Source organism: Emydura macquarii, unplaced genomic scaffold (genome assembly GCF_026122565.2).
Source record: "Emydura macquarii macquarii isolate MOO-44397 ecotype Brisbane River unplaced genomic scaffold, CSIRO-AGI_Emac_v2 contig_2768, whole genome shotgun sequence".
NCBI classification, from domain to species: domain Eukaryota; kingdom Metazoa; phylum Chordata; order Testudines; family Chelidae; genus Emydura; species Emydura macquarii.
In genome coordinates, this window is record NW_027132905.1 from 50,952,259 (window position 1) to 51,092,671 (window position 140,413).

Here is a 140,413-nt window from a genome sequence, read left to right on the forward strand (position 1 = left end):
AGCAGGTGATAATGCCCAGGATAGCTGCTCTGTTTCCTTGCATACAGGCTCAGGTTTACGACTTCAGCAGCTTCCACCAATGTTATCTTGAAGGGGCCCCCATCCCTCCTTTTTGCCTTTGCGTCCCTCAGATCCCTTAGGGGGGATGGAGGAGGGCCACGTCTCTATGCAATGCCTGTGTCCAGCACTTAAAGTAAAACGTATTCTAGCGACTGAGGGTAAAACGTTCAAAAGCACCGAAGTGACTTAGGCACTTGTGAAAATGGGACCTAGGTTGCTAAGTCACTTAGATGCTTTGAAACATTTAACTCTAAGACTTATGTACACACAATATTTTATGTGCTGAAGTCCAGGCATGTAAATATTTGGGGATAAAGTGTATTTATACCTGTAGGCAAATGCTGTCCCTCACCTCTGCAGGCATGTGCCTCAGTAGAGGTTGTGAAAGCTTGCTTTGAACGAGGGGCTGGGATGGTGGCAGAGGGAACGGGTTCCTACCTGGGCTCCAGCCTGACCCTGTGCACTATGGCAGATGCTCCAGCCCTGCTTTCATCTCTGCCCCTTCCTCCCCGAGTGTGCACATGGTTTACAAGGAACGTCACAGGGGGGTGAAAACACAGATCAGCTCCACAATATTTCCACTGCAGGACACTACCCCACACTTCCCCCAGTCCTGTTCTACCACCCTGTGCCTCAGTGGTGCAGAACGCCAGGTCCACAGGGTTTCTCTGAACAACAGTCCGCAAGGGCTATGTAGGTAGGTCAAGGACAGGATCAGGTGATCTGCTGCTGTACATGTTGTCCAGTCATTCCTCCACCCACACTATGCCCGGAACAGTCTCAGTGGTGGGGCATCAGTGCCTCTTCAAGAGCTTGGGAGCACAATTCTTTTCTCACTAGGGATATCGTCACTGCCCAGCTGTGATACTTGGCCTGGGTGCTGAGGAGTGGTTACATTTTCTGTAATATTTTCATGAATCCTCTGCGTGCCTCAGTTTCCCACTGTACTGTGCATTGCTACCCAGTGGATGCGAAAGGATGAACAACACTGCTGGAATTGTGTAAGTGGCATGAGGGGTGTGTATGTTTCTCGTAGCTGTCTGGGTGGAATGATTGGGTCATTGAAGAGCTGGTTGAAGTCCCCTCAGATCAATAGAGGATCCAGAGATAATGAGACCCTCCCAGTGACTGAACAATGGACATCCAACAGCAGGAAACCCTGGCAGGCAGGACATGTGACCTCAGCTGGAGAAAAAGGGGAAAAGGTGTCAGGTTGGCTGGAATAAGGGTGGCCCTTTGGCGGCACCTGGCAGTTCTCACCTGGGCTCCAAAGAGCCAGATGGAGCTGACAACAGTGTTCATCCCACTGGCTTGGCCAGGATGGACGATACTTAAACTTTACCCCTCTGTGCTAAGCTAAGGACTTTCAACTGCTGTAGTCAGGTCACTAATAAATTGCCTTGTTTTGGAAAGCCTGTGGCTGCAAATACTCGGAGCATTGTGCTCTGAAAGGGCCCAGGACAAGACTCCCACAGGCATCTGGCTCAGCTGGATTCACTGAAGGGAGCCGTGGGGAGTGACAGGGATTGTTGGGGTCCGAAGGCCGTCCCAGAGTCTTGAAGGCCATGGGCCTGCCCCTGTGAAAATGTGTGGGTCCTTGAGGCCTGGCACACTAAAGGGGTCATTCTGGGACTGATTACCGGCCTGGGGCATAGACCAGACCCTGTGAATCCAAGCCACTTGGCCTGGGTAGCAAGGAGTGGTTTTGGCTCTTGATAAGACTGTGTAATAATTCTAATTTTAAAGAAAAATAAATTCACAACCCACAGCTTTGTGAACTGAAGGTGAAAGACACTCCACAACATTGCCCGTTACAAATAGTACATACCACGAATGTCACCATTCATAACATCGAAGGGCTAAAGCCCAGAAATGATGAATTACAGCAACGCGGGAACGCCGTATATACCCTGACTGGTAATAAATGTATGGGCTTTAGGGGAAGAAAGTCTGAAGATCCACATTGGACATTTCAAGAGCAATCTTGACCCTTTCTTTCCCTCCCACGTCAGTGCAGGGGTGGCAGCGACTGCCGGCCTTTAGGTGACACGAATGTTTCCGTTCTCACCTATTTTCACTTGCGGAGGATCCTGTCCAGTCTCTGGGCTATTTCTCAGGCTCGGTCTCTGCCCGAAGGGGACTGACTCCTGGTCAGCAACAGCCCCTGGATATTTGTGGCGAGGAGGCGGCAGGAGCAAATCTCACACCTTGTCCTCGAGATGTTTTCTTCTCTTTTCCTTGTACCTGTTCTGGGGGAACAGCCTTGCTGAGGGGAAGGGGCGGGGCCTGCATGGCTCTTGGGGATGGGATTTCCTAAGCGTGTGCAGGACGTGGCGGAGCTGCTCAAGCGCACAGCTGCAGGAGGCACTGAGGGCAGGATGCCACAGCCCCCTGCCACTGACCTTCCCAACATGGCACCCAGATAACTGCCCTTCCCAACATGGCGCCCAACCATTCACGCCCCCCCGCAGAGATTGCCCTTCCCAACATGGCGGCCATCCAGTGACCTTTCCAACATGGAGCCTTTCCATGCCCTCATGCTCCATCCATATTTGCCTTTCTCAATATGACAGCAACAACCCTTCCTGTGCTAAAACTGCCCTTCCAAATATGGCCCCCCGTCTTCCGTTATTTGTTGATTTTCCAATCATGGAGCTTGTCCTTGCTCAATGGTGTCCATGCGACTGCCCTTCCCAATATGGCGCTACCCGTATGGCCCCTTTGCGTGCCCTTCTCAATATGGCGCTGAACCGCATTCCCTCCTCTCACGTGACCTTCGCACGCTGATTTCACCGCGCTCCCTGGTCACGTGACCTGGCCGGCGTGCGCTTGCGCACTGCTCCTCGCCGCCTCCTCCCCCCCACCCCCTCGCGGCCCCTCCCTTCCCGGACTGGAGCGGCGGTGGCGGCGGCTGCTGCGATGCTGCCGATGCCGAGCCGCGGAGTGAAGATGGCGGCGGCCCAGGGCGGCCCGGGCTCCCGGTGCGCGCTGCTCTGAGGGGGGTTGGGCCGCGCGGCTGCTGAGCAGGGCGAGGCGCCCCGGCTCCTGCTTTTGCCCGGGCCCGGGAGCGAGCGAGGCGGGGAGGTGAGTGCCGGGGCGGGGCGGGGGCGGGGAGGGGACCCCCTCCCCAGTGGGGGACCCCGGTCTGTGTGTGTGGGGGGGGGGGCAGGGCACAGCACCGCACCGCACCCCCAGCGGGCGGCCCCCGTCTGTGTAGGGCGGGTCGGGAGCTGCCTGTGGGGCCAGGAGAAGGGGGGCAGTACCTCACCTGGGGGGGCGGGGAGGTGTCCGAGGAGGGAGAGGGGGGCGGGGAGAACCCCTCAGCTCCCTGCCCCCAGCCCAGCCTCTGCCCTGGGCACGGGGGACCCGGAGCAGGCGGGCTCTCTCCATCCGGCAGAGGAGGGGGGGGGGGGTCTGAGGCGCTCCGTGCCCCCCGGACCCGGGGGCGGGGGGGTTTCCAGCCGCCCCTCAGCACGGCCCCCAGGTGCCTGTGGCAGCACCTGCGATGTTGCCTTGTGTCTCCCGCAGGCGAAGAGGAGCTAGCCCGGGGTGTGCGGTCCGGGAAGGCCCGTGTTGTCCTGGCGTGCAAGCGAGGAAGGTCTGGAAGGGGGGGTGAGACAGTTGGGGACACCCCATCCAGCCCCTTTGTTAGGGACCTGCCTGGTTTCCCCCTGTCTAACAAACGCCGTTTGTTTTTGCTACCTGTGATATAACGCTGATGAGGGAGTTCGCTACGCTCCAGATTACACACACTTCCTGCCAAATCCTGATCAGTCGAGAGCTGTCTACACGAGGCATGAGTCTTTAGTTTTCCGGTCTGCTTGCTATCCTTGAAGGTGGTGGCGGTGGTGGGGTCTGCTTCGTCCTAGAATAGTGCCTGTCTGAGGAGCAATTGCAGGAAGGTTCCCATTTGCTTTCTCTTTCTTACTCACTAAATACTAACTTGAGAGGACGAAGCAGCCTCACCATTTTAGGAGTCAGGAGCTTGTTTCTCTTCTCGGTATATTCATTGTTTGTGGTGATGTTACTGAGAGCACATTCTGAAAAAATGGGACTATTTCCAATACATTCTGATTTTTGTGAAGGGCATTAAACCTGGTTGTACTCATGTCTTGGGACAGCCAAAATCTTCTGAAAATTGGGATTTCATTAAAAAACACACGCTTCAGCAATGCCGTACTAAGCATGAATTTCAGATCACACAAATTCAGACTTTCAGAAAACTTGAGTTCACCTGTAATGCTTTTCAGATCAAGGCTGGTGTTATAATGAAGCTGTCAGTAGAAATAGCATTTTTATATTTATATATAAAAATAAAGATGAGTGCAAATACAATACTTCAGATCCTTGGAGAACTTTGTGTGAATTCAGAATCTAAACTAGGTTTTGCATTTTGTGCCCTGGGGTCTCTGTGATATATATGTTTGACTTTAGAAGCATAACATAGTATTAATGCTAATGGTGAACATAACATAAACAGCAAGAGATGGTAGGATGGGTATTTACGTTACCTGCCTTCTCTGACTTTCTTCTGGTAGTCTGGCTCACTGATGGTATTAGTGAAGAATGGCATTTTGTTAGAACTATAAACTGAATAGCATTACTTCAGTGGGATTGTCTCAAAATGCATAGCTCTTGCTTACAGCAATACAGTGTAATCCTCATAAGTAAGAGGAAACGAAGCCTCTCTGGCTTAAGTATTTTGCACAGATGCATTTACATTTGAAATCCTAACGTCGTCCATCTCTGATGGTAGATGTTTCTATTTTAATGGTCTCCAAGGCTGAGGGGTGGACCCTTAGCACCTTGCATTCCTAATTTTGTGATCTGAACTCCAATGCTTGCTCTTGGAGGTGATGGGAAAAGAAAGAAAGGTATATGAAGCCTTATTGTATTGAAATGTGTGTTTATCTGTAACTATTTCCTGCTTATAAATTAACCTTATAAACATATAAACTTCTGCTATGAGACTTACTTAATCCCCATTAATGGGCATGTCATTTGCATTAAAATATTTTCATTTATCATAGTGAGAACTGTTTACACTGCAGGCCAATAACTGGTGGAACCTTGGCAAAAGAAACACTGTGTATTTGGGCAGAGAAAAACAGATTTGATCTGGGTAGAAATCATGGTCTTTTCTAAAGGAGTTGTTTGCTTGAGGCTGATTGCACTTGAGGTAACCTAGAGGACTGTATTCAACCTTTAAGAACCAAAGGGCCACCTTGCCATCTAATGGCACTATGGAACTATTAAGAATCATGGTGAATGATGCCCCAGTATTGCGTGCATTGTGAAATCACATCTGTATGATGACATTGCATTGTCATGACAAATTGATGCAACATCACAATACAGTGATATAATCAGGACATGAAAAACTTACCTGATGTGCCTGTCAGGAGACTAAACCTGCTGGCTAGTTGCTGAATGGGGTCCAGGGGTAGTACTTTGAAAGGCGTTATCCTAACCCAGCTTGGGAGGGGAGGATGCTAGGGTTTTGGCTTGGGGAAGGGGGAGGAATTCTTCTGTCATCTTCTGGCTTAGCAAGGCTGTGTCTATGCTACAAACTTCTGCTGGTATAGCTATTCAGCAAGGGGTGTGAAGAGGGTGATCTCTGATTTGCATAGCTGTGCTGGCAAAAGCTCCTAGTGTAGATGCAGTTATGCCAGCAAAACTGTGCTTTCTCTGCTATTCTGCCTTTTCCCCAGCCTCTAGGTTTTGATGTCAGTTTTGCTACACACACACACACACACACGAGACGCACACACACGTCCCTCTGCAGACATAGGAAGACAGCACTGTGTCAATGAGGGGACATGTGAAAACTTTTTTCTTAGTAAACCTAGGGACTAGATATTTAGTTTTAAAATTAAAGCTTACATTTTGCAGAAACTGACGGTGTAGGCAGGCATATGCCGTGTCAGACCAGACTTCCCATTCACTATGGGCAAGTAGGTGAATGGACTTTTCCAAGCTTTGACATCACCACCTCTCTGCCCTGGCTTCTGAGAGAAGGGTCTTGTTTGCTTAGACTGAATGAGGGAATCATGGAGACTAGCAGTTACTTTCTGCCTTCTATTCTTTGCAGTTAGCAAGGAGTCCTGCTGACTACCACCTCTTGCATACATCACCGTTCTCAGCAGTAACTCTTGCAGTTCCTGCTTCTCTGGCTCTGCCTGATAGCAAGACACCTAGAGAATGCTGTTCAGATCCCAGCCTGCACTGATCATTTTCCATTCTATTCCACCTGTAAAATAAAACTGCATACTTTTATTTCTGGTACATTTTCAATTAAATACAATATTTTTCTTGTCTCTAAACTGCTGTTGTGCAGTACTGACCTCCTGCCTTGTTCCAGACCCAGCAGTATTTGATTTTTGGTAGCAGGTAAAAGCACATATAAAGCATTGGGGAATGAAAGACACATTATAATAAGATATTGCATTGTTGCATACAGTAAGTAGGGATGGTTTCCAATGCTGTGTGTACTATTTCTCTGTCATACACTTTATAATACTAACTTTCTATCTTCAGCCTTTACTGTCTCTCGATAAATAAACTCTCCTGTTAGCACTCAAGTTGTCAACTTCAATAACCACTTTTTCCATTCTCACAATTCAGGAAAGTTATAAAAGAACCTTTTTAAAGATTTAGTCTTCTGTGCAAAACATTATAGCTGTGGTTAAAATACAATATCTCAAATCATTCATTGATAGTTAGGAACCTGGATTAATTTTACTTGGTGGAGGATTTTAGGTAATCAGTATTAGCGGGTACTACTTCCATTGTTTTTGTTTCTGAATCGGGGCATTTCTTTCTCTCTTTGCTGGTAGGGTGGGGTGCATTTGGCAGTCCTTTTATTAGAATACTAAAACAGTTTGGCTCTGTATTTAGTTTTACATTTTCTTTCCATATGTTTAATGGAAAGAGTGACAAGAACGGTTATTGGCAGGGGACAAGATACACATTTCATGTGGAGAGAGGAGGCTTATTATTAGTTCATTTCCAGAGCATGAATTGTTTTTTAAATGTGTGTGCAAAACTTCAGTAAACTGTACTATAGGCATCTTAGGTAATTGCCAATTTATGCTGCTTCCACAGCATGTGACTGAGGGTTGCTTAAAAAGGTTATCAGTCTATATAAACGAACCTTTGAATCTGGGGGAAGTTTTTCCCAGTGTATTTGGTTATTGGAGAAGATATTGATTCATGTCTCTAACAAATTTGACATTGATAAATATTGATGAATTTCATATTCATTGACTTCTAAAAGGCAACATCATGTCTAATATCAGAGAAGGCTTAAGAAAACAAAGTTTGCACGGAGACTCAGTTCCAATCTAGATTAAAAGCTTTTGGAATAAGAATTTGAATGATGTTCTGATCATGTTGAGCAAGTACTTAATGGATGATTCTGAAGATAAAAATCACTTTCAGGCTATGTTTTCTGTCTTAGGTATTACTGGATTCAACTTAGAGGTGTTTTGGGAAATTCTGAACCCAGATATCTTTATTTGTTTGGGTTTAGCCATAATATATTAACATTATTAATAGTTAATACCGTTATTTGGAATATAGTAGCAAATAGCTGAATTAAAATTCCTTTCCAAAATGTTTACATTTTATGTGTGTGTATATATAATATATAGCAAAGTGAGAGATCTCTATCATTATTAAACTGGCGATAATAGGCTGGTATTATGGAGAATGCAGAAAATATTGTCCCTGCCCATAGAAGCTTACAGTCTAAAGCACCGTGAATGTCAGAGCATCAGTTCATTCCCATTTGACTTTTTTTGTGGTATGTCCTCTTCCCTAGTTTTCTAGAAATCATTGATATGTGTGTGCTCCTCTAGCATGGAGATGGACCCCTCCCAAAGGCCTGTATTGAAAACCAATAAAAACGTGAACATCTAATGTGGTGAGTGGAAGTATGATTTACACTCCAACAGTCTGTATCACTTCACATGACTTGGGTGCATTTTAAAATATGTCTGGCTCATTTTGTCCTGTGAAGTGCCTGAGTTCCATAGTGGACTTGGTTTTAACTGTTTTTCAGTGGGTTCTTAATGTCATCTGGATTAGTTTTTGGTTGCTTGCTACGTGAGCATCATTGTGCTATGTGCCTGTAACTGCACTCCCTCTGGTCATGAACTTGTCAGATCTAATAAGTTCAGTAGTGATCATCTGCTCAGTACTTTGACAGGAGACATCTAAGGACAGCCCAGAGTTCTGCAGGGAATGGTGTTTGTCTCAAATGGGAAGGTGCTACTTAGTGAGTGGGTACTGAACCAGTGCTGTGGCATGATTTGTGGAGGTACTATCCTGCTGGAATGCTGGTGTATTGGAAGAGATGTAAAAGCAAGGTCTTGTCATTACAGACACCAAGGCATTTTTCACTGTGGTAAGGATATAAACCTTGATGTCTTGGCAAAATTCAAATTTGGTGTGCATTCTGCCTAATTAAAATGCCCTCTGTAAGTTGATAAAATATTACTCTTGCTGGCACAGAAGGGGTATACTGTCCTAGAGGTGATGCATTTCATTGGTGCGTGAGTGAATGTATGTAGTCTTCAAAGTGATTTAGGATCCGTCAGGATAAAAGGCACTGCATAAGCATAACATTTTACTATGAAAAGTAGAGGCTCTCTTTATTAAACATGTCTGAATATGAGAAAGCAGTGAATCCATCTTTTTTCTTATCAGTCCACAAATGTACTGGATTCAGGTGCCAAATATTGTAAGCACTTAAACAGTGATATTTTCTTATGGCAGGGGGGGACCTGGTACTGTTCATTTTAAAACTTTTATCACACTCGAATTCAGAATGGGCACTGTGAAAGAAGTGTTTTGTAATGGGTCCAAAGTCCGCAAACTGCTCCTGTTTAAATCATAACACATTCTTTCATACTTTTAGTGTATGGGGGAACGATGATAATACAGGTGTTTTATTTGTTTTTATAAATTATTGTGAACACTCTTGTGTTTTCAGTTCTTTTCTCTGTGAACTCCCAGTTACAAAGAATGGGGCTGGGTATGTTTGGGAGATGAACCATCTTTGAAAGGTTAAATTCTTTAGAAATAACCTATATTTTTCAGAAGGCCATTGGTCTACTCCCCTCACTGACGATGCGTTAAATGACTCCAGGTCTAACAAAGCTTTTGCTTTTGTGCATTATGGTGGTAAGATTTTTTCAGATGAAAGTGGATGGAAAATCACTAGCCTTTAAGTGTCTCTTGGTTGCTTTGTGAGCTAAATTTTTTGTTAGAAAAGCAAGATGTCTGTGTTCCATTTGAGTAAATACATTTACAGACAAGTGGCAGTGGCTTTTTTACTCTTTATACATGTTCCATTTTGTGGAGTCAAATATATGAGCTAAAATTATTTAGATTAAATAATGCGGTTCAAGGGACAAAATGGGAAGTTAAATTTTTCTGTTCTGCTGAATTTGTACTGTACCCTTTTCCCACTTAGAATCCCTCAGTCTGTTTCACACGGTGGTAGCTAGATGGTTGTAGTAACAAACCATTATGAATTGATAGCATAACGGATTCTAGACTTCCAGCTACGGAGTTTGATAGTTTGGCAGGATTCTGATATGTAAATAGAAACGCTGCCTTACAAGTCAGTCCAATATTTGTCAAACTGTAGTTTGACTGTCATAGGAACACATGGTGCAGTTCTAGTGACATGCATCCACTGTCCCTGCAGTAATGTACTTGCCTAGTGCAGATAGACACCAATATCTTCCATTCTGAATTGCAGTGTACTACAGTGTGTGTAATTTTGTATTTACAGATCAGTGATCCAGGTGTTTTTGCCTCTTTGCTCTCCCTGGTCATAATCATGAGTGAGAATGCCAGTGACAAATGCTGACACATTTGAATTTATATGTTAAACCCTTTTGCTCAATATGAAGGCAAACATTTTAGTTCTCTGCAGAGTTCTGTGCTTGCTTTTCTCATATTGGTATCCACCAACCTTTCAGATTTTGCTTATTGTATTTTGTGTTTTCAGTCCAGTCCGAACTTTTGTCAGTGAACTGTCAAAATATCAAAAGACCTCTCAGAAGTAGTTGCATATTCATTTTAATAGCTAGAGAGACAGTGGCCTAGTTTATTAAGCACAGGTTAGGGGAGCCAGAAATCTCTGAAATTCTAATCCCAGCTCTTGTCAGTGATTTGCTGTGTGGCCTCTGTTGCCTTAGTTTCCCAGTCTATAAAATGGGATTAGCTACCACAGTGAAATCTACAAAGTTAGGCAGTGGAGCACCGACTGTTTTAATGCTGTTACTATTTATAATAAAAATGTTATTTATGAAAAAACTTAATTTTTTTGGTAATTGAACAGCAGGTTTATATGAAATACTGTCTTTGAATTAAGTGTATTTGATAATTGTCAAGTATATTTTTGGTGTAAATTGTTTTTCTAATAAAAAAATGAAAATTATACTAGCCCTAGTGGTTTGTGGCATTAGTTTTGTCAGCTAACAGAAGCAGTGCTTAAATACCCAAGGTTACATTTCCCTCCCCCTTGATCCTGGTCAATATGAAATAGAATGTTACTAGATGGTTAATACTTTACTAACTGATTTTGTCGTGGTCCTTCCTTTTGTAACATGAAAGCTGAATGAGCTAGTTCATAGAAGGTGATTAATGGGATCTATGCGGTTATGATTAACCAAGTGGAAGTCATGAAACATCTTTTTAGGGCAGGCTTGGTTAGTGGGTTACAGTTCTTAATGGTATAGTATAGAATAAGCAGGTAATTTGAGTGGATAGCAATTGGATATGGAGGAGAATATCAGTTGCAGGTGCTGAAATGGTAATGTCCATGACAAGCTAGCATTACCTAGATTTTCATGCCATAGCCGCTAAGCAGAAAGATCATTGCAATAGCCAACTTTTCAAAGCAGTCCATTTTGACAGTTTTAGAGATTATTAAATCGTGAATGCTCAGCCCTTCCTTTGCTAACACTCAGGTTTTGCAGTATCTGTTGCTTTTTGACTGTAAGTTACATGTGATTTCAGGTGGCAGGCACGCTTCCCATCTTCAAATTGATTGTTTCAAGGCTCCTTATGTGAATTTCTTAAGCAACATTGCAAGCTGGGTAATGGAGTATCATGGTTCTTAAACCTAAGATGCAGTATAATTTTGCTTTGTTGTAAATACAAAACTTGCTTCTCCACACACCATTCATGAAGTGTGTGCACTCTTATTCAGAGACCAGAAACTGAAGGTTGTGTGGAGTGAAACAGCCACATTGTAAATTGCTCTGCCAGTAAGCCCCCAATAAAATTGACCTGGACTACTTTTATTGAGGATTTGAACTGGTTCTCAGAGTGAAATGCTAGGCATGAATCTGGTGGGGGCTTGTCAGAAATTTGAACTTTATTGACATCTCAGTCATACCAGTACACTTACTTCAAGCTGCAATTAACTGCTTGACTTCAAGCATTAAAAATAGTGTACAAATATTAATTACTTCATTTCCCTGAAACCTCCCAACATCCTTCTAGACAAAGCTATATCAGCCTTCCTCCTCCATTTAATATACAGAGTCAGATGACATAGTTTGTCTTAATTTCTCTCTCATTTAATTTACATAATGACCTGACAAGGTAACCTTTGGACACTGTCATTCAACTCAGGCTGTCGCAGCTGCTGCTGGAGCTCACCATTAGGCCAGTACTTATATTTCTGAAATTAAGGTTTTGATGCACAGCCACTGATGGCTGGAGCTGGGCAGATCTCCAATATAGGACGGGAGGTAGTTTGTTTTTAGGTTTTTCTTATATATACTTCATGACACAATGTTTCCCATTATAAAAGCTGTTTTTGGTGTTAGGGGTACGAGACAGGGATGTTCAGTGTTTTCCTTTTGTGTTGGCTTTTGGCCTATTTGACATTTCATGAAGCAGGTGCAATCTAGCAGGATCTTTCCAGTCCAAGAATGCTGTGAACTGTATGGAATTGTCACTCAGGATGGGCTGCTGCTTTACTATCTGAACAAGTGTAATTGATACATGGTTATCTCCCTGAACGGACCTCCTGTGACAATACAGTCTTCTGGCACTCTTTTCACTTTGTGTTTTACAGCATTAAGCCTTTTCTTTCATTGTCATTACTTTTAAACACTGATATCCTGCTACTGAATTAATGCTGTCATGCAAATAATTAGTCTTTTTTTCAGCTTGGAAATTCTTGTGTTACTGCTGCAACTGGACATAATATACTGGTTGTATATTTTCTCAGACAACTCTTCTCCTTTGCTTCTGTCCACATTTTGTCCTTGCGTGTGGCTCTCCAATCTTACTTTCTATAATCTTTGTCCTGCCCCATTACATGCTTCATGATTATTTCAGTGCTTGGTTAACTTGATTCTGTGACTGTTGGTTTCTTAGTTCCCTTTAATCTGTCCCATGTGCATGATCAGTTCTGTTTGGTTAATGCCATTTGATACTCATTGTTACTCAGCTTTTTCACTTTGATCTGTCCAAGTATCATAGTTCAGATTTACCACCTGTCCATTTGTACTACACAGGCTCATTTTTACTCCACTTGTATATATTCTTTTGGCAGTTTAAAAAAGGAGAAATCGTGTTTCCCCTCCATTTACCAGGTCTGCCTATTTCCTCTGTTTGCTGATGAGTTTAAGATAGGGATTAAATTTATAGTCAGTCCTTGAAAACTAGATTTGGTGTATAAATCAGATTTTTTAAAAGTTAGAATTAAATCCAAAAAAGTTCTTAAAATAAATAAATAAAAATTCCCATGTGGCCAGTTGCCGTTTTAACTGTCCTGTGTGTTGGTAGTTGGCTATCTTAAATATAAACAGTCTTCAGATGGCCCTTTGAGGATCAGCCAGTGTTGCTATTTCTCCTAAAAAGACAGCATTTCCACATGTTTAAAAAATTAGGGAAGATCCTAAATTAAGCGTGTGGCTCATGTATTGAGTGTTTCTCTTGCATGTGAGTTCTCAAGTAATACATATGTGTTTTTGATTAACTCCTTGAAGAAACAATCACCTTTTACATAAAATCCCCAAATGTGTTCACCTGATTGTTAAACCTGAATTCCAAAAAATAAACCTTGGAAATGAATGTCTTCGCTTATTGTGGAGAATTCTTTCACTTTCATCTCCCATCCCTTGGTGACGTCCATCGTCACTTTGTGCATCTGGGAGAGCATAGACTATTTGGCTTTGTGCATGGATGGGGAGCGGGCACTAACTACGAGGAGTAGGACTGGATTCTCTGAAACCTAGGTCTCAGTCAGGTGAGTACTAGTTTTGTAGTTTGTATTGGAAACAGCTCTTCATGTTGATCAGGTGGTAGTAGTACAGGAAAAAATTCTTTATTATAGTAAAAAGCAAAATAAGATTAAGATATTACAAGTGACTGTCTACTGCAATGTAGCAAACACCTGGAAAAAGCAGCCCTCTTGGGTTGCTTTAACTCAACTCCCCAGTTCCTGTTTTTCTTTAGCAAAAACAAATATTCAATGTTTTGTGTGATTATCCCCACAAAAAGTGTGTTATTGGACATATATAGGGATATTGTATTTTAAGACAACACAGAATAAATTAGTCTAATAAAAACCTGTAAACATAACCTCTGTTTTATGACTCTTATTACTACTACATACAAAGCTCTATTGATTCTAGCATGCGTCTCCCTAATGATACAGCTGTAGGGTTGGTTTTATGCATCTAAAACCTACACCCAAGTTCATTAGTTTTAGTGGCCTATGTATGTTTATAAAAAAAAAAAAAAGTCAGATTATGATTGGGAACAATTCTGTGTAGTAACCTCGATATAGTTGTCCTCAAACAGTGGATTTAAAATTTACTGGTACAACTTCACATGCTCTGCAATCCAATATCCTGAGAAAGGAGTTGGGCTGTATTTATTTAAAATATCTAACTGACATGTTTCGTAGCCTTTATCAAATGCAAACTGAGTTCTTGGTAACTATTCATTTTAAGCAATTTTGGAAAGACACCCAGATTCTTGCTAAGGTTCCACAATTTTTCTGTATAAAATCTGTACCGCCATCAAAATAAAAGCATTTTATTCTGTCCTGATCTTATATTAGGACAGGGAAAAATTCTATTTATCTTAAGTCTTCCTGTACCCTGTGAAGCCTGAAAGCCGTTTCTTGCTGTTGTGTGTCTTTTTCCCCGTTTCCAGTTGACAAGCATGCACTTCCCCCATTGTTTCTGATGGAGCTTTTCTTTTGCCCTAGCAAAGCACAGCTCTGAAAGTAGTTTTAGTTAACAGCTGATTCAGAGCCAGCAGAGGGAGCACAGGGGCAAAAAACATGCTTTCTGTGTACTTTCCACAAGAATAAGTGTTTTCTCAGTCTCATCAAGAGCAATGCATTTAAAAAACAATCCAGATACATAGATTGAAGTTGTTCCTCGTTAACTTTCAAGGTAGTTTAAGTTAAACAGAAGAGAGGTACTTATTCCAGAATAAGCGCTCAAACATGGAGTTAATCTGCAACATGTGCCGACAAACCCTTAGAATCAGCGAATTATTCCCCTAGATTAGAACCATTTCAAAATAGGGTCAAATTTGTATATAAATTACTTGAATGTCCTTTTTATTAATTCAGATTACACAGTTTGTGCCAATTCCCAGTTTTATTTATATTTGGCTCAGTCAGTCTGGCTAGAACATCTTTGAGTGGTTTACTGAGATTTGATACCTTGAAGTGTGGAATACGCTCTTGATCTTAGTCAGGCTCTTAGTCAAGTGGTTAGGTGGGCCACCCAGTGGGAATTGTGCCCAGCACACAGATTACTGACCCAGCTTTGTAGCCATTTGACCTGCAGGCAAATGTATTTAATGCAGGGTGTGATTAATCCATGGCTTGTTTGGCTAACAATATGCACTTTATATATGTGAACTTTACCAATACATAATTACATGGCACAGAACAACTCCGTCAGTGCAGCTATTGTCTATTATGCTAGCTTTTCTAAGAGAGGTTTTTCTCCATTTAGTTTTAAATAGGTTTTAAAGAACTAAATAAACTAACATGCAGGCAAGCAACTTCAACTAGTAATAAGGCTGTGAAACAAAATAGAAAATCCATCAAATTTATTTGAGAGGGATATTTTATTGTGTGCCTGGGTGTTAAAGGTTTCAAGGAATTTTGTGCAACATTCTGTATGTGCAGAAATATGTGGAGAGAGACTAGGACTGAATGTCAGCTGTGGATATAAATGCTTTTACATTTTTTAGCTTTTTTCCTGAGTTTTGCATTAATAAATATTTTGCCAACCTTTTTTTAAAAGGTTCTGGGGTCTGATTGCGTTCTCAATTTTGTCACCAGAATTTGGTTATGGAATAAGTTTTATTATGTAAGCTTGGGTTATATTGTTCCTAAGCATTGCTGTTTTCTGATGATGTCACAACCTTTATATTGAGCTAGAAGTGGAGAACTTGATTCAATTTTGAGTATTATAAATAAAAAACAAATGTCTACCTATTTCTGAATATTTGCTATTGGTTGATGCATCTTCTGTGCTTTCAGTTTTGTATGAGGGTATTTAGGCAAAATTTTGCACGGAGAGGCTCACAAATATCCAATTGCTTACACCTTAAACCCTTGCTGCATGGCGGGAAGCGTGGAGTCATAAACTGAACTGCTTTTACAGCATTGGCTGTGATGTGTTTAGTAACTGAAAAGCTGTTTTGGGTGGGGGGAAGATTTCTGATAGCTATAAACTACCTTTTATTGCAGTATATAGCAAATGAAGTTAATTTGTAAGCATGATCTATAACAAGTACAGGATACTATATAATTGAAATTGGCTTTTACCGGCTTGTATCTGGTGTCCTTTATATATAGTAGCACTGTTCTTGTTTTAAAATGTTCAACAAGAAAGAACTAGTTATGGAAAACAATTGCTATTGCATGAATTTCACAGCTGTGATACAGCAGAGAATGTATACAAATGTTTATTTCATTCTCAAGGTTGAAGCCCCACTTATTTGGGAAAAGGAGTGTACTAGGTATCCTTTTGAAAAGCTGTTTGGGAGGGGGAGGGGAAGAGAGCTCAACTTGAAACCTCATTCCCAAGGACTCTGACTGTCCTGTCAGTTTTGTGGTGGTGATGAGAAAAAGCTTACTGAAAACGTCTTCGAACCCTCAGTCTGACTCAACCCTATGTAGCCATTTATGTCTCTGATACCAGCATAGCATTGCGGACAAAGGAATGTTGCCCATCGTTCTATTCCCCAAAGCTCATTGCCGAAATACAGATATTTTTCAGTCTTGAAATGTCGCAGCGTTTCATAGAAGAATTAGCGTTGCAGAAAAGTGTACAATTTTTGCTAAGTACAGTAGTGTCATGCCCAAATCCTTCTTCCTTTTTCCTGCTCTGCTGCTGGGCTAAGGTCAGGAAGAGTCGGATTTTGTTTCCAGTATAAGTGATGGCAGGTCTTGCTTAACATGTTACTGACACAAACTTTAATCACAATCCTTGTGCCACTCTTCCCTTCCGAATTAATTGGTTTTTGCAAAAGAATTCTAGAATCTCCCCAAGCAAGGGAGGAGGTGCTTTTCCTTTATTATTGAATACCAGCAATTCAAGGATTGTTCTCTCACGCATTACAGGATCTCTTCCCCCACCTCTCCACCCACCCCAAGATCCCTGACACTCTTAAATATCGATTCTCTCACTGCTATTCTTCCACCTGTCACTTTGTGCTTAAAACAAGTAGTCTCTTACAATTGCTAACTTATTCCTTGAGTTCTGTCATGTATGTTCAGTGCTATTCCCCGACTCCAGTGGAGTTTATACTTGAGTCTGTACAATCTGTTTTTGTAAATAGCTTTTCTCCCCTATTTTTTACTGAAGTAGGATTTATCTATTTTAGCACTAAGAAAGACGAGTGAAGTTTGGATACCTCCTGGTTTTTCTGAGGTACTGGTGGTGTTATTGGGAAGGGGATAGAATAGGTGAGGCTTGAATGTCTTGCTTTCAGTTTTCTTCCTAAGCATTTTTCCTTCAGTTGAGTGCTGTAGCACTTTTCCTACACAGTAGGAGACGATGGTGTGATCTTCCAGGGGGATGGTTCAAAGAAAAAATAGTACTTGCAGTGCAGGGCAGAAGATTTTAATATGTGACCTGTCCATAACTGGTTATCACCTGGACTGCCCCAACACCACAGCTTGAAAATTTCCACTCTGACACCATGATCTTTGGAAGGACATGACCAAGTACATAGAGGCCAGTCATTTTTATATACCAACCCATTGATTTTTTTTTTCCATTTGGCAAACATTCATTTTCCACTCCTGCCTCTAATGGAATTGAAATTAGTCTGGTGGTTCTTGTTTTCACCGGTGTCCTTGTGCTGCTGTGGGCAGGTAACTTTAGCTGTTACATGAAACAATCTGCAAATCCAACAGAAAATGTCACTTGAGAATTTTTTCTTCTGTTAGAGATGTGATTTCTTTAAGGGAAAACAAAACAAAATCAACGCCCGAGATTTAGAATCTGAAGCACCCCTCCTCTTGGATCATAATGTTTTTAAAGTAGGTTGACAATTAAATCTAAATTGTTGAGTGTCTCATTAAATGCTGACTAAGGCTATGTCTACACAACTGGGACTGCATCAGCATAGCTATAGTGCCATAGCTTTGCTGGCATAACCTCATAGTGTAGATGCAGGCTGCAGTAATGGAAGTTATTTTTTCCTTCGCTGTAGGAACACCACCTCCTGTAGTGATGATGGCTAGGTTGATGTAAGCTTTCTTCCATTGATCTAGGTGTGTCTACGCTAGGGATTAGGTTGGCATAGCTACGTTGCTCTGGGGTGTGGATTTTTGTACACGCCTGTAGCTATGCTGATCTAAATTTTAAGCGTAGACCAGGCCTCTACACTACAGAGTTAGGTCGGTGTAGGGCAACTAATTCTAAGCATCTACACTACAGTGTTGCTCCCATTGATGTAAGTCTCCCATTACCGTGACTTAATAACGCCACCTTTGTGAGAGGTGTAGCACTTAGGTCAGTGTAGTTAGGTTGACTCGGTGTCCCTATAGACTGAGCTGCCTGGGGCCAACAGCCCAGAGCTCCGCCACCCAGGCTGTCAGTTAAATTGGTGGAAGCGCTCCTGGTGAGTTGGTGCACCGCCAATAGAAGTGGTGTTGTGTGGACATAAAGAACCGATTTAATTACTCTGATGGCTATGTGTTGACGTAACTTGTCGACTTAATTTTGTAGTGTAGGTTTGTCTGGGATACCTCGGATAAGTTAGGCCTGCCTTAGCTTTGAGGGAAATGCTAAACTTTAGGCAAGATGTGTGTAGGCCTTTTGTCTTAATCCTTTCTCTGAATGCTGTATTCCTGTAGATAGATTAAAAAAAACTTGTTTTGAAGGAGCTATACTGCAGTGCTTCCCAAACTTTTAGCTTAAGTCACCCACCTACTCCATTATCTTTTTTAGGTACCCACCCTGTTCCCCTTCTCAGCCCTTCAGCCCCTTTGTTTTTGCTCTCCCAGCCCTACCCCCTCCTGTAGCCCCAGTTGGCCGCTCTCTCTCTGTGACTGGATTGTGATTGCTACCAGACTGCTAACTGTCTGCTTGCTGGCTTTGTCCATTTCTGCACTGCTACAGCTGCCCATCTCCTGCTCTCAGTTCCTGTGGACAGCAGGCAGTGGCATGGGGGGAGTGTGATCCAGGCAGCAGCAGCGTGAAGGAAGCAGCAAGAGCCAGTGAGTGGACAGTCAGCAAGCAGCCTTTCCCTATCCTGTGTGTGGCTTGCAGGTACTTCCTCCACGTTGCTGCTGCCAAGATCCTGCTCCCTATGCCTGCTGGCCAGGGGAAGTGCGAATGTGGACGGTGGGTGGACCTCCTCCAGGATGGTTGGGACCCACAATGCTGGACTGAGTCACTATATATTCACTCACAGGTCACAGTTCCTGAAGGGGGTGCATTGCAGGTACCAAAGCCAGTTGGGCCTGCTAAGGCCAGCAGAGTTGGTAAATGAGTGCTGTAGCCCAGAACCCAGTCTGAGTGGAAGAATTGCAGGAGGCCAGCCTGGGGAGGTAAAGGCTTGAGGCCCGAATACCTGGAGGGGGTGCACTCCGGCAAGATCAGAGAGGGTTACCCAGTACTGTGACAGGAATGTTTTAATGTTTATATATAAGCAATTTCATAGTCTGTGGTGGTTCTTACAAAATTTCAAGACAAGTAATTTTTTTGCTTACATCTACCTGCCTCACCGTTTGTGTTACATTGCAGTGAATAGTCACATCAGCAGACTCATAAAACAAGCAAGTTCTATTTTAAGTGTATTTGGGAAAGGAGAGGAAGGAGGAAAATGAAATCCTATACAATGAGAAAGCAGTTATGAAAGGTGTTGCTGGTTCATAATGATGCAGCTTTTGGGGACAATCAGAGAAATTTGATCACTGCTAGCTTGGCTTTAATGTTATTACATGAATTCATTCACTTACTTATCTGCATTATTTTAAGTGGCTGGGCTTTTCTTTTTGGTGGGGATTTGGAGATAGTTGGTAAATGTTTTGAAATGTTCTTGCTGCTTTGGAATAAAACCACTTCTCTCAGGAAACGAAATAGGAGAATATACATCCGGTGGGAAATTAAAGGATGCTTCAGAGCTGTCCTATTGATGGGATCATGAGTTGTCAGAGCAAAGCAGGGTGCCAGACTGTCTACATGTGGGGATTAATTGAAGACTTGACTGTACGTTTTTGTTGTGGTGCCATCATATGACTTCAATATAGATGCAATCTTGATCTCAAGTATTAATGCTACACAAATTAATATTTACAGTGTACATAAACTGAAGCCTAGTTTATAATGTAAATAGTGGGCACTCAAAGTGCAAGATTAGCTGATCAATGATGTCTGGTAACAAGTCCTCCATCATTCATGAAGCCCTGTTTTTTTTCTGCGTAGCTGAATGGACTGCTGGAAAACTAAGTTCAAAATAAAACAAGAATCATATTGAATAATTCCATAAAGGGAAGGCAAAAATGCCCTGATCTGTTCTTTTATTAACTCACCAGTAGAAATACTTCCTACCTAGATAGCACTTTAATCTGTAGATCTCAAATGTTTTATGAAGATAGATATCACTATTGCATTTTAGAGATGGGGAAGCTGATGCACAAATTGGGCAAGTCAGATCACCTAAGTCATCTAGCAATTTAGTGGCAGAGTCACTGGCCTGGGACACTTGCTGTTTTCCAAAATCCTTCTTCCCTGAATAACAGAGATTATTTTTAGTTTTGTTTTTCTGTAATAAATCTTCTGGAGTGGGCTCATAGGAAATGTTTTTGTCTAAAGTAGGAGGAATAGACTGGAATCATACAACAATTTTATGGTAGCCACTTCCTGCCCACTGTAAAACACTGCTTGTGTACATAGATTTTTCTAACAATAACAGATTAAGTTGTACAGTTATTCATATGCAAACTTTTGCCTTTGTGGAGTTGAAGGAATGTAATACTAATTTGGGGTGTTTGCATGAGAGAAATAATAGTGGGAGGGCTTGGAGTAATATTATTTATGAAGCTAAAATGTCTAGAAAACCATGGACTAGCAAAGTGGAATGAATCCAGCGGTCTCTAATGTGACATGATTTACACAGCAGGCCCTAATGCATCCCTGGCTGGAGTTATTGGGTTCATTTCTTTAAGCAAAACTCAGAGTAAATTGTCATTTCACGTTTCCATGTTGAATCTTGTTGAGCGCTGTAAGACCAGTGCCCCACCAGTTTCAACTTTCTTTGATTTTTTTCATAGAGAATTTCAAGATTACACAGATGACAATTAGTGTTAAATATAAATGTCCAACAGGGATGCATTCACTGGAACTTGGTGCTTAATAGCCAAACTAGTTAGAAGCACTTCCTCCTGTGTTAGTCAATATCATACAATGCATCTTTATATACACATTCTCCATACATGGTAAGAGGACGCTCTTTACGTAGTCATTTAAATCTTCAGAATTTAGTTTATACATATCAGAACAGATTTACTGGTTCATTTGCAGGAAATGAGAACAGAACTGAGTGGGGCTGCTGACATTTGGACTGGCTAACCCAGATGCTGATCACTCAGGCTAGCCCTACAGTGTAGACCGGCTGTAAAGTGTCTGGACAATTAGTATTGAGTTTCTCCACCCTACTACTGGCAATTATTTTTTCTGGCCTGTTTCAAAGACTGAACTTGCTAACTGCGCTTTCCCCCCATTTGGATAACTTTGCTAGGATTCTACTTCTTGAATTTTCAGCCTATATAGAGAGGGCACCGGAACCACTGTTCATGGGAAATGCAGCCTGAGAGCAGTCGTAGGCAGACATGAGACAGGTAATGGAGTGGGGGAGAACGTCATTGTTATACAGGGGACTAGAGTAGCTGGTTGTAGGTGGGCAGGAAGTTGGATTGGGCACCAGGTGTTTCATATAACACCTGAAAGGGGGAGAAAAGGATAAAGTGAGATACATGCTGAAGGTGTACTAAACACATGTCATTTTTGGTTTGTGAATTTCATCCCCTTTTGCAAGCCAGGAGAATTTTAAAATTATATACATATATGAAAATTGTGAATATGTTGGACTGATTACTGGAAGCCTGGTAAACTGAAATGGATTCTCTATTTGTAACCATAGCCAGTGTAAAAAGGGAGGCTTTGAATAGAATCTGCACTGAAAATGTATACGGCATAGTTTTAAAAAACTAATTGCAACGTAAGTGGGAGCCTTACATAGGGAAGCAGATTTGTGCAGAATGTTATAAATGGGACAAAAAGAGCTCTGTGCCCTCTGGCTAGGATGATGATGCAAGAAGCTGAGAGCAGAATAAACTACATACCTTTCTCAGAGGCACTGTACCTAACTAGAGTCCCGTCCACACAAGCAACTGAGCATCAGAAGTGCTTAGTTTTACGGTCTCTGATAGGGTTTTGCTTCAAGCAGTATTAGTGCTGTTGCACTTCGATCTTCGTCACAAAACAGCAGTTTGGATAACTTAAACCAGTGTGGAAAGGGTTTAGATGGACCAACCATCTGATTTGTTATGACAAATCCTGTGATAAAACATGAAGACTGACATTAGCTAATGGTATATATGAGCTCCAGTGCCTTCTCCTAGGAGTAGTTTGTGTGAACCCATACCACTTTTAATCTGTTTCTGAAGCACCCATCACCATGGTATCTAGGTACTGTACATAAATAACAGAAAATAGGGATCCCTCCAGACAGGACAGACATTTCTCTGTCCTGCTGTTCTATTGGATCATTGATTGCTGTTTTTAGAACACAACTGTGGATGTTTTATATCTTGTATATTTGGCTAATGCTTTATGAAAGAGGTAAACTTTGCAGCTTGATGGGAAGATGGCAAGGACTCTTCCTGATCATTTTGGACAGATTATTCCAGAGTCTTGGGCCAAAAGTCTCTTATCCTTGAGTATAGACCTGGGTTCTGTTAGCCATATTGCACTAGGTAACTGTCACTGTGGGTTCAGGAACATAGCATGGTCCTCTCTCAGCAACTAAAAATGTTTTACCATACACCTACTAGCCAGAATAGACATGAAAGACAAAGGTAGATATCTGCTAAACATGAATACCCACCTCTCTCACTGCAAGAAGGGAGAAAGCACTGTCTTTTCCCCTCTTCTCCAAAGTCTCCTGATTGCTGTGAGGGAGGGCAGATGTTCACCACTCCCTGGCTACTGTGACAAGGGGAAATGGAGAAGATTTCCACTGGGATTATTTCCAGTACTTGCTTTTGCTGATTGTGTTCTCCAGCTGCAACCCCCTGAAACTGACATGAGGTTGTCTTGATATTTTTTCACTACTTCCCATGTTGTTTTGAATAGACTTAAAGACTTTAAGGTCAGAAGGGACCAACATGTTAATCTAGTCTGACCTCCTGCACATTGTTAAATGGCCTACTGTTGTTCTCTCATTTGCTATTTGGTAAAGCTATAAACAGCAACACAAGCCCTGGAGCTAACTGTTTGCCGGCTCAGGAAGATAATGTTTGGTTCTCGTTATGAAGATCTCACCACTATATAATGGCTGGAAGTGTAATAAAATATGAAAACGTAAGTTCTGCAGAAGTTAATGTATTAGACTGTTGTGGTTGCCAGCAAAGCTAATGGTGGTTGGATTTTTCATGCCCTTCTCTACTGTTGTAAGGGTCTTTATAGTGATATCTGAGGAGGCCGCTTTGTGCCAGCTGTAACTTTTGTGAGGGTTTTGTGTAGGCTTATGCAGAATGAATTATACTAATCTAACCTGGAGGTGACACACATGCAGTTTGCATCTACTTGAATTTTCTCCCTTTATCCAAAAAAGTCAGCTTTCTGCTAGCTGCATCTTTCTGTTATGTTTGGACTTCTAGCATTTCCTTGGCTTCTGTTCCTTTAGTTTCCCTTTTATTATGTATTTACAATATAGCATCATTAGAGCTAAAATACATACTCTAACAAACTCTTAAGTTACTCCTTCCCTGGGATCTCGGCTAACTTTCTGTAGCCTGTTTTTATAGCAATCCTCTGTATTACTTCCTACTCTCAGCTCCCAGGTTTGAAAAAATTGCTGTCCTATTTACTCCCAGTCCTTATGCCTCCTTCATTTAATGAATGGAAATCCTCCATTGGATTGGATGATGGATAGACGTGGTATTTGATACTTTACTTAACATAGTACTCCACTGCTGTCAATTTCTAGGATTTGTATCTGTTAAATTTTGGAGACCGTTGTATGTGTTTTACATGTTCTTGTCTAAGTAGCGTGTAATTTGCTGATAGTAACAGCAGTTATATCAAATCATTCCGGTTCCAGACATTCTTTGTCATAACATTGACTATATTAGGGAGTTAAGACGCTAGAAGATTTTGAGAGCATTTGATGATGGTGATAACTGTAGCTCTTGGCAGTCTGTAAATTTGATTATATATTTTTAACTTTATTTCAAAGATTTTGACAGCCCATCTAATTTAGACTAGCACTCATAGAATTTTACGTGGTTTTGCCAATCAGAACTTCAGGAAAGAACCCAACAAAAGCAGAGCAGTTCTGTTGAAAATTTTCAATCAACTTGTGTTCAGAAAATTTATAAAGAACTTTTCTTGTCTACTGCTATTTACCCTACAAGTTCCATGGTTCCTTTGTTGTTAGTTGACTCTGTTTCTATGTAACTTTATTGGTAAAAATAAGATACTGCGTTTCATAGCTAACAATGAAGATTACTCTCATTTGATCACACTGAACACTCATCATGCATATGTAGTAGAAGGTGCTACAGGACTCTCGTTTTTTTTTTTATGTAGTAGAATGTGTTGTATATATGCATGTCATCTTTCAAAGTTCAGTAATTTTATGCAAGTGATGGAACATTAGTCATCTGTAGTGATTGTATTAGTTAGTTGCAGAATGGTCCAGCTATCCCATTTTTTACTTCATTGATTCCAGGGGAGAATTCTGAGGTGGTTGAAATTTTCCATGCTTTGTTCCAGCCCAAGGGGGATGATATTTTTAAATGTTGATCCACTTGGTTATAGTCATTCTGAACTATATAGGTGAAAAATACACTATTTCTGATTCCCAGTCTTCATATCTCTTTCTTTCTCACACACAGAAATTGCTGTACTCTCCCTCTTTTTGTGAAATCGAGGAACATCAATATTTATCCAAAAATATAAATAACGTATCAACTCTATATGTCAATTTAACTGTGTAGCATAGACCAGGCCTCAGTCTTTTAATCTATATATGCAGGGGCTTGTCAGACCAAGTTATAACTCCCAGATCATCTTTTTTGACCAAATTAGCCAGGGTCCTAGAAACATAAATCCTATCCACCCCTGGAATAAGATCCATGAGTAGCAGAATAATATCCTGACATCTGGATTCATTTCCCACCAGGTGCCCTCATTTATATGATGCAACAAATATGCTTTTGCTTCTAGTGATCACTGTCTGCGTCCATTTGATTGATCCAGAATGGGATTAAGTACCTTGTTAAAATCTTCCCCTAGAATATCCCTTTCCCTAAAACTTCCTAAATCCCTAAAAAGAGATTAAAAAAAAAAAAGCTTGTCCTTTATTGGGAGCATATACACAGTGGCTAAGGTGAGAAGTTTACCTTTCAAGGACCCCTTAATTAAAATATATCTGCCCTCCGTCTTTGAGTTGTGCAGAAACAATAAAAGAGAAGTGTTTAGCAAAGATTATTGCCACCTTTCTTCTATTAGATTGCCCTGGAGAGATGTGTGGTGGCTGTGTCCAAGAAGTATTCAGGTATTTAATTTTTCTTCAAGTCGTAAATACTGGGGAAATTCTATTTCAGTGAGCAGACTTCCCTTTTCCTTTTTGTTGGATTGTTCACCCCTTAAGTATATTTTATCCATAGAGAGTTAAATATCCTGTGAGCTAAAGTTTTGATCCTTAAGGTCACTATTTAGAAAAGGTACTTTGTTTATCTGTTGATTTTATCTAAAGTCAGTGCTATTCTTCCAGCCAGTGATCTCTCCCTTTCCATATAACATTCTATATTCATCAGCTATTAGACTGAGTCTTTATGGGAGAAGAATGACTGACTGTATTCTGGCAAGTGGAAAATGTTTCCTTAGCCCTCATCAGAACAAATAGTTGTCCAGAGTTTCTCTTCTCATTGGATGCCTTTATTAAATGCCTACTGCAGGTTGTTAGCTTCCTGAGCAAGTCAAGACCACTCGTCTTTGGAATTTCTCCTTCATTGGTGAAGGTTTGGAGGCTTATTAGAGGGCAGTACCAAGTGGCACATTCCCAAGTCTGTCTCACATTGTAAATTGAATTCATTTATGTTCTAGTCTTGCTATTGGCAGACTACTCCATCGAGTGGCTATATAAAGAGAATAGTCTCCTGATTTACAGCTTGCCATGTTAACTTACGGCATAAAGGTCAGGTCTGAGCAGAGAACAAGCTACTAGTTTTCCCTTTAGATTCTCTTCCCATTCCCAGGATGTCTCGTCCCATCCCAGTCTTCCTTGAATCTGTGCCAGGCGATAGCAGTGTTCTGAATGACTGTCTAGATCCTGGCTCTAGGAGCCATCAGATGTTCCTCGATAATCCAGCAAAGTTGTCGTATGCCAATCAATTTGTCTGAAGAGCGGAAAAAGATTGATGCACTTTGTATCCGCCGCAAATCAACGTGTATAATTTAGCGCTTTGTTTAAAAAAATACATAAAAGGAAATTTTGTTACTTAAACTAGAAAAAAATCTCTCCTGGGAGCCTGAGATACTGCTCTTCATTATGATATCATTGGCATGAACATTAAAAGCTGGTTTGAACTAGCAGTGAGCATGTAATTATAGAGCAGCTGCAGCAGAACGCATCCCATTGATGCCTGAGCCTGGCAGCTGTGTGTGTAAACTCAAATTACCACAACTCTTCCACAAACATGGAATTAGTCATTCTCCTGGGAAATGGGGTCTGATATTTTTAAAATGACTAGGCTGGTCTTAATGAAGACAGAAGTCTGTACACCACATTGGTTGGCAGAATTGCCTGCAGTGATTGGTTAAGACAGTGAGCGCTTCCTAGTCCAGCTCTATAGTCACTGTATTATCCCAATATTTTAGTCATATCTAAATACCTGGAGATACTGACAAAGCCTGAAGGGCCATAAACCCCTAATTTGCCTGCTGTTTTCTTCTCCATGCCTGCTGTGGATAGACAGCTGGACATGGGTAGCATTGAAATAACCTTCTGGTTATTTCTTGTTTAAACTATAGCGACTTACTTGTAAGTCATCTAAGTAAACTAAGTGCTTTTACATATGAAACTCTGCAACATATGTAACAAGTCGATTAAGTGATGTTTAGCCATGTATTCTACAAGCTAACAGGATCCCAATTTTTGTCAAATATACGAGAATCCATTGTTCTAGCGTACGGAAAAGATAATAGTTCATATGGCTAAGATAAAAGCAAGAGACTGTCAGTTTAGTAAAAACTAACACACAGATTTCTGAAACCTTTTATTAGCTTGTCCTGTGGTTGAATTAACATGAACTTGACTATAGCTCTAACTGTACCGAGAGCAACCTCCTCCTACTCCTAACCATATTTTAAAGCGAGTCTTGCTTTGCACAACTGACCTCTAAATGAAGCTTTTGAAATGTATTGTGATGGGAATTAGGAACCGAAACAATGACAGGCTGAAAGACCTAATAGGAAGTTTTTTCTTTTGATTTCTGGTACTGAATGTTTTGACAAGTTGAGGGTGATATCTTCTATTATGAAAATCAAATTGTTTATAAAAACACCATGTGCAAGTGTGTCTGATTATATAAAGGGGACTGTTTAATTAAAAAGGCCTTGCCAGCTAGTTTAAGCCCCATATTTAGGTTTTATTTCTTGTTTTTATTTATTTAAAAAAAAAAAAAAAAGCTTTCAAAACTTTAAAAAATAGAAATAGTTTGTTTGGGTTTAAACATTTCCCAGTTTGAAACCCACACGTTGGAGCACAGGAATAAGAAAAGTGACTGGGACTATTACTCTGCTTTTATTGCTCGAACTGAGTGAAGTGAAGAAAATGGGTGTAGATGATAGTAAACTAGACGGTATGTTCTTTCAACTTCACTAATCTGTGGCGGCACAGGTAACCATTTGTCATTTAAAAATAATTTTTAAAGCAGCCACTGGCCTTTCAGTACTTCAGATTGGCCATCTCTCGCTGACACGCACACTTTATTAAACTCTTCACTTGGCCATAAATGCAAGCAATGCAGGTAATTGCTTGGGGTCTCACTTAGTTTCATGATCCAGTTACCTCCTTTGCTTTCAGCAGCAGGCAACTCCCAACTCAAGTTTTAATTTTCCCCTTCTCTCCTCCTAGAGCCCCATCCCAAAGGGGGCCTAAAGGAGAAAGACCCCTACCCATTGTTGGGTCCCCATGGTGAGTTCATTGCTTGGGGGCTTTCCGTTGCAAAGCCGTTCTTGATTACATAAATAGATGAGATAGGACTGAATTTCTTCATTGTGGTAATCTTTAGATGTAGATTTGGAGAGAACCATTAAAATGTACATGATATGAGACATCTTGTCTGCCTTAAAACCTTAACTTTTAGTAGCAGCAAATTTCATTTTAAGGCTTTTAAAGATGAGCCTCTCTGGTCTGAAATCACCAGTTTGATGTTTTACCTTATCAATAAAACGTAAGCCTGGAATCACAGCTGAAGATGAGATGGCATATTGTAGCTATAAGTGGCATATTGGATGAGATCCTCATTAAAAATTGATCCCACAGTCAGGTAATAGACGTTGTAAAGTTCTATGCTATGCTTGTAAGTTTGTGCATACATTTTAAGTACACTTAAAATTACCAACCAGAAGAAACTCAAACTGTTTTCCACCTTGGTTTTATGAGAATCCCCACTTTTCCCTAATCATTCTGTAGCTGGTGACCACTGGTGACACCCTCCTGCATAAGGCTGGTTCCACTGATTACTTTGCCCATCTTGCTTCCTTAAAGTAGGTGGGTTGTGCCATTGTCATGGATGATCACTGCCACACTTAGCAAGAAGACGGTGCTGACCATATGCCTTTGAAAGTAGTTCCTTTAGCTTGTTTATATCATGTTGGGAGGACTAACCGATAATGCAGCAATCCATGTCCACACGGCAGCTAAACCAAGTTGAAAAAGCTTCTGTTGTAGGGCTTAAACATGATTCTTTAATACTGCTGTAAAACCTGTAGACAGGCTTGTAGTGGCTGTAGACTGTTCATCAGCTTTAAGCAGTGCCTAACGCTGCTATCACATGGACAGGGCTACAGGACGTTGAGCATAAATGAAAGAGAAGGTATTGGAGTACAAGGCTGCCAAAAGGAGAGTTGGACAAAACCCCCTCCTATTCTTTTACCTCTTGTGCTCCCTGAAAAGTTATAGTAACCCCGAAGGAAAGTTGGCTGATTGGCAAAACAGGGTTAGCAAAGAGGATGAGTGAAAGGGACAAGAGTGAAGGGGTATCCTTTCTCTTGTTGCTTTTACAGCTCTGAGGATCCTGGTCCATTTTGCTTTCCCTGCCATGCTCTCTTACACTGAGGTTTTTTGTGGCTGCCAGCCCTCCAGCCAAGAAAAACTGGATAGCCCTCTCCCCTGGGGGCACATCAGTGAAGAACATTAATTACCTAGAGGAGATACCATAGATCAGTGATACTCAGCCCTCAGTGGTTCAGGAGTCAAATTAGCGATCAGCATTACCAAAAGTGTGAATTCATTGTTTCATTTACTACAGTACTATATATTAATATTTAACAGATTTAACAGAGACCCATTAAAGAGCCACTTGTGGCTCGAGAGCCTCAGGCTGAGTATCACTGCTGTAGATGTTCTGCACCTCCAGGGACTGACAGTGCTGCTCTTTGAGTAGTTTCTCAGGCGTGGCCAGGCTGCTGAGTGAGAGGAGAATTACTTTAATCTTTTTAAAGTCCTATTTTCAGGTTTGCCATTTGAGCTATAATGGGGAACTGCTGGATCTCTGGGATAGCAGGATAAAGAATAAGTCTCTCTAAAAGTGCAGGCCAGTAAGGGAGGGAGGTGGCTTGCTCATTTTCCAAACATAGACAGATTTCTTGCTTCAGTAATGGCAATACTGAAGCATTTGTTTTGTAGGGGGACAAGATGCTGAACATTTGACCCTAAATATAAATGACTTTTGCCCAGAGCCTGTTGCTAGACTTTGAGCATCACAGTTCAAAGGACTGAAATATCAAAGTATTTTGACTTGGAGTTTATTGGAGTAGAACTTGGTATAGATCTGATGTTCAAATCCATGTTTCTGTGGCTTTTCTAAGAAGGCTGTTTGTATGTGACCTTAATATGTTTTCTCCCCTCTCTTCTAGCAGCTGTGAAGTGGAATGCCATGGCCAGTTCCTCGGACAGTGAAGATGACAGTTTCATGGCTGTGGACCCAGAAGAAGCAGTGGTGGAAGGGACAATGGAGCAAGATGATGAGCCGCATGCTGAGCTGGAGGTTGAGGAGACCAGGCATAACAGATCAATGTTGGAGCTGCCAGAAGAGGTTTTGGAATATATCCTGTCCTTCCTCTCACCATACCAGGAGCACAAAACTGCTGCCCTTGTCTGCAAACAGTGGTATCGACTTATCAAAGGTACAAACTCCAGCAGTGAGAGCTTTTATCTTTTCATTTGTGGAAAGATCTGTTGGTTTTCCCATCCAGCGTTTTTGCTTTGTTTTTAAAACTCAGCTCTTACTGTTGCTTACCTTTCCCTTCATGCATTAATCTGGATGCTGCAGGGTCTTGCTGTGCTTACAGAATTAGTGCCAGAAGAATAGCTAAAGCTGTTTGCTTCGTTCTGTGCAGGCAGGGCTAGCAGCACAAGCACTGCAGAGTGAAGTCTCTTATCTATTATAGAAGCATGGGCTGCTGGGTTTGCTTAGTGGTCTCTGGCTAAGCTGGCAGACTCTATGTACTGTGCTTGTCAAAACCGTCACAATAAAACAAGCCAGCTGACCACTTCTGTAGTACTCCCAGGTATTGGTATATGCACTGTTGCCCGCCTTGTATTCATGTGCCTCTCCTCCATTCACTGTAGCCCCTTATTGATTCCAGGACTCCCTGTCTAATGTGGCTGCACATATTGCTGCATAATTATGTTCCAGAATCTAAGGGCAGGTCTTGCTGGCGGTTGACAAGAGTTACGCAAGCTATGCAGAGTAGCTTGCGTAACTCCTGTCAACTTTGTTACTCCACTTTAGCACGCGGTCTCCTGTGCGCCGTGCCAACGGGAAATGCGTTCCTGTCAATGCAGCGCTACGCTTTTTATGGAAGTGATTTTAATAGATCGACTTCTAGATTGATTGAGCATGTCTTCACTGCCACTCAGTCGATCTGGAAAAATTAATCTGGCAGTGGCGAATTTGCCGCTGTCAGTGTGTACATAGCCTAACTGGTTAAAAGAGGAAACAAAGGATAGGAGTAAATGGTCAGTTTTCAGAAGGAGAAAGGTAAATAGTGGTGTCCCCCAGGGGCCTGTGCCAGGACCAGTACTGTTCAACATATTTATAAAGGATCTAGAAAAAGGGGTAAACAATGAGGTGGCAAAATTTGCAAATAAAACAAAACTACTCAAGATAGTAAACTCCAAAGCAGACTGCGAAGAGTTGCAATGGAGTCTCTCAAAACTGGGTGACTGGGAAACAAGATGGTAGATGAAATTCAATGCTGATAAATGCAAATATAATGCACATTGAAAAACGTAATTCCAACTATACATACAAAATGATGGGGTCTAAATTAGCTATTACCACTCAAGAAAGAGATCTTGGGGACATTGTGGATAGTTCTCTGAAAACATCCGTTCAGTGTGTTAGGTTTTTTTGACTGCCATTGTAATGTTGGGAATCATTCAGAAAGGGATAGATAATAAGACAGAAAATATCATATTGCCTCTATATAAATCCATTGTCCTCCCACATCTCGAATACTGCCTGCAGAGCTGGTCGCCCTATCTCAAAGAAGATATATTGGAATATAATAGAAAAGGGCAACAAAAATGATTAGCGCTGTGGAACAGCTTCCATATAAGGAGAGGATTAATAAGACTGGGACTTTTCAGCTTGGAAAAGAGACAACTGGGGGGAATATGATAGAGATTTATAAAATCATGGCTGGTGTGGAGAAAGTAAATAAGGAAGTGTTGTTTACTCCTCATAACACAGGAACTTGGGGCCAATGAAATTAATAGGCAGCAGGCTTAAAGCAAACAAAAGGCAGTACTCCTTCACACAATGAACAGTCAACCTTTGGAATGCCTTGCCAGAGGATGTTGTGAAGGCCAAGATCATAACAAGGTTCAAAAAAGAGCTAGATAAGTTCCTGGAGAATAGGTCCATCAATGGCTATTAGCCAGGGATGGGTAGGGTTGCAAAACCATGCTCTGAAGTGTCTCTAGCCTATGTTTGCCAGAAACTGGGAATGGGCACCGGGATATAACTTGATGATTACTTGTTCTGTTCATTCCCTCTGACGCAGCTGGCATTGGCCACTGGCAGGATACTGGGCTAGTATGGTTGTTCTTATGTTCTTCAAGCAGCACAGCATTCATCTCCTCATCTGAAACACTCACCCTCTGTGGTTATGTGATGTGCAGTCGCTTGCTTGTTCTTGCAGTTACCATGGCTTAAAGGTATAAAGGCGAAGCCTGGAATGAAGTAGAAATCAGTGATTCACCCTAGACGAGAATGTGGGAGAGATGCGCTGTGTACAGCAAGGATGAGTAGCTTCAGGCAGCATGGCATTTGAGTGACTACTTAGTTTTTAACTCCTGGGAGTGTGGTGGGGGGAGTTGTTTCGCAGACATGTCATTTTAGCAGTTGCTATTGATTATAGCGAAAGAGTGTAGTTGCTAACCTGTACCCTGCAGAGCAGAGAGGGTCACTTGAGGTAAATGCTTTGTTTATTTTCTAATGCTTAATTTTTCCTGTTTGTGAGGATACCTCTGCTTTGAAATCATATAATTCTGGTCACATTTCCTGTGGCGCCTACTGGGGACCAACTGCCCAGGGATGTAGGGTTTTAGTTTGAAAACTTCCTGCAACAAATCCAGGAGTATGATACTTCTGGGGTTTTTTTCCTGCACAGGTCTTTGTAAGAATTCTTGGGAAAGATCTCTTGTCAAGTTCTACCATCTCCACTGTTGTAGATTTCAAGGCCAGAAGGGAACATGGTGATCACCTAGTCTGACCTCCTGAAAGCAATACAATTTTCCCCAAAAATTTCTAATCAGATCTTTTAGAGAAACATCCAGTCTTGATTTAAAAATTCGGTGATGGAGAATCCACTACAGCCCTTGGTAAACTGTTCCAGTAGTTAATTACCCTCACAGTTTTTAAAATAAATAAATAAATAAATAAATGGCACCTTATTTCCCGTTTGAATTTGTCAAACTTCAACTTTTAGCTATTGGATTGTGTTATACCTTTCTCTGCTAGATTGAAGAGCCCATTATTAAATATTTGTTCCCCATTTAGATTGTTCAATAAGTTGAAGAATCCTCCTATTTTTGCTGGAGATGTGGACCCATGACAACTGTTAAGGGCTGGGTTCTAATATCAGGTATATCGTATATCTTTAAATTGCTCCTGCCCAAATGCTGGAGATAGATGGTTGTGGCCATTTAAAGGCCAGATGGAGGAGTCTGCTCACTAGGCTGGACATGAGTGAAAAGAACCTCCCGTCAGTGATATCTGCATGCTGTGTTCTTCATAATGTGTGTGAAGCGAAGGGGGAGAGGTTCCCCCAGGTTTGGGCTGTGGAGGCAGAAAGACTGGCCACCAATTATGAGCAGCCAGATGCCAGCAATATGCTGAGAGCTAACGGTGGAGCGCTTTGCATTAGGGAAGCATTGAAAACCAGGTTCTGCAATGAGATGCGAGCAGGAGTTAATAGTCTCTTCTGAAACCAACATTACGCTCTGTCTACGCTGACGCAAAATGGACCCAATAAAATCGAATTAGGCACTACGCCACTTGCGAAGGTGGTTTTATTATGTTGACTTTTGCTGCGGTTTAAGTCGTCGGAACTGCCGTACCAGTGTAGACGCAGGCTTTCGGACATCGACCTCCATTGCCAGTGTAAACCAGGCTGGACAGAGACCGGGAGTGCTGGTGCCACCAGCCTAGTCTTGGAGACCCTGGACCTGCTCCTGTGGAACAGTGTGGGTCCTAGGGACCTGGCCCCGAAAGCAGTCACTCCCAGGAGACTGATTACAGGCTGGGGCATAGACCAGACTGGGTGACTCCGTGACCGTGCATAGTTGAAACTTGAATCTTGCCCTCAATGAGCTCTTCTCTTGGTAGACAAACCTGGTATTTGTGTGCTAATATTAAGATTCTCTTGGAGCTAAATCCTCTTTTGTATCAGTACTGTGGCTTGGTACAGGGGGTTTTGTGGATGCTGGCAGGAGCAGATGTTCCCAGGCCATGGAACATCTGCCAAGCTGCTCAGTGGCAGCTACTGCAGCCCTGACTGAGACTTCAGTAGACCCTAGACCCTTCTTCTTCCATTGGGGCAATGTCTGGTGCATCCCCCATAGCCCATCCCAGATCCCTCAGAACAAATCCTTACCCCACACACATAACAGCAGCTCTGGTTCTGGTCCTGCTCTATGTGGGGACCTTTGTGGCCACAGGCAAAGAGGCTAAATTTTCCCCCTCGGTAATGTGAGAAATGAACAGATTTTAATTAAGGCATGTTGTAACATGAATATTTAATTGTAAATTTATTGTAAAATGTTGCCCAATAGCAGCCAACATGCTCAGAGAACTTCATTATAGTGTATTGCGACTCCGCAAAGGTTCATTGTTACAAACAGGCAGATGCTCATCTGGCGAAGAAGCAGCTGTGCACAGATGATACGCATGGAGATTAGAACACTGCAGGGTTGCCTGGCAGCATAGAACACAGGCATTGTTTATCTTAAAGCACATTATTTTTTATAATGCCTGAAAGCGTACTAAGCACTTATTCACCACCAACGCAAACAAATATTTATATACACCAGGCATCTCTGGCATCTATCTCTCACTGTGTCTCTCTAGCATCTGGCTCCAGTGGTATTGCAATGTCTTTGAGGGAAGTTCGTTGGGTTTGTCACTATTACACTTTGCTTCTTTGTCGGTATGCTTAGGTCGTTCACCAGCCTGTATCCCCCATGTTTCTCCCCTGCAGAGACCCTCCTTAACTGTAGTCTAGGCATTTGGCAAACTGACCTGTAATCCTCCAAACCTCCACGTTCTCACTGTCTTCAGCTGTTGAGCCCTCTGACCTATTTCTGACTCTTCAGCTTATGCACTTGCTTCTGAATCAGACTAGTCAGCCATATTCCAGTACTGGTAATCCACCCTCATTAGCTGTGGGTTTTGGTCAGGGAAGGATAACTGATGTAGACAACGTGTATATGATTAGATTTCACAAAGGATTTATTCTGTCATCAAGCTGAAGTTGAGAAGTCTTAAAAACAGAAATACTGTGCAGATCATTTATAACTGGTTACCTCCTTTGGTCCCCACTCACTGGCTTTGAGTTGTCTGTCTTCTGCCCTCTTTAACCCTCTGTAGACTTTCACCGGAGTAGTTATAGTCCTGTCAAAATGCAAGGACTCACTTTCTGATCATTAACCACCTTCTTAAACCATCCATGCTTCTCCTTTCTGACCAACCTTATGACATCCATTAATTAAACTGTAATTAACCTTCGGTCATTTTCTTCTAGTCCTTTGAGGCTAACCATGGCCTGGTATTGCAAAAAGGAGCAGCAGCTGAGTGTGCCTGGCTTCTAGGAGAAATAAGTACAAACTACAGTTTATCCGTTGCTCCCATAGCCATGGTATTTGTCATACTGAGTTGGACCATTTGCTCATCAAGACCAGTGACTTGACCCATGCCTAATTTAGGTGGTTTGTTTTCTTCTGAAAATTGTGCAAAGCTGATTATGGAGGAACAACTTCTTCCTAGTCTTGTGATAATCACTTTATGCTAGAAGGGTACTAAAGTATTGTTTTCTTCTTTCTCTAGGTGTGGCACATCAGTGTTATCATGGCTTTATCAAGGCGGTCCAAGAAGGAAATATTCAGTGGGAGAGTAGGACATATCCCTATCCTGGAACCCCAATCACACAGCGCTTCTCGCACAGTAAGTACCCATTTAGAAAGGAAATATGAACTCTGCTCATCCAGTAATTCAGCATTCCACCTCTAGCAACTACTGTCACGTTTGCAGAGAATTTATAATACAAGGTGTTTGTACTTTGATCCAAGATGTAGCAGTAGTGTACATCCCTGTAATTTGGTAAAAGTTAAACGTATGTGTGTAATATATTTTACTGACAACATAAACAGTATACAAGTGTATGAATTCATGATAAGCCGTTTGTTATTGACAACACTCTGATTCTAAGTTGAGGAAAAGTGACTGACTCAAGGAGCACAACTCCTATTGAAAGCCAGTGTGACGTGTGCTTCTAAGACATTTATTCTCTTTTGAAAACCGCACCCTTAGACTTTGACTAATTATCTTCTTAAATATTCAGTCCCTCTTAGCTTTCTGCAGTCAAAATGACAGAAGCTTCACTTTGAGTTGGGTGCAGTGACAATGGTGTAGCCTATACATGGCAGCCGGATGGGCACCTGCGGGTTTCTGGAGTAGATAAGGTTTACATATTTCTGCACTCTTTGGAGGAAGCCAAGCTGTATTTTACTTCATATAAAGCATGCAGGATTGCAGATTACAGGTATTGATGCAGTCACATTTTGATATGGATATGACATGTTCATAGAAGCCAATGACACCTGATGCTTCTTAGTTTAGGAGTGAATCTTTGCCTTTAACTTCTAAATTTCTATAACACATTGAAAAATGTTCACATGCGGGGATGTAAATGAAATTATTATTCATTTGTATTCCAGTAGCACCTAGAGGTGGGAGTGGTCGGATTCCAAGAGCCAGCAATCATAAAATGTTCATATTCCCAAGTAATTTATTAAGTGAGCGATGCACAGAATGTGGATCCACTTGCCTAAGCAAGCACATGCAACATTGTGGGAGATTGTGGTGGAATCATGAAAAGTTTTATTGTCCCACTTTAAAAACAAAACAAAACCACACAACTTGGAGCTCAGTTTTAAGTACCAATGCTAGTAAATCACCTGAAGATGACTTGCACACTGTTCTTAAGTCTGTCCCTCACCTGTGGCAATATTTACTAAGAGCCTTTAGTAGCCAGGCTAAGGGGACAGCCAGGGAATTACAAACAGGTTTTGGGTGAAACTCACCAAACCCAATAAAACCCCCTGCCAGAGCAAAAATTAAAGAATATTTTACTAAAAATAAGATGTGAAAATACCCACAATTTCCTCTTTTTCAGTAGAGAGGCCTGTTCTGGTATATTTAGGGGTGCAGACAGACACTCTGGCATCCTTCTCTAGGCAGTAAGTGGACAGTGAGCTTGTTTCATGAAAAGGGATCTCAACCAGGCATGGTTGAAAGTGCTGGAGTGAACTTTGTGTGAGAGAAGCTTCTTTAGTTGAGAGGATAACTTGGTAGTTAAGTTTAGGCTTCAGAATGTGTCTTATGATGTTTTATACATAACCATTTGTTCCCGTCTCTCACACTGCTTTTTATTTGAATCTCTGTTCTTTCTTCAATAAATTCCTTTCCATTTTTAACTGAATTCAAGGGCTGTGAATAATACAGGAGTGATGATCTAAGGTAAAAACAGGTACACTGTTCCTTTGGGAACAGAGGATCTGGGATTTCTGTGGGCATCCAGTGATCAGGAGTTGGATATCACGGGAGGACACTTTGAAGGGATTAGGGGCCTGGGTTGCATCTGTTGTCAGCGTGCAAGGCAAAGACAGGGCTGATGTAGCCCAGAGGGGAGAGTGAGTGGTTGACATGCTGGTTGTGTTAGGGAGCTAATGTCTAGTTAGTTAGACAAGAGTCCCTCATGCAGGAGGCAGGTAGTTATAACATGACTCTCATCCATGGGTGCCCTAAGAAGTGTCACAGTAGTATCTGCTTAAATTTACATCCCATGCACCAGTCTAACCCTCTGTGCGTTGAGGGGTTTTAAATGAGGCTTTTCAGTCAGAGAAGCTGTTTAATTGAAGTTGGTTGTTGCTGTCCTTGATCAGCTTTTTGGACTGTGTCTTAGTGTGGGTGAAGAGAGAGCACTGGTTCTTGACTTCCAAATAATCAATCCTTCTGTATTTTTGAAGATGCCAACATTAAGACTGGGAGGAAAATATAGATTTTTTTTTTTTTTTTTAAGTTTGTGTGGGTCTGATTTTTGCATAGTGTATCATAAAACTCAAGCAATCTTTAATCATACAACTTTTGTCTTGATCAGAAAAAATAAGAACCTGTTATATAAATGTAGTACAATCCAAAAATATATAATTAAAACAGATCAGTGACTCATCTAGTAAAAAATAAGTGATTGATGCAGTCTCGTAGCTACATCAAAAGGTTATGGAAAACAGCAAAGGACTGTAATACGTTATGCCAGAAAAATTGATCCCTCAATGGAATATTTGGTTCTGCAGTGACTTCTAAATGCTGAATCTTTTTTCTCAGTAGTGAAGCATATTACTAGAACACTGGCTAGTAACTGTCAGGGAAGATTCTGAATAGCTGTCAGTAATCCAGGTGGTATGATTTTGTTGTTTTGTGATTTTGATAACTTGGGGTCATTAAAAACCCAGAGGCTGCTTTTGGCCTGGTGACTTTACTAAATTCCAGCTCTGGTAACTGTGGTTTGCTTCCCTAAATTTTAGGTGCTGGTGGCAGTCATTTCTTTGCCATGTCTGTGTGCTTTTAAACAGCTGCTGTATTGCACATAGCAATTGCAGCACTTCAAAGGTGAGGGAAGGAATCTGCATAGATAACGTATACCAGTTTATTATAGTGCTTTGGGATCCTTCACAAAGGAAACCATGATCTATAAAGGCCTATCCTTACCCTTCAACAGGTAGGTCCACTAGGAAGACTACACAGAGACATTTGTAGTAATATTTTCATTTGGAAGGTGGTGGCGAAATGCAAGTTTGTAGATAGAGCACACTGAGTTAATTGATGCACTTTGTTGTGTGTGTTGTATTTAGTAAAGTTAAAAAGTTGAGCCCTTCCTTTGCTATGAAGGGCTTTGTGTATTGAATCCAGTCTTCTCTGTTATAGTCCGCTGATCTTATGCTGGCTGTCTCTCAAACTACTATATGAGAAGCTGTGATACAGCATAGAAGTAAAAGACAAAATTTAGAGAGAACAGTGTTTAAAATAAGATAACTTCGTATTGTTGATCTGTCTCTACATATTAAAATATAATGTTTTTTTTTTTACTATTTTTCTGTTTTATTTATGGTGGTAGTGGTGATGGTGGATTTTCATAAGCCCCTAGGATTTTTAGGATCACAAATCCTCTTGACTTTCCGTGGGACTGGTGCTCCTAAATCTTAGTTGCTTTTGAAAATCTGTCCTATGGTTCTCAAATTCTCATGCATCTGTCCTGCAAAAAGCTCGAAGCACAGCTACTTCCAATGGACCTCATCTTTCACCCTACTTGGTGGATGGATGCTGGCCCTTTAAATATGTAGAACTGGAATTTTCAGTTGTACTGTCAGTTTTGTATAAATTGAGCTGCCTTCCTTTTCCAGAAGCTTTAAATGGTTTGCTAGAGAGAGGCAGGAAAGCACAGTTGAAATTATTTTGGTCTCTGATTAAAATACATACTGTGTGGACGTCATGGTGCCTGTCTGGCTGGCTTGTTTTTAAATCCAAATAGAGGAGAAGAATGCTGCCACCTCCCTTCAAAAAATAATAAATTGGCTGCAGTATGATGCTGCTTGCAAGCAGCAGTTGCCAAAAGTTTGCCTTGGGTGGAGGAAATAATTCCAATAACTCTTAACCTACCACTGATTAGCAAATGATTGCTTTGGTTTCCCCTTATCTCTTTGTAGGTGAATTCAGGGAAATTACTCGTATATGCATCTCTTCATTTAAATAGCACAAGATATGGGAGGCTAGAAATTGATCTGATGGGTTAGTACGCTGGCCTTTCACCTGTAGAGACTGGGGTTAGAATATACATTGAGGCCTGGTCTACACTGGCAGTGGAGGTCGACGTAACGTCGCTTATGTCGAACTCCTCAAGTATGCGTCTACACTAGCACGTTAGTTCTGTCAATTCAAAGCATGGTAAAAGTCGACCTAATAAAACCACCTCCGGCGCTCCACGGACTGCAGATGATGTGTGACAGCCTGCAGCAATCGGGAATTGTTCCGCTCTATGGCTTGTAGCAGGGCAGCCTCAGTGACATCGCTGTTTTCTGTGCTTCGGCTCCTCTCTCACCTTTGAAAATACTCCAGAATAAGCCACGAGGTATTTGTGATGCTCACAATGATAGTGCAGAGCTGAGCGGGCTCCATGTCTCTGCAGCAATACGCGGCATACACAAACAGCGCGAAAACCTGTTTCCTGTTTGTTTGGGGCAGGAAGGGAGGGGTAAGGAGCGTTGCATCAAGGGATGATGAGAATCTTCCCAATAGCCTCCAGTGCTAGCTGCACTGTGGGATAGCTACCCACAGTGCACTGCTTTGAATGTCGACCCAACTGTGGCAAGTGAGGACATATGAGCCCGGCGCAAGGAGTGTGGCGTGATCACGCTCCTGCGACTTCTAAAATTCGGCAGGTGAAAGTTAATTTAAAGTAAATCGACTTCACTCTGCAGTATAGACATACCCTGAGTCACTATGTGAAAATGAAACGTCGTGTTGTCCTAGTCCCTATCAGACGTGTGCTTCCATCACAAACCACTGCAAAATTTGGCAGTCTCTGCTTAGGAGAGGTCCAGGACTGTATAGCAAATATTGCTTCAGGTCATCATCAAGGTGAACTGGCAGAGCTTGGGAAATGGCACAAGCATCATCCTTGCATTATATTGTGTATCATATTATCCACCCTAAGATTGATCCCAATACTAATTCTATTATTAGTAATTTGTTTGCATTCTAATGCAATTCAGTAATTTTCTTTGAGTGGGTGTGGTGGACGTTATGCCCTTTCCTAGTATTCTAAGAAGGAGAAATGGCAAAAATATTTGATTACACTCACTGCCTTTGAAGACACTGTAAGCATGTATATGCATATAGGTGTGCGTGCATGCGTGCCAAATGATTATGCTCTGGGTAAGATGTTGACTTGGACCATTGTCTCTGCATGTTCCATATCTGCAAATCCCCAGTTCCTACTGTGTGGTCAGATAATGCACTGGAGTTTCCCGTGAAAGCCAAGGGCATTAGAACTGTTGGCCTTTCTGTGGGCTTTCAATAGAGGAAGCAGGTGATCTGCATGACAAGTCACAGGTCAGACAATGGAGCATTTCTGAAAGGAGAAGACGGGTTTCATTGCTTCCCCTGCTGAGTGGAGTTATTGTGTGTCAGTGGTTGAATGTACTGTTTTATTACATCTCATTTATTCAGGCCTAGTGGCTCTCCTTAGTGGGATGAATATGACTGGTGTGTCTATGGGTGGGCTGTGTTAAAAAGGGGCATTGACACTATAAATATATCACTGAGATAAAGAATTATGGCAGGGGCATTTGATTGGTAAAATCCAGGGGACATCTTTACCCTTTTACTCGTACTGAATAAACGGTTGAGTTCAGAATAAATCCTGTGAGCAGTGACCTACCCTATAAGTATCTCCTCTGGTTACCAGAGTGTGAGCATCACTCCACTTACTCCCTTTACTCCACATTTCCCTTTCTTCTTTTCTGTCGCTGCTATTTTGTCTCCAGTTACCTCCACCCAAATGTTCATTAATTCCATAACTTGTGATTTAGTGGAAGGGAAGGGCTGGTGCAGTTTCCAAATACTCTGTGTCCTCCTCAAGTTTTACGTCAAAGGCGAACAAATATCCGAGTTCATCGAAGCTGCAAAGACAGAGCGCTAGTATTGTAAACTCTACAGCTCCAGTGAACTGTGGCAACCTCAGATGTTCTTTTCTTTTCAGCCTTCTTTCCTCCCTGGGGGGATTACCACCCTCCTGTGCATTGTTGCTCTTTTAGCTTTGCTTCCCTTGTTTTGCAGGTTATTTACGATGGTGCTTGGTCTTGAACTTTCATATCTATTGCTCAGGTTTTGTTTGCATAATTAGAGCTACTCCCTCACTTCTGTATTAGATCATTAACCACTTGCTGATTTACATCATAGACTGACTGGCTGGCTGAACTTTGACGCTCTCATTTGGTTTTCTACTGTTCTATCCCCGTCCATTGTAAGAACAACAATTGGTGCTCCCAGCAAACCCCAGCTGATGCCCTTTAGAGTTCCCAATGCTTGGAGCACGTCACTCTTGCTGTACATACATTTTTTTTGTGGGGTATGATTTACAACTTGACTTTTTTCTGCTAGATTTTATTTTCCCTTGGAGATTTCTTGAGTGTGTACTAAAATAGAGAGAGATTTCGGAGAGTGCCACCTCAGGGGGACAGTTCTGATATAGGGGTGGGTGGGTGTGTGTGTGTGTGTGTGTGTGTGTGTATTTAATATGTTTGTATATGTTAAATTATATTAAATACATGTTTGTATATTTATATATATATTTATATGTTTATATATTCGTATTGCTATCACTTTGTTCAATGCAGTTCTATAGAACTTTGGATTTTCTGGAAACTTCACTACTGGATATAAATTCAGTCAGTGAATCCTGATAGAAACTTCAGTGGCAGTTCTCAGTGCCATCTGTTTTGGAGAGGGATGGTTTTGCTTTTTGAAATGGTGTGTCCAAAATGTAATCAAGCTTTGGAACAGCAGATGGGCATTCTAAGCCATTTACTGACATGACTGCCCATCTTCATGGTATGATGTTTCAGTGGAGAACAGACCCATAGAGTGGATACTTCATTAATCATAAATTTCAAGGCCAGAAGGGATCATTGTGACCATCTAGTCTGACCTCCTATATAACACAAGCCATAGAATTCCTCCAAAATAATTCCCTGAGCAAATCTTTTAGAAAAACATCCAATCTTGAGTTAAAAATTGTCAATGATGGAGAATCCACCACGACCCTTGGTAAATTGTTCCAATGGGTAATTACTTTCACTGTTAAAAATGTACACCTTATTTCCGATCTGAATTGTCTTGCTTCATCTTCTGGCCATTGGATCATTTTATACCTTTCCCTGCTAGATTGAAGAGCCCATTATTAAATGTGTCCCCCATGTAAATACTTATAGACTGTAATCTAGTCACCCCTTAACCCTTTCTTTGTTAAGCATAACAGATGGCACTCCTTGAGTCTATCACGATAAGACATGTTTACTAATCCTTTAATCATTCTCATGGTTCTTCTCTGAAACCTCTCCAATTTGTCACAATTTATCTCCAATTTATCACAATTTAGATTGTGCCTGTTGCAGAGCTCCAAGTGCTTGTACAATATTAAAAATACACAATCGAATCCAATACCCTGTCTAGCAAGGCCCACAAACACAATATAAATTAAATACCAGGAAATAAACTTCTCCCCACCTCCAACCATGCCACATGCCTCTTACCAAAGCTATGAGAAAATAGATGAACCTTGCAGCATGCCATGAAGCTTAAAAATTTGGAGCTATTTCAGATCAAGAATGGCTTGAATTCCTGGGTGCAGGATCATTCATGGGAGACCCCTCCCTTTCAGACCAGGGGATGATAGCTTGATTGCAGTCGTCAAAATTGTGCATGGTGAGATGCAGTCTCTCTTGATCGATCACAAACCACTTGTAGCTTTAGAGTGAAAACCAACTCCTTAAATTTCACCCAGACCCCAGTAGGCAGCCAGTGCAGATCATGGAGTGCTGGTTTGATGTGTTCTCTGCATGAAACGTCACGTAAGCAGGCAGCTGAATTCTGCACTGTGTATGTTTCTAAATAGTCTGGAGGTGTAAGTCCCTTTTGGAGTGCATTACTGTAGACTAATCTTGAGTGGACAAAAGCCTGGATAACTGTAATGATGTCTGTCCCAGAGAAAAGAGAAACCTCACCAAGCACAGACTGGAAACAGTCTGGCAGTTTGTTAGCTGATCATCTGGATTAGCTGAGAATTTAAAATCTCTCTTCCTGCTCTTTCCTTTCCCCAGTTTGCAAGCTCAAGTTACAAACAGCAGGTGCTCAGCCTCCGACAAGGAGGCTTAATGAAAGCTCAGCTAATCTTTCCCCTGGCTTTCCCCAGCCCACCTCACCCTGACCTTTGTCTTGTCTGGGTGATCCTGTGCCAGGTAGCTGTCATTCAGGTCCCAGTCTCTGACACTGGGTTAGATGGGAGACATGGAAAAGGGTGTCTTTGCGACACTGAACTGTGAAGTAACTGTACAGGACTCATGAGCATGACAGGGAAAGGGGTCATTATAGTAAGAGAGAACAAGGAAACCCAAGACTTGGAGAGGAAAATACTTAAACAAGGAATCACGTTGGCCTCTTGCGCTAGTCGGGACAATTTAGTAGTCTGAACTTCAGAGATCATATATCCAGAATTCTTGTAGCTCCGCATTCAAACTCGGGCAGGAACAAGCCACTGTCATTTCAGGGCAGATAGGACTTATTTATAGTTTATCTGCTCTGTATGTTCTTCTTCGAGTGCTTGTGTGTGTGTGTGTGTGTGTGTGTGTGTGTGTGTCTGTAGGTCCGCTTAGCACCTCTGCAGTGGCACGTGTATGCATTGATTATAAGGGCGCTGCCGGCTCCTCCCTCCCAGAGGCCCAGGGGGGTTTTTCTCCTTCCTTTGCCACGTGGGGCCTGGGTCACTTGCTGGTGGATTCTCTATACTTGAAGTCTTTAAACCACTGTTTGAGGAGTTCAGTAGCTCAGTCATAGGTTAGAGGTCTATTACAGGAGTGGGTGGGTGAGGTTCTGTGGCCTGGGCTGTGCAGGAGATGGGACTAGATGATCATAGTGCTTCCTTCTGACCTTAAAGTCTATGAAGTTATGCCTCTCCCCCATCCCTCATTTTATCAAAAATGTTAAGGAGCAGGGGACATAATTTTAATCAATTGTTTGTCTCCTTCTCTTCCAGGTGCATGTTACTATGATGCTAATCAGTCAATGTATGTATTTGGTGGCTGCACACAGAGCAGTTGCAATGCTGCATTCAATGATCTCTGGAGACTTGACCTCAATAGCAAAGAGTGGATCCGGCCTCTGGCATCAGGTGAGAGGTGACAGATGTTGTTTAAGACCTTCGAATACTCCTCTTCTTCTTCCTTACAGTAAACTACCAAAGTTTTACCTAAGTGTCTTGTCTGTAGGGCCACACATCTTGATACTTAGCTTGCTCATACTTATCATTAGCTTCTTTAGCTAAATGCTTTCTAGGTCGTATCAATTGGGAGATGCAGAGTATTTTGGTGTCTTTCCACCCATAGAACTGTACTATGGAGCAAGATGAATGCCTTTTCTGTGGTCTTGCAAACTGTTTAATGCTACTTTGTGCTATGTAGAATGAGTGACTTGTGAAGTTGAGAGCCTGGGTTGATAGAAGTCATTGTCTCTGAGAGCTTTGAATAGCTTTGGTTGTTGCCAGTTCAGGTATTTTGAGGAGTGGATAAACATGTCTCTGCTGGTTACCCACAGCAACCAGGGAGTGTGGGAAACAAGTACACTTATGCAATCCCCATACTGTGAGCAAAAAGGACTAAAAGTTATTTCCCATAGTGGTTTTAAACATTAAAAATCTGTGTTTAAACATGTATTTTTCCATATAACTCCAATTTAAATACAATTTAAGTAGGTTTGGCAAAGGTATAACAACTGCAAAAGTAGAGGCATCTCTTTGAAATGAGATGAAAAACACATGAAATAAAACTCATTTCAGTGTGAGAAGTCCTACTATAATGAAGGCAGCCAATGGGAGAAGAGGGTTATCACTACTTATTTGTGTTATTGTAGTGCCTTGGACACCCTAGTCATGGACCAGAACCCCATTGTTCTAGGCGATGTGCAGATGCAGAACACAGACGGCCCTTGTCCTCCTCTCATGCTCACCCTGTAGAGTTGGGTGCAGATGATATTAACAATGTATTTCTCTTTAATCAGAAAATCCAGTGTCTTGTATGGAAGGGTTAAAAATAATCAGGTAGTGAGTGCTTAGACTTGAACTCAAAATGTATAAACATTTGACTTCGTGAGGAGAAGACCTGGATGTTCCAAGAGCAGCCATGAGGGTTTTTTATAGGAATGATTTGCAGATCTATTAGAAGACAATTCTCACAGTTAAAAATGGGGAGCTGATGAAGTGTCATGGTCAAGATCGTTCTTGAGGCTCAGACTACTGACTTCAGAAGTTCTTGTATTTGAAGATCTGGGAAATCTGATTGGTCTCCGATAACTAATCCTTGCAGGCGCTCAGATGGTGATGGGGCAACCTAATCAAAACGTGGGGTTTTTAATCTTACAATGCAATAACTTAACGTGTATGATCAAACTTTGACTTATTCTCTTCTTCCTCTTCTACTGTTGCAATGCTGTCCCACTCCTGAGTATGTTTAATCTGGTGAGGAGACGGGAAGACGATGTAACTGGCAGTGTTTCTTCATTGAGGCTGAATGTAATGTATGGCCTGCAGTTTTTTATCTACAAAAATGTTCCTATTGTGTTAATGAATCCAGTTACTAGCACCTAGATCTGCAACTAGATCCCTCTGTCAGTAATATGCACAGTAAAATTCCCACTGTCTTATTAACAACTAGCATTCTTAAAGAGCAAGTCCTGTGGGAATATGTCAGAGTTAAGTCCCATGGGAAGATCCCTTAAGGAAATATTTCTGCATGCTGTCATCATGCATGTACTCAGATCAGATCGCAACTGAAACTTCAGACAAGGAGTCTAGCTAAACAGAGCACACTTCTCCATCTGTCTTGAGATGAGATGACTCACCCATGCTAGTGCTTGCGGTGATTTCTTGCACATAGCTGTCTTTTGATGTCCTTGCCACAGTGTTCTCTACTGCCAGAGAAAAAGAGTAGGAAGTTAGAGGGGGCAAAAGCAGAAAAACAGAAAGAATAAGGACATTAAAGTCAAAGGCCATACATTTGAATTAGTGAAAAGAAATGACATTTAAGGCATGTGGAATTCACTGCATCTTGAAGCAGAAGTAAATAAATGCAGGTGGGCTTTAAAAGGAGAGCTCATTTTTTCAACACTTGGTTCTGTAGAGGGAAATTTAAATCCCACCCTTCAATATAAGCTAACTGCCTGTTGGGGATAGGGAGGAATCCCAACTCCCTGTTTTCCAGATCCAACTCTAGACACATTATGGGGTGAGACTTGATTTAGAATCAGGGCCTGTGAAGGAGGCCAGATACCAGATTTGGCAAACGCTTTGATCTGATCTGGCAAATGCATGTGCTTATTTAGAATGGGTCTCTCTTAGGTAGTGAGAAATGCTTATGTCTTGAAGAAATTTCAGTACTTGTACAATTGGTGGCTAAATGGACAATGGAACTGCTTCCAGCAGTAGTTCAAAGTAGGCCTTTTATGACCATATATTAAGATCCATCTGGTCCTTAAGGAAGACGCATGAAAGATGTTTAGTTCAGTGTCTATGGAATCTGTTTTTCCATTTGGAGCAAGAACAAGGAGCTACCTTGATCAACTTCCATAAGCTCAGGAATTAGTTCTTTGGTACTCCCCATATTCTATCTTATCCCTGCCTCTTGGACAGCTGTTATGTTCAGAGAGTGGAGAAGACCTGGCTATAGCTTCTTAAAGGAAGCTGTAGTATGTTGACTGAGGGCCAGGCTGAATGCTTTGGCATTTGCCCAGTCCAAGGAATTTAAAATGAGCTGAGAAAGGTCTTACTGTCAGTCAAACCCATACTGTCAGTTCCATAAATGGATCACAGTGGCCTCAGGTGAAGGGCTTACTTTGTTTTAGTTCATATATGTTGTCTTGATTTTGTTTTTGTTTCTCTTGGAAATTAGACTAAATGACATCAGAGTTGGGTAAAGCATCTCCAAACTGAGAGATTGTGCTTAAGCTAGCAGTAAATATTTAGCTTTCAAAGAGAGAATTGGCTGATGTTTGCTTTCTCTCAAAAACATAGAGAGGAGTGAAATAATGCCTTCTGGTTGTTGAGCTTTCAAAATTCCCTGTTTATACCTAAAACAAAGGCATTAACTTGTTTATATTAACAATGTAGTTAACATTAATAGTGCTAAAGTATTAATAGCCTATAGCAGATTTTGAGTTAGAGCAAAGGAGAACCTCTTTAACCCCCTCCTCCCCCTGGCATTCTCCTGGCCATATCTCTAACCCTATTGTAACAATCTGCAGTTTCTACTCCCCCACACAAATCAATCTTGAGCAGAAGAGTGTGTGTATAGAGGTGATTAATAACCAGGGTTATTGGGAAGCTTGCATGCAACCCCATCATCTACTGGAGGGAAGAGAGCCAGGGCCAGAGAGTGAGAATCATAGAGTAGAACCTCAGAGTTACTAACTGACCGATCAACCACACACCTGTTTGGAACTGGAAGTATGCAATCAGACAGCACAAGAGACCCAGACAAAAAAAAAAAAAGCAAATACAGTAAAGTGCTGTGTTAAACATAAACTGCTAACAAAAGAGTTTAAAAACAAGATTTGGCAAGGTAAGGAGACTTCCTGTAGGTTAAATTAAGATGGCTAAAAGCAGCATTTTTCTTCTGCCTAGTGATGTTTCAAAGCAATATTAAGTCAATGTTCAGAGAACAAAGAACAACCACAACAGTTACGAACGTTTCAGAGTTACAAACAGCCCCCATTCCCGAGGTGTTTGTAACGCTGAGGTTCTACTGTACACAGGGGGCATGTAGCAGAGCTCAGAAAGGACACCGGGGTGTTTGGTTTAAGGAGGAAACCAAGTGAACCAGGGTTGGAGGATTTACCAGTCAGTATTCAAGGCTGTAGGCATTTATGCTGTGTGAGGGATCCCTGGAATATGCAGTGTGGCCAGAAGAATGCAGTAAGAAGGAGAAAGTTTGTCACCAGTCTTTGCTGCTGAGAGATAAAGCAAGTCACACGCACCCATGGAATTGAAACTTCCCAGGTATTTGCTTTTTTTCCAGTTTAGACCAGTGATTTTTAAACAATACTCATTTAGTTATTCTTAAGTGCTGAAGACTTATTTGATGGTGCACTCTTGCTTTTAGCCAAGTGGTCCCTGGCTCTCCCTCACGTTCTCGCTCATTCCCACAGCTTTCACGAAAAGCATTTTACTTCCTGCTGTCCCCATACCTATTCTTGGAGAGCACTCTGTCAGCCTAGCGCCAATGTCATGCAGAGTGGCTTCCTCACAAGGGACAAAATCCCATCCAGTTTCAGTTCTTGGCAGCTTCATGAAATGCACTAAATAGGATTCTTTCCTTCTGCGTGCCTAGAAACCACAACAGTACACAGGTCCTGGGGAGCCTACCTTAGCAAGAAAGTTAACTGTGTTCCCTCAAGACATGGGAAAGGGAGTTGGGAAATAGTTTACATCAGTGTTGCCCAACCTTATTACTCAGAGAGCCACATAAACCTAAGCACAATCTTGTGTGGGCCAAACAGATGCTACATGTTTTAATAAGATTTAGTCACCTGGATAGATTTATATTCAGCTTGTTTCGTATGTACTTAGGTTGTTTCAATGGATGGTATTGTCTATTTACACACTTACGTAAACTAAAATATAGAAACATATTGACAAAACGCTAATGAATCAGCCGTTAGTATATTGTGTTGAAGCAGGCCGTGGGCCTTATGAAATGCTCTGGTGGGCCATAGGTTGGACACCCCTGGTTTACATTAACCCGTCCACCCTGGTGTAGCTATAGATCATTGTTGGATAAATACACATGAATATATCGCCAAACAGTCATCATTCTGGTTAGTCTTTGTCAATGGAATTCCTCGATCATCTACAGTTCTCTGGTCTCTTTTCCCATTCTGTGGTTCATACGTTGATGTTCCTCTGGAGCCCTGCACTGTGTGCTTAGGCCTTGTGTCAAACCTGGAGATATGCTTTCTGACTGAGTAGAGGAAGGTCTATGGCACAGTCCACTGTAGATTGTCGGGAAGCCCCTGCTTACTAGTGGAGTGTTGAGGGTGGACAGAGGGGACGGATTTCAAAACCCAGGTGTCTGTCTTAGCATCACAGCAGTGACAACAGACCAGCGCGTTCCCCAAAGTGATAAAATCCCAGGAATAACCACGACACAGTCGTTGAAGTCCAAATGCTGTCCAAATAGATGAGCCTGTTCAGGAGCCTGCCTGCATTCCCATTGGTTGTGCCTCATCAGATCATTCTTAGCGAGATAACCACCAGCTCCTTCCTTGGTACTGTCTTCCCTGCAGCTACCTGAAAAGGAAAGCTGCCTATATTTTAAAGGTCCCAAACTCCTCCCTTTCCTCAGCATGCTTTGCTGTGAAAAGTGCCCACCGGGCAATGACCTTCCCTTCCCCCTCTGATATCAGAAGTGTTCAGTAGACTCATGGCTTACGTCTTCCTGTTTGTGTGAACATCAATACTACGCCCCTTCCAGTCAGAGGGTAAAACTTTCCAGAACCTGTTTCCTGGTGTTTTCCTGTCCCTGAAACCAGGCCATCCTAGCCGTCTGTCTCGGGAGAAAGTGGGAGCCTTCTCTTTTTTGGCTCACAGATTCACTCTCGGAGCCCTAACAAAACATAAATGGGGAAGACTAATTCCAGCTTTCTAAAAGCACTCACCCCTTCCTTAATCTCCAGAGACAGCGTGTCTTGTCACAGGGCCCTTTTTATAGGTCTCACTCCTTTGGAAAAGAACGTTCCTATTCTGCTCAACACTTTAGCCAAAAATGTGGTGATCAGAGGGTTTTCACTTTAATAGCTTTATCTAGAATATTCCGGATGGTGTATTTTTCTTAGGTAACGCAGTGAGTGATTGTATATGAGGATCGCTCCAGTAGCTGGCTTTATTAGCCTTGCTTCTTATGACTGTGACTCTCTCCTTCCGTTGATGCATGTTTCCCTTCTCCAGCCTCTACACAAGTCTATTTTCCTGCATGTGTGTGGGAGGGTAGGTAGGGAGATAAGATGCACAAATGTTGTCACAATGGATACTGAATGCCCTTATTTAGCTAAATGTTCTACTGATCAGAAGGAGGCTGAGCGTTCTCACCCAGTGGCTAGCGCCACCAAACATTAGCCACTTGAGTTTTAGGATCACAATTCCCCTCTTTAACTGAAGTGGGAAGGTGCACTTGATGTTGATTCAGTAATGCTAAAGGACTGCATGAATGGGCTAGGATGGATGTTCTTGTCATCTGTCCAAGATTCTGCTGTTAGATGCAGTCTTTCTGGTGTTGGAAGGCTGCATTGGCTGCAGTGTGATAGAGCAAGAAACTTGGCCTTCCGTCATTTTTGTGCTGTCACTGGCCTTTGAATTCTGTGGTGTAACCTTGATGAAGCAGCCCGAAAGACTCAGACTGAGCAAAACGTTCCGCTTTTGTAGCTTTCTCATGAAACAGTGAGAGATGTTGCCAAGAGGTGGTTGTGAGTTTATTTGTAGCAGCAGCACCTGATTAAATCTGACAAGATTCAAACATCAATTTCCTTGTTGAGTGCTGTCACAGATGGTTGTGCCTTCTGTGGCTGGAGATGAGGCATAATCCAATTGAAAGAAATGGCCTATTCCTAAAATCTTTGGGTACTAACAAAAATCAGTCATAAACCTGAACTGCAGTGCTAAATTAACTAATTAACTAAATTAACTGTAATCACACAGGAAAAAAAGCAGAGGTCTCACTGTGGACAGCTCAATGAAAACATCTACTTGATAGCCAGCAGCATTTTAAAAAATACCCAACAATGTGGGACTTGTTGCCCAAGAATTTAGTAGGATATAAAAAGAGAAAACGTGTATGGGTAATGGAAATACTTACAGTTTCATTAGGATTACCCATTACCCTTCTCCCCACTTTTTCAGAGTATAAACCAGCTACTACCTGCCTGAGGTTAGTTTAAAAATAAAAGCTGTTCCATAATTATCTATTGTACGTGTCTTTCACTGAAGCATTTGGTACTGGCCCCTGTGAAGGCAAGGCACTGAACTAGATAGACACTTGTCTGACCCTGTATTGCAATTCCTATGTTCTTATTATGGAAGACTTTAATGCAGTAAAATAGGGAACGCAGTGATATGCACACCTACACTGAACTGAATAGGTCCTGGTCTGAGCATGCTGGTAGCCGCTTGTCTAAGGTACTCTAAAGCCGTGTCGGAGCACAGGCATGCAAGGAGTGCAAGGAAGTGAGTGAGCCCTGATATCTGGTATGGAGCACACAGAAGAACCCGACTTTGCCAGTCAGAACATAGGAAGAATCATTAAGTAATCATTTTAGTTTTGGCCTCAGCTGCTGTCTTTAGCCATCAAATAGTTCAGTATAGAATGTTTTTAAATGGAACAGCTGGAATTTTCAGCTCTGAGTAGTAGTTATTTTGGAGGTAAATGTTTTACAGATTGAAAACCAGGATTAAAGTCAGACCTGAATTACAGTGCAGCTTTTTAAAAAAACTGCGAGAGCACGAGAGCGGAGAAGGATGCTCTTGGATATAAGTGGGTAACCCTTCCCTCATCAGGCAGAGGGGCACTGAACATTCTCTGGAAAAGGGCATTAGGACGGCATGGTCTGTAGGTATTTTTGCCCAGTCTCTTTGCTGTGAGTTAGTTTTTCTGCTCTTTCCTTCATTTAGTGGTTGCGAATGCACGGTTCACGGTGTGCACAATAGTGGCACTTCTAGAGCAACATTAGCTAACTTCCCTTTCCAGCAACTGTTTCAGCATTTGGGCCCGGGGTTACTATATCTCATTTGAACCCATATCATTCTACAGTAGACCGATACACTACCAACCTTGTCACTGTCGCTGAATTACTACATGTATCTGATCATCTGACGTATGCCTGAGGCAAACCCAGTCTCTTAGAATAATTCTTTCTCATGTCTAGGTCTGGCTTTCTCTTTCCATAGTAGTTAACAAGTTTTTACCTTGACCCAGCCACTTGACTTCTTTGCGGCTCAGCTACTACATGTGGATAATACCTCCTTCACAGATTTGTTGTGAGGCTTAATTGTTTCTAAATGGCTTTGAGAGCTTCAGATGAAGGATGTTGTAGAAGTGCAAATTATTGACTCAATCCTGCCTTGCTACGGGCTGCACAAAGGTCTGTACCAGCATCTTGGAAAAACAGATTCTGCACATGCACGTACCTGTGCTACAGTAGATCTTTCATGTTGCCTGCTTTCTGACATACGTCACCACTTTCTTGCCTTTGGTACATCGTGTTCCTGAGATGAGTTTTGTCCTTGAAATTCAATGTATTGGACACGTTTCATTGTATACCACTTTCAACAAACTCAAATGGAATTGTAAAAATTCTTCCATGGCACTGCAGTGGTCCTCTCCTGTGACATAGTGTGGTGTGCAGGAAAAAAGACCTTTAAAAATGTTAGGCTGCATTGGGAAAACAATGGGAATGGGTATCAGTGAAAGCATCTCTGATGAGGGTTGCTGGTGACTAGAGAAATATGGTTACAATTGTACATTTATTATAGCATTTCAGGCTGGGAGGATCCCAAAGCTATTTTATAAATTGCAGTCACATCTCTGGTACAGGGCAGCAACTGACTGCACAATAATATGGGGAGTGAAGATTTTGGCCAAGGACATGAGATCTTTGATATCCACATAAGCTTGGTTTTACCCTTCACTTGCAACAAACTGCAAGGCACTTAGGGTACAATTTTAAAAAATGTCAGTCACATTTTCAAAAGGCACTTAGGAGCCTACATCTCATTGACAGTCACTGGCGCATAGGAGCCCAAGTCACTTGTGTATTTGATTTGAATTCCTAAGCCACTTTGATGCTTTTAAAAATGTAACCCTTAATTGATGTGCGTCAGGAGAACAGAGGCCTAGATTGACCCCGCAAGACTCAGGTCTGTGGTTCCAGGTATTTTGAACCAGATGCACATATAGACCCTCTTGGCTAGTCCATATCTGACAGATTGGCTGTTAGTTTGCTCTCTTCATTTCTGCAGCTGTGGAAGATGTCTTTGTACTGGAATTCATCGGATTAAATTATGGAAAATGTCAAGGCTGAGGGATGGGAAATCAGCATTCGCAAGTTTGCTAGAGCTGCTACTTGTCATGTTCCAAATGAATTCATCCATGTGTGCAGAAGCAGAGGGAGAGCCCCTGGGAGGTTAATCAATCACTATTTATGTTTAGTGGGGGTGATCCATATTGGAGATTAGACACTTAATCTAAGTTTTGTTTCACAACACATCTGTCCTTTCCTTGACTTGCATATCCTTCTCCATTTCCCTGCTGTTGTGGCCTTTTCTTTGTTTGCAGTTAACCTGTGAAAGGTTTAGTTTTCCTCTGTCTCATGAATGAAAAAAGAGCCAGCGAGCACTACTTTTTAGCTCAGATGAAAATAAAGCTAACTACTTCTGAGGATGGATTCTCCATCCTGCCTGTCCAGACAAGATCCTGGGAATACCTATATTCTGATAGACTACCATTCCCTTTTGGATAGCAATGAATATGGCATTCCACGAGGCCATGGTGGGAGGAGAACTGCTTCCTCTGAGGCCAATAGAGGTTATATGTGCTGCAATCCCTAATATTATTGTGTGAATGGTCATGGTAATACAGTGATGAACAATGGAAAAGTTGTGCCACAGTAGAGAATGTGCTCCCTGCCTCCAAAGGCTTACAGTTTGCAGGCATGAGCCCAGAATGTGAGTTCTGTAAGCATCTGTTTCCACCAAGCTGGAGATCAAGAGACTTATGGGCTGCTGTCAGGGCAATTATGACTACATCTTCACTGCAAAAACAGGAGTGTGCTTAAACTGAGAGCGCTATCACAATGTAATATCCTAATGGAGACAAAGCACGGGAAGTTTTTTTTACCTTGTTGTAGCTTGCCAATGTCAACTCCATGTCCCCAGTATGGGGGATACCCCTTCACTAGCTAGACCAAGGTAAAACTTGTCCCCCATATTGGGGACGACATTGACAAGCTTCATCAAGGGTAAAACCTACCTGTGTCTTGTCTCCACTAGGGTTTTACATCAAGATTAAGATCGTACATATCAACCGTCGATTTTAGCAGTTTGGTGAAATGGTTCCTCAACATGCTGCATCAATTCCATAATTTGCGGAACTCCAACAATATGCTGAACCTTCTACAATACAGAGAAAAGAGTCTCTGCTCTAAGCAGCTTAGACCGTTCAGGAGGTCACTACCTGCTTTTGTCAGCAAGCACATTGAGAGCATGTTTCCTATAGTGGGCTCTGGTGTTAGGGGAATACTGTTCACTTCACAGTTTTGATGTGTGCTAGTTACTGGAGCTCCTTGCCACCGGCAATGTAGCCTTACATGGTAGGGATATTTGTTGCTTTAACAGGACTGCCCCAGATTAAAAGAAAATGAGACGGCAACCAGAGGGAACAAGGAGGGAAATTGTTCAAAAGGATAAAAGTTTTAAGCAGTCTTCCGTTTTTCCTGGTGGTGTTGGGTGTCTCAAGGTTTTCTCCAAACCATGAAGACGCAGGGGGAAGGCAAAGTGGTCAATGCAATGGAACAGGTTCAGATACTGGTACAGCTGATTTAGCTCTTCATCTGGAAGTAGATACATTGAGTTCCATGCGGCGTGCTGGGTAGGTCTTTAGGATGAGACCTCAGAAACGGGGGACCTTTCTGTTCTGTGGACCTTGGCTCCCAGGACACTTTTTGTAAGAGGACTTGCCCCAGTGTTCTTAAGGTGGGCGGTGGAAATTCTCCTTCCCTCCATTGTTGTGCAGTGTGCTTCGCACTGATTTGCATTTTGGTGCTGTATATACCTAGAATGTAAGGTTCTGCTTTTCCTTTAGAATGAAAATTCCTCTGGAAATATTGTATAACATATCCTGTTGGGAGACTTCAACTGAAATATCTCAGTGCTTTTGTGTAGTTTAGTCTAGGTCACTGTGAAAGCCTAGGGAAGTGATTCCCAACCTGTGGCCTGTGGGCCAAAAGTGGCCCGCAGGGTCTTTCAGAGTGGTCCGCCGTTCCCCTCCCCCTGGCTGCAGAAGAGAGCCGCAGTCTAAAGACCCAGGTGGAGCGTGTTGCCGTGAGGCTACAAGACGGGTGCAGGCTCCTTGCTGCAGTCAAGGTGACGGGAGATCAGTGCTCCCCTGCCCCTGGCTGTAAGAGAGAGCATGGCAGAGCGCTCCGCCTGGGTCCTAGGCCCACGTACACCATGTACAAGCATGGGGCCAAAGGACACGTGCGGTTTCCCTGGTGCAGCCAGGAGGACAGGACATCAGCCAGGACTCTTTCTGTCTGACTGCAGTAGGGTGGGGGGGCTGCTAGCAGAGACTGGTGGCCCTTCAGGGTTGTAAAAATACCTGTGGCCCTTGACCCAAAAAGGTTGGGAACTGCTGGCCTAGGGATTCAGTATTTTTTTTCCTGGGGTCTTTCCACCTGTGCCCTTCGCATCAGAGCACCCTTTACTCTTAGCTGCTCTCCCCTCACTCCCTCTTTTGTGGAAAGGATGCAGATTGATTGCACACAGGTAGCTGATTGGATGTTAACAGAGGAAAATGTTAGAAGCTGGAAGAAGCTTCCTACCTGATGCGAACAATTGTAAGGAGGAGCACATTTTGAATGCATGGGAACAGGGTGGCTTAACTGTTCCAAAGAATACTTTCCAGGACAGGGAAAACACTTAGCATTTAGTTTTTATCCGTGTTTTTAATTGAATTTTTCAGCAGAAATACTAGTGCTCAAATCAGTGCCAGCACCCCGTTAGTGTCAAACAATCATGCATGTTCAATGGGGAAATACAGTTTTGATAAGGAAAAGGATTCTGGGTTACAATCCCAGGGATAAGTGTTGTTAATAAGAACTATTTTTAAAATACATCGTGTTGTAGGTGTATTTTCATGAACACTTACATTGTTTATCTCTGTGGAAACTAGCAATCTTGTCTTTGTGTAGGAGTCCTTTCAGTTCATCCTATGGACAGGCAGAAGCTAATTTTCATGAGCAGCTGCATTCACCTGCATATCCTCAGCTAATGAAATTGTAGATGCAAAAAAACAGACTCCTCATATGCCTTTATTATGGTGACTGCCAAAATTATTCATATGTCTGGGAGGTGGTTTACATGACCAGAAACCCACAGTGTGAATTTTAAAGACAGCTGGCCCTGCAGACCTTCTGATTCCCTGCCCCAATATTCAATTACAGAGGGGTAGCCGTGTTAGTCTGTATACTGCAAAAACAACAAGAGTCCTGTAGCACTTTAAAGACTAACAAATTTATTTTCTGTAGGCATAAGCTTTCGTGGGCTGTAACCCACTTCTTCTTGCTTTACAGCCCACGAAAGCTTATGCCTACAGAAAATAAATTTGTTAGTCTTTAAAGTGCTACAGGACTCTCATTGTTTTTGCAGTATTCAATTAGTGCAACAAAAGTAATTTCAGAAATCTTGCCTTGTATTCAGCATCTTCTCTTTATTTCTGAAACCGTCTTGCTTTTATTTCCTTAGAAACGTATGCCAAAAATACACATCTTCCCCCCCATAATACTTTATCGTTGTGGTTATAGTAGGAAGGCATGAAAAATAGCTTGTTGCTTTAACCTTCTCAGATTTAGAATCTGAGAGAGAAGGTCCCTGGGCATGAATCCCTCCAGAGAGTAATAGAAGAATTTTTCCCACTCTTTCCTTTACAGGCCTTCTCAGAAAGAGAATGGTGTAGGGAATTTTTCACTACCCCTTTCTTCCCCATGTTCTCCAAGTTAGCATGTAAAGAACAGGAAAAGGAGGGTGGCTATTAAGGATTGAGTGAGCTGCACTCCTTTTCGGAGCTTTGTGTAACGCATGCTCATTTAAAACATGATTCCAGGTCACGTGAAAACATGGAAAATATTGCTAACGAGCATTTTATACCAAAATTGGGGGAAACTATTTGTGTCCATGTTAGTAAATAATGGGACCAAGCTTTTCAAAAACGGGTACCTTAAGTTAGGTTTCTAAGTCCTTATTTAGACACCTAAATACATGGCCTTATTTTTAATAGTGCTGAGCACTCAGTAGCTCCTACTGACTTCACTGGAAACTTCTGAGCACTCAGCACTTCTGAAAATCAGGCCACTTGGGACCTTACTTTGGGCACCTGTTTTTGGAAATCATGGGCAAGGACTCTACACTAAACTGCTATGTTATGCAGCTTTTTACGAGGCTTCTCTTGGAACACTTTCCTTTTTGTTGGTCTCAGAGTCAGTTACATCTTAACCCTTCTTGGCTTAGAAGGATAAATTTTAAAAAAATCTTACATGCAACCACTTAAATGTTTAAATGTGCAATCTATCTCTTAATTCAATGGGCTGCTATTTGTTATATCTATAATGCATTGCCCTAGGAAGAAAACAGATCAGCCTGACAGATCGAACCAATGTCCCAGCATGGTGTTAGGATCAATGTACTCAAGGAAGTTTTTCAGGTAAAAAATGAAGCTCAGGTCTTGACCAGTGTGGCATTTTTAACTGGATTAGAAGCATTATCCCTGGATTCTTAGACAAATTCTCACCCTGATAAATTGACTAATTTCCCCTTGCAATTTCATTTTCATACTGTGTTCATTTCCTCTCCTAAACTGTTGCAGTTTTATTTTAGATACTTATAACCTGGCTCTGCTTCAATGGTGGGATGAAGTGATACCAGTATGTATCATGCCTATAGTACAGATGTTTTGTTGAGAATTAATTTGCCAACATTTGTAAAGCATATGGATGGAGGTCTTCAGATGAAAGGGATTAAAGAAATGCAGCATGTTGTATGGCAAAACAGTGAGGCCCTTCTAAAATTCTATGGCATGTTTACTGTGGGCTGCAGAGACACCTATTGGTAGGAGTACAATAGATCATTTGAAATATTCTATACTGCTAAATGTGCTTTACTGTAGTCTGTTTTCTCTCCATGAAGTTATAGCCCTCATTATGTCTCTGTGTTAGTGATACTCTAATACTGGTTGAATGTGCACATTTGTTCTAACTCTATTTTCAGATACTTACTAATTTTTTTTTGAGGGAGTATACTTTGGAATGAAATGTCTTGTGCCAAAGGCTAGTGCTGTCCCAGTGGATTATAGAAAAGTCACATTATGAGCATGATGAAATTGGCAAAATTAACAATGAGTCACATGCAAAGAAAAATACCCTTTTTAAATAAAAGGAGTTAAGATTAACAGCAACAAATTATGCTAATATGTCGTTAACTAATACAAAAAAATTAAATGCTGATAAATGGTGGTGTTTTCAAATTAAAATTACATTTAGAGAGGAGTATTATACCTTTAAAGAGATGCAGTAGACTGTTCTGTACTTTCAGTCACTGGATGGGGTCTATTTAAATTTTGTTATTTTATTTGCTTTAAAAATACAATGGTGAAAAAATTTCAATCAGTTTTTAATTTGTCCAATATTAAACTTAGGGAAAAAAATTAGATCTGATACACGCATACAGAATGAAAAAGCACTTGCCTAAATCATGCCTATTCGCAGCCCAAAGGTGAATTTTTGTGTATGGAAAAATTTAAAGAGCTTTATCTTCAGCAGCTTACCAGAATGGAGAGAAAAATGCATTTAATCTTCTAAGAGAACTTAAAGCCAAAAAGCATTTGGCAATTTATCAGTGTTGCCACCTACATAACATTGGGGGGTGGGGAAGGGGACAATTGGTTTTAACAGTAAGGTTTACAGAGGTGAACCAAATGCAAAAATTGTATCCAGCATTGGATCCTGAAATGCCCACACTCCAGCAGATAGTGTTTATATTCGGAGTTTTTTGCTAGGGCCTGTCCCAGGTATATCTGACCTGTACCTGCTGTGTTTCCCACTTTCTTACACTCCCCAGCACTCATTTTCATCTGCTCTAATGAAGTGCGAAGTACCAGATCCACAAGCACATAAGCATTGTATATTTGGAGTCCTGCAGGTTCAAATAAACAGCTGTTTGTTTCAGTGACAGGAAGCTGAAATAACTATAGTATCCTCTTCTTCTCTGGCATCATGCTGTAGGTAGTTCCTGAACAAACTTATTTGAATATGCAGTCAAACAGGCTGTTCTTAAAGAAATAGTGTGATGGTTGAGAGGGTCACATGGTACAAAGCCATGAAATTTAAGTTAATTGGTTCCCATTGCGGCTGTAACTCAGCTACATTGCACATAAATGATTCCCTGTAGCTTCTCTGATTTTATTAACATGGACTGAAAGAGCCAAGAGATTTCGCTTGTTTGCTGTAAATGCACTCAAGTCAACAATTCCTGTACAGAGGGCTTTAAACTTGCTGTATCATGCCAGGGATTGTGGAGCTAGGGCAGCCCACGCAGTCGTGTTTATGCAGGAAAGTCCAGCTGTGCTTGTGGAGCCATGGCTCTCCCCTGGTCTGTTTGTGGTTTAAGTATATGTACAAAGGGGCAGTTACATGTGCCGTGGAAAGGAGCTTCACTTAGATGGTGTATAAAGTGTAAGCCATGATGTTTTGTTGACAGGTATTTTGTGTGTAATATTTCTCTTCCTCCCAAAAGGGAATGTTCCTTGTGGGATGGTGAATAAAACTAGCAACGCTGTTAATTGGGATGCCTGTGGAGCAGAGAACAGATTGAGTGCACTCATCTGCTCAGCCACATACACCCACCCCCATCCCACCACACCAATTATTTTTATATTAGCACTTAGTATAATAAAACAATTTCCATTTTCTCCATGTGCATCCTTAAGGGAAGATGAGCAGCAGGCGCTAATCACCCCCTCCTCAGATTAGAAAACTCTTTAATTAGCCCCCCAGCATTGGTTTGTGTAGCATTTTCACCATTACTTCGATCACTTGAATTCTGCAGGGTGCAGTATCAGGTAGAAAACACATGGCAATTAAGAAGAGCATTACAGTAAAAAAAAGGTGGTTTTCTGGCTGGCATTCTGCTTCTATATGTGTGAGTTGAAAGGAAGCTTAAAATAGTACTGATCTCAGGGAATTTAATTCAGGCTTTGCTATTAGCTGTAAAGTTGATTTTTCAGGTTTATATGGACTACTTGATGATCTCTTACTAAGGTTTATTCAGCACTTTCTTGGAATGACATTATTGACACAAGGGCAAAGAGATGAGCAAGTTACGTTACAGCGTTCATCCCAGACTATTGCTGAAAAAACCTTTTATCCCACACCATCACATTCTGTGTACGCTGCATATGTTAACGAGCAACTAGTTTACAACCGTTTTAGATGACAAATGGGGGGAGGGGGAGAAATCCTGAGTCCTGTTTTACACTAGTCATACTTGCTGTCACTGTGAATCTGCAACAGTGGGAACATTCCTGACAAATGCTAGTGTAACAAGGCTCAGGAATCCAACTGCACAAGGCCTTGAGGGAGTCAGAACCTCTAATATGCCTCGGTAGTCACAATTGTACTGTCCCATAGGAACAGAAAACTATCTTAAGATCTGCCAGGATAGAAGCAAATGCTGCAAGTCTCATTGGAAAGTCGGGCATCTTCCCTTTCCAGTGGGAGAGAGCCCATGTTCCTAGTCCTACATGTAGGATGGTATGGTATCAGACCGTAAATCATTCACTGGAGAAGATCTGAATATTCTTGGGCCAATGTAATTGTTTTGGGGGTGGATGGGGGGGGAGGGAATGTCACACTTGAGAGCGAGAGAACCTTTCTCTGAATAAGCAGCTGTTTTTAATGTTGAGTGTTGTGCTGCGTATTTTAGTAAGATCTTTTTGGGTGCCTCAGTTTGCTTTGTACAAATGATCCAGTTAGGAGCTTGGGAAAGGTTTTATCCTTTGCACTAGTCCCATAAAGCTGCTTGGGATTTCATATACCATTAACTGTGTGCCAGGTTCCTTAGACACATTAGGCAGGGTCCCTGTCCTGAAAAGATTATGGTGGACATGGATTTTGATTATTTCAAAGTCACAATTCAGAACTTGTTTAATACTTTATACATTAAACTAAATTCCCATGTAAGACACTCCAAAAGGCATCTGTCTCCTTTTCTCTAGAGTGTGACACCTGAGAGCAGGAGGAACAAATTAACTTCTTTTTTTTTAAACCCAATTATAAGGAGCATTGAAGAGTATGGCCCTGCAAAGCAGAAACTGAACAGTACTTTCTTGACTCTTCCTTTAGGGTCTTTGTGTTGAGAAGGCCCAGTCTAAGCTAGTAGTAAATTCTTGTCTCTGGGAGCATTCATAATCTCAGTACGCCTAGTTGTTAATGTCTCAGAACAGAAACAGGAAGGGTGATTATCAGGCAATGGTACAAGGGAGCTGAATATTTTGTACTACAGTATTTTCCAGACCTGGCAGACTGAGTTAGAAGGGTAGCTTATCAGCATCCTCAAGGAACATCATGGAGATTTCCTCTTGACTTTCCTTCTCCTAGTACTTCCCCCATAGCATCTCCTAATTCTGATGCTTATCTTGTCATCATCAGAAATCTCCATCTGTGCCAGTAGCTTTGCTATCTGACCTATGAACTGTGGCTCCCCGAGGCTGACACCTCACCTTGTCAGTTGTTAGAGCTCTACTCAGCAAACTGCTTGGAAAAGGCTTGTGAAGAGCAAAATGTGGATTGGATCACAAAGGCAAGGAGTTTTCTCTTCCTTAATGCTTTGTTTGAAGGGCGAAGGACTTCTGCATTTCGAACTGTGCTGAAATCCTCATGATGTAGTGAATGAGGTTGAATACAGCATACTTGTCATACATAGTCAAGGTTATAAACATGGACGTGAACATCAGACCAGCTGTTCTCGTTCGGTCAGAATTAGTCCAGTGGATTTCATTGTTTGATAGGCAGTATTGGAGAACAAGAGTTCTGAATTCTTTGTTTTCCACGGGATGTGTTAAACAGTAAATTGACAGTTGGTGCTTTCTTTGGGGAATTACTTGGGGTGGTGCTTTAAAAGGTTGAAGGCAGTGATTTCAACCATACAAGTCAGTAATCTCCAGCAATGCACACAGCTTGTTCAATCTCATACCTGTCATAAAATCTACTAACAGCCACTCAATGTACAGGTTTTCCCAGGAGGAGTTCCTGTAGGGTATTGCTGTTAGTTATGGGAAGAGTTGCACAGAATCAGTCATAAGAAATGAGTTGTTGCACAGTTGTAGCAAACTCAGTGCAAAACCACACAAGAATTTTGATTAATTACATTCCTTTGCAGTTGCTCACATGTTACCATTGACTGATTTCATAGAGGGCCAAAAAGCTTGGGAAACATCTGCACCAATTAACAGTGGCACAGAACATTGCTTTGTGTATCTGATTATCCAAATTTCATCATCTGTGCTCATCAGAATATACCCTTTCTTGCAGGACAAGGCAAGGGAGTTTGGTTAAATTTGTTCCAGTGACTTTGTATCTGATAAGATTAAGTGCAGGGTTATCCTGGAGAGCGAAATGCCTGTTGAGAGTTTCTCATATGGAATACCTGGCTTTGACAGGAAGTTAGCCTTGTTTTCTGCAATTTCACTGCTCTGCTTTTATATTTTATGTGCCTAGGTTTACCAGTATTACTCCGCTTTTACCAAAACTGCAGGGTCCACATGTATTGAGAAGGTGACCACTCCCCTGGCCCATCTATCTCTGACACTTCCAGTATCCCTGAATTTTAGGGGTTTATTTTGCTGTCTTCCTAAGACCCATTGGCATGTCAGTTGCTTCTCTGCAAATGCTCCTCTGCCCTTACAATTAGCTTAATAAAAATTAGAGGTAAAATAAAGCCAGTTTTCCTGCCAAGGCAGGATTGTTGCCCCTGTATGCTTTTCTAGTGTCTTGTCCAGTCTTGTTTTCAGTGTTCCTTTTTAAAGGCTGTTGGCACCAAAAACATTGTTTTCTAGAGATGATGTCTACATTGCCTCTGGGAGGAAGCCTCCCACCGTGGGTACACCGACTTGTGGTCATGGGACTCACACTAGCACACTGAATATAACTGGATAGACAGTGCTTTGATGGAGCAGCTTGGGCTCTGAAGGTCACCCGCTCCTGGCTTCAGAGCGCATACGCCAGGCCAAGCGGCAATGTCTCCATAGTTACTTTTAGTGTGCTAATGTGAGTTTTTGGATCCAGGCTGAGGGACTCGCTCCCACATGCAGTGTAGATGTATGGGACATGCCTTGATGTTTCTTAAGATGTTAAATTAACTGTAAGGCTTTGGGATATGTGGGAGCCTGTGGGGTCCTGCTGTTTTTTGAGAGAGAGAGAATCTCACCCTCTGCTATGAGTTGCTGTTCTCAAACGGGCAGCGTGACCAATAGCACTGGACTGGGCTGTTGCTAGACACCCAGTTACCATGTTCTAACCTTTAAACAAAGCTCTTTCCAGATAGGAAATCGTAATCTAGATAGGGAACCTCCCTAGATAGAAAGTTCACAAGGCCTTAGAATGGTCTCCTTATTTCCTCTTATTTCATTTGTCATCTTGAAGGCCCCACTTAATGATTATTTTTCTGCAGCCTGAGGAGCTTCTATGCTGTCCTTCATGGAGACACTGAGGCAAAAGGAAAGCTGGTTTTGATCTTTGCATGTTGCATGCTAGCGCAGTGTAGCTCTGTGAGACTATTAGACTGTCCATACTCCTGAATGTACTTCGTGTATTTTAAAAATGTAAAACACTTGCCTATAAGCTTCTGTCTTAAATATATGGTCTCTGATGGAACTCAAGCTATATATATCTTCACTAGAGTCGCTACAGCTGCACCACTGTAACACTTCAGTGTAGACGCTCACTGAAGTGACAGAAGTGGTTCTCCCATCGTTGTAGTAAATCCACCTCCTCGAGAGGCAGTAGCTAGGTCTACACTAGGGGTTAGGTCAGCTTAACTACATTGCTGAGGGGTGAGAATTTGTCACACCCCTGAGCAACAAAGCTGGATCAACTTCACTTTTCAGTTTAGGCCTGGCTCAGAGGGGTAGGAGGTGGGGGGATATTTTTCCAAGCTTCCATGGAGGCTGGAGATTTCCTCTTTGAAAGATACTTGTCTGCTTCATGAGTTGGCAAATTCATCAGTTGAAAGTGAGGCAGCCAGAAGCCTGGCAGAAGCAACTCGCCTCACAAAATGGGCACAGCCATGAAGGTATAGTGCCTTGTTTAGCCATCAGCAGGCTCTCTCTATGCTCAGATCCTTTTCCTTGAGGGTAAGAATTTAAGAATTGTGCTTCTCATAAAGACTCTTTACAGCAGCATCAATGGTGACCAGGGTTGAAGTGGGAAGTACCCAGAGGTCAGTGCATTCAGCTGATAAATGCAGTTAGTAATTAATTCTAAAACAGTCCCACTAGATGTCAGTTTGTGGCTAACAGCTCCCCTGGTAGTGTAATGCCACTATGCTTTTAACAGACAGTTAGTCATAAAGAGAAATAAGCTTTCCTGTGTGGAAGAATTTGCTTCTTGCCTTTGAAATGCTGTTAAGCAAATTTTATAAAACTGTTTGAAGGAGTCTTTATGCAGCTCCAAGTAGTTGAGCCTGTCTGATGTTTGTGATGGCATGCTCCATCTGTGCATTGTGCACACTTGAGACGGGAAGTTAGGGGGGCTTCCTGTCAGTTCCCTTTTTTGGAGTGCACAGTCAGAACTTGTTTCATGCTCTTCTCTGAGAAGCTCTTGACCTTTTCAAATGCATGAACATGCAAAGTGACATGGGGAGTCAATAGACAGCCAGCCAATGACATTGTTCAGTTCATGGTGGCTTTAGCAAGTTGAGATGAAGTCATTTGCTGATTGGCTTCTATCACGGTAGTTTCTCTGTTGCATTTGCTTAACCTTTATCTAAAAGTCCCCAGTTAAGAAAAGCATCTACTGCTGCTGCTACAAAGTGCAAGGTGGTTATTCCATTGCTCAGAACAGACACAGCCTTCTGTCACTCCCTTACTTGATCACAACCAAAATTCGGTGTGCTGGACCTGGGTTCTTGTGTACTTGTTTTTCACAGTTATTCTCCATTTGATGTTTCCGTCTTCTTGTGAAACCACGTAGAAATGTCTCATATTTGTTTGGTTTCTAGATTGCCTCTTAAAGTTTTAACTCTTTCAAAAGTACTTTCCTGGTTTACCGAATTGATTTCTCCTTCATATCAGAATAAAATCCCACTCCCATAATGCACCTCTTCACTATCAGTTAGTAGACCAAACTTCTCAAACAATCAGGGCCAGACTCTGCTCCTGTGGACATGTGAACAACTCCTGTTGACATGGTTGACCGTTGCGTGTGTATATCTGAGTCAGGAATGTGACCTTCGGGTTATAGCAGTGACAAGGTTGTCACTTTAGCTGAGTACATGACTATGCATTATAGAGTAGTCAAGTCAGTCTGTTATGTATTTGTAGTGATTTTTTCCCAGGTTACACAGTGAAGCTCCTAGCACACTTTTTTTGTATAAAACTAATTTCTGTCCTGTTTTAAAAACTGATCAGAATGTATCTTTAGCTTTGGAGTTGCTATCAGCATCTTCACAGTAACTGCATACATATCAGCCGATCAGCCTTTGTTTAATACAGAGTAACATTCTATTTTTGTTACCTTAATCTCCACTAGAAAAAAAAGATGCATTTACCTTTCAAGTGGGAGACAAACATTTGCTAAATATATATTCTCATAATCAAGATAGGGGATTAAGCATATACCATATTTTAAATCTTTCTATGATGGGAATCCATTAATTCTGCATTCATTTGGCACTAGTGGTGTAGGAAGACAATCTCCTTGGCTAGTTCCTTAAGACTGGTTGGTCCTCAGAGCTCTTAATGCAAAACATTTGTGTTGGGAAAATTTAATTTTGTGGCCAAGTAATTAGCTATGAAAAGTGGCAATTGTTAAGAATTTGATTAATGGCATAGAGCAATCAAATCTGAATCATTTCTGACATTTTAGTCGTTAGGAAAATGTAAATATTTTTTGGAGCTACTATAAATATATTTTAGTGTGTGAATTACCATCTGAGCTCCATGTTTTCCCCTCTTTCCCTCTAGTCATCCATCTGTGACAGCAACAGCTAAATGTGCTCATGTCTGGGAAAAAAAGGCCACTGGGGCTCAGGGGAAAGTCTTTTTTCTTGTTTGTGTTGGGGGATGCTTTCAGTTAGGCTTCTAATTTCCCATCACTTGGGATTCAGGCTTGGAATAATGACTTTGCACAGAATGTAGCACCTTATATCCAAAGCTCTCAAAGCATTTTACAAACACACAAGTTTCACAAGTCCTCTGTAAGGCAGGAATGTTTAAATAGCTATTTTGACTTATTAAAAGTACAGTCTTGGTTCTGTCTCGTTACCTACTGAAACACGTCTGTTTAAACTGTTCTGTTAGGACTGTAAACTAATTAGCTTGGGTCCATTAGCTCAGAATTGTAGATGGTAATAGAACGTTTTAGGCCAAATGCATGGCCTTGTCTAGAATTGCACATCACTTCCTGCAGTCAGGCTTGCTTAAATGTGCATTTCTAATTTCTCTGTCTAATTGTGGGCACAGTTGGGTTTTTATCCTTGCTTTGTGTGGTGTCTCTCCTTACCGATGAAGTCACTATGACTTTGCTAAAAGCTGCTGTGGTGAGAAGATGCTAGAAAGCTTCTCTGCAAAGTACAGGGAATCTCTTCAAATCTGGTGATTGACGTGGGAGTATTTGTGGGGAGAAACATCACTGTCTATTCTATCTCAGACAGTTTTGCTATTTGACTGGGAAGTAATCCAGAATGTCTAATACCTCGGACTGTTTATTCAGCAAGGTCACCATGCAGCACCTCTGCCTGTTAGAACAGGCAGTGCTTATACTTTCTCAGTGAATTGTGGCAGGTTCCCTGATAGTTCAAAGGGATGTGTTCCTTTTCTAACTGGTCTGGAGAGAGGACTTTCTATACCTCGTAGCAGACTATCTTTGGCCGGTTCAAAAATAGTCACCTTAAGAACCAATTCTGAGTAGTATGATTAATTACAAAGACAAGGTTAAAAAAAAAAAAAAAAGTCAAGATTATAAGCAGAACAGTTCAGTAATATACTTGAGGCGGAGTGTGAGGTGAGATCTGTGTTCTTTGTCCGGTTTAGTAAAATGGAAAATAAAGGCCATCTTATCTTGGGTAATATATTACAACAGATTTCAATCCCAGGGATACAGCCACCTTTCCCTCCATTTACATGCACCACTAGTACAACCCAGAATGCCTCATCTGAGCTACGTGACCAGACTGGGACCAGTAAACCCTTAGAATTTTAAATGGAGCAAATCTAAGATAGCTTGCTTATTAGTTGGTGCTTCAGATTGTAAGAATTCTCTCCTGCCATCTGTAACCTGCAATCTCCCACCACTCCAGATTCTGAGATGAGACTGTTAATCCCTGCTGGGAATATGCAGGGTTAATTTTGCATCTTCCCAGTTCCGTAAAATGAGATTCAGTAATGCTGTGGCTTGTAAGTACCCAAAAGATCTTCCTTGGGGAAAAGTTACTAGTTACTTGGAGGTAATTATTGCTTTTATTCAGCACTAAAGCAATAATTTAAAGTGATATGTTAGAAAGCTAGTAATTTCCTGTCACTGACTGACAGATGTTTTGCCATACGTGAGATGTGCTTTCAGGCTTGTACTAATTATGATGACACAAATTGGCAGTAGTTTTCTTCCCATGCTGCTTACTCTAATTTTGTCTTCTCTTCCTCTCTGCCTTTTAGAGGGGAGTTTCCATTTTGTCACATTTCAGTAAGATCCATGCACAGCTTGGCTGCTGGTTTGAAGTGCTGTTTCCTAACTTTTCCCTTTCTCTGCCCCCTGCCAGGTTCTTATCCTTCACCGAAGGCTGGGGCCACTTTAGTGGTATATAAGGACTTGCTTGTGCTGTTCGGTGGGTGGACGCGGCCAAGCCCTTACCCTCTGCACCAGCCAGAGAGGTTCTTTGATGAAATACATACCTACTCGCCTTCCAAAAATTGGTAAGAGAACATCTTTAGAGTCTGGATTGGAAATCTGCTTTTTACCTTGAAGTGTATCCATACACTCTGTGAATATATACAGAACTGCTTTTAAAAGCCATGGTTCAACCCCTCTGACTGACTTTGCTTGTGGAGACACAGGAAGGAGAAATGAACATTCCCTGATCCTGGGTTGGATGTCCTGATGCTTTTGTGACCCCTGGTAAAATATCTAGCAAAGCAATGTCCAGAGATCTGAAGAGACGAGCGTGCTACTATCTGAGCTGTCCCGATGGCTTTATTTTCTTAGAGTAGTAACTAAAATGGAACGAATCCCAGTTATTTTCTTAACTCCTTCCTGCTGGGGCTATATAGGTGTATGGTAGGAGAGTGGAAGTAGGTATCTGGAACACGTAGTTCATTTGGTCATTCATTTTGATTCTTTATTATGTCTAACAATAAAGCCAAATGGGGGAATATTTAACACCTAGGGATTTTACTTAGTCAAAGTGCAAAATTCAAGGAGAATAAGGTGAGGAGGAAAAAGGACACCGAGGCGAGAGAGGAGGAACAGACAGTCTCACGTCCCAGGCAGTATTGGGATTTAGCTGGTGAAGGTGGCGATGTGATCTGGGTCCCTTTCTGTGGCCCAGTCCGGTCAGGATGTATTTCAGGATTAGGATGAAGGAGGTCCGGGAATCCATGATAGATGATGGGAATGGCAGCCATGACGGAGAAGCCTGCTCCAGTCAGTAGCCAATCGAGGCAGGCAAGCCTCTTATTTCTGAATTGCTGTCTGCTCTGTCAGCCTTTAAGATTGTCTAGGGACAACGGAAAAATTGTTCAAGCCTTCCCTTTCCCGGAATAAGTGCTCACGTACATCAGTGCTGAATGGAAATATTTTGTATGTGAGCTAATGCCATAATAAAGTAGTGATGAATCCTACCTCTGTTTCATGTAGGCATTTAATCATGAAAAAGCTCAGTTATCTATTTAAGGTTTGGGCAATGTCTATAGTGTGCTGCTGTTAAACAGTTAATGATAATAGTTGAGGACAAATTTCACTGAAAATATTAATACTACCAATTTAAGATCCTCCTTCCTTGACACGGTCAGCAATATTTAAACAGTTAACAGTAAGTTAACATCTTTAAATATTCGCTTTTAGTCATATTTGGTCTTTGTAGAAGTTTTTCCATAAGGCTTTCTTCTCTGTAATAAAACTTCTTTTATGAGCTTCTCTTTGTTGATATTATTTAGAATTGAGCTAATTCTTTTGGATTGCTGATCTCTCTGCCCTTCAGATTGCAAGCCCTCAGGGAAAGGGCTTTGTATTTGCCTGTAAAGTGCTATGCCCACCTAAGGAGCTATAGACACGTTTCCTCCCAAAAGGGATTTTTTTGGTACAGATCTAGAGCCAACAAAGAAAATGTATTTTCTGTTCCACGTTGCTAGCATGTTCTCTGACAACTGACGTCCCTGGCTCAGCCACACTCCAGTATGAGCTGACGTGCCTTGGCTGTTCTTGAATTTGAAAACAGTACCATTATTATTCACTTCAGACCTGTTTTGGTTCCAAACTAAACTGTCTGCCTTCTATTCAGATTGTGTTGCTGGTTCTGACACCAGATCATTTGTTCAAAATGGTCTATCACAGATGTATCGCTTTTCTGTCTGTTTGCATCATCACCTTGTTTTATTTCATATTAATTTACACTGTATAATTCCCTACCTTCCACCCTGTTGGTGGCCTCTGAGGTAGTTGATATGTAACATTCTTTTCCTGCTCACTGGGAACTGCTGCTGTACAGACCTGTCAGGCCTCCTTGCTGGGCTCGCTATTTCTATTACCTTAGCATGTAAGAGCCCCAGCCAGGAACCAGAGCCCCATTGTGCTGGGTTCTGTACAAACAAAACAAAAAGATGGTCCCTGCCTCTGGGTCTGGCTTCCTATGGTTACCATCAAGTGAGAACAAACGATCCAGTGCACCCTTTTAAATAACCGGCGTTTAAATCTCTGTGGCTGGAAATTGCAGCTCCCAAAAGTCATAAGCCAATGGGCTCTCTCAGGAGGCAGTTTTCCATTGAAGGGTGTAGGACTGTTGTCCAGTTTTTAAAAAGCAATCTGCCTTTTTAATTTTCACCTCTGGAGGGGAAATCTGAGGGGAATCTATAACATCATAATTCACTCATTTTACTGTATCCTCACCTGTTTCTTTAGGTGGAACTGCATAGTGACAACCCACGGTCCCCCGCCCATGGCAGGCCACTCGTCTTGTGTAATAGAAGACAAAATGATTGTCTTTGGAGGTTCCCTAGGATCTCGGCAAATGTAAGTCTATAACTTCTTTTCCCCCCCTCATATTTCTGGGAATCATGTGAGCATGAAAGTGAGGACCAAACACTGGTTAGTCATGTCTGGTGCAAGCAGGATTGATGGAAGCTTTCCATCCAGAGCGGTGACAGTGCACCATGATCCTGACCTCTCATTCTGCGCTGCCAGTCTTGGATCCTTTCTTGAGCTGAGCTTGTTCATTTTGCTGAATCCTACCATATTGTGAAGTTGAAAAGCACCCCTTACTGAAACCACTAAGCCCGCGTGGACCTCCAGTGAAATCAGTGAGGCAGGGCACGGTGCTCCGTCCACATGGAGTGTGTTACAGGGCTGTGGCCCTAGACTTCCAACTGGGAGGATTCAAGTTCAGAACTTCTTAAAATGAAAGTGGATTTAGTGGCCTCAGCTCTAAGGATTGTTTATCCACCTCGCAGTGCGGTGCAATTCAGCAAGCTCAGTTCAAGAAAGTGCCCTGGACTGAAATAGCAGAGGGAAAGTCAGGTTCCTGGTGCACTGCCTCAGCTGTGGGAGGGAAAGCTTGTATTTAGGAAAATACTAACTTCCAGTGTCTCTATGAAGCCTTGGGCCTGCTGCTCCTCACTTCCCCATTGCTGCGTCATCTTGAAACAAAGTTGTTCAGTGCTCGATGCAAGCTCCTGTTTGGCCACTGTCCCATTACTACTTCCCGTCTCTGTGTAACTTGTGTGACGCATCAATACACACAGATCCCTGGCCTGTGGGAGGAACACACAATCCTGAATCAGTAGTTTAAAGCCCTCAAAGTGCTGGTGATTTCAGCACTACTCTCTGAATGGGAGCAGTGCTGCAGTCTTCCTAACTGAGGCTTATTTTTGAGATTCCCAAGGAAGTGAGTCTCTGTGCCTCTGGTTCCATGTTTATCTTCTTGTCTTTGCAGGAGTAATGACGTCTGGGTTCTGGATCTCGAGCAGTGGGCTTGGTCCAAGCCAAACATCTCTGGGCCTAGTCCTCACCCACGAGGTGGCCAATCTCAGGTGACCGTCTCCTACAAGTTGTTCAGTAAACATTGCAGTCCCTTGCAGTGAGCTCTACAAGGAGCTTTAGCCGCCAGCACAAAGTGTCAGAATTTTGCTTTTCTAACTTATCCTTATCGGTCACTTTGTGTTCAGCTTCCAGTCCTCACCTATGGGGCTTCTAAAAAGTAACTCCCCCTTTCTAAGCCATCTTTGCAGTCTCTGCATGCCAGGCCTTTGCCCCCTTTCCACTTATTTCACCAGTTTGAGAGGATGCATTTGAAAAACCTCTTGATATTGAGCCAGTTTGTAAATGTTTCCATGTTTTGTGTATGTGCCCAAGACTTGATTAACACTTCTGAAACCCAAACCTTCCCATTTTAACGTGTTGAGCAAAACATTGCTGTCCATCTCATCATATGAAGATCCATTTCTGTTTGCCCTGTGTGGGACCCCTAGAGATTACCAGACTCACCAGATTTCATATTTCAACTCACATGGACAGTTCCTAGTAAGAGCATTCGTTCTCTGGAGCCCATCTTGATACCTTGCATAGAGCCCTGCAGCATGCATGCCAAAGCAACGCCCCAGATTTCTCATCTCCTGTCCTGTCTGACTTTGGCCTCAGCAGACTGCAGCAGGCATTCTGTCAGGGTAGTGCTACTGCTCTGTGCACCACTGATAGCATGGCGATGGAGGTCATGTAAATACTGACTGTGGGCAGTTGTGTCAAATGAACAGAGGTAAATTCCCTAACTAGTTCCCTCCACTTGGAAAGTTGCATTTTGACTCCACCTCCTGTATTCATGTCCATGTATATTATGGGGAGTTGCAAAGGCGGCAGAGCTTCAGACAGTCTGGTGAGAGGGAGGAGAAGTTGCTCCAACCCTTAAAGGAGGGTCTGCGAGTAGACTGGTGCAAGAAGGATGTCACGGGTACATTAAGGGAGCTGGATGGGAACCCACTTGTTGCTTTGCCTAGGGTCCTGCGAAACCTCGCAGCTTCATGATAAATAGTGATGGTCTTGCTTAAAATGCTGTTGTGTTCTCCCAAACCGGCAATGCTTTTCTTTGTCCCATTTAGATTGTAATAGATGATGAAACCATCTTAATCCTTGGTGGTTGTGGCGGTCCAAATGCAGTAAGTATATAAAGTGTGTAAGTATAAACACAATGTGTGCCTCTTGTCTGAGACAAGCTTCTGTGTACAGCCAGGGGGGCCCCCCAGTGGTCATAGCTGTCCATTATCCCGATAGCAGTTCCATAGGTCAGCTTATCGGTGTGCAGCAGAGCAATCTTGACCAGCGTGCTTGGCCACTGAATTGTCTTCATATAGTTCTCACCTGTGCTATAGTTGCCCTTAAATAACGAACAATAAAATGCATTCCACGTCTCTGGCACCCATCCAAGGATTTCAGAGCAGTTTACAAACGTTCCCTCTGCAATAGGTCAGAATTATCCCCGATTGACAGTTGGATGAGAAACTGAGGCATGGAGAAGTGACCTGCCCTTAAGATTCCATCCTGGTAGTCAGGGATAGAATCCTGAATCCCAATCCTGTGCGCTAACTTCCAAGCCAGGATTCCTTGCTGTCTGTAGCAAGATGGCTTCTGGAAATCGTTTTTTCTGGTGAAGATCTTCTTGAACTAAGCTGAAGTTTCTGGTTGTCACACATTTATTTGCAGCTCTTTAAGGATGCCTGGTTACTGCACATGCACACAAACCCTTGGACTTGGCAGCCATTGAAAGTGGAAAATGAAGACCATGGAGCCCCTGAACTGTGGTGTCATCCCGCCTGCAGGGTAAGGGGGCCGGAAATGGAGTGGTGGTATTACTAAGAAAAATTTGTTGTGGAGGAAAGCTTTTTTTAACTGAATCAGATCTCCTGGATCCTTAACATGTGATCTCTGCTAGGGTGTTCTCCGGTGGAGTATCCCATGAATGCTGTTTCAGTGCATGTTTGACTTCCAGCATACGCTCTCCCCAATGCACTAACACTGTGCTAGGGGTTGAGGAACGTCTCTGCAGCAGACGTTTGTAATGCTGTGCTTATTTTCATCTTTTAGGTGGGACAGTGTGTCGTGGTCTTCAGCCAGGCTCCCAGTGGGAGAGCGCCACTTAGCCCCAGCTTGAACTCCCGCCCATCTCCTATTAGTGCCACGCCACCAGTCCTGGTTCCAGAAACACGGGAATACCGCTCTCAGTCTCCAGTCAGGAACACTGACGAAGCTCCTTGTGTGAATGGTCGCTGGGGGACCCTGAGACCCAGAGCACAAAGACAGACACCATCAGGCTCCCGGGAAGGGAGCCTGTCCCCAGCCAGAGGGGATGGGTCCCCTGTACTGAATGGTGGGAGTTTATCCCCTGGAGCCGCAGCAGTGGGGGGTGCCTCATTGGACAGTCCTGTACAGGCAGTATCGCCCAGCACGCCTTCTGCTGCTGAAGGATATGACCTGAAAGTTGGACTTTCCCTGGTTGCGAGACGAGGATCACTACCAGATCAGAAAGATCTGCGCTTAGGGTCTGTAGATTTGAATTGGGATCAGAAACCAGTTTCTGTTAGCTGTCAGCTGGATGCTGTGGACAATAGGACAGTTGGTGGAAGCATGAGAAATCCCCCAGAGCACACAAATGGAATCCATAGCCCACCTCATGTCACTAGTTCTCTACCAGGGGCGGTGTCGCCAGGTGCACTCCGAAGAAGCCTGGAGGCTGTCAAGACCCTGTCTTCCAAAGGTGCATCTGCGTCAGCAGCATTAAGTCCTCCTTTGGTGTCTTCACCAGGATCCCCTGGTAGCCAGAGTGGGAGCAGTGCCGAGGGGGCGCCAGCACCACGCCCAGCCTCCGCCCAAGGGGACGGCCACTCCTTACCTCCTATTGCTCGTCGCCTGGGCCATCATCCACCGCAGTCTCTGAATGTTGGCAAGCCTTTGTATCAAAGCATGAACTGCAAACCCATGCAGATGTATGTGCTAGACATTAAAGACACCAAGGAGAAAGGGCAAGTCAAATGGAAAGTGTTTAATAGCAGTTCTGTGGTGGGGCCACCCGAGACCAGCCTACACACCGTGGTGCAAGGCCGGGGAGAACTGATCATATTTGGTGGCCTAATGGACAAGAAACAGAACGTGAAGTACTATCCCAAAACAAATGCCTTGTACTTTGTGCGAGCAAAAAGATAATGTGGCAAAAGCTGTTCAACCCCTTCCCTTCCTGCCCCACCCCCCGTCCATGGCTTTCTTTTTTTAACCCTTACTCTGTCACGCAGGCATTTAAACTGTGAACTAGGGAACGACCAACCAATAAAATCCAAACAAAACTTTAGCGCTGCCCTCTAGTTTCCGGTCTATGACCCTGGCTCTGGACTTGGTTCAAAAAGTCCTTTTTTTTTTTTTTTTTTTTTTAAAGAGAAAATTCTGTTTACAAACGGGGAGAAATCTCCATTCCAGTGGGATGAATTGTTGCTGTGTTCTAGCAGGAGCTTTGCTGCGCCTTATTTTTTGCTGGTAACTAGACCAAGAATTTGGGGAGAGTGGGTGGGGTAACCTCTAGGATCTGATAACTTCTTTAGAATTTTTCAGGGGTATGGAGGGCCTTCATATATCTCTCTACAATTGCAATCTCTATACAGATGTTGGTAAAAATGGTCTTCTAAGAACATACTGAACACCTGCAGGCAGGAGGCTGTATGCTTGTGTATACTAATAAATATCCATGCTTATCTTGCTAAATGTGGCTGCATAAAGAAAATAGCATTTTTTAAAAATCCGTCAATACTGCAGCCACTACTTTAATCCTTAATCAACAAAGAGACACAGATGCCTTTTTTCCTGAATGCTTTGGCCTGACTGTACCATTCTTGTCCTGTACAGTGAGAGAGTTAGAAGGGAGAAAGGACGGTTCTGCATTGAAATGCCAGGATCATCCAGAATTAAATTATTTATACAGCCCACCTGAGTGTCCTACCCGGTAAAGTCCTGCACTTGATCAAACCAACAGTTTGGACTGATGACTTCAGAACCCCTGACAGTCTTGAGTTGCCAGCTGCTGAAATAGTGCATATATCATTGATATTTGAAAAGGCTAAAAAATGGAAGTTACAGTTTTAGAATGATTTGTACATGTGTGGTGAGGATCTTCAGAAGAATCAGTGGCTGTGTGCATCCTTAAGGTTTGACTTCTAAGTTTTTCCCCCTAAGATTTTGTCTAGAGACTTTTATTGCCTTAAGAGTGCTCCACTTCACACATGTACGTGTGTGGACAACTGTCCTGTGAGCATTGGCATGTCTTAGGTCATCTTTGCCTATGGAACAGAAAGAACATGTGCATACAGGCCCCAATTCATCAAAGCACTTAAGCACATGCTGAAGTCCCATTGACTGTAAGCACGTATTTAAGAGTTTTACTGACCTGGAGCTACACAGACCATATTAGATCCTTTCATAGCTTGTTTGAGTTAATAATTTACAGTTCAAACTTCTTGGTTCATGCTCACATTAAAGTTATCCTGCTGGATAATGCCTCAGAAAATAAAATTAATCCAAAGCAACATTAAAATTACAATATCAACCAACCAAAGCAAGGAAATTCAGATGTAAAGCTGCTGCTCCATCCTTTACTATGGATTACCTTTTATCAGTTTGCTACTCCTTTAGTGTTACTCCAGAGTGCTTTGTATTCAATTCCTTTGAACTTTTTATAGCTTTCTTTAAGTGCACAAGAGATTTTGAAATGGCCAATTTTAGTCCTGAAGGGATTTTTCAGCCAAGTTACAAATACTTGCAAAATAGGGGTTTAAGTGGAATGCTTGCCCGGCGTTAACAGCCTCCATAGTAATCACTGATACTGAGAATTCACTTAGCTAAATCAACAAAGACTTAAAAAGGAGTCAGAATTGATTGGAACTATATACACTTTTGGATGAATATTCTTTCTTTCCCTCTGCAGCATGGAAGAATTGCAATAGAGACTGACTGATCCACATAGGGGCACCAGTTTTCCATAGGTTTCACTTTCACTAGTCTGTGATCCTGGCTGCTTCTGAAGCCTCCAATTTTCCTGTGACATTGTGGGTTGTTAAATCTGTTGGCCTCTATTCTACAATAGGCTGCATCCATACAGAGCCCTGTTGTAGTCACTGGTGTTCTACACAGTGCAGGCTGCAGGATTCAAGCTTTATTTTTAAGTCTGGTTTTAAAGCAAAAATTACATGTTGCCAGCTTTCTAAACAACCTGCTGAACTTTTTCTGCTGTCAGTAAAAAGGCGGAGTGTGGAACTGACCAGCTAGGTTCACAGTATCTCATTAGCTAATACCCAGACCTTCCTGAAAGTGGTGCCCCTGTGATGCACCACACTGTGTTACCAGTTAATACTGTCATTGAAGCACAAGGCTCAGCTTTCCCCCATCTCAGTCTATCATGAGTGTCCAGCTCTGCCTTAGCACAGGCTGTTGAGAACTGTTCAATAGGTATCGTGGGGCTGTTCAAAGAGAGTAGCATATCGTAACTACTGAGGGGAGGGTCCATAGTCCTGAAATGGTGTTTGAGCGCTGACAAAATGTTTAGACACTGCCTGCATTCCTTGACTGGAATCATCACAAAATTAACCTTAATACGTAAGTGGCATAAGTAGGAAATCATTTCCTACTCACAGTGAAACCTGCACAGCGGACAGATCCGTGATAGTCGTCATTGCATTGAATATATCATGAAGTGGCTCCTTTAAGATTTCTTATATAATTTTGTTTCGACCTTTAACTGTCTCCACTAGGCCACTGAGTTTTGCTGGACTTTTGGGTGATCACTTAAGACAGTTCTCAGTTTACCTAAATCTAGAATCACACGCCTTTTTAAAGGGGGAAGGAAAAAACCCTTCTCTTAACTCCCCAACATTCTTTCCCCGTACTGACCCCCCAGTGAGAAGGTATTTGTTTGTTCAACAAACCCCAAATGGTTTCTTTGAACCTGATGGCTGAAAACAAGAGACCCCCACCCCAGCCGAATTTGTTTGCAGCCCTCCAATAAAACCTGCCTCCTTTTGACTGGAAGGCACTGAAGATACCTCTTTGTACACTGCAATTTCAGCACACAGACTGCTTCCATTTCTATGCTCATCTTGAATGCAAAAATCAGTTTTGTCCAGTGCAAAGGTTGTGGTTGGGTGGTTTTAAAATACTTTGAGGCAGAAACAAGTTCAATTACTGTTGGCTGCTTAACGCTGGACTGGATTTAATAAAAACCTGGTCTATCTCCCAGATCCTCCAGCATCACTTGAGCCCTGAAACATTGTTTTGAGGGTGTGGGCTATATTTGAATGCACCTTTAAATGCTGTTGTATAGAATCTATTAAATCCACCTCTGATTATATTGTTTAAGATGTAAGCCAATTTTGTCTTAATGAAATTACATACCTCCCTCCCTTCCCCCAACCTTAGTAGCACCTACAGTATCTTTATCAAGATTTAAAATGTTCTTGAAGCTTTAACCCCTTCCATTTGCTGCAGAGGTGCCTTTTATGTTGACGATATTGTGTTGACTGCTGTTGCTTAACATAGCAGAGGTGCATAGCCAATGCTTGTTTTTTTCTCCTCTGCCCAATCTTGATTTGAACTCCAGTGAGATTTCCCTATACGGGAAGAGATTGATGTTTCATTTCCATGTCTGTCTTTCACCCATGGTTGATTTAGAGCAAAATTTAAAACTTTTATAAAGCCAACTGCTAGTGAATTTACACTGTCTGTCATTATAGGGTTTATACCCTCTCTCTCTCTCTCTCTCTCTCTCTCTCTCTTTCTCTCTCACACACACAATCATCATCATCATACACCAGGCCTCAAGTGCATGAAGTTCACTGCAGAAGGTAAAACTGTACAAAGTGACACAGGAAATTGTCTGGGTAATTATATAGGCAATGATCAGAATAGCTTCATACCAGGTTGCAAGCCACCTGGAAACTGTAAAGGGGTCTTCCCAGTCTTGCTTGCGGCATTTCCCGATTCTTATTTCCATCTGTTCTAGTCTTTGTGGTGATCCTGGCATGGTAACGTTTCACTGCTTTGCTTCATTTGTGGCCTCTTTACTAACACATTCATGTTCTGCCAAGTCTGCAGACTGGAGCAGAAGGAATGGAAAAATCAACCCCTTTGCCCTTCCCTCCTCTGCCCCATGTGTGTTGCAGAAGGCATGTCCTGCATGGTTTCAACATGGCTCCCAAAGTGGTCTCTCTCTGAATGACAGAAATGTTGGGTTTTATTTCCTTGCTGTCCTCCCCCATTCTGTCCCCAAACAAACAGGTTTCATGTGATACGCACAAAGTGTGATCCAATGTAGCTGGTGCTGTGGGCGAGATTTCCCGTATGACTCAGGTGTACAGGATGACTTTGCCCTGTTAGTCGGTTTAGGCTCATCCAAGTGTAGGAATAACAAGTGGATTTCATTGATATTTAAATCTGTGTAAATTTCATTTTTGTTAAATGTTTTCCCCCAATGAATTTTTAGCAATTTAACAAATAAATAATTTAAAAAAGATGGCTGGTAATGGTTTTTAAATGATTGGGTTTTAAATCTAGCTTTCAGGTAAACTCTGTAGCAAGAACTGTATATTGTTCTAGTGGCATCTGTTGGCTTTCTTCCACATATTGCTCCCTCTGTGCCTTTTCTCCCTTGTCTTAATGAGTTATTGCGATGAATTTGACAGACAGCAAACAAGCCTTAAGTGTTACCTGTTGAGATTTGAACTGAAACTGGAAGGAGTTTCTGTACCATTGTTTCAGTTAAATGTATCTGTTTTGTTGCACTGCCTTCCTTTGCAAGAGGACACTAATCCACTGAAGTCAATGGGACTCAGCACATCTCCAAATGAAGCCTTGAGTGCAATTTTTCCTCCCTTTGCAGGACCATTTAGTAACCAATTCAGACCTTTCAGAAGGTACCATGACCAATGGTGTGGTACATCCACGATTGTGATCTGAACTGGGGGCGATTATACCCCAATATACAATTTAAAAATGTCCAACCCTAAACAAAGTGATGAGACAAATATGCAGAGTGTCCTTATACAATGGGGGAAGATTTTAAAAGGCACAGATGGTAGGTGCCTTTTTTGCCTCTTTAAATTCCCCATGTGTCTTTGGTTTTTACCCCCTGAAACATTACCTGAAAGGGCAAGGGCTTAACTGAACTAAGAAGCATGCTGATGGGGTGAGTCATGCTGTGCGTTGCTAGAAGAGAAGAGCAAAGTCTGAGGGATAGTCACTAGTACAGGATGTCTTCTGCTCCAAGGCAAGGAAAATGTTCTCAAAACTTGGCTGTGAAGGGTAAGGAGTGAGCTGCTGTTTTTCCATCAGAAGTTACAATGGGAAATGTTACTGTAATGGAAACCTTTACTTACGGGGGAAAACAGGGAATGCGCTCGTGAGTCCTTCTGCTCATGTATCTGTGTTAATGCTGCCTCCACACTGAGCTCCCAGTCCACCGGGGAGTCTCTAGGTCCCAGTGTACTGCAAATAACAAAATAGGAAAATGTAGTGTGTGTGTGTGTGTGTGTGTGTGTGTGTGTGTGTGTGTGTGTGTGTGTGTGTGTGTGTGTAGAGGAAGGGGACAGATACCTTGGATGGAGATAGGGTGATAAACGCATGCACCCTTCTATTCACCGTCTGAGAACAGTCCATGCAAAGCTGTGGGCTCCTGGGCGCTCAGTGGCTGCTGCTTACAAGTCTACAGGGGTAGCTGAGCATCTCAGCGAGCCCGCGGCTGTTGCGCTAGTGTGGCGAGTACCGCGTTTACAGCTCGGGCTGCTCCTTGAACTGTTCGTAACGTCAGCACGGCTGGGGCCACTCCAGGCACCCCTCCCTCTGCAGTGGGTGCTTCTGTCCAAGCCTCTCCTCTGCCCCGCCTGCTAACGCCGGGTGGGACCCTTCCACCAGCGCTGGGAAACGCGGGCTGTGCCGCGCAATGAGACCCCCCCCCCGCCGGCCCACGCAGGACTGAGCCGCCAGCAGCAAGCGGGGCGGGGCCGAGGCTGGGCTGCAGCCGGTAACGCGCTGGCCCAGGCGGGCGGGGGCGCACGAGCCGGTGCAAGGCGCAGCACGGCCAGCCCGCGAGCGAGACCCTGCAGCCCGGAGCACGCGCTGAGCTGCCGCTCCCGCCCGCCACGTGCTTCTTCCCCCCCCCCCCCGCGGGCCGCCCTCTGACGTGTCTCCGCCAGGCCCCAGACCCTCGCGCATGCGCCGCCGGCGCCGCGCGTTCAAGGGTGGGGCGGGGCGAGGTGACGCTGCCCGGGCCGCTGACGTCACATCCGGGCCGCACCGAGGCGGAAGTGTTTGCAGGTGAGCGCGGGCGGGGCCGTGTGGGGGGGCTGTGGTAGCCTTTCTCCTGCCCCGCGGTGCTGGGGGGCGAGGCTGGCTCGCCAGTGCTCGCGGGGGGGCTGGGCGGGCACCGCCCCTGCAGGATGGGGGGGGCCCTTTCCAGAAGGCGGGGGGAGGGGTGGCTGGTGGCTGGGGGGGCCCATTCTAGAAGGCGGGGGGTTGTTTATCGCCCGTTAGAGTCGCTCCCGCCCCCGGCCGAGGCGCTGCCCCTGTGTCCCCGCCCCGGGCTTGCTGTGCGCGTCCTGCCCCCGCCGTGCCTCAGTTTCCCCCCTCCGCCCCGCGCCTGCCCGCTCTGCCCCCCCCCTCCGCAGGCCGCTGTGTCGCGGCGAGGGGGGCCCGGCCGGGCCCTGCTTCTGGCCCCCCCCCCCCCCCGACGGAGCCCGGCGGGGAGGAAGAGGCGCTGGGCAGCACCCCCAGCCCCCCCCCCGCGGGGCAGAGAAGCCTCGAACGCAGCTCGTGCCCAGCCCGGATCGTGGCCGGCTTTGCGGGGGGGCCGGCTGAGCCCAGCGCCTTCCCGAGCAGCCTTGTCTGCCGGGGAGGGGGAATGGGTCGCGCCAGGGACGACACTTGTGGAAAATGACTCTCACATCAGCGGGTCCATGACCGGTGGCGGGTTTCAGCCGGAGGTGGCCAGAGGCGCCTGACATGCAGGGGAGAAACACTGAAATGCAGCCACTTCTGGGGTGCAGCATGGCAGCTGCTTAACAGCGCCCAGCAATGCTGTGCGATAGTACAGGATTGAAGGTGGGGAGGAATTCTGTCTCCAGACAAACCTACAGGAAAGATTTAAGGAAGCAGAGCATAATGGCCTAAACTGGAGTTTGGCCAGGATGAGTGAACAGGAAATCATTGGTTAAATGGGAGAAGATGGATATTAATACATAAACTGGCCATCAGAAATTAGACGCAGGTTTCTAACCATCAGAGGAGTGACGTTCTGGAACAACCTTCCAAGGGGAGCAGTGGGGGCACAAAACCTTACTTGTTTCAAGACTGAGCTTGATACGTTTATTGCAGGGACGTGCTACAGTGACATGTAGCTGAACTGTGACGGCTAGCAGCAAATATCTCCAATGGCCGGAGCTGGGACACTAGGTGGGGAGGGCTCTGAGCTACTGCAGAGAATTCTTTCGCAGGACTTTGGCTGGTGGGCCTTGCCCACATGCTCAGGGTCTAACTGATCGCCGTATTTGGGGTTGGGAAGGAATTTTCCCCTGGGTCAGACTGGCAGAGAGTCTGGGATTTTTCACCTTCCTCTGCAGAAGGGGCATGTGTCACTTGTAGGTTTAAACTAGGGTAAATGGTGGATTCTCTGTCATTTGAAGTCTTTAAGTCACAATTTGAGGATGTCTGTAACTCAGCCAGAGGTTAGGGGTCTGTTACAGGAGTGGGTGGGTGAGGTTCTGGGGCCTGCCATGTGCAGGGGGTCAGATAGATGATCACTGTGGTCCCTTCTGACCTTAGAAAATGTTTATGCGTCTACAATGCTCACTGATGAGAATTGTGGTATGTTCTTCAACAACCACAAGAGGTCAGTAGCTCAATGAAAAGCTGCACAGGACCTTCCCACCCCTGTACCTTTATAGGGCGCTGGCTACTGACTTGTAGTCTCAACTACTGAACTACCATTAAAATGTACTAACTATTTTTGGGCAATAAAGGAAAGCTTACCCCTGGTGGGAGGGGAGCTAATGCAGGAGGGCGGACAGAGAGAGGCCAGCATTCAGTCTGTGCATGCAGATGAATAGACACCTCACGTCAGCAGGTCTAGGCCTGAATGTTTTCCATCCATTCCAGTGTCTAAAAAATCAGTCCAGCAGCTGGAAGAGGAATAATTTATGCTGCTAGCATGTCTTGTTAGTTTCTTTGCTTTGATCAGTTGCCTTTTTCTTTTAAGGGGATAAAATCTGTTCAGCCTTCTCCCTCCTTTTGAGAGGCACATGTGAGGTTGGGTATACAGCCTCTGTGACTGCCGTGATAGCACCCTGAGTGCTTGCAAAACCTAGGAAGGGGCCTCTGACTGGCAGCCACATTTATTCATCATCATGGCCTTCAGTGATACCACTTTGCCTTGTGAAATCCCATCTCCACATCAGGCCGGGTGAGCGTCCAGGAACACCCACAAGCAGTAGGATATGGTTCTAGCGAATCACTAGGTGACATTATGCCCTCAGAGTTGGTATTGAATCAATGCTTTGGCATAGCATTCTGCTCCTGAAGTTGCAATGCTTTGGCTGAAATGTAACAGTGCGGTCCTGAGCACTTGCCCTTATTAAGAATTCCCTGGTACTTTCCAGGAGTTAGTCCCCTTGTCCTGGCCAGACTCCAGCTAAAATACAAGTAACTACATTCTGCTCATCTAAATTCCCCCAGCACTTGCAACAGGGCATGGCATTTGTCTTCATTTCTTGTCATAAACTGGGCTCTTGAGTTGTGTGCTGCTAAAGAACCACGGGATAGGTAGAGAACTTGTCTTTTCTGGGTGTTCGGTCCAGCACTTGACATTGATACTAAATTCACCCAAAGAAATATGTAAAACTAGGTGATTTCAGGATTTTCCAGACCTTGAGTCCTGTTTGTGACAGAGCCAGTATTTTTATGTATTTATCAGCATTTAAATAAACACAAACAAAAGAATGACCTAGATCGCAGACCTCTGTGCCATTAGTCACAGATGATAAAAACCATTCATCATCTCTGCTTTTGGAAGCTGTGGGGCTGGGATAATCATCACTATCTCTTACATAGCATTTTTTATCAGTAGCTCTCAAAGCATGTTAAAAAGGAGATCAGTAGCATTTGTCTCCATTTTATGGAAGGGGAAACTGAGGCACAGAGCAGCAAAGTGACTGCTGGCCATCGATTGGTGGGGTAGCTGGGAATACAGTCCATTTCTCCTGAGTCCCAGTCTAGTGTCTGTCTACCAGGCTACTTTAAATCCCCTAGAGATACCTGGTAGCCAATCATTTCTTAAATTAACCCCATTATCATTTATTATTTGATATCAGCTCCTTCCCTAGTGATATCAGGGCCCCTTTGTGCCAGGCGCTGCACAGATACATAGTGAGAGACAGGCCCTGCCCCAAAGAGCTTACAGCCTAAACAAAGGGTGGGAGGGGAAACTGAGGCACAGAAAGGGGAATAATTTGCCCAAGGTCCTAAATCAGAGTGAACCTATTGTATTTTTGTGTGTTAGGAAATCTGTTATCAACAGATTTAATTCCCTTCCCCTGTTGCTTCTGACACAGATTTTGTGACAATGGTCCAGTAGCAAGCACTGGTTCTCACAGCCAACTGTGCAGAGATGGCCGTTGCCCCTGGATCTGTGATTGTCCCAGACTGGCACAAGTCCCCGGAGGGCAAAGAGTACCTGGCCACGATCCTGCGGAAAAACAAGCGGAAATTCTTTGGTGAGTCCTCTCTGCACCCATCACTGCTGCAGGCCCTAGAGGCAGCTGCTGAAAAGAGGCACTCTGTGGGGCAAGGTTAAGGGGCAGTAATGGAGGAGAGTGGTGGGAATCAGGCTGCTGAGTGCATTTGTCCCCACTGAGGCTTTTATTGATAAGTTAGATAAGCTAGATAAGTTCCTGGAGGATAGGTCCATCAATGGCTATTAGCCAGGATGGGCAGGGATTACTGTTTGTCAGAAGCTGGGAATGGGTGGTGGGATGGATCACTTGATGATCAGTTGGTCTGTTCATTCCCTCTGAAGCACCTAGCATTGGCCACTGTTCAAAGACAGGATGCTGGGCTAGATGGACCATTGATCTGATCCAGTGTGGCTGCTCTTATGAATGTTCTAATGTGTGAGGGCATCATTATCCTTATCCCATTTTACAGAAGGTGAAAATGAGGCCCAGGGAGGGGAAGTGACCTACTTAGGATGGGTCGATGCAGAGCCAGGAATACAGCCCACTGCTGGACTCTCAGTTTCCAGCTCCAGCTCCTTGCAAGCTGTGTCCCCAGACACTTTCCATAGTTAGCTGCGAGATGGTGTGTGGTAGATCCCGGGGCTGGAAGCTAAAGCCAGACAATTACAAACTAGAAATAAGAGGCAGTTTTGTAACAGGAAGGGTAACTAACCATTGGCAGAAGCACCTGGGGACATGGTGGCGTCTCCGTTGCTGGGTGGGCCCAGGCATCAAACTGTGGATGAATTTCTAAAAGACACGTTCCAGTTCAGCCAGAAGTTATGGGCTTGCTGCAGGACTCCCTGGATGAAATTCTCTGGCCTGCGTCATACAGGAGACTAGACAAGAGGATCAGCATGGGCCCTTCTGGACTCTACATCTGTGGATCTATAAATAATAGAAAATGGGATAAATAAGTTAAGACTAAAAAGGACAGTAGTGGCCAACTTGGGGTGCGCAAAGAGATTGATCCCTTAACCTGGGGCTAGGAGAGCCATGATCTCAAAACAAAACTGCTTCTTGTGGAAGTTGGGTGGGGAGTATAGGCTCTAGGGAGCCTGATGAGTTCTGTTGTTTCGTTCCAGGACTGATTGAAAGGCCAGTGCTTCCCCCACAGATGGCCACCGACATCGCCAGCTATAAGATTTTTGTCTCTGGGAAAAGCGGCATGGGTAAAACTGCAATGGTGGCCAAGCTGGCTGGACTTGAGGTGCCGAGCGTGCATCATGAAACAACAGGTGATTAATTGGAGAGGGGCAAACAGCCACCAGCAGGGGGAGAGACTGTCTGGCAGCCTTCCCAGTGCGGGGGGAGAAGGAAGACGGAATGAGAATTTGTTTCTTTGGCAGGCAGCGCTTTTCTGGGGTCTGCTGGTGATCACTAGCAGCAGGGCATCGTGCTCTAAGCCAAGAGACGACTCAGATGCAGCCACAGAGGAGAGGAAGCCAGAAGGGATTTCCTTACCCCTCCTGGGTCAGCTGGTCTGCTACGGGCCATGTCCCTGCTGTCAGTGACCTGCCTACTGCTTCTCATCTCCTCGGTCTGGATCGTAGCATCCCATTAACTAGCTTAGGAGGCCTCCTTGTCTTCTATTGCAGAAGAGAGCCCCGGTGCGTCAGTGTAGCCAGGCCTTGTGTGTATCTAGCCTGTTAACAGGGCTGTTTGGAACCCAGCTGTGTCTGGCTGGTTCCTCCTGTGTAGGGAGCACAGACACACCGCAGAGGCCAGGTCTCCCTCTGTCTCAGCAGGCGGCTGGAGCGGAGCAGTGCCTTGGAGCTAAGGAAAGAGAGCCTTCGAACAAGGGAGCAGGCAGGGGTTCTTACCAGTGTGATCGACTGGTCTGGGGGGTGGACCCAGTGCACAGGGGAAGTCGGGGCAGCAGCACTGCAGGGAGTCTAGAGCAGGCTGCAGGTGTTAATAGGGCCGACTGCAGGGGTCAGGCTGGATATTCAGATGCTCTTTTCTGGCCTCATTGTCCTCTTCCCCGATACAAATGCAATGCTGTCTGCTAAGTGCCCGGCCATGCGTGCAGTGCTTTCCCCCAGAATGACATAACAAGCAAAGCCATTGTTTTGTGGTTAGAGGGGAACAGAGACCTCAGAACTCCTGGCTTCTGTTCAGGACTCTGCCACCGCGTGACGTTGGACAAGTTGTCTTCTTTGTTCTGGGCCTTCATTTCCCCTTCGGTGAAACAGCAATGAGAATCCTTCCCTCACAGGGAAGCCTGAGGACGCTGGGTGTGTACGTGCGGGGCTGCTGTTTGTTCGGAGTATATGTGCGCTATGTTATCCGCTCTCAGCCAAAGACTCTGTCTCTGGAAACTGTTTGTTCTTAAACATCCTTTAAAGGCTGGTGAGTTTGGCCAATCGTGGCATGTTCCCCATGTTATGGATGGGGAAACTGAGGCACAGGATGAGGCTGGAACTTGTCCAAGGACACGCACCAAAGTAATAATAGACTTGACCATTACTTTAGGCTCAGGCCTCATATCTGGCCTGTTATGTGAGGCCTCATGCCTCAGGCTCTTCCTTGCTACTACAGCCACATCTCCTGTGCGCTGGCCGCTGAATACGTGAGTCCCTCCAGGCCCCAAGAAGGGGCTTTGGTGCCCTCAGGGAGTGTGGAGCCTACAGTTGGAAGCTAAAAGCTGTGGGCGATCTCATTTCAGGAATCCAGACGACGACGGTGTATTGGCCGGCCAAGCTGAGGGACAGCGGCAGGGCGCTTATCTTCAGGTTCCACTTCTGGGACTGCGGAGAAGCAGCTCTAAAGAAGTTTGATCACATCCTGCCTGTGAGTCAGCCCTGGGCTGAGGGAAGCTTTCATGACCTGCCGTCAGCCTGGGGGCTGAGACGGGCTCAAAGCACAGAACGGGGGTCCGGATTTCAAGCACCCCAAAGCCCCGGGGACATGCAGAGCTGGGCTGGAGGGTTAGGCCTGTCTCTTACAGCAGGTGTAAAGCGCCTTTCTGGGTGCTATAAACTGGACCACAGTCACATCACAGCAAAACCATGGGGGAGGAGTGGGTCTCTTAAAGGAATAAACGGCCCTGTCAGGATTGAGGGCGTGGGCTGTCAGCACACCCTGCGTGGTAAGGGGTAAGGCTGCGTGTTTGTGTGCGGGGAGGGTTCACAGCAGGACCAGCCCCATCCCCCCTCCTTTGTCTCCCTGAGGGATGGGCATGTAGGACACAGCTTGGCTCCAGAAGGAAATGGCTCTAAAACTCATTGGGCCTGTTTCTCGTTTCCATTTTATGTCCCTCTGGCCTTGGTGCAAATGAGAGTCAGGCATGCTCATGTCAGGTACACACCCTACTGGGACAGTGTGAACCAGGATTGATGCTGGTTGGCCTTTTACACTTGGAGAAATTGAGGCACGGCAGGAGGAAATAACTTGCTTTGCGTCACACAGGTGTCAGTGAGGAATGGAACATGGGTGTGTCTGCCAATCCAGCATTAAGGCTGATAGCCTGTCTCTCCCTGTGCTGGCTGGGAAGCAGCAGGACGGCTCTGGACTAGCTGTGTGCACCCCGTCTGACATCCAGTGTTGCTTCCTTCTAGGCCTGCAAGGAGAAGGCAGACTGCATCCTCTTCCTCTTTTCTTTCACCGACCGCTCGTCCTTCGATGACCTCCCCAACCAGATATCCCGCGTCATGGAGGGATCCGAAAACCTTGTCAAAATAGTGATCGGCTCCAAGTATCCTTGACGTGCTGGTTCCACGCCACCCCGCTGATTGCTCGGCCCTGCGTGGCGTGGGGGTTATCTAGACACATGCAGGCATGTTTGTTTCTTGTGGTGCTGCAGAGTGAGCTGGGGATTTTTAGCACATACACCATAGTTATGCCTTCAAATCCCAGTGCAGACTGGACCTGGTCCTCACAGGCACCTGTCAGGAGAGTCAGTATCATTAGCTCTGCTTCACTCATGGGGAAACTGAGGCAGAGAGCTGGGAAGGGACTGGCCTGAAGCTACAGTGAGCCAGTGGCAGATCTGGGAATAGAACCCAGGAGATCCTGGTTCCCTTCGTGTTGGAGGGTACTCACTGACAGATTGCCTTCATTCTTACTGAACTAGTCAGGCAAGGGCTCGGAAACAGGCAGTCCGTACCCATTCCCTGTACCCGCACCTCTCTGAGGCTGCTGTCTTGTTCTGCAGAACCTCCGCTTCCATTAGGAAAAAAAAAACCAGTGACCTCTCTAGCTGTTCCAACTGTGATTAAAGCCTCAAAAACTTGAGTGAGCTGTCACCGCTGCAGGGCTGAGTTTGCAGAGAGCCTGGCACCATTGCTTGGAGAGGTGTGAACTGTAGTAAATTCTGCTTATTGGTAGCTCCATGGTTGCCAGGGAGACGTTGCTGTTATCCAGCAGTGCTGAGAAGGGCTGCGGCCTCTGCCTGTGGGTAGGGCAGCAGTGCTGGCATTTCTATGGGAGTGGGGAAGCCGGGCCACTGCTCTCCAGGGGTCAGGGCTCAGCACGTGCCAGCGCTTCCTTCCTTGCCTGCAGTCCCCCATCACAGCACAGCCTGGAGAACTCGGGGGAGCGGAGGGAGTGGTACGGTGCAGCTCCGGCATCCACTCTGCAGCCCCTCTCTCTGCTACCGCTTTGCCCACAGCCTCCCCGCCTGGCCTGCAGCCCCCTCACCTCCTGTGTGTGGACCCTGTGTGCAGGCAGGTTTGCGGGGCTGTAGCCAGAGAATTCCTGTCCCGGCACTTCCTTCCCTGAGTGCAGTCCCGCAGACCTGCCTGCAAGTGGTGTCTCTCTTCCCATACAAATTGCCGATACGCAGCCTGCTGTTGCTAATATCCGAATCCCATGAACAGTGGTATTAGTGGGCTGGGATAGGTTCCCAGCAATATATTGCCATTAACAGGAAAGCTGCTAATGTCAGGATTGCCGCTAAGCGGAATCCATTGTATTTCGTTCCTCGTGTAAGGCTGGAGAGGAAGGGTCACAGATCTGCCGAATTTATGAAGAGCGACAGCTCGTTTTGGTGCCAGAAGTGGCTGGCGTTTGGGGGAGGCCACCGCAGAGCCCCTGGACATGGCTCCCCCTTGGCAGGTCCGACTGAGTCCAGGTGCTCAGCAGCACCCAGGGAACATGTACGATCCTGTCTGGAGCAACTGCCCAGTTTACTGCAGGTGGCGTCTCCTCGTATGGGCGAGACTCCTCTAGTAGGCGGAGCTTGGAAGAGCCCCGCCCTGCCATGTCTTCCCCCCTCGACCTGACCCCGAAGTCAGACAGTTGGAGTCTGGGTGGGTGGGACTGGGATCCCGCGGGGCAGAGTCCCTTGTTCTGTCTCAGGTTTTCTGCAGTGCCTGTTACTCTGTTATCAGACCTCTAGGGCCACGTGCCGCTCTCACGCGCTGCCTGGGTTTGAGTGGTTCTCCTGTCGCTCTGCCCCGTGGCAAGCGGAGAGCTGGGCAAATGGCCCAGTGCTGCCAGGAGCCCTTCCCGTTGTCCGAGCAGCCAGCGAAGAGGGTGGTGAAAGAGGAATGGGGGGTATTTGGCCCAATCTGGAGTTGATGGTGACTTCAGTGGGGCTGCGCCCACATGGCCCAGGTTTGAACATGGCCCATCGTTCTGGATGGAGCCACGTGGTGGTTGTGGTGTGATGCCCCGGCAGTGCGTGGTGCTGGCGCCGTGCTGCCTTCCGCATGCCACGCAGTGAGTGCTGTCTCCTTGACCGAGCCCACCCAGGTTTGATCAGTTCATGCACACCGATGTCACGGAGCAGGACCTGACAGAGTTCCGGCGAGCCTGGCGCCTGCCCGTGCTGCGGATGAAGAGCGTGAACGGGCCCCGGCTGGCCGACGGGCGGACCCTGGACGGCCGCGCCGGGCTGCTGGAGGTGGCGCATGTGCTGAATGGGCTGGCGGAGCACCTCTGGTACCAGGACCAAGTGATGGCCGGCCTCGTCCCAGCTCCCCAGCCTGGCGCAGAGGAGACATCCCCGTGCTGAAAATCAGCTTGTCTAAAATGCTGGCCGTGACCGGCAGGTGGAGCAGGAAGCCTTTCAGAGGCTTGTTTGGTGGGAGTCTGTTGCAGCCATGTAAGGACCGGCTCATGCGCAGATCTGGGAGCCCTTTGCTCCCACTGGCTCTAGCATCACACAGAGATGCCCTGCTCGGCGCGGCCATGCTGCAAACCTGCGGCCAAATTGATCTGTGCGGTCTTAGTGTCTAGGACCCTGCCCTGAGACAGCCTGGGCCCGATTTCTGGAGGAGTCAAACACCCCCAGCCAACACTGATGTGATGTGGGGTCACGGCACCTCAGTCTTGTGTGTCTCATGCTGGGTCCCCAAAATCACTCACCACGCCTGGCTTTAGCTTGGATCGGAGCAGTCTAGAAAAAACCCTTCCTTGGGAAAGCTCCAGCCTGTGCTGCTCCTTACCTCCCTGGCGATAGCAGCCCGGCGACAGGGCCCAGGGCCGTGTTCCTGCCATCACTGGAGGCGGGCACTAGAGGAAGCACTTCCTGCACCGTTGTTTGGGGCGGGGAGTTTTGAAGCTCTAGGGTAGTAAATGCCCCATCATTGGCGTGCCAAGGCAACAGGACAAGCAAGGTGGATTGTAGCTGACGCTGCATTTGGACGTGGCATTGCTAGAGCGTATCGTTCAGTGACGTGTACTTCGGGAGCTCCCGTCACCTTAGGATCTGGGCTGGCTCAGGGCTCACAGGAGCTGGTGGTATCCCTTTCAAGGTTATTAAATGTTGATTGGGCCTGTCAGGATTGCACTGAATCTTATCGTACGGGGGCTCAGCGAGTGGCATGGCTCTGCCTGTGGCATTGGATAACAGCCCTGGCCTGCCACACAGGGATGTGTGAAAGAAATACAGTTAAGATTGTGGGGGCTCAGATGCTGGGGGCCAGCTAAGGATCTACAGAAAGGTCCCTAGTGTACAGATGGGCCCAGAGAAATTAAGTCTCACAGGGAATTGAGCTCAGGCCCCCTGAGCCCCAGGCAAGCCCTAACCACGAGGCCATCATCCCTCTCCTTGGACGAGAGGGTGGTGATTCCCCCTTTGGTTCCTTCAGCTTGGCTGTTGGAAGAGGGTGAGATCCACCCAGGGGGGATGAAGTAGAGGGGCTGTGGGGCAGATTGGGCAGGCCAGTTTGAGGGGATACAGAATAACCTCGCTGGGGAGGCTTTGCTCTGAAGTCTGCCCCTCCGCCCTGGCTCTGCACTCCGGGGTCGCAGCAGAAGCCCCTGGGCGTTCAGCACTGTGCTAGGATCCATGGCTTGGCTCAGAGACAGATGCAGCATGTGGAAACCGCATGGTCAGTAATGCCCCTTTCCCCCTCCACCATCGCCACCACGCCCTCTGCTTCTCACAGCAGCTGGTAGGAGAGAATCATGCATGGCATCTTACAGGGCATCTTCCCGCAAGAAAAATACTAGCACCAGTGATCTTTTTTGCTGCATATCTGTACCGGCAGGGAGATCTACACTGTGCTGTACCGGAGACAGCATGGAGAGCGGAGAATGAAGGCCGAGAACTTCACTGTGTCCTGGTTTCCGCGACTGTGATGAGAGGCAGGCCAGGAACACTGGCAACAACACTAAATTCCTCCATCCTGGAGCTTTTGCTGGGAGTTAAACCATCAACCCACTCTCTTTAAAGGTCTGGAGAACTCAAATAATAATATGCTGGGCGGTATCAATGGCTGCCATCAAGCAGGTCTTTGATCTATAGACAGGCCTGGTTAAAGCCGATGGGTGCACTACACCCTCTTCTCTCAGGCAAAATAGAAGGAGCAATTAAATGCCACATTATGGAGTGATGATTAGAAATAATGGGAGGTTACTGCCCAAGGCACTAGGCTGCATGGCTAAGCCATGTGATCTGAGGGGTTTCCTTGGGTCTAGTGCAAATGCAGGTGCTGAGGCATTGCTTGGCATGCTCTGTGTAAGGGAGTTGAGAAAACTGATAGACAGCAAGAGACGCAGTCGTGAGCATGGCCTGGTGAGGGAGCAGAGAGACAACACTCCTTGAGCACGGAACTGATTGGGGGAGCTGAGTTGGGGCTTTCAGAGCAAGGGTCCTGCCTTTGTTCTTGCTGCAGCCGGGGAGTAGGCCTGGCTGGACGTTCTCTGTAAAGAAACAAGATTTCACCAAAGCAATATCTGACCCAGATCATCCATTTCTCCTGCTAATGGAAACAGCAAGGCCTCGGATGTTGTCTAACTGCTCAGTGCAAAAGGGGCAACCTCTGACTTCTGTTTTTCTCAGGAGCCTGAGAATACAATACAAAGCGCTCCCCCCACCTCCTTCCAACCAGGGCCTTTTCCTCCAGCCGTCATGGCCTCTGCCAGGGTGGGAAGCTCCAGAGATGAAATTGGATCCTGCCCACGTGCTGGCCCCTGCCTGCCCGCTTGGCCCACCCACCACTTCTGCTGATCCCTCCCCAGCTATTGGGCCGCCCCCCAGGATCATTCCCAGAGTAGAAGCTGGGTGCGTGTCACAGGTGCCTTGCCCGCTGCATGGCATCAGCGGCTGGAGGGGAGATGGCAGCTGGTGGAGCGGGTAGATCAGTGGTCCCGTCTAAAGGCTCGGCAGCGGGGCAAGCAGCAGTGATGAGCACGGATGACTGATCAGCGGTGTGCTGTACCGCACGCGGCTGTAACCACACGCAGGGAGACGCAGGGTGTGTTCCCACCGCGGCCCATTAGCGGAGCTGTGCAATACCAGAGGGCACAGAGGCCTCGCAGCCCTGGAGACGCGATGGGCTGAGGAACAGCTGGCTCCGAGCTGCTGTGGCCAGGCCATGGCTTTGCTTTTAATGGGACCTTTGTCCCCAGGCTGTTATCTCCCCCCAGAATCGTAGGGATCAAAATCAGAGACTCCCATCGTGTGGCGATGCACCTCAGTCCTACCCCGCAGCCTCCCCGCCCCACTGCTGTGCCAGTCCTGAGCCCCCCCAGCTCTGCTGATCTGCAGCCCCCTGCTATTCCAGTCCTGGACCCCGCCCCAGCTCTGCCACCGCATCTCAATCACAGCCCCTAGCTCCAGACCTGGCCTCCTCACCCACAGCTCTGCACCTGCCCCTCAGGCCCAGCCGGAACCTTTTACACAGACAAAGCCGGGCATGGCCTGAGCTCGGCAAACTCCTTCTTTGCTTGGGTCCAAGGTCAGCTCAGCCTGGACCTTCGAACAGATCATTGGTGTGGGCGGCTCACAGCCGGCAGGCCACTCCAGCGGTCTGCGTCTCCGAGCCATGCGCCGCGCCCTGTCCCGTCGTTGCCTCGCCCTCACGTCATGTGAACGTCAGCCGTCTGCTGAGAGCGGAGCACGGGCTGCCTGCAGAGCCTGTTACGGGGCCCAGGCCCAAAGCCTTGTGCATGTGAAACGAGGCAACGGGCATCTTCTCTTCCGGTCGAAGGGGTGTCTACACACGGGGGAGCGAGGGAGGTGCAATGGATTAATTCATCCACAATTGCTCTGCTTCTCCCTTCCTGCAGTGTCTGCGCTTGTTTTCAGTGGCTTCTCTCGCGCTCTCTGGTTTTCACGGAGGCGTCTTTAATATTTAACGTCTCTTTCCACTGGGGACAAGGACTTTGCGCAAACTTGAGAGGCCGAGAGGCTCACGAGAACTGTAACTGACGCACTTCCTCTCCTTTCGCCAGGGAACATGCAGGCTGTGTGAAGGCCAGAGGAGAATAGACGCTGAGACCCGACACGAACGGGCCAGGATTGCAGCAGCGTCAGCTTTTCTAACCCCCTAGCGCAGAGACTGCAGCTCTGACCTGCTGCAGAAGAGCCTGGAAGTGCAACCAGTGCAGGGCCCCCACAGGGGAGGAAGAAGGGTACACTTTACGGGGGCCTGGAGGCCCGGGAGGGGCCCAGTCCAGGCTGCAGTCCCCATTGTGTGTGTGGGAGGGGGCCCGTGTTACACATTTGTACTGGGCCCGAAAAGATCCTGCTTGGGCCCTGAACCGACTTGTCTGTGTGCATTGTGCAAGGTGGCCAAAAGCGTAAAGAAACTGTGGAAGCGCAGCAAAGTGAACCGGGGGTTTACAATTCCTTCCCTTAGGGCAGGGAGGGGAAAACCTTATTTCTGGCTTCCCCTGAACTTGTAGCTTAGTGGCTCTTTAGGCCGGGGTGAGATGCGTGTAGACGTGCTGTCAGAGCACTGGCCTGGCAATCAGGAGGTCGGCGTTCAGGTTCCTGCCCTGGATGTGGGTGCCTGCTCTGTGCCTCAGTTTCCCCATCTGTGAAGCGGGGGTGATTCTGCCCTGCCTCCTGGGGCGAGGGGGTTGTGAGGCTGAATTCATCGAGTGTGGGCAGCGCTTTGGGATCCTGCGCTGGTGCGGGGAAGCTGCTGTTGTGACACCAGTTAGCTGAGTGCGGCTCTAACCACTAGACGCTGCTGCCTCCTACCTGTAGAAGGAGGACAAGCCCTTAATTCTTTCATGACTGGGTAATTCTAGCTTCCATCGGCCCTCCCCACCCTGCCATGCACCCTGCCATTGACCCTCCTGCGTCATGTGGGGCCCAGGCACCTCCAGCCCCACACCGGAGCAGGTCTGCATCCGCTGCTCTCTGCCGGGAATGGAAAGCTCCATCCATGCAGCCCCCCCTCCTAGGCAGGACTCCAGTCTCCTCCCCCAGCAGCAGAGCCTCCCTGCTGCACGATTGGAGCTCTATAAATACCAGCCACCGCTCGCTGCCGCTGCTGCTGGACCCCTTCCCCTGGCAGCTCCATCCAGCCCTCTGGAGACGCTCCAGGCCGGTGCACAGGGCAGGTGCGGGAGACCCACAGCAGCTGCCGGTTAACTAGGAATGCGGGTGCTTCCTTCTCCCTCTGCCACCGCTTCTCGCCCCCCCTCCTGGTGCAGGGATGCTGCAGGAGTGCTTTGAACTGGGGTTCCTGGAGTAGAGGAGCCCCCCACCCGACCCCCCACGCTGCTCAGTGCATCCCTGGGGCTGGAGCCCAGGCCCCCAGCTGCTCCCCTTTCGGGGCAGTGATCGCTCCTGGTTCCTATCACTCCCCCGAAGCGGGCCAGGGGGCCAGGGCAGCAGGGTCCTGACGTTGCCCACCGCAGACCCAGAGCCATGATCCGCAGGACGGGGTCGGAGGCAGGCGCTCAGGACACCAGTCTGCTCATCGCCCTGGAGGAGAGCCGCTCTCACCTGTCCAGCAGCTCCTCCAGCACCGTCCACAACGGGGGGCCCTACGCTGGCTCCGTGAGTACAAGGGGGGCCCACGGGGAGAGTGGCTAACCGGGCCCTGCGGGGGGCTGGCTGCTCGGGGCCAGCCCGGGGTCTGCTTTCCTGGAGGCCCAGAGGGAGGGAGCAGGGCCCCAGCAGAATTTTTTCGGACCCGGTACAAACTCGTAACACGGGCCCCCACCACGCACACACCCATGGGGGTTGCAGCCTGGGCCAGGCCCCCCTGGGCCTTTGGGCCCCGCTAAAGTGTACCCCTTTTTTCCCCCCACGTGGGGGCCCTGGGAGGGAGAGCAGGGTGAGGCCCACTAGCGCTCAGCAACCCGGGCCGGGCCCTGGCAGTGCGGCTGGCGGTGGTGACGGGATATTCGCCCGGGCTGCCTGGTGAGGGTGCGGGGGTGTTCTCAGGGGTTCTGTTCCCCGGGGGCAGCGGTGGGGGAGCCGATTGTGCTGCTCCCCGTCTGAGCTGACGCGGAGCAGTTGGTTCCGTCCTCGTTCCCTTAAATCTTGCCTGTGCTGGTGAGAAAATCACCCGGTAAAGTTGTATCCAGGGCACCCAATGCTGGGATGTGCCTGCCGCCCCGGTAGAACCCAGACGGGTGTCTAGAAAACTGGTGGATTCGTTTCGAGAAAATCCCCTGCTCTTCCAGCACAGTGCCCCCAACACGCAGCTCTGCTGACGCCCCGCAGTCCCGGTCTGCAGCCCCCCAGCTCTCCCCGGGCTGGGCCCCTCTGGACACAAGCTGCCCCTCTCGCCAGACTGGCTGTTGTTTCTGGGCCGGAGCCACCTTGACAAAAGACTCAGCTGAGACCGACACGCTCGTTTCACTTGTGGCCCTTGCAGAAATGATGCCTTGCTGCCCGGTCGCTAGAGCTGGTCACTACAGCCGGGCGTGCCGGCACCTGGCCTCAGGGAACAGACGGCGACCCCCACAGATCCACGTCACTGCTGGGGAGCCAGCAGCTCCGGTTCCCACGGGGGCCCCCGGGGCAGAACGTGGGTGGCATCGCCAGCTCCCCCTCGTCCCCAAAGGTCTCTGTGAGCCCAGGGTCTGAGCTGGGAGTGGAGAGCCCCCCAGAGCCCCCCAAGTCATGTCCCATTTCCAGCCTCTACTCTTTTCACAGCGGATGGACGGACAGACAGACAGGCTGCAGGAGGCCGGGGCAGGGATCCCTCTGACCTCCCTGGGCAGGGCACCCCAGCCCCACGGGGCCTCTCTCTGCTTTAGCTAAAGACTGGGAGCTCCAGTGGAAATACCTCACCCCTTCCTGCCCATCTGGAGGGCAGCGTAAATATCCCCGCCCTCCAGTGACCTCCACACGGACAGGGGTCTGTGCTCCCCACCCCCCGGCCTCCCCTGCAGCTGAGCCAGGCCCGAGGGGCTTCCCCAGGGGCATCTGCCTCCCGGGGCATCAGTCCCACCCTCCCTGCCTCGCCACAGCTGGAAATGCTGCTTTTCCAGCTGTTTCCAGTTCAATCCCCCTCCCCCGCCTCCTCCTTTCCCCGGGGCCATGCCTGGGCTGTGATCTTTATTCGGGGGGTGGGTCGGGTGCCAGTTTCATACCCTGCAGCTCTTGCCATGTCCCAGATCTCTGGGAACCGCCTTCATTATAAAATCCCTGCCAGAGCTGGGGGCAGGAGCCAGACCTGCCCAACCCCCAGCAAACCAACCCCCCCCCCCGTCATTCTCGCCCAGCTGCTGCCCCGCCCGATGTGGGTTTAGGGGCACAGCTTGGGTCTCTCCAGGGCAGAATCTCCTGCTGCTCTTTGCTCCACTCCAGGCCTGGCTGCACAGCTCCCTCCGGCAGGCGCCGTGTGTATTTCAGCCCCTGTCCTGGCTTCGTGCGGCGGCGGGATCCAGAGGAGGCTGAGCGCAGGAGGCTCTCCCTGGCTGCAGGCTGGGGGGGCCCCTGGCAGCGCAGGGGCTGCGGGTCGGGATGGAGGGGCCCCGGCTCAGCTGTGTGGCCAAGCAGCACGTCTGGCTGTCGCGAGTGCGAGATCCCGCCTGAGCCCTGGAACACCCCCCTACTGTGCCCACACCAGGCAGAGACCACGAAACCGACCCTGGGCGTGGGGACCACATGGGACGTCCCTGATCCCTTCCCGCCTCCCTCCCCTCCTCTGTCTCTTTTGTTCGCTGGCCGGCAGGATGAAGAGGATGAGGACGATCCCATCTACGTGCCCTGTGGCGAAGGCTGCGGCCCTATCCCCGGGGGCAACTACTTCCGAGATGGGCAAACCAAGATCGGTGAGCAGCGCCCCCGGGCCCTGCCCCGCGACGCCCGCGCTCGGTGCTGCGCGCGGCGTGGGGTTTCCGGTTCCCGTCGTCTGACCATGTGACCCCCCCCCCCCCCGCCCCGGTTCCTGTTTTTTCATTAGCTGTCCCCCGAAATCAGCTGCGTCCCAGGTCCAGTGACTCCGCCCCTCTAGGCTGGGGGAGGGACCTGGAATACAAACAGAGCTCTCCTGTCCTGCATCCCAGTCCCAAGGCCCTGAGAACCTGTGCTCGCTACATTTCTTTTCTCAGCACCATCATGTGGCAGAGGGTTCCACAGGCTAACGTGGCCGTAATTAAATGGCCCAAAGCTTTTGCTCGGCTCCCCAATGCCCCGCTCACACCTGCGTGTTGTGGCTCGGGGGCACCCCGTTCACCAGCCTGTGGGGGGGGCGCTGCAGGGCCCGGGGAATCTCTGCTAATGCTGGCGGGGTGGAGCCCCAGCTGGTGGAGAACAAGGGCTGCATACGCCAGAGCGGGGCTGATGTTCCATCCAGCGGCGGGTGGGGGGGCGTATGTGTAGGATCCCCCCCACTAGGGACCCTCGGGCAGTTCTTCCCCCCCACACCCTGCACGCTTTGGGTCAGGTGCTTTATTATCACGGTCATTTCCTCTGCTACCCCCCGGTCCTGCGGGCGGCTCCCGGCCCCTGGCCTGCTGCAGGGCCATCCCGCAGCCCCCTCCCCTTGCCCCCGCAGACTTCGTGCTGGTCTGGGAGGAGAAGGTGCGCCCCCCGAGGAAGAGGAGGGGGAGGCTGGCGTCCCAGGAGGGCAGCAGGGAGGCGGCCCCCGAGGCCAGAGGCGAGCGGCCAGGCGGGCGCCAGGAGCACTGGAGGAGGAAGTTCCTGCACAATCTGAGCAAGGCCGGGCTCCTGATGGAGAAGGTGAGTCCCATGCATGCCACCGAGCCCCTGGCGTGGCGCTGCCCCGGGACACTGGCACATGGCAGCTCAGTCGTCCCCCCCAGGGCTCCGTGTTCAGCCCCCTCCTGCATCCCCCCCAGGAGGAGACGCAGAGCGAGCGGAAGACCATCCACTACCTGAAGCTGAGTGCCCCGTGGGACCTGCTGGTGTTCTACGCCGAGGAGCTGAGCATGCGGGCGCCTCTGCAGGTCCGTGCGCCCCAGCAGGCTGGGGCGGTGGGTGCCCAGCGGGGCAGGGTCTCTCCATCAGCCCCCCATTGCCCTGTGCCGGGGAAAGGTGCCTCTGGCCCAGCTCTGCCAGCACCCCTCAATCCCGACCCCCAGCCCCCTGCTGCCCCACCCTGCTCCCCCCCTGCAGCTCTGTGATGCCCCTCAGTGCCAGCCTACAGCCCTCGGCTATCCCAGCCCCCCCAGCTGTGCTAGGGTTGTCTGTTTGTCTGTCTGTCTGGGAGGTTCCCCTGGCAGCTTCCAGCCCTGACGCTTCCCTCTGCCGGCCGCAGGCCCAGCCCAACCCGGACCGGAACGGCTCGGACGAGGTCCTGCGGAGGCTGCGGGTCCCCAACGCGCTGCGCCAGCACGTCCCCAACAAGCCCCCCGACTATTACACCTGCGCCTTCCGCAAGTCCAAGCTGGAGAAGTGAGTCTGCGCCAGCAGCCGGGGCCGCCCTGCAGCTGGCCCCACGGAAGGGGGCAGCGGCTCCCAATGGGCTGGGGCTGCGGGAACACACACACACCCCCACACACACACCCCGTGCCCGGGAGGGCCCATCGAGCGATGCTGGGTGGGTCCCTGGCCAAGCAACGGTTCTTCGTGGGCTTGCGGGTGAACTGGGTGATTGTGAAATCGAGAGTTTCCCCCCACGCCCCGCTCTGCTGGTGCCCCTCAATCCCGACCCGCGGCTCCCTGCCATCCCAGCCCTCGGGCCTCCTACGCCAGCCCTGGCGCCCGCCAGTTGGCATTATATAGCCTCATACCTGGTGGGCCAGCCAGACACACATGGCTCCACTGATGCCCCTCTGTCTTGCCCATGAGCACCACCCCCTAGTCCAGTTCTGTGCCCCCCCTGCTCTGCCGATGCACCTGTGTCACTGCCCCAGGACTCCCTGCTCTGCCTGCCCCAGACACAGACACAGCCGGCCGTTCATGCCGGGGTGGGACACGCTCTGGGCTGGGCCGGCCTCGGCTGATGTTCCAACCATTGACGTAGAGCCCCAGGGGCCCATCGCAGTGGAAGAGGTTTTCCAGCCCTGGCCGGGGGAAGAAGCATTGTCAGGAAATTCACTCCCAGCTCTCGACTCCTGGGCGCTTTGTGCCGGGAAGCCCTGCGGTGAGGGATGTCCCCGGAGAGGCCGGCAGACAGGCTTTTAACCGGCTAACGAAGCAATTATCGAACCTGCGCGGAAGGGAGGGGGAATGACTCGCAGGATCTCGGCCCTGGGCCCCATCCCCATAGTCTCTGAGCATCTCCCTGTCTTGACTGTGTTTTATCGTCTCACTCCCCTGGGGGCCCAGCCGGCCGGCGTGTCAGCCCCATTGGGCCACGGGCCCAGAGCGGCCGAATGATGTGTCCAAGGTCACCCGGCGTCTGGGGCAGAGCAGGAACTCGAAGCCAGGTCACCGCAGTCCCAGACCGGTGCTGGGCCGCCGTGCCTGTTCCCAGAGCTGGATGAAACTTTACTGAGCCCGGTGCCAAACATCTTTGTGGGCCCCCGTGGGACACTACAGCAGGAGCGCCGCAACCTCCCCCCGACCCCGAGCGGCAGGTCCTGCCTCTTCCGCTCCCCGCCCGGGCCCGGCTGCCAGGGACAGGGGTGCTGGGGGAAAGGCGCAGCGGGAGGAGGACAGAGCCCCTCTCCTGCCCCCCCGTGGCAGGCCAAGCAGAAATGGGGGGCAGGAGAGGCCGAGTGGGAGTGGAGTGAGACGGGGTCACGGTCCGAGTGTGGGCCCGGGTCCGTGGCACCACTGACACCCTTGTACACCCTGCCCTGCCTGGCGCCTCCAGATACGCTGGTGCTGGGCCCAGCACAAACACTGGGTAAATGAGACCGTGCGTTGCCCACGTAAACCTCTCGGGGGCGCTGTAGCAAGGCCCACTCCTCTCAGTGTCCTGGCCAGGTTCGTTTCTCCAGGCTTGTCCCTGTGGCTCTGCCGGGGGCGATGGGGACCCCGGGCCCGGAGACTCAGGCCGCCAGGCAGCGCCATCCTTGCTCTTCCATGCCCTGGCCTGCCGGCCACGGGGCTGTTGGTTGCCGTTTATCCCCCGCAGGTTCCTGGGCAGCCACTCCCGGGACTCCTTCTTCACCAACACCCAGAGACACTGCATCGTAAGTAGGCTGGGGTGAGACTCTCCTGCCCCAGCCCAGCCCCGGGGCCTCCCTGTCTGGGGCCGCAGTTAACCCTCTTTCCCGTTGCGCTCGAGGCGGCTGAATCAGCTCCGCGGACGCACCACACGGCGGGATGCCCGATTGAAATCCAGCTCTGGCCCCTACCTCTCTACCGGGCCCATTTAACCCCCTGGATCCAGCCCCTGCCTCCCCCCCCCATCTGTGGGGAACCCCCAGTCCAGGTTCCCCCTTCGTGCCCAGCTCCGTGCTTCTGCTTTCAGAGGCCCCACAGTTGGTGGGAAACGCTAGGACCAGCGACGGAGGAAATCTCAGGCTCCAGGGAGCGGCTGATTGCCCGAGCAAGGGTCAGGAAGGATCCCTCTGCCCTGTACAGCACCTAGCACGGGCCAAGGGGAGCGTAGGGGCAGCAGAGCCCAAGGCAGCTACTGCACTGGTGCTTCTCTGAGCCGGGGGCTATTGGGGTGGTTGTGCCCCACGCGCCATGGCCAGGGCGGGCTCTGCTGACGGCCCCGCTCCCCCTCGGCTCGGCAGGTCTACGAGATCCTGGCTCGCACTGTCTACGGGAAGCGGAAACGCGCCGAGATCGGGATCGAGCGGCTGCTGAACGAGCGGGTGTACGCCGCTGCCTTCCCGTTGCATGAGGTAGGGGCTGCCCGGGGGGGGGGCGCCCCACCCCAGGGTGCCAGGGAGGGAGCCGCCCCCTCGAGTTGTGATGGGAGGACCCGGGGAGGGAGCCGCCCCCCCCCAGAGCTGTGATGAGGTCCTGTTGGGTCACTGCGGCTGGTGCTTGGCGGGTGTCGTGGGCAGCCTTTGCCCGGCCTGCCCCTGGGCAGCGCGGAGACCCTGCCCCTCTCCCTGGTCGCCCCTGGCTGTGTGGGCAGCCGACCTGCCTCCTGCTCTGTCGCCTTGCCCAGGGCCCCTTCGAGACGCCCGAATACGAGGTCCCCGGCGAAGGCCTGAACCCGCGCCAGGTCCTCTACCGCTTCTGGGCCCAGTGGGGCTGCTGGCGCCGCTACCAGCCCCTGGACCACATCCGCGAGTACTTCGGGGAGAAGATCGCCCTCTACTTCGCCTGGCTGGGTGAGTCCGCCACCTTCTCTCTTCTGCCCCCTGGCAGCCTCTGCCCCCCAGCCACCGCCCCCCCCCCCAGCGCCCCGGTGCAGCGTCCGACAGTCCAGCACGGGGCCGGGATGGGGATCAAGGGGATTCTTCCTGGAGTTGCTGGACACACACAGACCCGGGGCTTCTCTCTGCTCCCAGCTGGGCTCACCCAGCCTGTGCTGCCTGAGGCACCGCCCGGCGCCACTCGGCGTCCTGGCCGCGTCTGGGCACTCTGCAAAGGCTGACCCCAGTGCTGCTGGTGGGGCAGATGACCTGGGGTACCAGCTGGGGCTGGACGGGAGGCTGGAGGAGGCCGTGAGCCGGGGGGTGCCGTGGAGCAGTCACCCACACCTAACTGGTACGGAGAAAGCCACAGGGCAGGACCCCATGGGCCGTTCCCCTGGCGCTGTCCCTAAGTACCAGCGGTGCCATGGGGGTGCTGCGCCAGTGCCCTGCGCTCCTGCCCCACGGGGGCGTGGGGTGGAAGAGGGCGAGCTGAGGTGCTGCGGGGCGCTCTGTGCCCGCAGCCTGCCGGGTGGGGCGGGATGGTTGTCTGCATTGTTACAGTTGGGGAAACCGAGGCATGGACCAGGGAAGGACTTGCCCCAAGCCAAACGGGGAGAACCCAGGAGTCCTGGTGCTCCACCCTTGATGGAGAGGGGCGGGAGCGGGTCTCCGGGCCCCCGTGCGGCCCTCCCCCAGGGGCTGGTCTCATGTGCCCGTCCCCTCTGCAGGATTCTACACGGCCTGGCTGCTCCCCGCTGCGGCCGTGGGCACCGTGGTCTTCTTGGTGGGCCTGGCGGCCATGGGAACCAACACGCCAGCGTGAGTCTGCGGGGCTGGGGTTGGCAGCCCGGGGGTGGGGGGTCAAGGGGGTGTGTGTGTGAGGGAGACAGCTGCCCCCCTACCAATCCCCCCCACCCTGGTGCCCTCCCACTGGCATTCAGCCCTCAGACCCTGAGTCACACGCTCTTCCCAGCCTCGAGAAGGGGGTGAGGGGCTCCCGTGCAGCGGTGGGGGGGCAGAGAGCCGGTGAATACCGCCCCCCGGCCCTGACTCCCCCGCTCGCACTCGGCATGCTTAGCGCCAGGCCCTGGGTGCACGGAGCAGTGATTCCCCGTAGCACGCGGCCTAGAAGCTGCCATGGCCCTGTGCTGCTGCCTCGCAGGGCGGGTGGGGCAGGGCCCTTGGCGCAGCAGGATGGAGACCTGCTCCAGCCGTCCTGACCCTTCCTGAAGGAAAAACCACCCCAACGTCCACAGAGCGTGGGGGAGGGGCTGTGGGGGGTTCTCTGATGAGAATTACCAGTGCAAGAACATGTGCATTCACGTGTGTCCGTGCAGACACAGGCCTGTTTGTATGTGTAGTTGTGTGCACACGTGGCGGTGCGTGTGGGCACCTGTGCGTGCGTGTGCATGTATGCGGGGGGGGGGGGTTGGTGAAGCGCTAGCCCCGTGTTTCTGCTCAGCAGCCGTGTGCTCCGCTAACCCAGCCTGTGCTCGCTGCCCAGACAGGAGATCTGCCAGAGCGAAGGCCGGTTCCTCATGTGTCCGCTGTGCGACACCTGTGAGAGCTGGAACATCTCCGAGATCTGCCCCATGGCCAAGGTGAGGCTGCTCAGGGGTGACGCAAGCCGGGCCCAGCTTCTGCTGCTGCAGGGGGCTGGATGCTGTGGGCTCCCCTAGTGATTAAAAAGAAATCCCCACGTTTGGGGCTTTCCCTGCACAGACGCCCGTGAACCCGTGCTCTGGAGCATCCGCTGGGCTGCTGCGGGGAGGGGACGGACTCTCTGACTGCAGGGGAGCTGCTGGCTACTCCAGGCGCTGCAGGAAGTGCCGTGGTGGTGCTGGCCCCAGGAGCTGGTACCAGCCTCTGCCAGGCCAAGGCGTAGGAGCGCTGGTTCCAGGAGAGCACCCAGGGCCAGCTGGAGGCGCCGTAGGGAGCCGTGCTGGGGGTCTGAGACTGAGGCAGTGAAGACGTAAAGGCACGTGCCGGGAAAGGGCTTTTTGCGTTTGGTGACGAGGCCGGGCGGCCCTTCTGTTCTGTGCCCCCGCAGGTGGGTTACCTCTTTGATCACCCCGGGACAGTTTTCTTTAGCGTCTTCATGTCCTTCTGGGCCGTGACCTTTCTGGAGTACTGGAAGAGGAAGAACGCCACGCTGGCTCACCACTGGGACTGCATGGACTTCCAAGAGGAGGAGGTGGGTTCCCCTGGCCATCCGCCCGCCACGTCTAGCTCAGTCCATCTGCTGCCAGTCCTCCTCGCTGCACGGGACGGGGGCAGGCATGCCTGTGCATGCACACGTGCGTTACGTAGATCCCCCGGGGAGCGGGGGGCCTGTCCCTTTCCTCCCTGCGGACGGAGGGGGCTGTGGCTGGATGCACGTCTGCACCCCCCACCCCAAAGCACAGGCACGGACCAATAGAGTTGAAGGAGACTGTCTGCAGGCCTCCAACCACGAGCTGCACCAGTCCCGGCCAGGGGAGCAGAGCCGAGCGCAGTGATGCACAGATTTCCCCAGCGGTGCACAGGGTTGGCAGATGTCGCTGTATCCCCCTGTATCCCCCTCCATGGTCCACCAAGGGCCCCCACCCTCAGGCTTCTGCTCCCCAGCCGTCACCTCTCTTGGGTGGAAACCCGTGTCTCTCCCTGCTGGCCGGGGTATTTCCAGGCTGCGCTGCCCTCTGCTTACACTGAGCAAGGCAGGCTGCTTCGTGGCCAGCGTCAGCGCTCGCTTTCTCTCCAGAGGCTCTGAGCCGTGTGTTGCCCAGTTACGCGTTACCCCCAGCTCTCTAAGCAGGCGCATTGATTGCTAAGGTAAGAGCATTGCAGAGAAAACCTGTTCCAAACCACAAAGGAGCATGCACAGGTGCTGGGCAGCTGACCGGAGATCACCCCCTCAGTCCAGCCAGCCTCGGCCCCCTGCTTAGTCCTGCAACCCCACCCAGCGCTCACAGCTGGAGCGCAGAACTAGCAGCCCCAGGAGTGGCAGAGTCGCCCCTTTATCCCCTCCGGGTCTTTGGAGAGACCCTGAATAGGGAATGAGCGGACCAAAGCCCTCCCCCTCCAGGGCGATGCGCCGACAGGAGATCTTCCAGAGTAGGTGCCTTTGCGTGTTCCTCTTCCTAGCGATTCCCCGGGGAATCTATTTCAGCCGGGTCTGCTCCAGCGTTCTAGCAGAGTTCTCCGAAGCATGGGACCTGCCCGGGGTTTGCATCGGCCTTGTTCCCTCCTGAAAAGAGGCCACGAGCTGTCCCACGAAAGGACACAAACGCTGGCCTTTGTAATACCGGGAACGCCCAAGATCCTTCAACGTAACTCAGCCAGGTTTGTCCGGGCGCTGGCAGGGCGTGGTCACACTTGTTGCTGCAGGCACCTGCAGGTGCCCAGTGCCCAGAAGAGTCCAGCAGAGCCGGTTCTCTCCCCAGCGGGGATGTCCTGAGAGGGGGAACCACATCAGTCACGCCCGGCTAAGCCCGGCTAAATCTGCCTCTCGCTCTGTGTCTCCTCCCTGCAGGAGCGGCCCCGGCCCGAGTTCGCTGCCAGGGCCCCGCGGATGGAGCAGAACCCCATCACGGGGCTGAAGGAGCCGTACTTCCCGGCGCGGGACCGCCTCTCCCGCATCCTGACGGGCTCCATGGCCATTGTTCTCATGGTAAGGAGGGTGGGGCAAGGGCTGACGTCCCCTGCCCGGGGGAGGTGGAGACGGGACGCTGCCCTGCTCTTTGAACCGTCTGGCTGGGGATCAGACTTGTAGCCCCCGGCCACGGCCCTGGACAGGAGGCAACCAGCACAGGTATCGGAGCTTGGGCCAGAAGCCGCCCGGGTGCGTCAGAGACACCCAGCGCCGGAGCAGGGAGAGGAGGTGCTGCTGGCAATTCCCATCCCAGACCTCTCCTCTCCTCTCCTCTCCTGGTAGCCGGGGCGCAGGCTTCTGGCCCCGAACACAGCTCTGCTGCCTCCTATCCCGGGCGGGTCCCCAAGGCCAGCCTTCCTCTCTGGCCGGGACTGAGACCCAGCAAACTCATCTCACTCTGGCCAGCGCAATGGCCACCACATGGTGGTAGTGACTTTTGTCACCGCTGACGTGGGGCAGTTTAGGCACAAAGGGGCCTGTGTCCCGTTCCTGATCCCCTGAGGCCTTTGCCCCCCGAGCGGAGCATAGGGGACCCCGGCAGAGCTGGGGAACACAGGAGGGGTTGTGAGGGAGGCCCCCGGACGTGGGCTGGGTGCCGACAGCTTTGAAAGGAGCCCCTGGCGCAGGTGGGGAAAGGTTAGATTGTCCGTCTCCACGTGACATCTGGCCTCCTTCGGCCGGCTGGGACGGGCTCCTTCCACCAGGAGAACGGGAGCTTCTCGGCACGCGGAGAAGGAGCCTGGTGGGGTAACAGGGGGTCCCCCAAAGTTGGGCCGAGACCCACCTGAGGTTGACGTCTCCACCAGACACTCCTCACTTCCCCCAGCCCCGCAGGAGAACTGAGGCCAAGAGTTGCCCTGAGCCCATGGCAAGCTGGGGTTGGGCGCTGGGAGTTCGGGGAGGCTCAAAGCCTGCGTCTCGCTGGCGCGCGGGAGCAGTCCGAGTCGGGGCGCTCCCCAAGTCCAGCGCCAGGCCGTCCCACTCCCGCCGCTGATGCCTGGCTTCCCCTTGCCCCCCCTTTCCCCAGCTGTGCGTGGTGATGATCTTCCTGGTCTCAGTGATCATGTACCGTGGCATCGTCAGCGTGATGATGTACCACACCGGCAACGCCGTTCTGATGACCCAGGTGAGCCCCCCGCCCTGGAGAGCCCCTGTCGTCCGGCTTTGCCCGGGGAGCTGGGAGCGACCAGGGCGGGAGCGCTGCTGGTCGCCGGGTGGGAACCCAGCTTTGATCCAGCACTGTCAGACTAGGACTCGGGAGACTCGGTTTCTATTCCTGGCCCTGTGCCTCAGTTTCCCCATCTGTCTAATGCGGCAAGTGACCCCGCCCTCCTGTGGGAAGTGCTTTGGGAACTGCCTTAGGGGCCAGGGGTGAGTTGTGACCCTGGAAGCTCCCAGGGCTGGCAAGGCTGCTGGGAGGGGAGCGTGTTGCTGTTCTCGCTGTTTTGCAGGCGGGGAACATAGCGAACATCAGCAGCACCCTGGTGAACCTGGCGCTGATCCTCCTCATGAGCCAGGTCTACACCGCCCTGGCGGAGACGCTCACCAGGTGGGGTGAGTAGGAGAAGCCCGTGGCAGTGCTGCTCCCCTTGTCCTGCAGCGACCTCAGCCTAGGCCCAGGCACTGAGCTGGGGGCGGGGGGGCCACTCCCTCTCGGGGCTGCTGCGGCTTGAAGGGCCGGATGGTGTCACCCCGAGACATGCTGCCCCGCACCTGTGTTGTGCAGGTGCGGGCAGGGCTCGGGGAAGGGCTGTACGGCAGATCCAAGCTGTGCTGAAATAAATACATTCCTCCAGCCCGGGCCAATTCAGCTGCCGAGACCTTGGCACCTTCCCGAGGGACTTTACCCTGCGTGGGAGGAGGGGACGGGCTCTCAGGGACCCACCGGCTGGTCACTCCCGCCGGGATAAGCTCTGCACCGAGGTCACCGGTGGGCCTATAGACTTTGTGAATGGCTGGTGCACTTGCCGCTGGTCTGTGCAGGTCACCGAACGCCCCTGCCAGTGCCTGAATCTTTTCCATGGCCTGGTCAGCTAGTAGCCCCTGTCAGCATACTCCCCGCCGGAGAGAGAACCAGACTCCCCCAGCTGCCGACTGTGTAACAACCCTCCCGCCATCGGTCCTCAGCAGGGATTGAACCTGAGACGTTCAGTGCCCAAAAGAGCCTTTCCCGCGTGAGCTAAAGGAGCAGCTTCCTAAGCGAGCAGCGATAGTAGTCTCTTACCCGGACCAGTCACGAGAGGGGGACAAACACCCCTGCTCCTGTAGTGTGGACATGTCTGGGTCCTGCAGCCGGCTCAGCCCTGATGGCCGAGCTGTGACTGGAAATCCTGGAAGGGGCTGGGCCCTGGTCTGTCAGCAGGAGGCGCTGGTGTGAGCCGGGGATGGCTCAGATGTGGAGTGAGGGGCGCCGGCGTCCTCAGTAGCAGAGGAGCCATGTGGGTGGGAAGTGACACCTCCTCCCGCTAGCCCGGGGAGCTGGCTGGCTAGCCGGGCACATGCGTGACTTGCCGCCGCTGTCCCCTCCTGTCCCCTCGGCAGAGATGCACCGGACCCAGACTCTGCACGAGGACGCCTTCACCTTCAAAGTCTTCATCTTCCAGTTCGTCAACTTCTACTCCTCCCCCTTCTACGTGGCCTTCTTCAAAGGCAGGTGCGGGACGAGGCGCTGCTCCCGGCGGTGTGCGTGTGTGCACGGGGGCTCAGGGTGACGGGAATTACACGTCCAGGGGTTCCCCGAGGCAGGGCGGGAGTGGAATGCGCTGGTAGCAAGGAGCCGGGCTCCAGGGGCAGACCCGGCGTCTGCAGCCGCCTTAGAGACGTTCTGTCCCCGAGCCACGCGGGGCTAGGCGAGGCGCCGTGTGCCGCTGAGCTGACACGAGCGACGCCAGCAAGCGTGCACAGCATGTGTGGCACATGTAAGTGTGCACGGCGCACACGGTGCATGCACGAGCCGTACACGTGCATGCCACGTGAGCGTACGACATGATGGCATAGGCGCCTATACGTGGTGCATGCAAGAACCCGTGGTGCATGTCAGCGTGCATGACACGTACAGCAACGTGCGCTGAGCGTGGCACGGGTTAGCAGGCTGGGTGGCTGTACGGCTGTTGTGTTACCCCGAATCCTGTGACTTCCAATCGCTGTTCGACGCCGTCCTGACACTGGTCAGGGAGATGGATTCTGGGCACGGGCGGCTGGCACTTGACACGCCCCTTCCCCCAGCTCAATCACATCCCGTGTAGGGCGGGAGCGGACCCAAGGTGCGCAGTGATCAGCCAGGGAGGAATGATGTGGTTCCTGTGGGAGGACAAAAGAGCAGGTGTGACTCATCTGTGGAGCGTCTGGCTGCGCCAGTCCTGCCCGGGGTCACAGTGCCATGTGTCTGCAGACACCCCTACACAATGGATGCGTTGTTCAGCTGTGGGCTGGGAGATTCCCCTTGTAACCACACGTGGGCAAGGTTTATGAATGCACCATTGAACCTATCGCTCGCCATCACACTGCTGTGCTCTCCTCCAGTGGGTCCTCGCGCTGGTTGCCAGGACGCTCTATTATTATTAATACATAATAGATTACATCGGAAACCCCCCCCATCCCCCCACTCATCTGAAAGAGGGTCAGATCCCCGGGGGCGTTGCATAACCAGCCAGCTGGCTGGCTCAGAGACGCCGCATCCCGGCTCTCCCTGCCACGGCTGGAAATTCTTCGGAACAGATGAATTAGCACCTAATTTATGTTTAAAACAATCCCAAACCTGCCGGGTGTCCTGAGTTCAGTCTCCCCTTGCTGGAGCGAAAGTGAGCTCGGTTCTGGAGCTGGTGAACCAGAATCCTGCCCTGCTCAGGGTTCAAACCCACAGCCTTGAACCCTGACCCCACAGACACGGACCCATGCAAAGTCCAGGCAGCTGGGGGGAAAAGTGAAGGGATTAAATCTACCTCCTTGCCAGGGAGGGCAGCCGGTGCCTTGGGGGCTCTGTCTTTGGGACAGGCTGGGCGAGAGCAAGGAGATGCGGGGTCAGAGGACGTGGCTAGGGCGTCTGCTCTGCCCTGCGTAGCAGAGGCCTGAGGATGTTTTGCTCTGTGCTGAGCCCATGCAGTTGTGTTTGGTGAAAGTATCTGCCAGGAAGGCAGCCGGGCTGGCTCTGTAGCCCTCAGAAGATGGAGAACCCCACCCAACCCCTTCAGCAGTCTGCCCCAGCGGTTAGTCACTGTGAGAAATGAGCAAGGCGATGCCTGCCCTGCCGCTGATCAGAGAAACACTGACCGGCCATCTCCTGTCCCCCCAGGTTTGTGGGGTACCCCGGGCAGTACGGCACGCTGTTTGGCCTGAGAAACGAGGAGGTGAGTATACGGGGCGGAGGACACCACAGGGAGGCTGCTATTTGTATTACCAGAGCTGTGGCCCAGCACCCCATGGCGCTAGGTGCTGTACAAACCCAGAACCAGGAGCTGGTCCCTGTTCCAAAGAGCTTAGATGGTTGGTCCTTTACCAGCTAGACTCACTGCTTCCTTTGGGTCCCTCCAGCCCATCCGCCGCGCTCCCAGCCCTTAGGAGACATTCCCCTTATCTCCCACCACAACGGCCAAGAGGGGCCCGGTCTTAAGGACCCTGCTGGGCTTCCTGTGATGCTGCCCGCAGCCAGGAAGACATTTCCACCCAGGGCAGATCACGGCACCATTGCATCTGGCAGTGGCCGCGCTCAGAGACGGGATGGGGGCTCTGACACGCTGAGTCGCTTGGGGCTGCCAGTGGGCGAGGCCGTGCAATCCCAGCTATCTCCCGACCTGCACTGGGAGCGTGTGGGGCAGGACCTCCCGAGACTCAGGTCTCTCTCCCTCAAGCTGGGTCGTTCTACACCCGGGGAAGTGCTGGGGGCTGCAGGCCGAGCCCCTCACCGAGCGAACCCAGGCCAGGTGAGCTCGCCCTGTGCTCCCAGCCTGAGTCGCCGTGTGCGCCTGTCTCTCCTGGCCCCTGCAGTGCGGCCCCGGGGGGTGCCTGATCGAACTGGCGCAGCAGCTCTTCATCATCATGGTGGGCAAGCAGATCATCAGCAACATCCAGGAGTTCGTCATCCCGTGAGTGCCCAGCGCAGCCCTGGGGATGGGGGCAGCCGCGGGGCCACGGCAGGACACCAGACTGCTTGGCGTTCGGGGGCCAGGCGCTGCTGGCGCACACCCCACCCCAGACCCAGGGCTGGGAACCATCAGGGAGCCCAGGCGGGAGCCAGAAGGCGCGGGGCGGGCCAGGCTTGTGAGTGAGCGCAGCCTTCGGTTACAGGCAGGTGCCTGCGGGCATCCTGCCACTCAGTGACGGGGAAAGGAGGTTTCCAGGGCTGAGCTGGGGCCTGGTCCGTACGGCCCAGAAATCCAGCCTGGGTTTCCCCTCTTGCCATGCCCGGGGGGTGTCTGGGGGGCTCTGGCACTGACCCAGCTGTCGCAGAAGGCAGTTTGCACCTATGATGGTTGCAGGGAAATCCTGGGCAGCGCCCTGGTGCCCGTGTGATATAGGTTAGGGTGCAGCACAAGGCCACGTGCCTTGCTCCCTCTGGCCGTTATCAAAGCAGCCCCCGCCCTCCACGCACACACAGGCAGAACCAGCCCATGGATTTTCCTCGGCCCCCCTTTCCCCTCTCCGCAGCAAACTGAAGGCCTGGCGGCAGAAGCGCAAGCTGGCCAGGGTGCGGGGCGCGCAGCTCGGCCAGGAGCCCCCGCGCTGGGAGGAGGACTACGAGCTGCTCCAGTGTGAGGGGCTCTTTGAAGAGTACTTGGAGATGGGTGAGCGAGGGGGCGCAGCCGGCCGGGGTGGGAGAAGCGCAGGCAGCTGACGGCCAGCGACTCCGGCTGGGCCTGTGTGGAAATCCCAGATGGCGGGCCACTCGAGCTCCAGCCTTAATGATGAATGCAGGGCTCTTTGTGCTGGCCCCGCTGCTGGAGGGAGCGCGTTGGCCCGGACGGGGGCGGGATGTTTGATTTATAAATCCAGCTATTCTGGGAGCTCCCAGCCACGAGCAGCAGGGGCGTTGCTGGGAGCGGGGCAGACGTGCTGGCTGTGAAGGGGGTACCCCAGTCCCAGGTACCCCTGTCCCAGCCTGTCCCAATAGGCAGCGTTGTAGAGAGCAGGGCAGGAGTGCGGGCGAAGGGGGAGCTCCCAGCTGCCCCACTCCCAGCAGGAGGTGCTCCGTGGGGTGGCACAGGACAGCGGGTGATGGGGGCGCGCCCCGCATGGGGTGGTGGCGGCAGATCCGGGCTGAGCACCCTCCTGTAGGGCAGTTGCTCACGCCCTGCTCCCTCGGGTTCCCAGTGCTGCAGTTCGGGTTCACCACGATCTTCGTGGCCGCCTTCCCGCTGGCTCCGCTCTTCGCCCTGCTCAATAACTGGGTGGAGATCCGCCTGGACGCCCAGAAGTTCGTGTGCGAGTACCGGCGCCCGGTGGCCGACCGCGCCCAGGACATCGGGGTCTGGTTCTTCATCCTGGAGGTCCTGGCTCAGATCTCTGTCGTCATCAACGTGAGTGCAGAGCTGGTTTCTCGGAGGCCGGTCCCGGCGCCCTGATGGGTTTCCCAGCCACAGCTGGGATAGTCCCCAGGCCGGGCGCTCAGCAGCCCCCACAGCCAGGAACAGTCCAGTGCCCTTTCCTCTCAACTCACCCACCTCTGGGCCTGCCCCTCCTATGCCCTGCTGGCTCCCTGAGCACGGGACAAAGCCTGGCGGCTGAAGGAGCAGTGAAGAGGGGGTGGATTTTGCCCAGTCTGCCTGCGGGATGGTCTCTGAAGACAGGAGGCTGCTGGAGCAGGGTACCACCTGCCCCAGCTTTCCCTGCACCTTGTGCCTTGTTTCTCTGTCCAGGTGCTGGGGGTGGGAGGAGCTCCGTCCCTATGGCATCCTCCTGTGCTCCCCCCGTCTCCCTATGGTACTCAATCCCCCTCTCCTGGCTCTCTGCCACCTGACCCCTTCCATCTGGTCTTAGGTGAGGTGAGAGACAGCGTTCTTTGGCAGGGTAACGAGCCTTGTGGATGGGGGGATGTATCTCGACTTCGGTTAGCTTTTGAGACTGTCTCACATGATCTTCTCCTGAGCAAACTAGCGAAATACAGCCCAGCCGAACCTGCCGGAGGGTGGGTGCACGACTGGCTGGAGAACCGGGCTCAGTGAGTAGTTAGCAATGATACACAACCGAGCGGGACGGGCCTATCGATCCTGCGGGGATCTGTCCTGGGTCTGCGTCTGGTCAATATCTTCAGAAATGATTTGGACAATGGCCTAGTTTCCACTTGGAAAGTCTGCGGACCATACCAGGCTGGGAGGGGTTGCAAGCACTTCGGAGGCCAGGATTAGCATTCAAAACCATCTGGACAAACTGGAGAAATGGTCTGAAATGAAGAGGGTGAAATTCAGCCAGGACAAATGCGAAGCCCTCCCCTTAGGAAGGACCCATCAGTGGCACCTGTCCCCAGTGGGCAGTGACTGCCGTGGGGGTACTGCGGAAAGGGATCTGGGGTATAGTGAATCACAAACGAAATATGTCAGTCTGGGATGTCTGAGCAGGAGTGTTGTAAGCAAGACACGAGACGTCATTCTTCCACTGGAGGATCGTGTCCAGTGCTGGGTGCCACGTTTCAGGCAAGATGTGGGCAAACTGGCGCAAGTCCAGAGCAGAGCAAGAAGAATGATTAACGGTCTGGAAGACCTGGCCTGTGGGAGAAGATTGAAAGAACTGGGCTTGTTTAGTCTGGAGGAGAGAAGACGGAGGGGGGCAGGGTAACAGTTTTCAAGAACATAAAAGGTTGTTAAAAGGAGGAAGAAAAATTGTTCTCGTTAACCCCTGAGGATAGGACAAGAAGCAATGGGGTTAAATAGCAGCGAGGGCAGTTTAGGAAAAGCTTCCCAGCTGCCAGGGTAGTCAAGGACTGGAAGAAATTGCCCAGGGAGCTTGGGGAATCTCCATCAGGGGAGATTTTTAAGAGCAGGTTGGACCGACAGCTGCCAGGGCAGGTCTGGATGATGCTTAGCCTGCCTCGGTGCAGGGGATGGACTAGGTGGTCTCTCGAGGTCCCGTCCAGGCCTCCCTCTAGGATTCTGTGCAGTCCCTGAAACCCTGCACTGACTTGGCCACTCTCCTCCCGAGAGCGTGGCTGGCCCCAGCCAGCCGTGGGGGGCCGGGGTTCCCCTCCTTCATCGCTCCCTGAGGCCTGCGCCCCCAGACACCCCGGAGGCAGCGCCGTGCATTCCTCGGCAGGGAACATCAGCTCAGGGGGGTGGCGCTGTTCATGGAGGGGTGGGCTAGGGGGTCTGGCCCTTGAACCCCGTCCTTTGCACACGCAGGCCTTCCTCATCGCCTTCACCTCGGACTTCCTTCCCCGGCTCCTGTACCAGTACGAGCACGACGGCCAGCTGCAGGGCTACGTCAACTTCACCCTGGCCTACTCGCCCCGGCGCTACCTGGCCACCAGCAACCACACCATGTGCAGGTGCCAGGCTCGGGCCGGGAGGGGGTTCAGGGGCTTGCGTGAGATGAGTTTGCTGGGTCTCAGTCCAGTTCCCAAGGGGCGGTTCCCAGGAAGCCTCCACCCCCATTGGCACCGGCTGGCCACTCGCTGGCAGGTCAGCAGGGACCCAGGGCTGAATGGGCCTGACCTCCCCACTTGCCCCCCGGAGGGGCTCCAGGTTGGGGGGATGGCGTGTGGGAGCTGTGCAGATAAATGGGGGGGGGCTGTCAGTCAAGTGCCTTTCCCCTCCTCCCACCAAGGAGAGGCCCACGAGTAGGGGACCGAGCCAGCCCCCCCCTAAGCTGCTGCTCCTCTGTCCAGGTACACAGCCTTCCGCGATGCCAGTGGGAATTACACCCTCTTCTACTGGAAGCTGCTGGCCGTCCGCCTGGGCTTCATCATCGCTTTTGAGGTGAGGCTGGGCTGGCACTGCGCGGGCACGGCCAGCGTCCCGTGGGCCCCCCTGGCTGCTCCGAGCCCCTGCCACTGTGCTGGCCCCGGCCTGAGAGCAAGGGCTGCCCCTTCTCCTCTGCTCTGTCCCTTCAGGGTCCTAGGCTGTGCCCAGCACCCTGGTATCTGAACACCAACATGCCCCAAGTCCCCACGGTCCCCTCCCCAGCCATTCCTCCATTCATCACTCTTCTCTGGTGCCCCCAGCCCAGCACCTCGGTCAGAGCTGCACGGAGACGTCTCCTGCTCTTCTCCCTCCGCTGGCTGGAGGAGACTCGGAGTGCTGGCTCGGTTCTGTCCAAGCGGATCAGAAACCTCCAGGGGTTTTGCTCTTAAGGGCAGAGGACTCAGGCTGGACGCACAAATCTCCCCCCGAAGCCCCAGCTCGAACCAGCCCCGAGCTGTGGATCCTCTCCAAGGGCCAGAAAAGTTCTTTCCTGCTCGGTCTCAGTTATTTGCATTTTCACCTTCCCCTCCTCCTGCCCCCGGCTCCATCCAGAGGCCCAGGCACCCTAACCAGGGCAGCCGGCTATCCAGCATGCCCGTCAGGAGGAATGTGACGATGAATCTGGGCTGGGTATCCCAAGTCCAGCTCCAGCAGAGACAGCAGGAATCTGGCGAGAGGCTGTGACTGTTGTTTGGATTTATTTGCGCTACCGTCGCACTTAGGAGCCCTGGTCACAGCTCACAACCCCCCCCCCCCCCGTGCCAGGCGCTGTACGAACGCTGCACAGACACGCTCCCTGCCCCTGGGGGTTTGGTACGAAGTTCCCAGCATCCAGGAATGCAAAGCCTTGGTTAGGTGGCAAACCTGGAGGTGTTGAAGACGGCCAGTCACCCGCCGGGAGCGGGAGGGACGTTGGCTGGGGCTGTTTCTGAACAGGGCTGGGCCAGGACCTTGTGACTCAAAGGGGAAGGGACGGACGGCACTGAGTGTGGCCCGAGGGGTGGGGGGCTGGGTCCAGGCCACGGTTAGCACCCCGCCTACTGTTTAAAGACGTCTCGGCGAATAACCCAGTGGCTTGCGGCGGGGGGCTGGTGGAGAGCCCTCATTTGCTGTCGGACTGGGATCCACATAGCCGACAGGGCCCCCCCTTTACTGTAGTAACTGAGCCCCACACAATCTTCCACGTGTCTGTCCTCACGACTTCCTGTGAGCAGGGCAGGGCTGGTATCCCCACTGCACAGATGGGGGGCTGAGGCCCAGCAAGGGCTCTAACCATTGGGCCAGCCTTCCCTTCCGGCCCAGCCTAACAGGATCGAGAAGACTTCGGCATTTCGAATGGAGCCTCTTTGAATCTTGTCCTGTCTTCTTGTTTTTCATGTGGCTTGCTCCTCTCTGTCCATCTGTCCCTGCGTCTCACTTTCTGTCCGTCTGTCCTTGCCTGCCCCCCACGTTCTCCCCTTGCTGCTTTCCCCTCCTCCCCCTACCAGCACGTGGTCTTTTTCTTCCTGCGCCTCATTGACTGGATGGTGCCCGACGTCCCGCGGTCGCTGGAGCTGAAGATCAAGCGGGAGCGCTACTTAGCCAAGCAGGCGCTGGCTGATAACCAGGACGTGCTGCTGACGGTGAGTCGCGGCTCGGCTTCGCCGGGTCAGTGTGCAAGGAGCCTGCAGACGTGTGTCCGTCCCCGTCCCTCTGACATAGACGCAGGCGAGCGAGTGACTCACAGGAGACCCCCGGAGTGGGAGGCAAGGATTTCCCGCTCTGTCCCCACGCATAGCATCTCTCTGCCTCTCTCTGTCCTTCGCCCGATGTGCCAGGCCTCCCTCTGCCAGCGGCTCTTCTGGCACCGTCACGGGCACATCAGGAGAGGCTGGTTTTTGTTCTGCGGTCACTTAGCAAAGTGAGGAGCTCAGAGCTCCGGCTACTGCAGGGCATAACGTGGACAAGGGTGTGAGATTCCACATGCACAGCTCTGCCGATCCAGCCAGTCCGGTCCCCCCAGCTCTGCTGATACCCTTCAATCCTCATCTGCATCAGCTCACCCCCTCTTCCAGGCCTGGGTCCTCCCCACCACCCGCTGCTAGCCCTCAATTGCCACCTGCAGCTCCCCTGCTCTCCCAGTCCGGGGCCTCCCTTAAGCACCGCAGTATTGGCAGTGGTTTTGTGATATGCACAGACATCTGGCTCACATGGCAACCTCAGCTCGCAACTTCAAAGGCCTGTAGGCAAGAAATCACCATAGGAAAGGAGGCTCCTTTAGGAGGGATTGAAAGCAGGAAGGGGAGGCTGCTTGGTGTATGAAAAGCTGATCTCATATTTGGCCTGTGGAACTCACTGCCACAGGATAGTTGGCGGCCAGAGAGGAACGGGCACTCGGGTGTGTCACTGCGCAGGGGCGGCTGTACAGTAGCTGGAGGAAGAGTGCAGCCTCGCCGGCTTGCAGGATTTTATTACACCCCTCCCCTGCTCTAGGTACCCCCTGTTGTTGCAGTGCTGCTGTGTGGGCTCTGTGTCGCTTGCAGGATGGGGCCTGGAGTCGATCCCGCCGGTTTACTTCTAACCCTGCCTTTCCCTCCCCTCCCTGTGCAGCGGGCAGCCTTCCACCCAGCAGCCTGACCTAGCAGCGCCGGCTGCGGGCGGCCCCCGGGTGCTCGGCGGACGGGAAGGCAGAGCTGGCTGGGACCCGAACTCGCCCTGGGCTGGCTCGCGGGGGGAAGCGGCCCGCCACGGAGCCGTCCGGAGGGGACAGTGAGGCAGCGCGATCACAGCACCGCCCCGCGGACACCTTCCATTTCCATCATGCCTGGGCGAGGCTCAGGGGAGAACCGCCCGGCCGGGGTGCAACTAACGAGGCTGCGCAGCTGGCGTCCGAGGACTGTCCCGAGCCCACGGGGCCGAAACTGGTCACGCTCCACGGCGATCAGCAGTGGGGCCCCCACGCGGCCGGCTCACTCTGGCCCCTTCCACGGGAGCCCCCCGCATCTGTGAGTGGGGCTGGCGGTAAAGCCCAGGCCACCCCCTTCCCAAGGTGAGTGGCTCCGGATCACAGAGCAGCAGCTGAGAGGAGGCACTGAGAGAAACCCCGCTGAGCCCCCGGCCACGCAGGGCCCCCGCCACGCTGTATGTGCAGGGCAACGAATAAAACCTGCAATGACCTGCCGGCGGCTGGCGTGGTGGTGTGGTGGGGGGGCCGGGTGAGCCGCTTGCTGTGTCCAGGGGGCCGGGACCTGCTGCTCCCAACATCTCCAGCTTTGACCCGAGTCTGGCCCGCGGGAGCCAGACAGGCTTTCCTGCTGCAAGACACTTCAGTCAAACACGCGTGCCTGGGCTCAGCCAGGGCAGCTGGGGAATAGCCTTTAATTGGCTGCCGTGTCCCCTTTGTGCTCCAGCATGGACTGCGCTGCAGAGCAGGACCCTTTTGCAATGTTCCTCTTGCACCATGGCGGCCGTGCCCAGGCCCCTAACTCCCATAGGGTGGAATCAGCCGTCCAGCGGCTCATTGATCAGCATGCTGCTTCCCCAGGGGCAGCCCTGCTGCCTGCCGCAGAAGCTCTGCCACCACATAGAGTCACTGTGGCTGCTCCACGTCTCCTCCGGGATCTTGGACAAGCTCCTCCGGCCTGTGGCCCTTGGGCGCTGACAGGCCGTGGGTCCCCTGCGTGCGCAAAGCAACACCAGCGTCAGAGGCACGGTGTGGCGGGGTGCCCAGGTTCCCCCAGGGACCTCCCTGGGAAGGGACGGGAGGGACCCTTCGGGGGAAAGTGCCTCCTTTGCGAACCTGAGCAAATCAGTGAACACGGAGGCTAATTACCCCCCCGCACCCCAGCCAGCTCTCTTAGCCTGTGGAATTCGGCGCCTGCAGCGGGGCGGGAGGGAGCGCGCAGCCGCCCCTGTAATTTACGGCCCCGCGGAGGAGAAGGAGCCAAGGGGAAGAGAGGGAGGAAGTTTGCACGCTCGTCAGCGCTAAATCGTTCTGAAATGACACGGTTCAGTAATTGCGGCTGTCCAGGGACCCGGGGAGGAGCCCTGCCGGGAAACCCGCCTGGGGGGGCAGAACGGGACCTCGGGCACCTCCAGCAGAGCCTGTCCCCAGTGCCAGCCAGCGGAGCCTTTAGAAAGTGACGGGCTGGCTGGACAGTGCTAGCCCCACGCTGGGTCACAAGGCCACGGCGCCGTCCTGCGGGATCTTCAATGCCTGCAAAGGGGACAGGGGCTGGGTTTTCCCCGCCGACTGGAAAGACGGGGCTGCGGGGGGAGGGCGCGCCCCGAGCGGCAGAGGAGGCAGCGTCTCACAGGGGAGAGCAGCTGCTCCGGCCCGTGGATGGTCCCTGGAGCTCGCCGCGTCCTGGACTGACGTTCTCGGGAGGATCCCAGCGCAGGAGCAGCTATAGCGCATCCAAGCGGGAGGGCAGCCAACCCCGAGCAATGGGCCTTGATCCAGCCCCTGTGTCCTGCTCGCTTCCAGCGGGGGCCATGCTTGGGACCACTAACCCAGCCAGGATCACGGGCCAGGGTGACCCCACTCCACCATCCTCCCCCCGCCCCAGCTAACGGCTCCTGCACTGCCCCCAAAGCGTTCCCACGTGCCTGAGAGCATCTTCCCACCCCCGTCAATCCCCATAACGGGGCGGGGGGAGGGTGTTTGAGCGCCTGCGCCGTGAACTCATCACCCAGCGGGCCGGTGGCGAAGCTGGTCTAGGACTCGGTCCACTGAATCCCCCGGGCCACACTGCCGCTGCAGCTCTCCTGGCCAGGTGGGATGCCCAGCTCCAAAGGGGTAGCTCAGAACTGGAAAAGGTGCAGAGAAGGGAAGGAGGAGGGGATGAAACAGCTTCCATCTGAGGAGAGATTAAGACGACTGGGACTTTTCAGCTTGGAAAAGAGACAGCTAACGGGGGGTATGCTAGAGGGCTATAAAACCATGACTGGTTTGGAAACAGTGGGGTCACTCAATGAACTGAATAGGCAGCAGGTCTGAAACAAACATAAGGCAGTACTGCCTCACACAACACGCAGGCGACCTGTGGAACTCCTTGCCAGGGGATGTTGTGAAGGCCAAAAGTAGAACTGGGTTCAGAAAAGGATTAGACAAGTCTGTGGAGGATAGCTCCATCAATGGCTATTAGCCAAGATGGTCAGGGACGCAGCCCCGTGCCCTGGGCGTCCCTAAAGCTCTGACTGCCAGAAGTTGGGAGTGGACAACAGAGACTGGCTCACTCAATAATTGCCCTGCTCTGTTCGTTGCCTCTGAAGCAGCTGATACTGGGCTAGATGGACCATTGGTCTGACCCTGTGTGGGCATTCTTACGTACCCCATGCAATGGCTATAGCCTCCATGGACCCACGGACCCAGGTGAGATCCTGGCGTGGTGCTCACCTGGAAACACAGGCCAGAAATCTGTGGAGCAGCACCCCCTCCCCGCACTCAGCCTGATCATGGAGAAGTGCCATGGCAAGCCCTGCCTTCATCTCTGTGCCGGGGCCGGCGTGGCTGTGCAGCCGAAGGGCAGATCTCAGAAGAAAAAGAAGCTTTTTAACCCCCTTCCCGTATTAGCTGCTGCTCGGCTTTTTCAGAGCCAGTGATGGGGAAGCGCTTGTCTGTGCTCTAGCGTGGGGGCCTGGGAACGGCAGCCGGCATAGGCACTAGCCCCACGGTAGCTGGAGCGTGCCAATTTCACAGTGGTCATTGTGGCCCAAAGGGCAGGACCTCGGCCCTTGGGTCGCTAGCCAGGACTGAGCTTTACTTCTCTGCGCCCCCTCGCCAGCACTCGGTCGCTGCCACGTGAACCGCCAGGAGGCCACGTCCCTCTGGCATTTGCCAGGATGATAAGCTGATGAGAGCTGGCAGCAATAGTAGGCTGTTCTCCTCCTATCAGAAATAGCTCATTACTGTTGCACCCAGAGAACCCAGCTGAGATCAGGGCCCTGTTGTGTCAGGTGCTGCACAGCCAGAGTGAGACAGTCCTGGCCTGGAGAGCTTACAGTCTAACTAGACATGTCACACACAGGCTGCATTTTTACCCCCATTAAAATAGGTGGAACTGAGGCACAGACAGATTAAGGCCCAGCGCCACAGAGGTATTTAGGCACCTATCCCTCATTGATTTCAATGGGAGTTAGGCACCTAAATCCCTTTGGGGCTCTGGGCCTGAGTGACTTGCCCCAGGGAACGGAACAGAAGTGGGAATTAAATCTAGATCTCCTGAGTGCCAACCCAGTGCTTTATGAGCAGCCCATCCGTCTCGCCAGCCGTGTCTGTGAACCAGCCACAGGAGAGGACACGTAAGACTCTGAACCAGTGGGGATTATCCAAGCTTCCCCCCCGTGACTCACCCTGTGCCCCAATGGGCCCCGGGCGGGTCTCCCTGGCCTCTCAGCCGAGACCAATCCCCAGCAGCTGGTGCCAAACGTGGTTTTGTGGCCTGGGAACTGGGCTGAGGCTCCCCATACTCCCCTCGCAGCCAGGCAGAGGAATGGTCGAGCTGTCGCAGGAGGCTGGGGGCCGGGGGAGCCGGGGCACCCTCCGTGGGCACGGTGACCAGCTCTGCAGGGCACGGGGCCACGTCTCGGTGCCACACAGGGTAGGTTGTGGGCACCCCTGTGGGGACGCGGCCCCAAGCGTCTCAGTTGCTCATGCACAGTTCAGTTTGTCGGCAGCCCTTCGTGTTCCCTGGATGCATCGTTGGGCTCTGGGCGGAGCCGGTCAGAAAATTGCAGGCTGTGATTTTTGTTGTGGAAACCTCGGTTTTAACACACCACGGCTTTTCACAGGTGCTGCACACCTGCGTGGTGCTGCAGCCCCGTGCACCGGGTCATAACGCCACTCAGCACAGGGTCGCAACGCCACGCCCTCAAATTCAACCCAGCCACGCTTGCTTTCGAGTGCCAGCCGGGACACACCGCGTCTCTTCTGGCTGCTGCCCTGCTTTGGAGGGCAGGTCGCATGCCTTGAGAGAAGGCGCTGGAGCTTAGGTGTGGTGCACACCTAGGGCTGGGCCCTGTTCTCTCACCAAGGCCAATTGGTGACAAACCTGGCCAGAAGGTTGCTCATAGGAGAGGCTATCAGGCTGCAGCTCGTGCGTTCTTACAGCAGCTGATGAAACGAGGGAGAATTAAACGCCAGGGAGAAGCCGACTGGCTTTGCAGGTAGTGACTGTCCCATTTCATGACTGGACTTTTACTGCTGTTTTGCTGCAGTTATTTCTAGTGGCTTTTCGTCACAAGTGACGCAGTGTGGCCAAAACCCTCTGTGTCAAGTGATGACTTGCCCGGCCGTGATACAGGGACTCTTTGGAATCACGCATCTGCCCTAGTAAATTATTGGCACGGTTTTGGGGTGTTGTTTCATCTGTCTGAACAGATGCTATGAATTCACTTGGGAAGCAGTGATATCGGGACAGCCCCTGGCTAGTGTGTTAGTGTGTTTGTTTATGGTACGTGAACCCGACCGCACCAAAACCACAACGTAAATAAACGGTGGCCACAACTTTTGAACCCCTGAATCGCTACTTCCTCCCACTGGGGAATCCTAGAGGGAATCTTCACTAGACCGGTTACGTGGTGGTTTCAAGGGCAGCTATTAAAAGGAATACAGGCTATCCCAGAGAATCCCACTGTGGTGTGTTGAAAACGGTGTACAAATTGCAGGCTGCCACTTTAAATCCTAAGGTTTTTCCCCTACCCCTGCTTGCAGGCGAGGGGGCTGTGCAGGGAAACCTGCAGTTTTAGGGCAGGACGTCAGGCTGCAGAGAGCCAGCCAACCTAAAGGAAGGTGGGGTGAATCGTGCCGCGCTGTTTCAGAGAGCAGCCTGTTTTGTCTCTCTCTGGTTTTGGGTTCTTGTGTGTTATCAGTCTGGATTCTAGGAAATCAAGCAAAGTTACCTTGCAGCCTTCCCGCCAGCGTGGTTTGATGTTTTTATTTAACGTCTCTGTGTGCTGTGAACGTAACAGCGTGGTCCCATGGAGAGCAGCAGAGCAAGTGCAAGCGTTTGAACTCCTCCACAGTGAGTACCCAGGACGTCCCTTGTTCGATAAGGAGCTCACACACCACCTGGCCCAGCGCTGTGCTGGGGAGCTGCCCCCTCTCCTTGCTACTGCCCAGGGGGCTCACACGGGCTTCACCAGCAGCTGCTAGCCTGGTGGTAAACACCCCTCTCTTTGTCTGCACCAGGTGCTGAGGGCGGCTCAAGCCTGTGCTAATTACAGCGTGTCAGCGCACACAGCTTGCTTTCCTGGGGGAGACCGAGTGGTGGGGAGATGGGAAAGGCACGATTTCCAGGCGCTTGGCTGTATGCGTGTACCCGCATGCGTGTGCAGGGGCTTGGTGGTGTGTGTGGGGGGAGGGGAGGGGAGGGATTGCAGGAGTGGTGTTTGGCAGCTGGGTATTTAATTCACACTCCCACATTTAAACACAAGAAGGACTAAGGCCGGCTCTGGAGTCAGACTTCGTTCAGTGCTGACGGGCAGAGAAAGCAGAAGGCACCGGCCAAGGGAACAGGGCCTGGCCAGGCCAGCTGTGTGCTGTGTGCTTCTGCTCAGCAGAACCCGGGCCCAGACACAGAGGGGCTAATCCTCCATGGGCCCATCTCCTAACCTCCCCGTGCGCGAGGGCAGAACTAGGCCTGGGAAGCGGGACGTGGAAAGGCAAAAGAAGAGGGCAAACAGACAGCAGGGGCCTGGCTTTGAGTCAGTCGTCACCGCCACCTCGACCTACCTCACCGTCTGCCTCTTCAGATTCAGGAGGTGTCAGGGCCGTCCGGTGTGCCCTCCAGCTCACATTTGTGTGGTTGACTTCCACAAACTTTCTGCCACGGGATGTTTTTCCCTCGGGGACTCCAGCCCAGCTGGGTAAAGCACGGTCACGAGGTGATGCTCCTAAAATGACTGGCCGTGAAGGTCCCGGGACATTAGAGACAAGGTGGGGGAGGCGATGTCTTTTATGTATGCCTGCTGGAAAGGCAGCGAAACAGTTCACGCTATGGCATCATTACGGCTCTGCATTGCCACCCAGCACGGTGAGCGGGGGCAGTCCCCGCCTCTCTGATGTGCTTTGTCTCCAGGACTATCACTTGCCTATTCGGGAAGTTTTCTTTGCCTCCAGCAGGGCTGGAAACAAAGTTCTTTTTCCAGACACCCAGCTCCCATCTAACACTTCCTACCAGGACAGCTCAAAGTGCTTCACACAGGAGGGCGCTGACGTTATCCCCGTATTGCAGAGGGGGGAAACTGAGGCACGGGGAGGCCTTTTCTAAGGTCACCCGGCAGGCCACTGGCAGAGCTGGGAGTAGACCACAGGTCTCCGGAGTCCAAATCCAGCACTCTGACTACTAGGCCGCGCTGGTGCGGTGTCCTGCCTCTGACAGGTGTGGCATTCCCTCGGTGCGTATTCCCAGCTCCCCCGCCCTGCCCCGCACCCAGATGCCGCAGCCCCAGAGCCAACACACAAGACCCTTCCTCCGCTTTCGCCATGGAGCAGCTCTCCCACTCATTCCGGGGCTTGAACCCCGGCCCTGGGGACTCCTGGTCACCCAGCCCCTGCCCGGCTGTCTGCTGCCTCCTCTGGGCACCCGCTTCTCCACCTCCTGCCTTACCTGGCCTGCTCCAGAACCTGCCGGGAGCACAGGGCACCTATTGTGCTGCTTGCCCGCCCCACCGCTGGCACCATGCCCGGCTCCATCCTTTGTGCGCCGTCTGCTTCGTACCTCGCCACCAGCCAAACCTGTTTGCTCTGCTGTGAAGACATGTCCCTCGGGAAGCGGGAGGGTGGGGTGGGCGGGCGGGCGGCGGGGAGCGGATAAGCCAGCGGGCAAGTCAGCACAGCCCCACGCTCCACCGAGCCCTCCTCCTTCGCCTGTGCAACGAGCACCCGGACGAGGGATCCATAAGTACACGCCAGCGGTGGCCTCGGGCTACACAGAGGCAGCCTCGGCGCGGGCAGCTCCAGCAGGTGCCGGAGATGAAGCGAATAAATCTCTCGGCGCGGGGGGAGAATCGGGGAGGCTCCCGGCCGTCGCGCGGCCACTGAGGAGCCCTCCGCTCCCGGCGTCTCTTGTGGGCCGGGGGCTTCCCTGGCGGAGCCACTCGGGGGGCTGCTAGGCCCAGGGAGCCCATGTAAACAGCTGCGCTGAGCCAGGCAGGGAGGCTGAGGATGGACCCTGGAGCTGTGGGGAGCTTCCAGGTAGCAGCAGGGACAACGGAGGCCAGGAGCCGGAGCGCAGACAAGGTACCGCTTCGGCCCTGCCTCTTCCTCCCCTCCAGGAGAGCTGAGCCCGAGTGGGGTGGGCCGAGGGGGCTGACCCCAGCGGCTGCCCTCTGGGGCTGTCTCCCTTCCTTTGTTTCGGATGCCACGTGCCGTCACCGGGCAGGCGGCGAGGACTAGCCCCGCCAAGAGGGGAGCTGGGGCTGGAGCGTGGGCTCCTAGCGGAGTGCCGGGTGGCAGGAGCAGATGTGGTCCTGGGGCGCGGGCACGGAGCCCCTGAGGTTAGGTGGGTCCCTGGCTCTGTGGGAAGGGCAGCCCCTGGGCTCAGTGAGAGGCGAGCGAAGTGGGGGGTCGCAGTGCAGGCCGGGACGGGCGATTCCAAAGGCTCCCGCTCCCTTCTCCCCCGCCGCGGCATGCCCAGGGCTTCGCAGCCCCAGCCCCTCGGGTGAGCGCCTCTCACTCAGCCGGGAAACGGGCCCGGGCGCTGGGCGGGTGGGAGATCTCCCGCAGGAGCCATCAGACCCCAGCCGAGCCATGGGGGGTCAGCTGGACCGCGCTCCCCGCCCGGTCGGTGGATTTCCAGGGTGCTGGATGAGATCCCCCAGCAGATTTCCCCAGAGTCAGGGCTTAGCGCTGGTGGTCTGGCCAAACTCCCGCTGGGCTCATTGTGCAGCCTCGTTAACCTCCTGCCTGCCTGGGCCACTTGCTGTCCTGAGCTCGCGTGCAGCTGTGCTGCGTGCTGCCGGACAGCTGTGCTGTTCCACCCCAGAGGCAGCTGCATGGCAGCGAAGGATACCTCCCACCCCTCAGGCTCTTCTTTCTAGCCTGCAGCCCTCCCTTCAAATGAGCTGATTTGGTGGCAGCCCGTCCCGATGCGGGACACAGAGAGGGCCAGGCTGATCTGTGGCTGCATGGAGCAGCGCTTGGCAGCAGCAAGAGGGGGACAGTGTGACACCTGTGGCTGGTCTGTGTCAGCTGACGTGGGCTGCAGGGCAATACAGCTGCAGAGTAGACATTGGGGCGCGGGTTGGAGCCAGAGCTCTGGGGCCCTGTGGGGGGGACAAGGGGGTGGCAACGTGGATCCTGCATCTAAGACTCTCCTGTCCAGGTTCCACCCTTCTCCGCCCCTAAAATGAGGTGATTTGGGGCAGCCCCACCAGGAAGAGTCCGGATCCCAGGGAGGCCTCTCTCCCCAAGCTGACAGACATGAGACAACCCCCTGAGACGCCATCGTTGTCAGCGGAGTTATGCCAGGGATGCGTTTGGCTCAGATGGGAGTCATCACAGAGACACCAGCTCTGCCCCTGGGCTGCTGGTACGGTCAGAGTTCTCGTCAGAGCCCTCCTCCTCGCCCGGGACCTGGTGGGACCCAGGAGTCCTAGCCCTGGTCCAGCGGTTGACACTGAACTCATATTCTTCCACTGGATGCCCAGGGCTTCCCCCCAGCCCAGCTGCTTGTGGAAGAACGTGGCGGGTCGGAAGCGCAGTAACGCTCCGGGGTTAAGGGGCTTTCCAAAGCAAGGAGGATTTTTATGGCCTGGGATTATTCCCAAGTCACCGTCCCAAGCAACCGGGGCTCTCCCGGTCCCTAGACAGATTTTTTTTTTTAATGCTCCCAGATTCCACTTCAGGGGAACTCTAAATTCCATTCCAGGACTTCCCTGTCTCCCACATGCTGCTGCCTGCAGTAAAGGCAGCTGGGGAGGGGATCCTGTGCCCAGCTGCAATATGTTTTGCTTCCAATCCCCTCCCTGGAGAGGAGAAGAACCCGGGCTGGAGCTGCGTGAAGCTGGAAGCACAGGAATAGGTGGAGCCTTAACTCCAAGACTGAGCCCTGCAGACACCTTAGTTCTCGGGACCTCGCCAGCTACGCCCCTCGCCTGCCTTAAATAACCGTGATCTCGAGTGACAGAAATCCCAGTGAACTGCCTCAAAGCATCAGTAGCCCCGAGTTCAGGTTGCCCCACGCCACCTCGTGCCCTTTTGGGACATGGAGAGTGGCTAAACGTAACCCTCAGAAACCTGGGAAATACAGAGCCAAAGGACACCCCCCACACTCAACCTTAACTCTGCCCTCCGGGGCAGGCAGCAGCTGCAGGGAACAGCTCCAGATGGGTGGTGCTATCAGAAGAGCTGAGGAAGGACTAGGAGCACGTGGCATTGGTTGTGTTGGGTTCCACAGATTTGAATCCCAGCATTTATCCGCATGCAACTGCCCTGCATGGTTCGGTGCAGCTGTCCTGAAGGGGGGGAGGGATGTGCCGGAGTAGGCCTGCAGGAGCGCACATCTCGGCCCTGTTCCTGTAGAAATGCAATGGTAGAACAGAGCCCACGAGCCAGGCAAGGCGGAAGGGCTGGTAACCTTCTGCAAGTCTCCTCTGAGACCCAGCGCAGGCTGCCTCAGGGTTTCCATTTGAACAGGGTGGAAAAGGTCCACAAAAATGCCGTCTTTGGGGCTAGAGCATCATTTTTACATGCCTAGTCTGTGCATTGCTAAACTCAAGCAGTTCGATAGGACTAGTGTTCTATGTTGAGCTGCTTGGGGGTGAGTGAGGTTTGCTGGGACTGTTTTAATAAGGGCCGAGTGACTAACGTTTCTCCAGTGTCTGACATTTCCTTCAGACCCCCTTTTCCAGGGAACACCAGCCCTTCGAGGGGTGTAACCGGCCGGTGGCATCCCTTGGTTTGTGTAGATTGGACGACATCGTTGTCAAAAGTTGCAATTTTGCTCTGCATTTATTTTTCATGAGAAACGTAAATTGCTATTTGACTGATGCCAAAATCCTGGCACCATGTTAGTTAAGGTGGGCAATGTGCCAGGCGTTACAACAAGGCGTTCTGTTATGGGGGCATTTCCTGGTGCGCAGGGACTCCTTCCTCAAGCGCCGCTGAGAGTTGCAGCTGCTTGCTTTCCTTTGATCACGCTCAATCCCGTTGTTCAGGGAACCAAGGAGGGGAACATGCAGCATGATTCCATTATGGGAGCGATGCTGCAAACGACAGTCTTTCATCTTCCCTGGAGTTCAATGCTTAACCCCACGGCTGCCATAGAATCCGAGTCCGCCTGCGGATTTGTGGAGCACCCTGGAACAGCAGCTCTTCAACCAGAAGCTTTGCTCTGTGGGCAAAACTCTGAAAAGGAGCCTCTCAATGCAGCCGACGGGCTGAGCACTCACTCGCAAAGAGCAGGGCTCCCTCAGCTGACAACGCGTGGATGGGTCTCAGCTTTAATGACCGCAGCGCATCAGCTTGCGCCACCCGCTTGCTCTCACAGCTGGCTTGCTGCAAGTCCTCTGTCCTGCCGCAGCTCCCTGGTTCTGCAGCAGGTGCATACTTCGCTGTCTGTGGTGCACCACCTTGGCTCAGCCCACGTCACAGTTCCAAACTTTACCCCGAATCATTCCTTCAATATTGCTTCCCCAGAGGGGCAGGTGGGGCCAGCACCGGCAGAGATCAGTCCTGAGCAGGCTGGACGAGAACCAGTGTGCGCCCAGATGTTACAAGACCTGTAACGTTTTGGTGGCCGGTGGCCGGTGATATCTGTAGGGCGCCTGCTGGGACAATCCAACGTCTGGACTACCCCACTCCGAGCCCCGATGCTGAGTCATCACCCCCCTTTCTGCAGCACAGCGCCCCATGGGGCATTGGCTCTGTGCTGTCCCGGAGCGCCCCCTGCTAAATCACCAGCCCTGCTCCCTGCAGCACGGCACCCCTCTACCACGGTGTGGGGACACTGGCTCCGGGCTGGCCGAGTGCCCCCCACTTCCTGCAGAACCCTGGATTTTCATTGGCAGGCTCAGCTCCTGGTACCGATCACGGCCCAGTCTGGCGAGATCTGACAGCGCCAGCCCTGGAGGATGGTGGGGGCTGGATAAAAAGCCTTTGCAAACTTCTGCGGTGTCTCTTGGCTCAGCATCCCTTCCCACCGCCTCGCTGTGCCCAGCTCCTCATTCTCTGTTGCTCCCTCTGGGTGTTCGGCTGCCTTCCTGATTGTCCCTTTCCCCCTTCGGTCTTCTTTCTTCCCTCCTTTTCCCGTCCCGTCCCCCCCTCTGTCCCTTGACTTTCCCCTTCTGTTCCTTCTCTCTTGCTGCCCTTCCCCTTTTCACCGTCTCCTGTAACTCTCCCTCCTCTTCCAGCCCTGGCACGAGTTGCCTGGCATAACATTTGGACCCCAAACATGCCTCTGGGGTAGGCTCTGTCTGTGTCCCCAGGCTCGGCACCACTGAGAGAGCCCTGGGTAAGCAGGTCAACTCCTGGGTTCTTCGCTGCTCTTTGTCTGTGCTCCCTGCCCAGTTAAAAATTCTTCCCAGGACTCACCCCTGAGTATTCAGCCTCCAGTGCCCCGGACGATCCCAGCTCTGCGGCTCTTGCTATTTTTGTCTAGTACTTGCAGAACCTGTGCCGAGCTCTTTAATGTGCAGTGCTCTGATCTGCACCTGGGATCCATTCCTGGCCGGCCACGAAACTCTACTCCAGCGTTTCCCTTTGCCGCTCGCAGGTGAAAAGCGCTACTGTCAGCCAAGCCTGGACTCCTGGCAGACAGGCAGGTTTCCAGAGGCTGCTCCTTAGCAGGGGTGAAGACCTGGAACTGGAATTCCCTGGCCACCAGCAATGGATCCTGGAGCTAACACAGGGCAGGGCAGGGGTCCATTTCAATCCTCATCAGGCCCCTCTGTGATGAGCTTTTTGCTCTTAGCCTGGAGGCTGCGCCAGTCCCGGGCTCCCCAGCCATGCATGTTTCACGCTGAGGCTTTCTCAGCCGCATCTTTTTAGGTTTCTGTGGCACCTTCAGCACAGAGGATCCCACACGACGCACACAGCGGGGCCCCTGAAACGCAGCCAGATCGGGGGTGGAGCACGGACAGCATGATGCAATTGGGGGAAGGAGTCATTTTGGCCAAGGACATCTTGGCAAACCCCATCACTTGTCTACTGCAACGAGAGAGGACCACGGTTTCGGAGGTCTCTTTGTGCCACCCGCTCTGGCTTCTCCGGGGAAATAACTGCTTTCCTGTAGGCAGGGCTCCGACAAGCCCTGGGCTCCCGGGCAGGGGTCTGTCCAGGCAGCAGCGAGGATGGGACAGGACAAGGGGGACAGCTGGGCAGTTCATGTGCCGGGGGGTGTGTGTCTCTGTACCGAGTGCAGCCCCTGCACCTGGTGAGGCAGGGCAGCTATCCCCACGCACTAGTGTTCTGGGCCCAGCCTTTCCCGGGAGGGGTCACCATGACGGGGAACAGTGCTGGGGCCCAGGCGGTGGGGCAGGGCAGATGCTGCAGTCTCAGGCTCTCCCAGCAGGAGAGAGGAGTTCCAGCAGCATCCTCGACCCGTCCATGTCCGTGGGCTGGAGGGAGCCAGCGCAGCGGGACGGGACGGGAGAGCAGAGAGGAGCTCAGCGTCAGTTCCTCTGGAGCAGACTCGGTTTGCTTGGCGGAAGGCCTTTCTCCCACCGTAGCCGTGGCCCTTCGTGCTGCGGGCGTTGTGATTTCCGTACCGTGCTTGTGTGTGTCGCGCTGGCCCGGCGTCCAGCTGCCTGGAGACGTGGCGCTGACGGCGCTACTTGTGTGATCGCACGTAGGACCCTGGAGGGCTTCGTCTGTGTCCCTCTCCTCGGCCCCACTGAGCACACGGGGGCCCACGGCGGGGGGAGCGAAGCGTCTTGTTCAAGACCACACAGCAGAGGAGGGTCTTGAACCCGTGGCTGCTGCCTCACCGGCGTCAGGCTGGCCCTCAGCCCCCGCCGCTGTGCCCATGTAGACGTGACTGGTGTGTGGACGTGCGCTGAGGACAGGCTGGGTCGTGGGAGCAGACAGGCGGGTGGTGGGGCAGGAGGTGTCACATCGCCCCTGCCTCTGGGAACGGGTTCTGAGATCCACCCGTGGGGCAGCCGGGCGGGTGCCCTCTCCCCTTCCTCGGGCTGGCCAGGCCTGCTGGGAGAACTGGGCGGTTTCATGGTTGCTTCAGCAGCTCCCCTCTACCGGGGGGGCTTGATCCCATTCAGAGACCAGGCCCCTCCTCCGCCACTGCCCCGGCGAGCTGACCGCGGGGGCGTCTCTGGAGGGGGGCCCGGCCTGCGTTGCCCCTGTGCCTGATGCCTTCCCGTTGTGCTTCCTCCGCAGGTCTAGGGCAGGCCGGCCCGGCGGTGATGGACTACCGCCCCCGGCCGGACTTCCAGCCACACCTGACGTCCCGGCCGTACCGAGGAGGGAGCGAGCGGATGGGGATCCTCGCCGTGGGCGAGCCCCAGGCCCCGGGGGACCGCCTAGATGACCGGCTTTGCCGCGCAAGGCACCACGTGGCTGTCTGCAAGCAGGAGAGTTTGTCCTTCGTGGAGCTTCCCGACCTCCAGCCTCCCAGTCAAGGGGACTTTACTCGCTTCCCGTGCTCCTCACAGGGCCTGGGGCTCCTCGGCTCCCCCATCGACAGACTGGGGACCCCACAGCTGGGCCCAGAAGGCTGGCCCCCAAACCACCAGAGCTCCACGGACTTCCACCCCAGGCTGGGCTGGGTCCCGGACTCCGGGGTCCCCGCTGGAGGCGATGCGGCGGGCGGATGCTCCGGGACTCGCCAAGGGGCGGCGGGGATCTCTGCCCCACAGGGCCGGCAGGTGGTGGGGAAGGCGGACAGCTGGCCCCACGGCACCTCCTTCGAGCCGTCCCGCTCCTCGCCCTCATCTCACAGTGACTCCTTTCTCCATGACGTCTTCGGTGGGCCCGTGAGTCCCCCGTGGCTGTCCGAGTCCCGGCGGCGAGGGTCCCATGGGGCGGGGCAGGAGAAGCTGGCCTGTGAGTATTGCGTGCCGGGAAAAGGCTGGCCTCAGGCGCTGGACGGGGAGGGCAGGCAGGGGGGGTCCGGCCACCTCTCTAGTCTGGGGGTGGGAGCCTTGCCCGCCATAGAGGCCCCTTCCCGGGGTACCACCCAAGCTGAGGATCTCTGAGAGGGGGCTTGTGGCAGGGGATGCTAGGGAGGAGGCATGGAGCTGAAGGCCAGGAGGGAACATTTATGATCTCCTGCTCTGCCCTCCAGCCCAGGGAGAGGTCTGCAGCGTTAGAGCAAAAGGAGGCCGGTTCTGGTCCCTGCTCCCCAGATGTGTGTGGTCCCAGCCGTCCTGAAGTGGCTCCAGAGATGGTTTATTATAGGGTTGGCTGCTCACGTTGCACCTAGAGTGAGGAGGGGAGGACGGCCTGGCGGCAGGGAGTCAGGAGGCCTAGATTCTATTTCAGGATTAGCCATCGGCTTCCTCTGTGCCTCGGTTTCCCCATCTGTAGAACAGGGAGCATCCCGTCTCACAATGGGGGCAGAGGGAGGGGCAGCTGTGGGCTGAGACCCCTGAACAGAAGCTGCTGAAGCGGCAGAGCATAGTTGTGAAAACAGGCAGGGGCAGGCAGAGATGTGGGTGACGGTAACGCTCATGCCTTGTGCATGTCGTACCCCGCTCTGGTGATTGATCCACAGAGAGGATAATAGCCTTCTACTGCTGCCAGCAGGTGGAATTACTCCTTCGGCTCAAGCGGCAGAAGTCTGTGCTATTGCTCCCGGGCTCACGCCTGCTGATGCCCTGCGCGGTGGGTAACACCGTGAGGATGGAAAAGCTCTCAGTCTGGAAGGCCCTGAGATCCAGGAGATGGAGCAGCCCCAGGAGCTGTCTCCCTTCTCCTCCCCTGGGCAGCTGCTGCTTCCCCGTGCCCCGCTGCCCCGCTTTCCTGCTAGCTGGGGCCTGATCGTGACTGCGGATCCTCTTTCCTTCCAGGGAGGAAGATCAGGGTCTACTCCCCAGAGACCCTCACTGACAAGCCCCCCAGCTTGGACGGAGATGCCAACTTCCCAGCCTCCCCAGTTCATGCGGGTGTCAGACCTGCAGGGGAGCTCGCGCTGCAGGAGATGGACCAGCCGGACCCGGGGCCGGCTCCTGAGGGGCCTCCCCACAAGGTTCCCGAGACGCTGGACCTGGCGGTGCCCCCATGCTCGCCTGGCCGGAGCGCCAAAGGCTCAGCAGAGCAAGAGAGACGGCGCTTCTCGGCCTCGGAGCTCATGAACAGGCTGCAGCTGTCTCAGCGCAGGGCCACCTTCTCCCTCAAGCTGGGCAAGTCTCTCTCTGCCAGGAGCGCTTCCAGGGAGAAAGGAGCTTGGGCGAGCCAGGAAGGTACTGGGACTCTCACACTGGCCTTACTGGTCAAACCGGTTTGGTCGGCTGGGGGGCTTTCTTTCTTTCTTTCTTTTCATGACTCCAGTGCGCTTTGCATCACACACTCAGTCCTGCTGTAGCGCCAGGTTAGCAGCTTCCACGCGATGGTCCATTGTGCTTGTCCACATTCAGTCCACATTCAGTGGTGAGGACTGGGAGTGGCGATGGTGGGCCTGCGAGAAGGTCTCTCTCGTCAAGTGGTCCCCCAAATGAAGATGGTGGAGAATCATGTTCCTGGGAGGAGGTAATGCCAGCCCACCCACCCCCCACTGCCCAAGTGCTTCCTCCCAGACTGGCAGGACCCCCCGAAAGCACGAGAGGAGGGTGGAGTCTCCGCAGCTGTGATGAAGAGATGGGGTGGAATCCTGGACCACTTTCCCTCTCTTCCCCCATCATTGCACAGGTGCATGATGGGATTTTCCCTCTTCCCCTGGGATATGAGGCCTGTTTGGTGCAGGTTAGCGATGCACCAATGGTGTGATCCAGTGTGGCAGGGAAGGAAGGGTGCCCTAACACGGATGCCAACCCAGCTCCTCCCTGATCGGCTGTGATCGGCCTCCATCCTTGCAGGCAAACAGAACGGAAGAGAGCAGAGCCGCAGCAGCTCGGGCAGTGATGACCACCCGTCCCCAGGATCGCCCAGCGAGCCAGGGAACGTCTGGCCCAGGTAAGCCAGGTAAGGAGTGCGGGGAGAGCCCACCACCCTAGTGGGGTGTTCCCAGCCCAGCAGGCTAGTGGGCAGGGATCTAGACCGTCTGGAGATGGAGGAAGTTGATGCTGAGTTATTCGGAGGAGCTGGTGGGGCTGGATTTCCCAGGGCATGGGGTGGCAGGGACTGAGCTGCAAACCCCATTATCGGTGAGCATCCAGCGCCGCCCACCAAACTCAGCATCCCCACGGAGAAGGGGATGATCCCCCATGGGATCCGCCCTATGGGCTCCAGCCCGGCCCCATGGTGTGGAGGCCGTATCCCCTCTTTCACCCACTGCAGCCCCCCAGGCAAGTCTGATCCAGGGGAGAGGCACCAGAGAGGCATTTCCCAGCCCCCGGTTTTCTAATCATCTTTTTTTGAGTTGATGATTTTTTTAAAAATCTAAAAAACCCCAATAAATGATCCTCTCCGTTTTCACCTGGCGCGAGCACCTGGCTGGGGGCCAACCGGCAGGTTCTGGCCATGCAGGCATTTGGAAAGGGGGAGGGAACACACAGCCAGGAAGTGTCCCCCCCCCTTGCAGCTTGCATCGCCATCAGCCTGCTGCATGTCACACCCCCCTGGTCTGGTGTGAATGCCCGTCCCAGGCGCAGGGCAATGGAAAAGCAGGGCTGTGTCCATAGGGCAGGGCGCAGCGTCTCCAGGTGCCCGGGTGGGGCAGGGAAGATAGTGATGGCAAAGAGATGCCCTGGCCCCGCTGGCTCATCCCTGCTGCACGGTGGCGACGCCAGGCCTTAGAGAATCTCGCCAGCGCCTCTCTGGGCCTGGTTCGGATCTCGGTGATGCCACTTGGGGCCTGGTGTGACTCCGGATCAGCACTGGGAGAGCAGGCTCAGATCAGGTCCCATGGCACAGCTCCACACCCAGGCTCTGCTCCTACACCCGGTGAGTCGCTTGGGGGGGGGGCCCCAGGAGCAGACTTCAGCTCTAACCCGTCCCCGCCATGTTCTCCCCTTTGCAGGAGCGAGGCAGAGCCCGAGGGGGGCTGGAGCGCTTTGCTCCAGCGCGAGAGGCGGCAGTCGAGGTTCCTCCTGAACTGTAAGCAGCGGGCTCCCCGTTCCCGGGGGCATTTCCCCTCCACCGCTAGGCATCCACGCCCTGTCGAGATCCGCCGTCAGGCTGCGGCTGGCGGGACAGCCATGCTGAGCCCTTTAACACCAGGGCACGAGCCGCGTGGCCTCACCCATGGCCAGCCAGTGCAACACAGACCCTGAGTGGAAGAGCTGTTGGCCGGGGCACCCACAGGCCTGGCTAGATGGCAGAGGGCAAAGCTGGCGAGGCCCCTCTCCCCTGCCTTTATGGCCAGTCTCCTTCTCCCCCCCTTAGACCCAGGCCATTTCCCCCCTGCATCCTCGCCCCAGTGCCAGCCCCCTTGCCCCCCCGACATGGCAGCTTGGCCTTACAACCAGCTACTTGACCCCTTCCCCACCCCGACACGGCGCCCCTAGGGTCCCGGTGTCCGTTGGCCTGGGAGACAGGCTGGGGCTGGGGTCTCGCTCCCTGCTGACTGCCCCCCCCTCACCCCCGCAGCCATCCTGTACCAGGAGTACAGCGACGCCGCCATCGACCGGGAGATCCAGCGGCAGCAGCGTGAGGACGCCCTGGCGGAGGTGGAGGACGAGGCCCTGGTGCCGCCCAAGGCCAACCTCTCGCCCAGCGCCTCTTTCCGCTCCCCGCGCTCCTCCCGCGGCTCCGCCTTCCTGCTGTGGCAGGACATCCCGGACGTGCGGAGCAGCGGGCTGCTGAGCACCATCAGCCTCCAGGAGTGCAAGCTGCAGGAGGTGAGCGGGCGGAGGCCGGCGCCCAGGGCCCAGTGATGGTCCTTTCCTGGGAGCGCTTCGCCGTCCCTTGGTCGGATCATCTCAGCCTGGCAGTTACCATCCCAGGGGCCACGGGACTGGCAGGACCCGCCTGGGCCAGCGGGTTTGGTCCCCTGCTGTCCCAGGCAGCCCTGTCACATACTCCTGTCCTTGCATGTACCACGTCCCTGCATCCTAACAGCTGCCCCCTGCAGCGCCCGGTGCTGGCAACGCCTCTGGCCGGTACGTTGTCGGCGCAAGGGGCCGGGGCTTCGTCACCTCGTCTCGCTCTCGCCTCCTGCAGGCCAAGTTTGAGCTGATCACCTCGGAGGCTTCCTACATCCACAGCCTTTCCATCGCGGTGGGTCACTTCATGGACTCGCGGGAGCTGAACCAGTGCCTGGGAGCCAAGGAGAAGCAGTGGCTCTTCTCCAAGCTCCCCGAGGTGAAGGACGTCAGCGACAGGTCAGCTGCTGCCCGGGGACAGGGGAGCCGGGGAGCCGAGGACGGGAGACAGGTTCAGGAGACGCGGGCCCTCGGTGCACCAGGGGGTCACGGTGCAGGCTCGTGCTGCTCTCGAGCACCCCTTTGCGGCCATTTCAGGGTCTAACACAGCCCAGAGGAGGCAGGCGTGGACCCGAATGCAGGAGGGGTGGGGGAGATGCAGACCCTTCTCCAGACGGGAGGGTGGGGGAGCCCATTCCCAGCGGTGCTGAACTACAGCCGGGGCCTCGAGCGTCCCAGGGCAGCAGTGTAGGACCGCCCCCCGCCCCCCCAGTGCCGGGGAAGGCCGCTGGTTTCACTGGGGCCGGCTGGGCCGGGGGTCGCTTGCCCGCTAAGGCCCCGTCCGGTGCCCTGGCTCCCCGGCAGGTTCCTGCTGGAGCTGGAGGAGCGGCTGGAGCGGGACGTCCTGCACTTCGACGTCTGCGACATCGTCCTGCGCCACTGCCCGGCCTTCCGCAGGGTCTACCTGCCCTACGTCACCAACCAGGCCTACCAGGAGCAGACCTACCAGCGCCTGCTGTGCGTGAGCCCTGCACCGCCCGCGGGGGGACGGGCGCTGCCTCCCACAGAGGGGAGAGCTGAGCGCGGAGCTCTGGGCTGGGGGTCCCCTGTCTCCCGCACAGCCTCCTCCACCCCTTCCCCCATCTCCACGCGTCCAGCCCTGTCTCCTCTTAGATATTCCGGGATTTCGTCCGTCAGGGATGCCAGGCGGTTCTCACCAGCTTCCCCGTCCCTCCTCGCTCCCGGCCGGACTCCTGCTGGTTCCTGCCGGGACGTCTCCCCGGTGGGGCAGGGGTGTACTCGCCCAGTCCCCGGCTCTCCTGTGGGGACGGCTCCACAGAGAGGGGCCTGGGGTGTTGCCCAGGCTGCACAGTGGAGACTCGCTGCTTGCTTGTGGCCGGATCCGGCAGCCCACTCACGTCAGTGGAAAGACTCTGCTGGGCTTTGGTGACCTGGTTGGGTCTGATGCCCACGGCGCCTCAGGAGCCTCCGCCCCCAACGCCCCAGCTCCCTCCGCACCCCCTGGGCACTTGTTAAAATTCTCGTCCCCGTTTTTCCAGGCAGGACAATCCTAAATTCCCAGGGATCCTGGCGAAGCTGGAAGAGGGGCCAGTGTGTCAGCGCCTGCCTCTCACCTCCTTCCTCATCCTGCCTTTCCAGAGGGTCATGCGCTTGCAGATGCTGGTGGAGGTGAGTCCCGGGGTGTGTGTGTAACTGGAGAGGATCAGTCCAGCCTGGCGTTAAAAGGACGGCGTCAGGTTAAAAACCACATCCTTTAAAAAGCCAACAGCCAGGCAATTCAGCTACTGCTGTCAGCTGGCTCTCTGTGTAGAGCGAAATGTTACCCTGAGGATTTGGCAGGTTTTGCCGTCACTTTACACTGGCATGTGTTAGACGGGAGGGCAGCTCAGAGCGCAAAGGGCCCTGGGAAGCTTTGCCCGGGGGCAGGGTCGCCGTGCATCTGGCTCAGGGCACGCATACAACGTTCCCTGCCCCAGAGCGCTCGCCATTGAGTTCAGGCCCCAACGTGTGGCTGGGCGCCGAGCTCGGTGAAGTCCCTTTGCATTCACAGCGCGCCAGCCCAGTCCGAGGTCCGCGCCTGTAGTGTTGGCGTCGGCTGGTGCCATGTCCCTGTGCAGCTCCTGGGGCATTTAGCCTGCGATGGCTGGCGGCTCTGAGCCGGGGCCAGGCAGGATGGTTGATCTCTGGCCCCGGGACTGAGGTGTTTGGGTCAGGAACGGGACTGACGCCCTGGGCCTGGGCGGCTTCTTAACTCGATACGTCTTCGGCACCCTGCTGCTTGCAGAACATCCTGAAACGCACGCTGCAGGGCTCCCGGGATGAGGACACGGCCAGCAAGGCCTTCAACCAACTCAAGAAGGTAAATGCCCAGGAAGGCCCGTTTTGAGAGCGGGATAAACTCTCTCCGGTGGTTCTCTACACGTGTGCGGTCAGCACCAGGGCGCTGGCGGTGGCGGCACGGCTTCGTCGCTGTGACTGGAGCGCTCTCTCTCTCTGTGTGGGGGAGAGGGGGTGTCTTGGGGCCATTGTAATCCTGGGGGGGGTGCGGCTGCAATTTTCCGTGTGCTGGTCTGTGGCGGGGGGCGGGAGGGCAGGTGTCCTTGCAGGGAGAGTTGTGGGGCCGCTGCGTTGTCGTGGCTCAGAGTCTCTGTGGCACTGATCAGCGATGCCTTGACAGAGTCCCGGGCACTGGCACAGGTCGGAGAAGCTGGGGGCAGCTCTAACTTCCACCCGCTGGCAACAATGCGCCCCCTGCCCTCGGGGACTGTGTGCCGGCCAGGTCTGTCTGGGACACAGGGCTCGTGGGGATGATGCAGGGACCAGTTCTGCTGGCTCTGCACTACCTGGGAGCTCCCTTGTGCCGGGGAGATTCTCAGCTGGCCAGATGTGGTGGCTTCCCCCCCCGGCCTCTGCACTGTCTGAGCAGAGATTGGGGCGCCTGGAGCTGCAGCGTGGTGGCTGCTAACGCCCCCCTCACCTCCCCAGCTGGTGAAGGAGTGCAACGCCAGCGTCCAGTCCATGAAGAGAACGGAGGAGCTCATTCATCTGAACAAGAAAATCCACTTTGAAAGTAAGGTGAGCCTGGGGGCTGCCCCGCCCCTGCACACGTGGGAGAAAGGGAAGGGGCCGAAATCTCGGAGCGTCGGCTTCCCCGGAAAGCGGCGAGTCCAGAGAATATAGACCAAGGCTGGGAACCGCATAGAAAACCCAGCCAGGGTGCGCGTGGCTTGGGCTGTGTGTGGCTTGGGCCAAACTCCGGGGACGGTGGGAGCTACCGCAGGGAGAAATCAGTCAGATCTGCAGCTGGTGCCGATCTGTGTCTCCAATGGAGAGAGACAGACCTACACCCGCTGGGGATCCGGCCCTGGGGTCTGGACAGGGCGTCCTGCCAGTAATAGACACATACAGAGCTGGGTTTGATACCGTGTGAGCCGCCAGGACTGCATAGGAAGCCTGGCTCTGGTGGGGTTTGAAGCCCAGTCCCATAGCATGTAGGTGGTGGGCTCTGGAGTCCAGCCATGTGCAGTTCACACGCTGTCCTGGATGGAGACGTGGTGTCTATGGGTGCTGGGTGCCTTTTCCCTACAGCCGGGGGCTGGGGTGGGCGTTGCAGGATTCCAAGGGCCCCAACAGCGTCAGGCTGCAGCTCCTGTGCCCAGCGGCCTTCGTTAGCCAGGTCCGCTGAGCCAGGTCCCCCAGCCATCCCCCTCCAAAGCACAGCTGGGATAAAATGTAAGGGGCTCGCCGTCCTCATCAAGCCACGTCCGATGCACTGGGGTCCACGCCCGTGGAGCCAGCTACGTCATGGGAGGGTCCCGCCTTCCTCTGAAGCCTCCGTGGCCAGGAGGTTGGGTTAGACGCAGCTTTGGCGTGTCCCGGTTTGGTGACCCTGGCGTCTCCGGGACGGAGCGCCGCACACCCGCCAGGCTCTGACTTCTCCTTCTCGGGCCGGGCCCCTCGGCAGATTTTCCCGCTGATCTCGCAGTCGCGCTGGCTCGTCAAGCACGGGGAGCTGGTGGAGGTGGACATGCAGCTCGTCGGCTCCTTCGCCTCCAAGTTCAAGCTCGCCACCAAGATGGTGTATCTCCACCTCTTCAGCGACTGCCTCTTGCTCTCCAGGAAGAAGGAGTGAGCGCTGGGGGCGGGGCGGGGGCCATCTGCAGGGGATGGATGGGACAGTCCAGCGGGGTGGATGTTTGCAGGCCTCTGGCTCTCCTCGGCTGGAGTCTGGGCGCTGTCCCGGGCGCTTTACGGGACCCCTTGGCCTCACAGGGCCAGAGGGGCAGGAGGGGGCGGTGGGCTGTCCTCCATGCAGCAGGGAGAGAACCTGGGCTGACAGGCTGCAGACAGCTCTCCACGGGATGCCCCGCTCACAGCTTCCCCTGTGCTGGGAGGGGAAAGCAGGTCACAGCTCAGGAGCGGG

General features: G+C 50.3%; 4 protein-coding genes across 7 annotated transcripts in view; all 4 read left to right on the top strand.

Moving 5' to 3' along the window:
- Positions 1–2,929: 2,929 nt before the first annotated feature.
- FBXO42 (F-box protein 42) lies at positions 2,930–75,281 on the top strand. Of its 2 annotated transcripts, none has more exons than XM_067566218.1 (10): positions 2,930–3,144; positions 29,958–30,227; positions 35,654–35,770; positions 44,697–44,831; positions 68,499–68,652; positions 70,853–70,963; positions 71,883–71,979; positions 73,042–73,098; positions 73,643–73,759; positions 74,024–75,281. In XM_067566218.1, the coding sequence occupies exons 2-10, from the start codon at positions 29,978–29,980 to the stop codon at positions 75,137–75,139; spliced, it is 2,154 nt and encodes a 717-aa protein (XP_067422319.1). In that variant the 5' UTR covers positions 2,930–3,144; positions 29,958–29,977; the 3' UTR covers positions 75,140–75,281. The 2 variants fall into 2 exon arrangements, with proteins under 2 accessions (XP_067422319.1, XP_067422318.1); XM_067566217.1 differs by having other exon boundaries at positions 29,961–30,227.
- Positions 75,282–81,239: 5,958 nt separating this feature from the next.
- Positions 81,240–94,207, top strand: CPLANE2 (ciliogenesis and planar polarity effector complex subunit 2). 2 transcript variants are annotated; one of them, XM_067566221.1, is made up of 6 exons: positions 81,240–81,283; positions 84,571–84,732; positions 85,818–85,970; positions 87,401–87,525; positions 88,293–88,429; positions 90,430–94,207. In XM_067566221.1, the coding sequence occupies exons 2-6, from the start codon at positions 84,627–84,629 to the stop codon at positions 90,689–90,691; spliced, it is 783 nt and encodes a 260-aa protein (XP_067422322.1). In that variant the 5' UTR covers positions 81,240–81,283; positions 84,571–84,626; the 3' UTR covers positions 90,692–94,207. The 2 variants fall into 2 exon arrangements, with proteins under 2 accessions (XP_067422322.1, XP_067422323.1); XM_067566222.1 differs by lacking the exon at positions 81,240–81,283 and having other exon boundaries at positions 84,467–84,732.
- A 1,581-nt stretch (positions 94,208–95,788) lies between these two features.
- LOC137165135 (anoctamin-7-like) lies at positions 95,789–118,231 on the top strand. Of its 2 annotated transcripts, none has more exons than XM_067566219.1 (23): positions 95,789–95,920; positions 98,052–98,151; positions 98,877–99,061; positions 99,181–99,288; positions 99,600–99,736; positions 101,367–101,424; positions 101,977–102,087; positions 102,360–102,525; positions 103,281–103,371; positions 104,057–104,153; positions 104,603–104,746; positions 106,064–106,201; positions 107,211–107,309; positions 107,635–107,737; positions 108,725–108,836; positions 110,475–110,529; positions 111,167–111,264; positions 111,827–111,963; positions 112,490–112,695; positions 114,511–114,656; positions 114,996–115,086; positions 116,559–116,718; positions 117,661–118,231. In XM_067566219.1, exons 1-23 carry the CDS (start codon positions 95,789–95,791, stop codon positions 117,690–117,692), a joined length of 2,706 nt encoding a protein of 901 aa, XP_067422320.1. In that variant the 3' UTR covers positions 117,693–118,231. The 2 variants fall into 2 exon arrangements, with proteins under 2 accessions (XP_067422320.1, XP_067422321.1); XM_067566220.1 differs by having other exon boundaries at positions 116,559–116,693.
- Positions 118,232–126,141: 7,910 nt separating this feature from the next.
- The window catches only part of ARHGEF19 (Rho guanine nucleotide exchange factor 19), a 16,655-nt gene continuing 2,383 nt past the window's right edge, over positions 126,142–140,413 (top strand). Inside the window, 13 exon segments of the mRNA XM_067566665.1 lie at positions 126,142–126,233; positions 131,387–131,402; positions 131,404–132,052; positions 133,018–133,410; positions 134,023–134,119; positions 135,126–135,202; positions 135,695–135,945; positions 136,268–136,428; positions 136,834–136,986; positions 137,529–137,658; positions 138,275–138,349; positions 138,976–139,065; positions 139,955–140,118. Of these exon segments, the coding sequence (XP_067422766.1) occupies positions 126,142–126,233; positions 131,387–131,402; positions 131,404–132,052; positions 133,018–133,410; positions 134,023–134,119; positions 135,126–135,202; positions 135,695–135,945; positions 136,268–136,428; positions 136,834–136,986; positions 137,529–137,658; positions 138,275–138,349; positions 138,976–139,065; positions 139,955–140,118 (2,348 nt within the window).

Coding starts and splice junctions, on each gene's coding strand:
- FBXO42 (XM_067566218.1), top strand. CDS start 29,978: ATGGCCAGTTCCTCGGACAGTGAAGATGACAGTTTCATGGCTGTGGAC. Junction 35,771..44,696: donor CACACAGCGCTTCTCGCACA/GTAAGTACCCAT, acceptor CTTCTCTTCCAG/GTGCATGTTACTATGATGCT. Junction 73,099..73,642: donor GTTGTGGCGGTCCAAATGCA/GTAAGTATATAA, acceptor ATTTATTTGCAG/CTCTTTAAGGATGCCTGGTT.
- CPLANE2 (XM_067566221.1), top strand. CDS start 84,627: ATGGCCGTTGCCCCTGGATCTGTGATTGTCCCAGACTGGCACAAGTCC. Junction 84,733..85,817: donor AAACAAGCGGAAATTCTTTG/GTGAGTCCTCTC, acceptor GTTTCGTTCCAG/GACTGATTGAAAGGCCAGTG. Junction 88,430..90,429: donor AAAATAGTGATCGGCTCCAA/GTATCCTTGACG, acceptor GAGCCCACCCAG/GTTTGATCAGTTCATGCACA.
- LOC137165135 (XM_067566219.1), top strand. CDS start 95,789: ATGATCCGCAGGACGGGGTCGGAGGCAGGCGCTCAGGACACCAGTCTG. Junction 111,265..111,826: donor ATCCAGGAGTTCGTCATCCC/GTGAGTGCCCAG, acceptor CCCTCTCCGCAG/CAAACTGAAGGCCTGGCGGC. Junction 111,964..112,489: donor TGAAGAGTACTTGGAGATGG/GTGAGCGAGGGG, acceptor TCGGGTTCCCAG/TGCTGCAGTTCGGGTTCACC.